The sequence below is a fragment of the Sebastes fasciatus genome, chromosome 1 (assembly GCF_043250625.1).
Source record: "Sebastes fasciatus isolate fSebFas1 chromosome 1, fSebFas1.pri, whole genome shotgun sequence".
NCBI lineage: Eukaryota > Metazoa > Chordata > Actinopteri > Perciformes > Sebastidae > Sebastes > Sebastes fasciatus.
The window spans coordinates 42,447,188-42,591,366 of NC_133795.1; the positions used below are offsets into that span (position 1 = coordinate 42,447,188).

The 144,179-nt window shown below is 39.1% G+C and overlaps 1 protein-coding gene across 1 annotated transcript; it reads left to right on the forward strand.

The window, feature by feature from the left end:
• The first annotated feature begins 15,938 nt into the window (after nucleotides 1-15,938).
• LOC141775846 (sodium- and chloride-dependent taurine transporter-like) lies at nucleotides 15,939-67,064 on the forward strand. The gene is made up of 15 exons (XM_074649592.1): nucleotides 15,939-16,507; nucleotides 28,679-28,908; nucleotides 29,033-29,167; nucleotides 37,680-37,768; nucleotides 39,698-39,843; nucleotides 40,534-40,666; nucleotides 42,144-42,278; nucleotides 43,193-43,296; nucleotides 43,408-43,532; nucleotides 46,937-47,049; nucleotides 48,050-48,187; nucleotides 56,566-56,668; nucleotides 57,549-57,649; nucleotides 58,139-58,309; nucleotides 61,379-67,064. The coding sequence occupies exons 2-15, from the start codon at nucleotides 28,680-28,682 to the stop codon at nucleotides 61,535-61,537; spliced, it is 1,881 nt and encodes a 626-aa protein (XP_074505693.1). The 5' UTR covers nucleotides 15,939-16,507; nucleotide 28,679; the 3' UTR covers nucleotides 61,538-67,064.
• Nucleotides 67,065-144,179: the final 77,115 nt, after the last annotated feature.

Genomic DNA, 144,179 nt, shown 5'->3' on the forward strand with positions numbered 1-144,179 from the left:
TATGGTAGTCTCCTGGGTCTGAATCTGCCTGCGGAGTACGCTATTGGCAGTTTCCTGAAACTTAACGGTGTCGGTGAGGACTCTGTTGTCAGTCGTCAGTTTCATAACCTCAAAGGTCAAGTTAGTCATTCGTTGGTATTTTCTTATTCTAGCGTATCTACTCTTGTCGTACTTCATCTGTCTAGCGCGTAGGGTGTGCACTATACCTCGTAATGGGTATTTCAGCTGGTATTTCAGCCTTCTGTATTTGCTAACAGGCAAGTTGCATAGGGCAATTTGGAGCGTTTTGCGGGTAATATTTTGGGGCCAGCCTTCATCAACGTCAAGAGCCTCAAGAAGCTTGATGATGGCTTCAGATGCAAAGGGTGATTCCTCTGGAGGCGGGGTCGGCACGTCCCTCTCTCGGTTGTCGGTTGGACGAGATGATGACACCGGCTGAGAAGTTGACGGCTGCGCTTCAGCTGGGCTGTAGTCCTCGTCCTCGTTGCCTTCAGGTGAGAAGCCATGCACTGACACCGTGTCCAGCGGCCAGCACTCATAGCTTGAGTTGTCCGAGCTCCCCGACTGGACAGAATATGTGGAATTCTGACCAGGCGGTCTGTTGGGAGGAGTTGAGCATTCCTGGGCCTCTAGGTACTGCCAGGATGGTTCTCCGTCAACTTTGACTGCTGTGGGTGACGTCATGAAGACCACTTTAACGTATACCAGATCTCTTTCCTTTTTCTTCTCCTTCTCCTTCTCATCCTCCTGTAATGATTCAACCTGAGCATAGATACTCCTTTGCACATTAGTCATTTGTTTCATGTAGAGTTACATATTTATCATAAAAACATCCCATGAGGGGCCTTTGGCATGTATGTTATACAGGCGTAAGCATGGGTCGACCCGTAAGCAGTTTATGCAGCGTAAGCTTGAGGTCTTATGCGCAGATCCTCTGTTTGCCATTAGTGCAAGCGTTAGTGTAGCTTCCCAAGTTAACTCCGTGCACATGCATATTGTTAGTAGCTTGCTTTTCAGCACATCATTCGCTCTCTTCAACCATTCCATCAACCATTCCTTGACTTTGGAGGTAACTTAATCTTCGTTTTACTCCAAGTTTTTGTAACATTGTTTTTTACTGTTCCCGTTGTCTGAGCTGATTTATACCAAATCTAGGAATTATCTCTACACAAGAACTTTGTTACAGTGTCGGCATCTTTATCTGGCTGGTATTGCTTCTACCCATCTACTGAACCTGTCTTTCACCACTGACATGCATCTATTGCCTCCTACAGGTTTGAATATATCTACAAAAATACTCTGTCAGGTGTTGGAATGATCCTTTAGGAGTGGGTATGTGTCCTGCTGGAGTGGTAATACCTCATCTCATGTTACTCTTTAAAGCATATTTTGCATCAGCTGATGGCTGCATCGACAATTTGGAGAAATTTAGAGCCCAGCAATTTAGAGCCCAGAAATTTTATTTAATTCTATTTCGATTTTTTCCTCATTACGATTTTCCTCATTACTTCCCCCCTTGTCACATGGGCAAACCCATGTGCATCCTGAATCATAAGGTGCAAGAGAATAAAGGGCTCTAATAGGAGGCCTTCATGATTTCTACACAGGTCTTTCACATTAGTTGACGCCCCCTTGACACCCAACGATCCCTTTCGGTTGGTGAGACAGTGTTTTGTAGGTCACGTAGATCAGTTTCCGTGACCTTGTCTTCAAGGCAGCATTCAAACACGGGATACTTTTTCCTGGTGCCGATGTTATTTAGGATTAGAATAGATGTGGGGAAGGCCAAAGCCGCTACTTGGGCAGTTACATCGGTTTTGTTAATACATTTGGTAATAAATGTATGCTGCACATTTTACGATTACAATTTGTAGCGATTTCATCATGGCCAGTAAAAGGAACTGGATTTGTGTATGGTGTTGAATAGGCGAGCCATCTGTTTTAATGAACTCACAACTTTTCCCACACTGCTCTAAACAAATAGCATACTCCATGGGCGTATGCCGAGTCAGTGTATATATCAACTTCTTTACCTGCCGCAAGGGTGCAGGCTTGAGTTAGAGCTTTTAGTTCTGCTAACTGAGCTAAGCATGGTCGATCACATAGGGCACTTTCTAGCATATGGCAATTGTCGGATGTCATTTGAACTATAGAGTAGTGTCATGTCCATCTCTGTAACAGGATCCATCTACAAACAGAACCATATCAGGTGATTATAATGGGTTAGACTGTAGGTCCTGTCTTAGTTTGTGTCACCTCTGTGTATCCACAAACGTTTTTCAGCATCTGTTACCCTATCTTGAGCTAATATTAGGGAATTAAGAGTGGTTAGGGGTGCACAGTCATCTGCTATGAGTACCGGGGCTATTTGCAGCCCAGTGCTGCCTGTTTAGCAGCTTCATCTGCCAAATTATTTCCTTTAGCTATCAAAGAGTTGGTCTTTTGATGTGCGGGACATTTGATTATTGCTAGAGCAGTTGGGAAATGCAATGCTTCCAAAAGATGAGAAATGGCTTCTCCATGCGTTAACAGAGTGCTGTCTGCTCTGAAGAATCCTCACTGTTTCCAAATGTTAGCATGAACATGACAAACTCCGTAAGCGTAGGCAGAGTCTGTATAAACATTAAGACGTTTACCAGCGGTCAAGGTACAGGCGGCTGCAAGAGCTTTGATTTCAGCTAATTGAGCAGAGCAGGGCTGATCAACCTGGCGGGACTGCAATGTGGTAAAGGTACCATCTTGGTCATTCAATTACTCTACGCCGCACCCTGCGCGGGTTCCGGTCGCGTCACGAAAATATGAGCCATCTACAAACAATGTGAGATCGGCTGGGATCGGCTGATTGTGAAGGTCTTTTCGTGCTCGGATAAATTTCTCTGTTGTTTGTACACAATCGTGTGGTGTACCATCTACTGGCAAAACCATCTTTGTTGCGGGGTTTACTGTGTTACATCGTTGGATGATGAGCTCTGGGATGGAGACCAATATCTCATATCCGGTGCGTCTAGCTTGCGTCAAAACAAATCGAGGACTTGTGAGTAGTGCATGTAATTGATGTGACGTATACAGAACCACTGCGTGTCCCATAGTGAGTGACGAAGCTTTTTGGTACGCAAATGCAGCTGCTGCCAGTCCCTGGTAGCAGGGTGGCAAACCAGTTTCAATGTTATCAAGTTTAGTACTGTAGTACGCTAATGGCTGTTTGCCTGTTGGTGTATTTTGCATTAGTACAGCACATGCGTATCCAGCTCTCTCTGTTACGTATAGATGGAACGGCTTTGTATAATCTGGGTTTCCCAGTGCCGGTGCCGTTTGCATGTCATTTTTCAACGCTTGAAAGGCACCCAGAGCCTCTTCCGTCCATGTGAGAGGGGCAGAGTTATTTATTTGGCCAGCTGCTTTTATTAAAGCTCTTAAAGGTGTAGTTTTTATCGCATAGTCACATATCCAGGGCCTGCTAAACCCAGTCATTCCCAAAAAGGACAACATTTGTCCTACAGTGTTAGGTTGTGGAGCTTGTGTTATAGTTTCCACTTGTGATGGCGAAATGTGCCTTTTTTCCCCACTTAGTTGTCTGCCAAGATATTCTACCGTCTGCTGGCAGAACTGAAGTTTATCCCTACTTACTTTATGTCCCCCTTCTGCCAGTGTAGTTAGCACTGCGATGGAGTCAGTCTCACATTGAGCTTTTGAGGGGCTGCATATTAACAAATCATCAGCGTATTGTAAGATGGTACTTGGGACATCTAGATTTTGAAGGTCCTGCATCAACACACAGTTGAACAATGTGGGGCTTTCACAGAAACCTTGTGGTAATCTTGTGTACGTGTATTGTTGTCCTTCGTACGTGAAGGCAAACAGGTGCCTTGAGTCTGGGTGTACTGGTACGCTGTAAAAAAGCAGAGCAGAGGTCAATTACAGTATACCATCTTGCTTCAGGTGGGATGTTAGAGAGCAGAGTGTGTGGATCGGGAACAATAGGTACTTCAGCATTTATAGTAGCATTAATTGCCCTTAGATCATGTACCAATCGGTAATCTTTGGAATGTGTTTTCTTTATAGGAAAAATTGGGGTATTGCACAGACTATTGGTTCTAACCAATACTCCTGCTTTTACCAACCCCTCAATGGTAGGTCGTATTCCTGCAATGGCATGTGGTAAAAGTGGATACTGCTTTTGGCAGGGCAACTTGGCCCCTGTTTTTATCTTAAATTTAGCTGGTGCTGCTGATTTACAAAACCCACGTCAGTTTTGTGTTGCGACCATAGGTGCGCTGAAACTAGATCCAACAAATGTTCTTATTCTGTTGTTACTGACATCTGTGTTTTAGGTTTGTCTCCCCACAGGACTTTCCTGTTTCTTCTCTTCATCTGCGCTGGAAAGCGTGTAGAAATGTGGTTGGACATTGTTCATCTCCCAGTGTTTCTCCTTCCAGTTTGGACATTTCCATTTTCTCAGCGTATTGGCTTCTTAGTTGCTCCCATAACTTTGTTCGGAATCCATCGAATCCCACTTTGTCCGCCGTATGTCCTGTCACAGCTCTAGTCAGTCCTGCACCGTTGAGTACTTCATCTGTGATGGTTCTTACAGACATGTGCATCAGCAGAGCCTTGAGGTCTCCTAGGGCTAGTCGTATTCCAACCGTACTTTCTTCCACAGCTGTTATCCACTTGTTAGCTCCTCCAGTGAGATCTGGCAGTCTATTGGCCAAGCCAATCATGTCCATAAAAGACCAGAGCACGTACACTTCGCCACCTGTTTTGTCCAGTATTGGGCATATTCTCACCTGTGCCTGTTCCTCTTGTCCTTCTTGAAGCCAGCGTAGTGGAATCGATCTTGCGACTGTGTTAGTGGGTCGCGAGGATATGATTGGTTTCGGGTTCGTAGAGCGTGTTGTTCTTGGCGTTCTCTATCACGAGCCGCACGCTTTCCGTCCTCGTATGTTTTCATCATGTCATTGATCTCTGCTGTTGTGCGGTCCATCTGATTATTGATGTCCTCTATTCTGTTGCTTCTGTCTCTTCCCAATCTCTGATATCGTAGGCGGGCGGCCTCTGCCTCCTCCAGGTAGACATGGCCTGTAATAGCCCTGGGGAAGGGCTCAGTCCGCCCGTCTGGGGACCTGGGGGCGGGACATGAAGATTCTTTGGGTCGTGTGGCAGCTTCTTCGTCACGGAGGGAGCCTGCGTCGTGTTCACGTAGTGCCCTGGGCACATTGGGGGTGCTGTGTGATCGTCGCTCCTGTCTTTTAGTCTTTTCGTAGAGGGACTCGTCTTCATTATCTTCGTAGCTTTTTCCCATCACACGTCGGCGGGAAGTTTCCAGGTACTTTGCTTCTCGTCGTGACTGTTCAAGGAGTTGGCGGCGCTCTGCGCTTTTGTTGTCTCTTGATGATCTGCGGGATCTGGTTTTCTGCTGCCTAAGTGATTTATATTGCTGTCTGTCACTTTTTTGGAACTGGTCCAAGCCTGATGTATCTTCATCAGTAGTGGGTTCTGATTCTGACTCAGTGGTATCTTCTCTAGTCGCCTCCCTTTCTATGCTTCTGCTGGTTCTAGGGGATGGTCTGCCATCGCTTCCATCGTTGTCATCATTCTTTCATAGTTTAAGTTTCATGGTGAATTTTCCGGACATGTTTCCTGCCATATTCATCTCCCCTACTGTGTCACTGTCTTCGCAATCTGGGTTCGGTGTCCTCACGGGGTACAGTCCTTTTACTTGACGTTTTTTTTTTTTTTTTTTGTAAGGAGGAGGATGCTCGGGCAAGGGCGGTGCTGTGGGGGTCACTTTTGTTCTTCCTCTTTGTCTTTTATTTTAGCGTCATTTATCTTTTGTAGCTTTCTTGTTTAAACCAGCTTAGCACCTGCCTCTCTTTCGTCCGTTAGTTCTTTTGTTTTTCTTTTTTCTTATTATCTTGGGTCTCTTTGTTTCTAATTTGTGTTTCCACCTCTTCACAACGTGCCATTTCGAAACTTCCTTCCTTAGGCCAGCGGGAGTTACCTGCTGTCCTCCTATACCACTTAGTCATGCACTGGTGAATACACCGTTTGTGACTCGGATGACGTGATATAATCGGTTCTACCGGATTTTTTCTGAGCTATATGGTTTTCCCTGCTCGGTCCCCATGAAGCCTTGTGTATCCTGTGATGCCAGGGCTTATGAAGGTATTTAAAAGGTTTTATTCAAAAGGGGGAAATGCCCAAAATAAATTCTTGCACTTCCCTTAATATATAGTTTATTAGTATCTGTTACTCTTTCTGGGAATGTGGGCTTTTATTAGCAGAGTTTAGTTAGATTTTATTTCAACTTTCTCTGAGAAAGGTCACCACGGTAACCGATCTTATTATTATATATGTATTTATCTTAGTATCTATTAGGGTTTTTTATTTATTATTATTATTATTATTATATATTTCTATTCTTTTCCGAGGGTCATACGGGTACTGCAGTTACACAACTCCACTTTATTTGTCCTGGTTTATAGTTATTTATCTTATGTGTATGCGTTTATCGTAACCAGGCTCATTTCAGTGGCTCATCGTTTCATTCTTTTTACTGTATCTCCCGGAAATCCCTCTTTTGCAGAGAAAACAAGCGTCCACTCCTACCGGCCGTGTCATCACGCCCAACGGCGTGAGTGACAACAGTGATCCAGAGAGGGTGCGCTTCGATCTCTGATCCAGAGAAATTCCCACAATCAACAGCTTATGTTTCCCCCACAGAATATACTACGCCCGCCGTGTAATTAGTTTTCTATTTCTGCAGTCACCGGGTGGATCAGTCTGCTCAATTTTTATTTCTTTAAATACTTTTTATTTATTATATAGTCAGTTTTATAAACGGTACTCTTATTTTGTTTCTTTAAATACTTGTTTTATTTATTATCTAGTCAGTTTTATAAACAGTACTTTTATTTTATAATGTTATCTTATATTACTTTATTATCTTCCAATTTGTTATTCTCTTTTCCTACTTTTAATGCTATTTTCTCAGTGTTTATTCTACTACACGAGTTATATTCCTCACACTCTATGTTTTACACAAGACAGAGAGGGTGAACAAATGGGAGAGGACATGAAGCAGGGAGTAGGATGAAAAAAAAAAGGTGGGGGCTTGTACAAGAGGCGGAGGATTGCCCAGGGGGACAGAGGGTGGGGGCTTGTAAAGAAGCCCAAGGGGAGAGGAGGGTGCAGCAGGGAGGGCTGGAGTGAGAAAAAGACAAAGGGGGGGGGGCTATGAACAAAGGAAAGTTGATCAAAAAATGGTTTAAAGTATATTTGTACAGATTATTTACAGTGATCACGTTTTTTTTTCTTCTAGTAGTTATCTACCCGTTCAGTCCGTTGCTTGATCTGACAAAATCCTAGAAATGGCCAGAACTCATGCAGAAAAAAAAACGCGGTATCCGCAGAAACTATGCCGGCTTATTCACTTACTTTTATCAACTCTTAGCTCAAACAGGCTAATCAATAAAACCAAACTTTACTAGTTATCTACCCGTTCAGTCCGTTGCTTGATCTGACAAAATCCTAGAAATGGCCAGAACTCATGCAGAAAAAAAAACGCGGTATCCGCAGAAACTATGCCGGCTTATTCACTTACTATTTTTAGGGAATCAACCTGTCCCTTTTAAATAAAAACTTTAGGGAATCAACCTGTCCCTTTTAAATCAAAAATCAAAACTCTAGGGAATCAACCTGTCCCTTTTAAATAAAAACTTTAGGGAATCAACCTGTCCCTTTTAAATCAAAAATCAAAACTCTAGGGAATCAACCTGTCCCTTTTAAATAAAAACTTTAGGGAATCAACCTGTCCCTTTTAAATCAAAAATCAAAACTCTAGGGAATCAACCTGTCCCTTTTAAATCAAAACTCTATTTAAATACCATAAATGATATAACAACAACAATAACAACACAGCTGCAATATACAAGCCCTTCTTATCTTTAAACAACCTGTCAATATCCCTAATCTACTTATCTTTACCCTCACTCAACCTATTCTCTAATAGGCTCATTTACTTTCAACATTCATTCCTCCATACTTTCCTCACCATGGTAAATTATAAAAACACTAAGCGCATGCATTTGCAATGGACTTGTTTTAGCCAGTGAAATCAGTTTATACTTTAGACAATTTATGTGTGACTTGTTTATTTAAATATTAGCAATTTTAACTTAAATATGGTTAACTAGGTTCTTTTGGTAGCAGGCAGCAAAGGTACCTTAAACACCGGCGGATTGCCAGCTCCACACCGAAACACAGAGTCAATTTAGAAGAAAAAAGCTCTTCCTACCTTTTTTGTGGCCACAAAACTGGTGTGTTTCGGTGCGGGCGTGGTTTTCCCAGGTCCTCAGGTCCTCGGCAGCGCCGACACTCCTGGCTTCAGCTCACCAAATGTTGAGTCTGGAAATCTCAAGCCTTGGGCCAGGAACGGCAGAGATCCCAGCTCAATATTCTTCAGGTTAAATTTTAATGGAGTCAGAAAGTCAACACAGGTTACTCAAATGAATCACATAATGCTGTACAAGTATTTTGCAAAAAGCAGAGTTTTCATCGTGTTTAATATCAACAGACACAAACACAACCAAAACCCGAGCAGGTCCGGACACATCTGTCCGGACGCAACTGTCCGCGGTCTTTAGATCATAACCTTATATACTTGGAACAAAGAACTCACCTCCTATTTTCCTGTCATCGTAAATTGTGGTATTCCTCAATTCTACTGGTCTCTGTCTTACTAATCAGCATATGACCTCTGCCATACATATGATCTTGGTACCTCCTCTGCCAGATTCCCTGTTTTGGGCCCCCTGCAGCTGCAAGGTTGCTTGGATCAGCATTACATCACTAGAGCTGTGAGTTACAGTGGCCAGTGTGAGTATTACAGCACTGGGATCAATACAGCAGCACTATGATTGTATGCTGTTTCAGTAGTAAAAACAGTGTTATAGGATTAATACTTTTATCATTGTTTATCACATTTTTATATAGTTTAAAAGGGATTGCTTCCTCAGTATGAGCGCTGCACTTCCGCAACAACGCCGTCTATTATTTTTATTTTATTTTATTTGACCTTTATTTAACCAGGTAAAATCAATTGAGAACCAATTCTCATTTACAATGATGACCTGGCCAAGAGGCAGTAGCAATAGCATAAAGACACAGTCCACACAAGCGACACAAACAGCACAGATACAATACAGTATGACAAACACATGAGAAAATGGCTAAAAACAGCATAGGTAAATTAATAAACACTATGTACAAAAAAAGGCGGATTACTGGATGTTCTTTGTAAAAATGGAAGAGAGAGAGAGAAGTGAGGGCTGGTCAGCAAGTACAGCAGTCAACTATGACTTGTTGCAGCTTTTGTTTTAACATGTTGAGAGGATTAGGACGGCGTTATCAGCGGTAACCACCACTATGAGCACAGTGCAGAGCGGCGGCCATTAGCTAGCCAGTGGGGCACACAAACAGGGACTCACATACACTTACATGCACGCACGGCCGGCCCAGCTATGGAAACAAAGCACGGAAGCTCGGATTACAACACACACAGAGGGAGAGTGATTTCATTCTCTGCTAGGGATGCCATTACTCCACTAGATCTTAAGAAAAAGTTGTTTGCTGCCATCTGGAATACCAGGTACTTTCCCCGTGGGCCACGTGCCTTTTGGGCCGACGCAACTGTCTTTTCTTTTTTTTTTTTTACTAACCGGCCCATATAACAGGAAGATCAGGCTGATGATGATTGAGATCTGTCTGCATGAGTCCCACCCCCACATGCACTATAGGCTATGAACGTGTGCAAATGCGTACTCAGTTGAGAGTTTGTGTCACTGCCAGTGCTCCAAGTGGGAGGACTGTGTCAAATAATCAGTGAAGTGTTCGTCATAACTTATTTGTGAACAAATAATAAAACATTATTTCAAAGTTAGGGTTATATGCAAAATACAAGGACAGTTCCATTGTTGCCTCCGTATCTTTAAATCACACAGTGTGGACAGACCATCATCGTAACACTGACAACAATGTTCCTGCCAGTGTTTCCAAAATGTATGTGAACTTTTGCACATTTTTCATTTTAGCAATTCTTGATTCAAGCACAGGTTTTCAACTGTGTCCACTCTGCTTGCAAACTGGAGAGCATTAAAGTGGACATATCATGCTCATTTTCAGGTTCCTACTTGGATTTGGGGTTTCTACCAGAACATGTTTACATGCTTTATTGTTCAAAAAACACTATTTTTCTCATACTGTCTGACTGAATATACCTGTATTGACCTTCTGTTTGAAACGTTCCATTTTAGCGCCTGTCCCTTTAAGACCCCCCTCCCAAAAAAGCCCGGCCTGCTCTGATTGGCTTGTGAGAAAAATATGTTGCACAGATGCAAAGGTAGTTTTCAAGCCGTGGGTGATATATTCAAATCAAAGAGTATGGAAGCAAAGAGACGAAACTCTGGTGTATTTTGACACCCCATACTAAGTGTAAGGTCAATGGGTTCATCATCACGTACTGAAAATGAACTGTCCCTGCCCACTGCCGTCCAATGACACAGCTCATTGCAGGAAGGTGCAGAATGTCCAGGATTCAACACAATTTCCACAGACAACTTTATTTCACTAATAAAAATTTAGCAATTCACTAGCTTGTTTTGTCTCTTTACTTTTTCTACACATTATAAGGCACTGTTGACTGTTGACTGTTGACTGTTGACTGTTGACATGAAGCAGTAAAACCATCCTTATCTTCATCCCGCTGCTTTCGCCTGTGAGCGACGTCGTGCCAATTTTTCTTGGTTAACTTTAGCAACACATGGACCCTGCCAATTTGCTCTGAATAGATAATGCTCCAGTAGCTATGGGTGCATGTGGGTGTCCTGGCTCAGAGTGCACGAGATGCCTGTGCGCATGAACTGGTAGCGGTAATAAACATCAACAGCAAAAATATCTATTTTAAAATGCTTTTCAAGAAATTATGTCTGCTGTTATTCCCCAGCCCACAAAGTTAATTTAGTTTTGATGATAATAGAGCTTAGTTGAACTGCCAGGAAATCTTTCTTTATTTCTTTTTCCTCTCTTTCTTCCTTTCAAGAGGCTTGTGATGGGTCATGGGTCAGCTCAAGTCATATGGAGTCGACATTTTAAGCCCCCAAGAAACAGTGAAGCTTTTTTTTTGTTGTTTTTGTTAATTCATGGTAATTCACATTACATTTGCATTTATAACTTCATCACTGCATCTTCATCTTTATACATATATATATATATATATATATATATATATATATATTTTCTTTTATTATTATTATTTTTTTTTTAACTTTTTGCTGATGACACTAGCATATTTATTTCCCATAAACATTTTCCCACACTTATTCCTGAGGCAAATTCTTACTTTGATCTAAATGGTTTAAACTGAACAAGCTTTCTTTAATTGGTGTTCTACTTGAATAAAAGTAATCTCTCAAGTAGGGTACCATCTCTGATGATCAACACTGATTAGAGTGGTGGAGATCTCTTTTCGAATGAATTCTATATCTTTTCCACATTGTCATCATTCAAAAAGGCCCTCAAAACACACCTCTTCAGACTTGCCTTCCCAAGCTCCCTGCCCTCATGTTTTTATTTTTCAGTCGATACCATTTTATTCTAATATTTTCTTTAATTTTATTCTTATTTTTTTCTGTCTGTATTAAAGAGTTTACTGCTTGTTTTTGTATTTCATCCTACAGTATGTAACGCGTCTTTGAGAACTTTGAAAAGGACCGGGCTGTCTTGGAAAGTATCATAAGATACTGCCTCGCGGCCTGGTACGGTAACCTGACTGTGCAGTTGAGGTCACAGAGTTCTCGCCTGGTGCAGACTGCCATGAAGATTATTTGGGTCAAAAACCACCCTACCCTCCAGTTGCTTTATGAGCAGTCTGTCATCAAACAGGCACAGAAAATTGTGTCAGACCCAACTCACATCTTACATCAGGAGTACCAACTTTTACTTTCCGGCAGGAGATATAGAGTCCCACGGTGCAGATTGAACCGTTACAAACATTCATTCTTGCCGATGTCTATTAAACTTCTCCACAACTCGTAACATAAAGCTATCATAATGACAGTGCAATATGTTAAATAGGGACAGTGCACTATGTTAAATAGGGACAGTGCAATATGTTGCATCTGTGTAATATTGGGCTATTGTCTGTGCAATATGGGCAAGCCGGTAGACGGTGCAGTGCACTACCTGGGTGCAATGTCTGCCATGGTGTGTGTGATGGTATGTGCCATTATGTACGTGGACTGTGTATGTGTTGAAACATCTGTTTCTGTGAAACTGTTTCCCTGTCTTATGTGGAATCGTTTATTATTCTTGTTGATGTTGTTTTAATTTAGTGTTTGGAACTGCAGTTGGACAGAGTCCAGGAAAAATATCCCCACGGGAACAATAAAAGTATATCTTATCTTATCTTATCTTATCTTATCTAAAACACTATATAAATCTGATGTATTATTATTAAAGCTTCACTCATTACTCACTCACTCATCTTCAAAGACGAATGCTGCCTAGTTGAATGAATATGTCTACTGTTGAATTTCTTAGATTAGACTGTTTAATGTGTCCCAACCTTAGGCAAAGAAAAGTATTTCTGGTTTTATTAAAACATGTATATGGTCTTAAACATCCAGGTTTGCTTCCTCTCTTAACACCACTATTTAGATCATTTTACATATGCCTGAATGTGTCATTCTTACTCAGCTGGCTGCGTTAATCTAATTTCCTCATTTGTGCCTCCCAAAACCACAACCTATATCTGGGAGGTTACTCTCTGTCATCACCTAACGCCAGCACAAATACAACAGTAAGATAGTGTTTGAAAAACAGTGGAGGGGTGACATTCACTACCTATCAAGGGCTCAAGATAAGACGTGGATATAAAGAGTTTTTAGGACGGAGGTTAACACTGACATTGCCCCTAGAGATGTAAATGGAATGACCTAGTCAAGATGATTTTGGCCAATAGATTCTCCATCATGGCCTCAGTGAAAGGCTTTTCAAAACTACCTAAAAGTGAATACAATTATTAAAAGCCAAGAGGCAGAAAGGTGGAGCTATATGATCAGCATAGAGCAAAAATCAAACATCTGGAACATCAATTTGTGTGAGAAATGTAAAGAAATCACTTAATTCTTAGTTTTAAAATGTAAACATACCCAAAATGTCCTTAGACGTGGTAAATGGTAAATGGACTTGCATTTATACAGCGCCTTTCCAGTCTTCCGACCACTCAAAGTGCTTTACACTACATGTCAGCATTCACCCCTTCACACACACATTCGACACACATGCATACACTGGTGGCAGAGGCTGCTAAGGTGCCAACCTGCCCATCAGGATCTAATGTAAATACTCATTCACACAGATGGCTGAGCCTTCGTGGTAATTTTTTACACATGACAGACGTAGGTCAGCTGAGCCAGGGTCTAACTCTGGAACATAATGAACAACAAACAGTTTGAAAAATCATTTTTATGTGCCTTATTTGAATATAGTGTAGGATATAAAACAAGCCTCTGCTCTTGATCTTTTCCTTATCGGACATGTTGCAGTCTTAAAATGTCTGTCAAAGTATTCAAATGGTTCACCTCTTTTCAATGGGATGATGGATGGATGAAAATGCTGGGCCACAGGAAGCAAAAGAAGCAGAGGGGGAACAAATGAATGCTTTCAGCTAAAAGTCTGTTTTAAAATGGACTCTCTTCACCCTGATTGTTCTGCCGAGTGCTCTTTGATGCAACAGCTATAAAAGCTGACTTGTTATAAAATGGGACACCTTTTGTTAAAGGTGCTAAATACAGTATTGGGAGCATTTCTATTGCCTCTCAACAGCTCTCAACATGGCGACGGCGAGCCATCGGCTCGCAGCTAACGGTGCTAACAGTGAAAGTGCTGACAGAGAGACAGCTAACAGTGTTTACCTGAGGGGGGACTGGAGGGTGGGTGTTACGCTTCCAGACATTATCATCTTTAACAGCTGCATGAGAACAGTGCAGAGCAGCGGCTGTGAGCTAGCCATTGGGGCACGTGAATAAATGTTACTAATAATATAAAATATGAGGAGCTCTCGGACACTTTCATTTTGTCAGAGTAGCTCTCAGAGGAGAAAAGTTTGGAGACCCCTTGTCTAGACGGTCAGCAAAATCAACAAAATGTTAGGATGCTAAAGGGACTTGCACCTTTCTAGTCTTTTCAGTATTCACACACACATTCGCATACACTGATGGCAGAAGCTGCCATGCAAGGTAGCAACCTGCAGGTAAATACTCATTCACATGTTCACAAGAATCTCGCTCAAGGACACCTCGGCATGCAGACTGGAGGAGCCGGGGATCGAAGCACCAATCTTCCGATTGGTAGCCGACCTGCTCTGCCTCTGAACCACAGCCACCCTGTGATTCATCCACTAAGGATCCTTATTATTCTCAACTTATTTGCAATAAATCTATTAAGCAAATATTACCACAAAACTACAAATTCCGCAGGGAAAAGTATAGTAATGTATGGGGAGACAATGCACTGAAACTTCACAGTACGTGTCTCAAAAATAAAGTTTGACCGTTTGATCGAGTTTGCGAGTGATTGACAGCTGCCTGTTGAATGAACAGCCAATAGGAACTCTCTGAAACGACCAGTGACCAGTCTCCTGTCGCGGGCTACATTATTTAAAGCCTGAAAACAGAGCCATGAAGGTGCAGAAGTCTAGTTTTGTGGTAGTAATGTTAATGTTACTGAATAGCTGTGTTTAGGTGGTAGTAATGTCCCTGAATAGCTGTGTTTAGGTGGTAGTAATGTTACAGAGTAGCTGTGTTTAGGTGGTAGTAATGCTAGTGAATAGCTGTGTTTAGGTGGTAGTAATGTTACTGAATAGCTGTGTTTAGGTGGTAGTAATGTTAATGAATAGCTGTGTTTATAGGTGGTAGTAATGTTAATAGGCTGTTTTTAGGTGGTAGTAATGTTACTGAATAGCTGTGTTTAGGTGGTAGTAATGTTAATGAATAGCTGTGTTTATAGGTGGTAGTAATGTTAATGAATAGCTGTGTTTAGGTGGTAGTAATGTCCCTGAATAGCTGTGTTTAGGTGGTAGTAATGTCCCTGAATAGCTGTGTTTAGGTGGTAGTAATGAATAGCTGTGTTTAGGTGGTAGTAATGTTAATGAATAGCTGTGTTTAGGTGGTAGTAATGAATAGCTGTGTTTAGGTGGTAGTAATGTTAATGAATAGCTGTGTTTATAGGTGGTAGTAATGTTAATAGGCTGTTTTTAGGTGGTAGTAATGTTACTGAATAGCTGTGTTTAGGTGGTAGTAATGTTAATGAATAGCTGTGTTTATAGGTGGTAGTAATGTTAATGAATAGCTGTGTTTAGGTGGTAGTAATGTCCCTGAATAGCTGTGTTTAGGTGGTAGTAATGTCCCTGAATAGCTGTGTTTAGGTGGTAGTAATGAATAGCTGTGTTTAGGTGGTAGTAATGTTAATGAATAGCTGTGTTTAGGTGGTAGTAATGAATAGCTGTGTTTAGGTGGTAGTAATGTTAATGAATAGCTGTGTTTAGGTGGTAGTAATGAATAGCTGTTTAGGTGGTAGTAATGTTAATGAATAGCTGTGTTTAGGTGGTAGTAATGAATAGCTGTTTAGGTGGTAGTAATGTTAATGAATAGCTGTGTTTAGGTGGTAGTAATGTTAATGAATAGCTGTGTTTATAGGTGGTAGTAATGCTGCTGCTGTTCCTCTGTGTGGTGGATCAGCTGCACAGACTCCTCACACTGTGTTCCTTTATTTCCACCCCCGCGTGCACTCCAGCGCTTGCTCACGGGCGCGTGCGTACTGGGGGTGGGCGGATGAGGGTATCCAGGAGCAGCTAAGAAGCTGAGTGTGGACCCATGAGAGCCGCTTCAGATACCAACCAATGTGAAACGTGTGCGTGTGTGCGTGTGTGTGTGTGGGGGGGCTGCATTCACGTGGTGCTGGTAAACCTCCACTTCCTACTTTGGAAATATGTCTGTATGACTTGGCGGAGTGTTGAGGCTCTCCCAGTGGGTTAGTGATGGTGGAATACGAGGAGAAGAAGGGCAACAGGACATGTTAGAGGTCACCAGCGGACCTGGAGAATGGCCCGGCTTGGCACAGCTCGCATCAGCTCCAGTTCCACTCTCACTCGTGTAATGGCGCACTTGCCAGAGCTGAGAGGCGGGCTCTAACGCGTCACCAGCTCTCCTGTTGCTCGGAGAGCAGAGGAGGCAGTGCCGGTGTTTTTCCACTGCCGCGGATGTCTCATGTCCCCCCGTTTTCAGAGACAAAGGTCAGAAAGAGAGGCTTAGAAACAAGCGAAAATATCGGCTACCAACGCGCACAACCCTCAGTCGCTCTCACGGACACAGCAGGACACGGAGCAGGGAGCGCGCACAGAGGACATTAAAAGGACAAAATAACAGCTATTATTCCATCAACAGAGCAGGTAACGGACACAACCTAGAGACAGACATGCTCGATACACACCTCTACAGCAGGGGAGAGGGGGGGGGGGGGTTTGACTGGGCTGCTCTCAGTCATTTATTACCATTATTATAATAACTGTGATTTGAATGCCTTTATTTCTATCTGTATTGTGGCTCAATGAGATGATGTTTATATCAAGCGGAGCAGTTAAGACGAGTTGTCCACGTGCATTTAATCAATTAGTAGCTTATGATGCTTTATTATGTTTATGGATGCTTTTACTGGTGCTAGTGTGTGTGAGCGTGGTGGAGATGCTGCTGGACACGCACTGTCCTCTCTCCGTGCGTTGGTTCCTGTGCTGGTGGATTTTCAATTTGTGAACAGCTTTAAATGCAACCTGGTGTTTTATTTTCCACGTCTTCTTCACGTGTTCCGTGCAGACTATTTCCCCGTGCGTGCACCAAATGCTTTGAAGGGATATTATTGATTTATTGATTTATATATTATTATATATCCGTCTTGTGGAGGATATGGAGCAGTCCATGTTATAGACTTTCAGGTCTTCAGTGGTCCTTTTCTTGTATAAGCTCTATACAGTACACAGTGTGTTTCTGTTTCACATCTGTCCACATGTCCAGATGTTCAGACGGAAGGAAGACTCGTGTACTTTATTCTGACTTTATTTCATTAAATTCCGTTATTGAACTAAACCAGAAAGGGGAAGTGAAGAGATCAGAGATCAGAGCGGTGAGGAGATGCTCGTCAGTCGCACGTTGCACAGCGTGCGCTGCTTCCTCTAACCACGAGTCCCCCCTCCCCCCCTCCTCTCTCTCTCTCTCTCTCTCTCTCTATCCCTCTCTCTCTATATCTCTCCCTCTCGCTCTCTCTCTGTCTCTCTCTCTCTCTTTCTCTATCCTTCTTTCTCTCTCTCTCTCTCTCTCTCTCTCGCTCTCTCACTCTCTTTCCTGCACCACCCCAGCACCATATACATATATATATATATATATATATATATATATATATATATATACTGTATATATATATATATGTATATATATTGTTTGGCCTTTTTGGTGAACAGCCTCAGTGATTAACCACTAGTGACAATGATGAAGATATTTTGGAATATATAATAATATGGAATATGAATATTAGAGTTTTGTTTTAATATGAAGAAGAAATGCATTATTTTGGATAATTTGGCAAATAGAAGTTGTTGACAGTGTATGGGAAGTATAGCCATAGTTTCCACCATCTAGTACACCACAAATGTCAGAGTTGACCCAGAGTTGTTAACGCTCAGAGTCCAACAAACCTATCATGGATTATTTAGGTTAGCAAAGAGCCCCGTATAAAACATCCTATAAACATAATTATCATCCTATATGTAAAGTCATTTCATCAATCTAAATAGGGTGAAAAGTGAAGCTTTAGATTCCACTCAATGTTATCAAATGCCAACCCTGTAGTTTTGAAGATGACTCTGTTTAGTGACACAGTACATACCAAGGTCAGACTGATATGGAATTTTGAAGGGAGATACTTTTCTTTTATATTTACAGCTGTCAGTTGCTGGTATTTTGTGCCCAAAATGTCAAAGATTCAGCATTTTTCGCCAAGAATTGTAGTGGAAAAGCCCCTGAAGCAGCATTTAGTTCTTCATGGGTCAATAAAACCCTGCCCTGAAACCTAGAGGAAAGACGTTGTTGTTAGTTGGCAGCTCTTCAAAATATGGTGACCAACCACACCTAGTCATCATTTGAGGGAAATGTAGAAGGTGGCTGAGAAAATGCTGAAACAAAATGTAACGTTACATTTTTGGGACTGTTTTGTTGTAGCCGTAGTTGGGCTGGATCACACTGACTGGCTGATAAACTGCTATAAAGGTCCTACCTGGGTAGATGTGTGTGTGAGCTCCTGGCAAGCTCGACAAGCTGATGTTCACTCTGATGTTCACTCTTGTGAATGGGCCACTGTGAGCTTGGGATGGCATTAGAACTACTGCATCCCATCCAGAGACACACCTCAGGGTTGACTAGAATGCTGTCTTTGTGTCCTGTGCTGGGTTCTGTAGGTGGAACACTTTTTCTTGCTCCTGATTATGAGAAAAAAAAGCATCACTTGAACACACAAAATGCATCACTGCCTGCATGTCACAGGGTATTTTCATGTATCCAGTTGCATGTTTATATATTTATTCAATGTGAAAATGTACTGGAATGTTGTAGTTTTTGAGGAATGGTAGTCTTCCCGTCAGTTGATCAAAGCAGCACTGATCTGATCTGCTGTATTAACTGCAGGCTTGTTTGCTGTTAAATCATTTATTTATTAATTCAGTACGCTGAAGCTAATGCAATGTGTGTTTCCGTGTGTTTGTGTGAGTGTGTGTGTGTGTGTGTGTTAGGGTTGGGTGGTATTATGGTATACCAGGGTATTTAGAAATCCCGACGGTATGATTTTCAATCCCCTCATAAATACAGACTGATTCTAGGTATTCTCATTTTAGTAACAAGATGTTCCCCCTGGGGCCATCATATACCGTATACATCAGTGAAGGTATGCAAAAACAGTTCTAACTCACACAGGCTCTGCCTTCTACTGGACTCTATGGGTAATACTTTCTTCCAATCACACGCACGTGTTTGCCCACTGAGATTTGCAGAAACATAGCCTGCTAATCAGGACGTGTCTACTGAATACATGCATCACCACAGTATATAAGGCAGTAGGGATGTCATGAGACCCGATACTTCGGTACCAACTCGGTACTTAAATTCTAAAAATGTGACGGTACTCGTTTTCTTCGGTACCAAAGGTACCGAACGATTCCTGTAATGGTCATTTGGTACCGGAGTGGAGGTCCTGGAGATGCGATTCTTCCGGATCTAATGTGGGCAGTATACGCTTACAAGTGTTCTCATCTGCTGTGAAATGAAGGAAGAAGAAGAACGCCGTAACAGCCATGGTAACAGCAGTTAGCGGCTAGTTAGCCAAGCTACGTGCAATGAACAAGAGCGAAAACGCTAAGCAACCGACCGGCCAGTTGTTATTATTTTCCGACACACCTCCAAATCCGGGTAGTTTGTGAGCTGCGGCAGGGAATAAATCCAGCTCTGTTGAGTGCAAAAGAGGAACCGTTTCCAGTCTCCCTTCTTCTACAAGTGAGCCACACGCAATGTTACAATAGATTTGCAAAAAACAGTATTCGGTGCAGTAACGGTGCCGTCGTACTTTTCTTTCCAAAGGAGGAAATACTTCCAATTTAGCAAAGCACCTCAAAGACAGACATCCAGACAATATGGTTTGTTTTAGATACTTGAGGGCTACATGCCTCTGTTCTGTTTTGCAATGTTAATAGATGTTTCTTTTTATTTATTACTTAAAGGCTACATGCTTCTGTTTTTTGTAATGTTCAAATGTTTTAATAAAAGGAGTGCGGGTTGAATTACATGGGATTTATTGTTTTTTTACCGTGGTACCGAATTGGTATCGAGAATCGTGTAAATTTACTGGTATTGGTATCGACTACTAGATTTCTGGTACCGTGACATCCCTATAAGGCAGTGTCCAGCACTGCCTGGCATCCTTTTCTCTTCAGCGACCGATTGCTTCATCTCCAGGGGTTGAAGCCGCCTCTACAAGAACCTTGCCAGTGCCCATCGTGCCCTGGCCTCATCGCCGGGATGGATCTTCACAATGTTTGCTTCCTATGCCTCGGAGGAGGGCTTCAGCAACCTCCAGACCGCCTGGCCTGAAGGTCGATTCCCAAGATTCGATGAGAGCAGAAATGGGATCATTTTTAACGCTGCAGAGTCAGACTCCGCTGTGTTGACAGCGACTCTGAGCTTGAAGCTGCCGAGATGCCCGCTATGGCCATCTTTGCCACGACATTTACGGCCCAGCTCATCCACCTCAGACAGCTTTCATCTCGAGGCGTCCTGGCGCCATCCATTGAAGATGAGAGCCCCAGTAGCAGGTATGGTGGATGTTCTCAGGGTTCAGGCCCGCACGGAGGCGTCTTGCCCCGGCGTGCCCCCCATAGACGAAGGCCTCTTGGCCCACCTGCTTCCACAATCAGCTGGCTGGTCAGAGAGAAGAAAGTCACGAGGGGCTTGGATTCATGACTCTTCCGCAGAAGGACCAAGATGATCTCCTTGGAGCCCTCATTGTTGCAGAGGGGCTCTTTGGGTCAGTTTCGTCTGTTTCATCAGCGCTTCAAATGCTTAGAGGAGGAGAAATCGCAGGTCAGTCGCCACTTGCGCTATCTGTTTATACCATGTTTATTTTATAGCTTATTTTGTAAATTGTACATTTTTTATTCTTATTTTATTCTAACGTTTATCTATTCTTTGTTATTATACTGTTTGCCTCGCACCAATAAGCCAAAGAAAATTCCTCGTGTATACCCCTTACACCTGGCAATAAACACCATTCTGATTCTGATTCTGATTCTGACTTGCCTCTCGTCACTTGCCTCTTGCCTCTCGCCCAGTCATTTAAGAAGACTGAGGCGAAGTGAAACAACGCAACGGTGAGAAGGCGAGAAAAACGGCGGGACAGGGCACCTGATATCACAGCTTTCTAACGGTTGCATCACAGATGGTGGCTCGCCCTCTCATGCAGTTTTACGAAGAGTGGCGACGCACCCGTATGTTAACGGAGTGGATGGACAGGACACTGAGACTGGGATAGTCTCTCCAGTAGGGATGCTAATTTTGATCATATCTTCTTAACCGATAACCGATCCTTGTTAACCGATTATTAACCGTTAACCGACAATCGGTGCACCAGCTGCAGTGTATGAGCACAACAGACAACTGAGAACCCAGTTCAACCGTACGGGAGCGTATGCTGCGTTCACTGTCTCCAGTTCACTGTCTCCAGTTCACCCGCACGGGAGCGTTAATTTAGCAGGCAGCCTCTATAAAAGTCTCCACTGCACATTTAGTTTAGTTTAGTTTGTCTGTCCTGACAAACAGTGTGTGCGTTTGTGCTACTTTAGTAGCTGCTAGAGTTGCCGGTGGCTTCGTGCGGGCCATAGGCCCAGTCACCATTGTGTTACTTCATTTGGCTTTTAATAGTGACTTAACAGACATATATTTAAACCACTTTAAGTTAGCATGGATGAAATTCTAAAGTTTGAAGATCTACACTTCCATGACAACTGAGCAAACTCAATCTGCCAGAACAAACAAGTTGGTGGAGAATGCTTTATGTCAACAAACAAAAAATGTCAATTATTCTACACAATGTAAAGCTTTATATTAGTTTATGCTGAAGAAGTGTGATATTTGTCTGGTATTTAGGGGCTAACTTTTCCAGGCCAATTCCTATCTTTGGTCAGTAAGTAAAGAAAGTCGGTGGCTCTGTTCTTCTGGGGGCAGGGATTGTGTTGAGAAAGCACAAGAGAGATGATCAATCTGTGAAATATCTATAAACAATTGCAGACCTTAACCCTAATCTTCAAAACGTCAATCCACAAACCAATGGGTGACGTCTCGGTGACTTTGTCCACTACTTGTATCCAGTCTATGATTATGACTGAGATATACTTGACTGATAATTCTCCATTCCCTTCAATGGATCACTCAATCTACAAGCGCCCTCCAGCAGCAGAGAGGGTAAACAGAAAAAAAGAATATTGTTGTTGATGCTGGTATGATCACCATTATAGTTGACAAACTATCACATTTGGTATGGAAATAATTGTGATTTTGAAAAGATCTCTATTGATGATATTTCATTTAGCATGAACTGTAGTTTAAGTGCCATCTGCTGGTAAAGCAGTTCCTCTTTATTTCTATCTTAATCTAAGGACTCAGACTTACTGGCAGCAGAATATTTTGTTATCTGACTCGGTGACACAGTGTTCATGTGAAATTTTGAGAGTTAGCAGTTTGTACTCCCCACATATCTGATATGACATGAATGCAGGGTTAAAATGATAAAAGCTGGCGCAGTCTTCCAGCCAGCATGTAATTCATGATAAACCCCAGCTTAATACTAAACTGACTCACTCAGGATAAGAGCAGAGATCTCTGTCAGGGCAAACCTCCTCTGAACAACCACTATGACCCTAGTAAGGCTTCTTTGGAAATGTGGAGTGATACTACTACACATACTGATCTGTTGGTTTCACATCATTTCATGAATGCCAAGTCACATTCTGATATGATAGGCTAGATACAAATCTTCTTTAAACTTAAGTCCCGGAATGTGTGATAATGAGATGGATGTTGGCGGTGTGTGTGTAAACAGGACTGAAACCTAAAGACCTGCATGACATTCTGTACTAGAATGCAAAATAACAAAAAGAATACCAAGAATCAACAGTGAATATTGACTCTAGACTGAAAGGTATGCACCTCTCTGTTTTTCTTTAACTTTTATTCTTCCTGTTATCTCCGTTTGTTCCTCTATCTCTCTCATGTGCACTCATTCTTGTAGTGGTACTGTTTGTTATACTTGACTTTCTATCCGTCATCTTGTGCTGTCTCTAATCTTGCTGGCTTTCTTTGTATCTGTATCTGTCATATTTATTTTTGTCTTTATCTGCATGTAACTTGTCACTCTCTTTTTAGTAACCTCTGTCTGTTCCTATATACCCCTCCCTTTTTCTTTTTTAACTCCCCTTTTCTCAGTTAACTTTTAACAGCTTTCTTAGACCCTCTTTTAGTTTGTCCCACTGCCCCTCACCCATTTTCCCTGCCCTTCCCTGCCTCTTCCTCTCCTCATATCCCTTTCTCTCACACTATTGTATGCACAATAAAGTCTGTCTCTTTCTATTTCTCTAAAATGAAAGTGATAAAAGAAGGGACAAGGGTGTATGTGGAAGGAGGCAGAGGAGAGAAGAAATGGGTATAGGAGGAAAAGGAAGATGCAAAGAGAGGGAGGAGGACGTAGAATAAATGAAAAAGAAGATGTGGGTCAAAAGGAAAACAAAAGAGGAAAGAGGGAGGACAGAAAGGATGGGGACAGTAGAGGGAAGAGGTGGAGGAGGAGAGGGGGTTTGATGAAGAGGAGAGGTAAAAAAGTGGAGGAAAAACAAGAAGATATGGAGGAGAGGGAGTAAGTTGAAAGAGGAGGAGTAGAGAGGAGGATAAAACGAGGGGGAGGGGAAAAGATGGTGAAATATGATGAAGTCAACTTCAGGAGATCTAGAAGAGATGAAAGAAGAGAAAGAAGATGAGGAGAAAATAGTGATGGAAAGAGAGAGGGAGTTAAAGGAGTAAAATATCACTTGTGATTTTTAGTCGGTTGATCATCCTTAAAGCTAGAATGGAACGAGTCCAGTCACTGTTCAGAAAGGCCTAAATAGCTCATTTGCAATAATGAATCAATCAATGATCCATTTACATGTGATCAAAACAAAAAGGGAAAGGATGATATCGGACAAAGAGAAGAAGGAAGATGAGGAGAAGGAGTGAAAGAAATGTGGAGCAGAGGAGGAGGAGGGAGGAGAGGAGAGACTTAATAGGTGGTCAGCCCAGTGGAAATGTACATGGTCTTAAAATAGGAGAGTATGTTATGTAAGTGGTTAGAGAGAGTGTGTGTGTGTGTGTGTGTGTGTGTGTGTGTGTGTGTGTGTGTGTGTGTGTGTGTGTGTGTGTGTGTGTATAATGCTGGCTGGGTTCTGAAGTCACTATATGAGTCTTGGGCCAGAAATCACACACACAGATGCCATACAATGAGTCTCTATGTTATACACCCAGCTTTTGGCATGAGCTTTACATCATCCCTCAGTTCCGTTGTGATTCCCACGGCCAGTCTCGCTCTCTGGAGCTTGTACTGTAGGCAACGGTGCAACACCAACGTTTCCTGCTGATGACTTTCACCGCCTTCATACCTTCAAACAACTCGCTTTCAATGTGAATCTGCAAATTCCCCATCTGACAACCAACCTTTCAAACAGTATGGTGGTGACATCTTCTACTTTGGGTCTTCTGATGGAGCTTTTCTGGGTGGCACTCTTTTCTTCGGCAGATTAGCCATGGCAGCTACTTCTGCTCATGCTCACCGCTCATTTCCATCCATTCTCTGTTGCCTGTGTCAGCAAAGTAATCTAGGTAGCCCGTGCGTCCTTCTCCCCAGGCATGTCTTCCTGCTCTTCCACACCGAGGGTCTGCCACAGTACTGCAAGTAGCGCACCTTGGTCAGTGCCCCTCGGTGTGTGAACGCAACGCGCCGAGGCACACCTCTGCGTCTGTATGGGACGCACCGGGCTTTCAACTAACGCCAATGTTAACCCATCCGTGTCATTATTAGACGGTCAGCGCAAATGAGGTAGTTTAAATAGCAACAAAGTCCGAGTAGGACTGGTGGAAGGGGAGGTTGGATGGATGTTTGTGTACCGTGTGAAAGCAACTTTGATTTATTTTACCATAGTTTTGCTTTGTAACTTCCAGACTTTACTAACAACAGATTCATAACAAGGATAGTCATTTTATGTAAAAAACACATTTAGTTCAACCCAACTTTCGTTCCTGAAGCCTAACCAAGTAGTTTTGTTTCCTAAACCTAACCACGTGGTGTTGTTGCATAAGGAAACCTAAAAACTAAGTAAACCTACATTGGAAGTGTATTTTGCATGGAAGGAGCCGAAACTGACACTAGAGGGGTACCGCTAGAGGGGTAGCGTAGGGCCACTGATCAAGCCTGATCAAGCCAAAATCACATACTATGCATTACATACTCAATAGGCGTACTATCGTTCAACCTACTTTTATGTGAATAAACTGTAGTATGTATCTTTTCGGACGCACTGAGTAGTCATCGTCACTTCCTGAGAGCCTCCTTGCCGGTTGCAGAGTATAACCATGGTAACCCGTCCCAGCCTCATGAGACGAAAACAACGATTTGTGAGAATCAAAGTCTGAACTAATTTAAAATATATAAAATTGAAATCTTATACTTACAGTTAAATTGAAGCGTTATTAATGTTACAGAGCTGTCCGTCAATGTCTGTTATGAACGTTGTCGTTACTGCCACGTTGCATTGTGGGATATTTATGCTGCTGTCGTGTGCAGCGTTGCACACTGTAATATTTCACCAGAAATAGTATGCAATTTGCATATTGGTTTCATACTAAGGTTTCGTACAAACTAAAATATCTCACATACTGTTTTACCATACTAAATAGCACGTTAGTTTAGAATTTTGCATGCAACCTTTATCTTGAGAGGAAGTTAGTGATTGTTACTGTGTTGCTTGGTTGCTAATGTTGTAAAGGACAACCAGAGGGTAAATGTGTTACACATTTTAAACGCTTATGTGAACTCAACAAGGTTGAAGGAGGATGCAGAAACATAAAGTAGCAAAACAAACATCTATTTATATTTACACACAGATTACTTCTTTAAACATTTATATTAATGTGCATCAGTATTGATTGTGGATCTCATTAACTTTCATCCTCCTCCTCTGTATCTCCCCTTTCTTCTTCCTGTAGTTCCGCAACATATATAGATTGTTATTTGTTATAGATGGCTGAATGAGCTCAATGTGAAAATAAGGCTCAAGTCTTGGAGATGAACCTTTTTTCAAATACAAATTGTTTATTGTTCTGGAATCTTTAAGATAAGTGAAATAGAGATGGGAGGAAAACCAGGAAAGATGTTTTTTTTTGGTGATCTATGTTACCAAGCCTGTGGAAGTCTCGTTTGAGACTCATTTCACTCCTACTTTCAGTGGTAGCTGTCATACAGATGAGTTAAAAGCTTCCACGGAGTGTCACAATGCTCAATTGTGAATCCTCTACTTCTTAATCTTTAGGTGTTACCACTGGAGGTCATCATTTGCAAGGATTGAGGTTGTTATGACTCTCATTTACTTGCTGATGACACCCAACTCTATTGTGGTGTATATCTGTTTTTAATATTAACAGCAGGACTGACAAGATTATTATTTTTATTTTTTTCGCTTAGCCAAAATGAACCAAACGAGACAATTATACTAAAATACATCTATAAATTAGGGCTGGAATTCATTCAAGTGTTTCTATAAACAAGGGCTGTACTGAATGTATTTTTTTAATATTCAAAGCCTCCAGTGATGTTTTCAAATGAAGCTGTGAATGTCTGTCGTCATATTTTATGACATCATCACCCTTAAATAAAAGAAAAAAAGGTGTTATTGTGGTTATATAAATGTAACTTAAAATGAATAGACATGAAATTCAAATGTTGATTTATAATTTGAATGTCAACGTTATGAATGCATCTTCGAAGCTTTTTAAATATTCTGTACAGCCGTACTATAATCTATAAACTATATTCACATCAATATGCCAGTCCGCTTCTATAGCGGAAGGAATATTACTATCACTAATGGCCATTACTATCTACTGCTGTTAACAGCTTATCACAGACATAGTCTACTGTCTCTTCAAGCAGGAAATACTGACACACACACACACACACACACACACACACACACACACACACACACACACACACACACATGCTCTCAGTGTCCTTAGTGTTATTAATTAACTGTCCAGGAAGTTGGTCATGAAATGAGGAATGAATGATGGTGTGTGTGTTTGTGAAATCATTAACTACTTTTAGGAGTCTTTAGCTGCACTATGAGATAGATGGCAGATATACTGGACATATACACATACACATAGAAATAGAAAGGACAGTTGAACTCTGGAAGAAAAAGCAGATTTTGTTGGGCAGATCTGTACGAGAATCCACAGAAACTCTGGAAAGAAGAAATGGGTTGAGCTGTTGAAACCAGAAACGTTTGTTTTTTTCTCCTTTTTCTATATTCATCGCCTCTTTCCTTTATCTTTGTGCAGATCTATAGAAATAATATAATATCTCATCCTAATGATGTATTTCATATCTTTGTCTTGCCGTCGTTTCTCATCAGGTTTTTTTTTTAATTGCAAGGTAAAAGTGGCTTCTGTGTGTAGAATATATTCATGGTAAAAACATTATTTTGTAAAGAAATCATGGAAAATGAAATATATGTATCAATAGGTAGCAACAGAAAAAGCATCATCGTCTTGTCCTTAACCGTGTGTAGAGAAGTTGCAGAAAGTCCGATAGTGAGGGAATGAAAGAGAGAGAAAAAGAGAAAGGGTACAGCAGTCTGGCAGATGGAAAGAGATAAAGACATGACATTTTCCACAATGACAGACGTCTGCTGACTACTAAGTATGTCTGTCTCTCCCTCGGACTCTCTCGTGCCCTTTGGCAGGTGGAAATTTACAGCTGTGGTTGTGTTACTGCTTCAGCATTCTGACCAATCACAGAGTCCTATTTAATAGTTTTAATGAGGAAGGGAGGGAGGAGGAAGAGGAAGGGTAGAGTAGAGTTTACTTTTCTATTTCACCTCTCTATTAGAATGTCTTGCACATGTACACATAGAAGACTGAAGTTACCCACTAACCTTTAAAACAGGTTTCTGGCAGTTCATAAGCAATATAAAGGTATTTATAATCATGTTAAACATCATCATTGCTTCAAATGGAGTGAAGAACAAGTCATGAAAGTCAGCATTACACTCCTTACTCCTTGGGCCAGACTTGACATTTACTGTAGGTGTACTCTACTGCCACATCAACTGAATGCTCAAGAGATATTGTTTGTGCAGCGGACTTCTATTTGGGACAAATATTGCTCCTGTAGCTATAAGATTAAAAGTTTGATTCCCATTAAAACTAACATTGTTTTTTTAATCTACCAGAGTGCAGTTGACTCCATCCTGAAGATGTCTCTGACCTCTGAACTGTCAGCGAAGTATGAGCAGAAAGTAAAACACACAAAAGCTCTAAAAGTGTAGATAGTATAGGCATATACTTAATCACCTAATTTTTAAAGTGAACGTCCTCGTCTTTATTTTTCCAAACAGCCCTTACAGCTCGGAATACCATCTAATTTTTCCTCTCTACTTTCAGCACGTGTTTTAAAGCTGTTGATTTCAATTGGTTAACCCAGACTAAGAAACTAAAACTACCACTAGTCACCAGTCAAATGCTGGGAAATCTGGAGTTGTGGCTCCTGTGTTGGTCTAGCAGCCACTTAGGCAGGTAGCCAGTCACCGTCAAGTGGTTCTGTTCAAATGTGGAACTATTGAGCTTTTGATGTATTGACAGCAGTATTTAAAGGCTGCTGTTAGTGGGTTTGTTTCAGACCAATTCTCACTCCCAATTCTTTCTTTCTTTCTGTGCTGTTTCTACAGAATGGCACAAAAAGAGAAACTTCAGTGCCTGAAGGATTTCCATAAGGACACTCTGAAGCCATCTCCTGGTAAAAGCCCTGGCACCCGGCCTGAAGACGAGGCAGAGGGCAAACATCCTCAGCGGGAGAAGTGGTCCAGCAAGTTGGACTTTGTTCTGTCCGTGGCTGGCGGCTTTGTTGGTTTAGGGAACGTCTGGCGTTTCCCGTACCTCTGCTATAAGAATGGTGGAGGTAAGGTGTTTCAAATATCTCAACTATTTGTTTCCATATAGGGAAGACATGCTCATCAAACATGCTCTGCTTTTCCACATTGCTCTTCTTTGAATTCAGGCTGATCATGTTTTCACTCCACCAGGTGCATTTCTCATCCCCTACTTCATCTTCCTGTTTGGCGGAGGTCTGCCGGTCTTCTTCCTGGAGGTTGCCCTGGGTCAGTTCACCTCTGAGGGTGGCATCACCTGCTGGGAGAAGCTCTGCCCCATCTTTACTGGTATGTCACCACTCAATTGAATTGATTATTGGGTAGCATAACATAAAGTTGGTCATAATATGACTAGTTTTAAAGAGTAGCAGACAGAATGGGGGTGGAGGTAAGGGTGGCGGGTGGATGCCGTTTTCACCCTCATCAACAGTGTCCGAGGTGTGTCCTTTCTCATGGGGACTCTTAGACGCTGCTCCTGGAAACCCCTCACTGAACACCATGGAGGAGACCAAACTCAAACCCTAAATGTTGTGTATGGTCCACGGAGTTCTTTTAAAGTTTTAATAACTTGGATGAGGTTGTGCATAGTTATCAAAAAACATTAAACAATCTTGCAAATTTATTGATAAATTGAACACAGAGATTGAAATAACTTTGAGTGGATATGAAGTAGTTTGTCGTATGTGACAATGTGAAAGGGTTGGCTTGTAGTGATAAACCTACAGAGAATTATGACTGTAAATCTGCCGCTCCCCTCGGCTATACACAGCTTCATACTGAGTTTAGCTGTCCGGCCCACAACATTACTGTTCTGGTTCACTCTCAACACTCTCATAGCTTTTACAGTCGGCAGCTGTTCTCAGCAAAGACAACTCTAAAATCCCACTGTAAACTAACTGCTGTTGGTAGAGACCAAAACCAGAGCTGAAAAAGGGAGAATATTGGCGTAACATTTGACAGAAACACAACTCCAAATGAATGATAATAACAATACAACTGTTTGTTATTTCAACTTAAAAGGAGTCAATGTTCTGTACCCAACTTGTTGGTGCAGCCCCCTGGGGGCCAAAACATCTGGTATTGAAGGTTTATCATTTGTTCAAAGTATGTTTTTGTCCAAAAACTACAATTCTTTGTATGATCACATCAAGTGTTTTATTCTTTGTGAAGACTTAAAAAAGATATTTCTTGTGGAAGGTTTTGTCTACTTCAGAGGGTGTATGTAATAGCACTCTAGTTCTAGTCTGGCCACATGATACACATTATATTACATCCATATTATACTGGATACAGTAGATGTCAAACTATTGTTTATAGTACGCGCTCCTCTGCAAACACAACCAACGTATTGCAATAGTTGATGGAACTGTGGTCTGTTGTAGTCAGTTCCACCCACAGCTCTGACTATAGCTCCACCCACTGCCCCCCCACCCCCCTCGTGGCATCTCACTGACGACTGATGAGCACACAGCACGGTGTCGCCAGCCTTCTCCCGTCCAACTGGGCTTCCATTTTTCCAGACCTCTGTTGTTTTTCACAGAGGAATGGCTGTGCAACATAAGGCTGAGTCATACCAGACTCTCCTCCAATCAGACCGCTGAGACTCTACCTTGCAACCGTTACCAGGCAACCGGCCTGCACTGGTACACCAACACACTGCGGCCTCTATTCTGCTTCAATCTTCTCAAGCTCTCACCTCCTCTCCCGTGAAAACCTTCTCTCTTCTCAGAAAGCACATTTAGAGTTCTTCGATGTATTCCGTGATTTGACTTCTGGGAGGAGTGAGACGTGTTGTTTTCTGTTTTGCCTGTTCAGCCATTCCTTCTTCAGTCTAACCTCTACTATCTCCTCCTTTCTTCCATCATATTTCCTTCCTTTCATCACTTCTTCTCACCTCCCCCTCTCCTCCTGTTCACTAGCAGCTGATTAAGGTTAATGGATTAATCACTATCTGCTCTAACTATTTTTTTTCTTTTTCCTTTTTCATATTCATACTGGCGATTGGTCTTGAGCAAACAGACCTAAACGTCCAATTTGACCTCATGTGTAAATTTACTTCAGTAATCGTATTGCTGTAACCGTTTTTCGTTTCATTATCTTCATTTCATTATTTACTTATGCTGCTGTTCTCGCTTTCGCATTCACTTTCTTCCTTTCAGACACATTATCCCTCCACTGTCTCGCACACAGACACACACACAGACACACATACATACACACACACACACACACACACACACACACACACACACACACCGGAGACGGTGTACAGAGTGTCCCAAATCATACGTTGCTACAGCAACAGTGAGACAACACATCAGAGAGATGAGGAGAGAGAAAGAAAAGAAGCAGAGCAGCGAGATCCAAGGAGCTGTGAGATGGACTGATAAGAAGACGAGAGATAAATAAAGGCAAAGAGAGAGGGTGAATGGACAAAAGGAGAGACTGAGAGGAAAAGAGTGAGACAGAGAAGAGGAGTCAGTGACTGAAAAGGGAGAGAGAGAATGGAGGAAATGAGGAGAGAATGGAAAATAAAAAGAATGAAAGCAGGAAAAGAGAGGGAGAATAAGAACAGTTCGATAGATGATGGAGAGCCTCTATAAACATGGTTTGGAAATATTAATGTCTTGTCTTGACATGCTAATAGAGAATTATGGATTTGAAGTGAAATGAGAAAGAGAGAATGGAGACATGTGGTTCCAGACATCTCTGATTTTTCATGGATTGAAAGGGGTCTCGTGTTGTGCTCATAAGAAACAACCGGGCCAATCAGAGCTGCTGCTGTCCATCCCAGTCAGCCCTGTCTCATATACAATGATGTTCCCATACAAATAAACTGCATTCTCAATTAGGTTTCCAGGGAAATGTATTTTCTACAGGATTACAGCCGCAGTTTTAAACAGTTTTAAACAGTTTTAAACACATGGTTAACGTTGTAAATTGAAACAAAATAAAACACAATAAAACTACTTGGTTAGGTTTATTAAAAAAACAGGGTTTGGCTTAAAAATACAAAATACGCTGATGAGATCAGAGCAGCTGTCCTAACCCTAAGTCCATCTACAGAAAAAAAAAACTCTTCAAGTTAGACGCCCTTAGCTTCTGTGCAGACTGAAAATGATATACACAGGATGGAGGCTGTACACCGGTCACTACTGATTGATTCCGTCCCAAACTGAAAGTGGCTAACACAGCATGAACACAATGACTGAACACTCAATGGAAAACCAAATTCAATCTAATTACCAGGCAACATGTGATTAGCCTAAACCTGGGAACAGGCAGATTATTTCAATTAAACAACAAATGATTGACACCGACAACGATTACACTCATAACAACTGTTTCCACCAACATACATGTATGTGTTGGTCTTTGCATCCAGGAAGGAGCACATCAGTGGAGGCTGGTCCATCGAGGCAGAGGAGGTTGATTAAAGGCAGAGGAGGAGATTCAAATATTAATAAAATTAATTAGCTGACATACACCAGTACCTAATCTCATCATTTATAGTCATTTATAAAATATTTTTCTCTCATCTTTGGAAAAAATCCATCATTTAATAAATTCTAATTGAAATGCTTCAACAGTGACACCTGCAGGGCAGGTAAGAAAGTGATGGTTGGGGCAAGGGAGGACGAGCGGGTGCTGTCCTGCCTTGAGGCAGGACCTCTTCTATCAATTCAATACATTTAATTTTTTTCACATGCTAATCTGTGATTGGCCAAAATATGTAAAATGATGCTCGAAGGGAGGCCATCCTCCCTGGGGTCATTACCAATCAACAACCAGAAGAATACGATATTTACATGGCGTTGGGAGCTCATGGGAGCCCTGTTAGGCTCCCATGAGCAGATGCTACGTGCCATCGCTGAACAACAGGTTTTCCATGATAATATGTTGCGAGAAATACTTACCCAGTTGCAGAAAGCTGGGCAGACTCCACCCGGAATCCAAGCACCAAATTCAGTAATCCTCAAAGCACCTCCAGCTCCGCCCCACAGTTCCATAGCAGCCAGTGAACCCAAGATGCCAACACCTGCCCACTACGACGGGCATCCAGGGAAATGCAAAGGGTTTATTACCCAATGTAGCCTGGTGTTCGAGTTACAACCCTCCATGTTTTACACAGAACGAGCCCGGGTGGCATATATTATATCGCTTCTCTCAGATAAAGCTCTTTCTTGGGCTACTGCAATGTGTGAGAAACAGACTCCGACCTGTTCTGATGCCGCCCTCTTCGTGGCCGAAATGAGGAGAGTTTTTGACTGCGATATAAGCGGCCAGGAAGCGGCCAAACGTCTGATTGGGTTACGTCAGGGCTCCTCCAGTTTAGCGGAGTTCTCTATTCAGTTCCACACCTTAGCTGTTGAATCAGGGTGGAACCGGGAAGCTCTGACGGCCACCTTTATCCATGCCTTATCAGAGAAGGTTAAAGACGAGCTAGCCTCCCGCGATGTCCCCGACTCGCTCGAGGAACTGATTTCCTTGGCGATTCGGGTAGATAATCGAATTTGTGAACGCATCAGAGAGAGAAAGCATGTTCATGCCAGCCCTATGTCGGAGATGGATTTTGGCATCTCTCACTCATCATCTCTCACGCCCAAACCACTCCGGGGGCCTTCGATCAGTGACGAACCCATGCAAACTGGGCACACACGGCTCTGTCGGGCAGAAAGAGAGAAGCGGATGAACAGTGGGTCCTGTCTGTACTGTGGGAAGGCTGGCCACTTCATTCGTACGTGCCCAGTAATGCAGAAGAAAGAGGTACTGGGAAACGAGTAGACTCATCAGAACAGGGGGAGGTTCTGCCGAGTCTGAATAATCCCCTCCCGATAGTCAATAACCGCACCTTTCTGTCCGCTGAATTGTCATTTGGTAATGACAAATACAATCTTCCCGCTTTTGTAGATTCAGTTGCGGCTGCTAGTTTCATTGACTCAACCCTGGCCCAAAATCTTAAACTGCCAGTATCTCTCCTCCCTCGTCCAATTGCCATCACGGCAGTGGATGGGCGGCCTTTGGGATAGGGTGGGTTAAAGAGATCACTGGTCACCTTAGGATTTGCATTGACCACCACATGGAAAATATGCAATTTTTCATGATTGAGACACCCCGGTTACCCCTCATTCTGGGACACCCGTGGCTCGAGGAACACAATCCTCAGATTAATTAGAGGTCGGGAAAGGTTTTGAGTTGGGGACTTGAATGTGCATCTTGCTGTCTCCTCTCCAATTCAGTCCCACCCAGCCCTTTGGCCCTCATGTTTCCTGCAGCATTGAGCTCCTCTGCTCTTGAGCTTCCTGGTTCCGCGATGGATACCCCTCTTGTCTCTCCTTCTCCTGACTCTCCCTCTCCTGAAGACTGCTCCTCCCCTGACCCCTGTGATCTCTTGACTCTTGAGGCTCTTAAGCCCCTCACTCCTTCTTGTGCAAACTCGCCAGGGCCTACGGGCTCTCTTACTCCCATTGGGGTTCCTGTAGAGTATGCTGAATTTAGCGAGGTGTTCAGTAAAAAGAATGCCTCTATCCTACCTCCCCATAGGCCTTACGACTGTGTCATTGATCTCCTCCCAGGCTCTACACCTCCTAGGGGCCGGTTGTTTTCCTTGTCGGGACCTGAAACAGCCGCCATGAAGGACTTCATAGATGAGGCTCTAGCTGCGGGTTTCATTTGCCCTTCTACGACCCCGGCAGGGGCAGGGTTTTTCTTTGTGGGGAAGAAAGATGGGGAGCTTAGACCCTGCATTGACTATAGAGGACTTAATAACATCACTGTGAAGAACCGCTACCCCCTCATGTGCACGGCGTTTGAGCGCTTGCAAGGTGCTTCCATCTTCAACAATTTGGACCTTAAGAACGCCTACAACTTGGTGCGCATACGTGAGGGGGATGAGTGGAAGACGGCGTTCAACACCCATCAAGGGCATGACGAGTACCTCGCTCCGGCAGTCTTCCAGGCATTCGTTAACGATGTTCTTAGGGACATGCTGGAACAATTTCTTTACATTTACTTGGATGACATCCTTATTTTTTCCTACGTTTTTTCCTAAGTCCTACGAGGAGCATGTGTAAAACTTGTGCTGAAGATGTTGTTGGAGCACCAACTTTACGTCAAGGCAGAAAAATGTGTGTTCCACACCTCCACAGTCAGCATTTTGGGGTATATTGTATCACAGGGCAGCGTGAGGATGGACCCCAGTAAGGTCAAGACAGTACTGGAGTGGCCTCAGCCTGACTGTGAAACAAGTTCAGCGTTTTTCTGAGCTTTTTTTCTTGTCAGTGACAGGGTTTATCAAAAAGATCAGTTCTGGTTTTAGGGTTTCCTTCAAAACCAGTATAGTACTGATTACTTGGTTGATTTAATATCTGCATGATCAAGACAATATTTCAGGGATTTATTGGCAGATATGGAAAAAAAATTCTAAGAAGGCCAATAGCACCAAGTTGTATCACCATGACACTAAACAATATTACAGACAGTTCTTTCTTCAGGCTCAATCCTGCAGAGATACTCTATCCTTCCACATTCCACTGGGAAGCATCACGTGGGAAGTGACACTGGATATTCTTTCAGTGGTTATGTACGTTTAAAGGATCAGTTGTAAATGTAAAAAAACACTGAGCGAGGTCAGCCGAGGTCAGCAAATGTGCACAAGAAATGACATCATGGAGGAGGTCGCATGTTTGGTTGATCGGCATTGTTCCTTGTGATCCGAGCACGTGATTGTCTTCATGTGGAGGTGTGTGTGTGTGCGTGTGTGTGTCTGTGTGTGTAGGTGTGTGTATGTGTGTGTCTGTGTGTGCGTAGGTGTGTGTGTGTGTGTGTGTGTGTGTAGGTGTGTGTGCGTCTGTGTGTGTAGGTGTGTGTCTGTTTGTTTAGTAATGGAGATGCTTGGCAGCTGCTAATTAGCGGAGTGATTAAAAGAACATGATGTGATGTTGGAATAGTTCACACGTTCACACACTTTCTCACACACATGCACACACACACACACACACACACACACACACACACACTCTCTCACACACACACACACACACACACACACACACACACACGCACACACACACACAGATGGCCAATGACGTTGAAGGACATTAATTGTCAGCAGTGTGTTCTAACTGATTAGTACACAACCACACACACAGAAGTTGTACTAATATACTTGTGAGGACCCTCATTGACCACAATCATTACTTAACCTTTAACCTAAAACCTAATACATGTTCCAATCTGGACCCAAATCCCAACTCCTACACCTGTTCCCATTTTCTTATCTTTATATCCTTGTGTAGTAAAAACACACACACACACACACACAGCCCTGATCCTGTGTTTACCACCAGTTCTGTCTCAAGGCCAGTATCAACGCAGTAAAAGCTGATTGCTGTAGACCTCGAGGAGACTAAATGTACTCTGTGTAATTATGCTAATGTGAAATATATCAACATGGATGCTTCTGACATTTGAGTTTTTATAATTCAATTTCTTAAACCTCTTAAAGCACTGCATCAGATTGACATCATTTTATAGCATTTCCATGCCATTTAGCCTGAGGACCATGTTTTATATAACACAGTTGTGTGGGTCTGAAGAAACGTGGCTCTGGCAGAATCAACGAGGACGACCAACAAACAAAAGCACAAATCTAAGTGTCATCCTGTTCATCTCTCGAGAAAAATGTACAAACAATTGTTTGTGAAAGTGAAGTGAAGATACACAATTAGTATGTATCTTTTATCCACCGAACATCATCTGTGTCCGGTATCATTTCATGAAATGTGACACTTGTTTCATCATGAACTCACTACTGTTAAATCCTGTTTTCTGGACAATCCAAGTTCAGCACTAAAAACCTTCCTGTTGCACTAAATGTGACACTAGAGGGACGAACGTGTTGAAATGGAGGGGGTTTGAAGAAGTTGACCGTGAAATGTCAGTATCCTCTATTTGGCCCTCAGTTTAAGCCCCAGATGTTGTTGCTTTTGATGCCTCGGCGTCAGCAGCAGCCGTGGCTGGAAGCATTCTGTTTCTGGGTTGTCCGTCCATACGTCCATCTGTTCGTCCGTCCGTACGTCCGTCCGTACGTCCATCTGTTCGTCCGTCCGTACGTCCGTCCGTACGTCCATCTGTTCGTCCGTCCCAACCATTCTTGTGAACTTGTTATCTCAGGAACACCTTGAGGGAATAAATGTCCACTTGTACTCCAGGATGAAGTGATCTGATTTCAAGGTCACTGTGATGTTACATCCGTTCCGTTCTCTTGAGAGCAATATGGCAGAAACGCCTGGAGGGAATTTCATTCCATCAAAACATCCACTTTACGCACCGATCCAACTTTTTCATTCCTGATACCGATACCTGGGCTTTGGGTATCGGCCGATACAGAGTACTGATCCGATACCTGGGCTTTGGGTATCGGCCGATACAGAGTACTGATCCGATACCTGGGCCTTGGGTATTTGACGATTCAGAGTACTGATCCGATACCGGTGTTTAATTAATAAGCTGTATGCCTCACTGTGTGGAAGTGACTGGGATTACACTTTTGGCCATAACTCAAGAATTAAAATGCTAATTATGACAATTTCACACAAATTTCTGACATGATGAAATTGTGAAGTGATGACATGAAGAGGGTTCAGTTTAGGTCATTATTTATTTGTATTATCTATATCTGTTGCTATCTCTTCTGCTGACGTGTTACCAGAAAAGTTGATGACATTGTGACCTTCAGCTGAAGTCTTCTTGTATCATCACTTTGACCCTTGACCTCCCTCCTCCCTCCTCTCTCCAGGTATTGGTTATGCCTCCATTATAATCGTGTCCCTGCTGAATATCTACTACATCGTCATCCTGGCTTGGGGGCTCTACTACCTGTTCCAGGTAGGTTGGGGGGAAAAATAAAAAAGTCATCTCTCTTTCATTTCCTTTTCTATCACTTCCATCCAGAAATGACTTCCATTGTAGAAATACTGCAGGATGTTTATTGATTCTCAACCCTCTACGTACTGGCTAGCAGGAATGTCAGTGGTGCAGCAAAATGAATATTTAATAAAAAGTAAATCATAATAATAATAATAAATTCATTTAAACGCTTTTCTGGAACTCAAAGACGCTTAAATCATAATTTCCTACCCATCCATGAACACAATGTAAGCCAACCACATTATTCCTGCTTTTTAGAAGGAATATATTATAAATATATATATAATAATAATAATATAATAATAAATTGGACTTATATAGCGCCTTTCAGAAACCCAAGGACGCTTTACAAAGGGGCCACACAAAATCATACTAATAAATAACACAGAGGAGAAACTATAGCTAAGTAATTAAAAGAGTGATGTGAGGTCATAGGCCTTGATGCACAGGTGGTGTTTGAGGTGTTTTTTGAAAGTGTCCAAGGGTGAAGCATTTCTTATTTCAGGAGGGAGAGAGTTCCAGAGGGCGGGGGCCGCGACGCTGAAGGCTCTGTCGCCGAATGTTCTCAGCCGGGTGTGGGGGATGGAGAGCAGACAAGTGTCAGAGGATCGTAGTTTCCGGGATGGAGTGTAGGGGTGGAGAAGGTCGGTTAGGTACTGAGGGACAAGGGCATGGAGGAATCTGTATGTGAAAAGGAGGAGTTTATAGGTGATGCGGGACTTGATTGGAAGTCAATATATATATATATATTGCTATTTTGCAAACTCTCTTTTGTTTGACAAAATATAAATCAAGTCCAAAAACATCCCTTTTGCTTTTGTAATGACTCAGTCTTTCCAAGAGTGTATCAGGTCAATTTGGCCGATCCAGTGTCCCTAATGCCCGCACGCAGCAGTATGAAGATCTCTGTGTATGTGTGTGTGTGTGTATATACATAATATATAGGGATGTGTTTGTGTATCAGGTCAAAGCATACAAGATTCAAATCAATAACTTATCGTATCTCACTCAACAAAGTGCATGTGTGTGTATTGATGGAAATAATAATCTGTGTTGTTCTTCAGTCTGCCTAGAGGGCCAAATGGCTGTTCTAATATATTATGTTGCACTTGTGAGAGAAAAAGAGAGTAAAGAAGCAAATGTAACATCAAATAAATGTAATAACTGAGTAAAGTCAAACTAGAACATATAAAGTAGAAAAAAAGAGAAGAATCACAGAAACTGGGAAAAGATTGATCGTGTTTTGTAGCATTATCTGAGTTTTCACTGTGGCAGCAAGCGTTTAACGTGTTACAAATGAAACCAAACCAACTGCTGTGCTGTATTTGAACTGAAGTACAGTAAAATGTTAGCAAAGAACAGTGTTCATATTAATGCCCCATGTTCAGAGTACTCTGTTATCTATCCTACAGCCTCCTTGAAGTCTTTGAGAACTGCTTTAAGGCTGATCCAATAACCTAAATCCCTGTGATGTTGCCCCGTAACCCCGAGCAGGGGCCTTTTGAGTCTTGACAGACTACAATGAAGGTGGTTCATATTTATGGTACTAAAGGACAGAAGGTGTTGAATCCCCGAGGAAAACTCAGCTGCCAAACTTGGTACAAACATAATAGAATGCATTATTTGTTGGTACACAGTTGGAAGTGTCTTGGTTTATTATTTTCTATATCAGGACACCTTAGAGTATGTTATCACACTGAGGCCATGACCACCTATCATTGACAAAAACAGAAGCTCCATTCACCCAGTATGTCTTTAGTCAATGATTTCAAAGAGGTTAAACTGTCGAGTGGAACTATGAAAACACACGCCAGCCAATCGGACGCAAAGTCTCAAAGCTAAGTTGACTTCAAATGGAACTTGTTTTTTTTTACGTGTGCGTTTCAGTGTTTTCAGCCGGAGCTGCCCTGGGCCAAGTGCAATCAGCCCTGGAACACTCCCCGCTGCATCGAGGACACCTACCGCAAGAACAAATCCCTTTGGCTGGCTGCCAACGCCTCCAACTTCACCTCCCCCGTCACCGAGTTCTGGGAGTGAGTTCCATAAGACCACACATACAGGCTCACTTGCATAACCACACAACATTTCATCATATGTGATGTGTCATGTTCTGTTTAGTTGAGGTCTAGTCTAGCATACCCAGACCTATCTCCACAGCGCTGTGTCAGCTCTAAAGGTCTGGCTGCACCAGTGGGCAACCTCCGGGTCTGAGAAGTGAAGCCAGTGCTGAAGTGCCTAAAACTGTCATTCTTTCTAACAGCCAGCAGGGGGCGACTCCTCTGGTTGCTAAAGATGTCTATGAGAAAATGGGCCTACTTCTCACTTGATTTATTACCTCAGTAAATTGTAAACATTTGTTTATGGTCTCAATCACTATTTTTAAGTCTTCTTCAATACAGCGTGATGTTCATTTAGTAAATGATGGTCCCATTTAGTGTGAGGTATGGTTCAGGACGTGGCTGACCTTGTGATTGATGCTACCACGGCGTCGTCCAGTCTTATAACTTTAACCCTTTCACCGTGTGTTTTCACTTCATGAAAGTTTAGTGGAACATTTTGGCCTAAAAATGGGTCTTGTTCAGTTATTTGGTCATTACACATAGAAACACTTCCAATAAGTTGAAATTGATGAAATGGTCTCTAGCTTTTGGTCACCGTGTCATGAAGTGCTATGATTGCACAGATGGACACGCACGCTCATAGAACTTTCCTCTATGTTGCAGACATAATGTGCTGGGTATCTCCAATGGTATAGAGGATATCGGTCCTGTTAAATGGGACCTGGCTCTGTGTTTACTGCTCGTCTGGGTCATCTGCTTTTTCTGCATCTGGAAGGGAGTCAAGTCCACTGGCAAGGTAAATCAATGTTCCTGTTACCCTCTACTGTCCTGTATTTATTGTTTTTTTATTACTGCTTGTGTTTTACACTGTCAATCAAGAAAACCAAGATTTTGTTCCTCTTCAACTTGCTGAACTAGAAATAGTTTAAAAAACTGAAATGCCAACTTTTAGCATTGCTCTATCATACGTGACTGCCGGAAACCATGACAGGGTGATGCTCATATGACTTGTTCACTGTGGTCTTACCAAGAGGACAATAGGGGCTATGTTCAAACTGAGAGCAGGGAAAGTCAAGTCTTTCTAAAGGCCTGGGTGGGCTGAGGAAGTGGCAAATGCCTGCGCTTCCAGTTTTGTGGGTCTAAATCTCTCTTTCCCTGTTTGATAAAACAGAAATTGAACAATCTTTTTTGAGCCCAGACATCAGAATAATTGAAAGACACAAAAATAGCATTACAAATAGTCTGATCTGAGCTGATGTGTTTATTTAGGCAAGGCTTGACTTGTGTGGCAGTAGTTCTCAGGAGGAATAATTCAATACTGTCAGGCCAACATCTGGTTCCACTTTGCTCTTGTAGATCCTCCCAAAGATACTGTGCTTCCAAGCAGCATTTCCTCCGCCATATACTGTATATCAGCTGATCTTTAAGACTTCCATACAGAAACCAACGGTTGAATGTTCTCCAATGTATGCAAGTTGAACAGGAAACAGCGGGACATTTTACAGTTTAAAAACACAGTGCTCTCATCTGGAACAACTATGGAATGGACACACTGTTTTTAAAACATATCGCTACAGCAATATCTTTCACTTATTGATATGTGCAATTGGCATTGTGTAATTATCTAAATGTGAAAGAAATGGTCTGACATTTTGAGAATTCATATTCTGTATTACAGTATACATATGTCTCCTTTTGATAGCTTAACAAGAGAAAAACAAAGTAGGGCTGGGATGATGGCTGTTGTTTGTCCAGTACTGCAGATGGATGTAGCCTTGGATGAATGCATTCAGGAAACATTTCACACCTTGTTCAGTTGCTGCCACAGCAACAACAAGCACTCGCCCGAGACCAGAGGCAGCTCAGTCAAGCCAAGACTGCTCTTTTTATAACCTCAACACCATTTATTGATTGGTCTGGCCTGATTTATGCTCTCTGGTTGCTCCAAGTTGTAACTCTGGTAATAAAGTCACTCCTGCAAGGCCAACTGTGGTCACCACTTTCCAAACAGCAGAAAATGATACACTGCTATTGATTTAAGGGACAGCCTGTGGTCTGTTCTTGTCATAATCCAAGAATGTTTCAATAAGTTCATACATTCTGCCAAGGCAGACTCAGAGTTTCAGGTAATAGCCTTCCTCTGTAGAATAATACAGACTGGATGATTTAGAGTGTCTCCATAAGGTGTGACCTTGTAGAATAATACAGACTGGATGATTTAGAGTGTCTCCATAATGTGTGACCTTGCTTTTCTGTTTTTGAATCTCCCTCAGGTGGTCTACATCACAGCCACATTCCCATTTGTCATGCTCATTGTGCTGTTGATTCGTGGTGTGACACTGCCGGGTGCTTATGCAGGCATCAAGTTCTACCTGTACCCTGACCTTGCTCGCCTGAAGGACCCAGAGGTAGGTGCCCCTGTGCTGCCTGAGTGAGAAAAGCCCATCAGTGGGCTCCTGTTATAGTCACTGTGTCTAGTCAAACATCTCTGCGGGTTGCTCCCTGCTGAACAAGTCAAACGTCTGTCTGGCTGCACATAAAGTGGACAACATTGAATTGGAAACCGTGGCATCTATTAATGTTAATCTAACAATCCATTGGTAGAATACAACAATGTATGCCACTTTGAGAGGCAGTGGGCGTACATTCAGTAACGTCGGGTATAGTTTAGTCACAACAGAATTACTACAGACCCTGACTTCCCTAGTCCATCAGTAGCTGTGATTCCAGTTACAGATTTCATTTTGATGTATCGTTTGTATGTAACATTGAACTCACATGACTGATCAGCTGTATCTGCTGTCTGCTTCTTCTTGGATATTCCCATAATCTGCAAATGCTCGTCTCTGTCTCCGGACAACATGAAACATGACCAATACTAGCTGACATAAAAGAACAATTCAAACTAGCCCAATGGAAACAAATTCTCGAAGACCTCTCTTCATTTCTCTTTGGTAGATGTTTAGATAACTAAGCCGATTGATAACCTGTACTTCTTCTACTGTGTTTACTGGCGGATTACAGCCATACAGCAGCCCACTGCTCCTAAATGCTTAGGATGGCTTAAATGCAGAGGTCACATTTCATTTATGTACCTGTATGAATGACAATTCTAATTAAGTTTCAGTTTTGAACTTTATTTGCTCCAAAGCATTAGATGGATACAAACCTTGACATTCGCTTGACGATTGAATGGAAACACACCTAGTGTTAGCCATGACTTAATTCCCCCTTTAGCTTCTCCACGCTACTCCTGCCCTGTGCTTCCCCTGATCAGCAGGCCTCAGCCTTTCTGTCCCCACTCTCTCTCCCTACTTGACAGGTGTGGATTGACGCCGGCACCCAGATCTTCTTCTCCTATGCCATCTGTTTGGGCGCCATGACTTCCTTGGGGAGCTACAACAAGTACAAATACAACTGCTACAGGTGAGGGTTATCCGTTTTCAGTAAGGGGGTTAGCGGTAGGGGAGAGAGGGGAGTGAAGGGATCCTTGTGTGTTCATTAACAAATCCTCCTCATGACATATGTGTGACATAGGGACTGTTTGCTGCTGGGAGCCCTCAACAGTGGTACCAGTTTTGTGTCTGGCTTCGCAATATTTTCCGTCCTGGGCTTCATGGCACAAGAGCAAGGGGTGGACATTGCTGATGTGGCAGAGTCAGGTACGAGGGTTCTGTAAAGGCGGCAGTGATGGTGGGCGCTGCTTCCTGGTTAACAAATAAAACAACAGTAATTACAAAGAAAAACAGCAATGAATCCCTAAAGACGATTAGCCAATATGTTTCTTTTTCAGTTGAATGGCAACTTGGTATAAAATGTATTCCTTGATTAGATACAAATGACGGCATCGGAATATGGAAGTTTCCGCAATCAAACACTACTTGACAAAAGCAGAATGTGATAAAATATGAACATATTTGATCGGTTTATTAGTGCATCATTCGAGCAAAGCGAGTTGAATGGACTAAGGCTAAGACACAGATGTTGGGAAAATGATTTTGATTTTGAAGAGCAACAGTTAGAGACATTAAAGGAATACTTCACCTACAAAATGACCAACAAAATGACTATTTGTATATGAACTACTCACATTATGTTGCCTTGAATTCTTGGAGAAAACTTAGTTTTTCTCGCATGCTTCCACGGTGAATGGAGAATCTGAAAACAGAGTAATCTGTAACCCCCTCCCCCTCCCCCCGGGTTACAGATGATGGATGGATGGAGTTGTGAGAGAGTTGACGTAAATGGATGTTTTGAAATAGTTTTGCTGTTGTTAAATGCGGTCTCCATTTACTTCAATTCATCAAGATTTTTCTCTGTTTTTTGATTGTTGGTTCACTATGGAGACATGCGAGAAAAAACAGTTGTTCTTCAAGAATTCCCGGTAACGGGGTGAGTAATGATATACAAAAGTTCATTTTGGGAAAATATTCATTTTAAAAAAGACGTTTAAAAAATCAGCTAGAATGTATCCTTAGAACTAGCTGTGTGATGATTTACAGTGCCAGAGTGCCAGCTTAAATATGCTATCAGAGTTTAGGTCCTGAGAGGTTCCTCTTCTACCTACATGTGACAAACTGACGTCACCATTGTTGTGGTTCCTATCTATTTGACATATGGGACTAGTCCTTTTTTCTACAAAAAGGTTTCTTTTCTAGATCTGGCAACTTCATCTTTTTGTAATTTATGTAAGGGCCCACAGCCATGAAAACTCCACGGTAAACATGAACTACTGAACATTTCAGCAAAGTAAGAAAACGTCTTTTCATGATAAAATGAGACTGAGGTGTTTTCCAAAAGCTTTCATGCAACCGTAAGTCCCAACATAATTTCCATGGACTTAAACTGTATCTATTACAGTATACAGTGTTACCTTATGATATCTTACAATTACTCTATGAAGCTGCAAATGCAACTTTAGTTTTTGTGAGGAGACAAAGTTAGCCCAGTTTAAGGTGGAAGTCATGCCTGTTTTTACATAAGAATCACACAAGGGCTTCATTAAGACTTGTTTTTCACATCCCAAAGCAGATTAAAGATTCATGTTGGCTCGTTCTTTGAAAATATACTCCAGATTACACTCAAAGAAAGGTGTTAAGACACCAACATAGAAGTGAAACTAGAAGTGAAACTAGAACTAATGGGACTTGTTTGGAAAGTTTGAATCGCCTCTTTTCTAGATTTGACATGCTTCTGTTAGACATCTTAGACATCTTGTTTGACATCAAAAGAGACACAAACTTGAAACGTGTCATTTTTGCTGAACTGCAGCAAAATGATAGAACTGCCACAGAACAATGATGTTGTTAGCATCAAATGCTTTTTGAAATCCAGGCTTCATCTGTTGCCCCAAGATCATCCAGGTTGATAAAAGTAAATTTAGATTAGCGCATTCTGCTAACTCAAACACTGTCCATGCTGCCAGCCCAGTCAATACCAATATTGAACAATTCTGTAGTCTCCAATTTACATCCAGTGCCAAATGAATTTGAGTAGAATTCTCCAATATCAGTGTTGTGTTTAGCGAGTGGGTTGATGCTCCACAGGTTACCAAAGAATAGAGGTAGCTAAAGAAGAGGTAATTTTCCAGCCTGAGAAAGTGTGTCCATGTCCATGTGCTGTGGGCACAAGAATAGAGTTATTGAAAGTCTAGGAACATCACAAGTAAGTCTGCTTTAACCACGACTGCTTGATTGTGAATTAGCTGACGGATAAATGAATGTTTTCAGCATGAGAAACTATGCTAACTGAATACACAGAGAAAACATGTGTACAATGCTGTTTTTCACATTGCAATAGAAGCACACATGCTACGGCTTCTCTTGATCCAAGACTGTACTAAAAATAAAAATAAATACACTATGAGAACTTTAGTTTTAATATGTAGTGTTTTATGTTTTGTACAGTCAATTAATGATTTATCACATTGTTTAATGTGGATCCCATTTCATGAGTTAATCTACTTTATTAACGTTCTGCTAGCATTTCCCCTCAGGGAATGGAAATTGGTACTATTTTTGGAGTCAACGCGGTGTTTGGTTGGATGCCTTGTCATAATTTGCAACAAAAACTGAACATATTTGGACATCTTGCTATCAGCTGCAATGCTGTTTTGCTGTTACGGCTGTTTCCTTGTTTCTTAACTTCTGTTTTACAGTTCCCAATGTAGCATCAATGTCAAATTAGACCTCAGGGGGGAAAAACACTTTTGCTTTTTATTTGACATCCCAGTTTGCACCTGCTTCTGTTTTGCTACGGCCATTTTGCATTCCTCATATCATGCTTAATTCAGTCAGGGATGCAAAATGGCTAGAGTGACGTAGGTGTAGGCATACTTAACTAAACAATTTAAGAAACCAAGATTACACTCCATTAATTTTTTCTAGCAGTTGATTGTCTTTAGCTGCCAGGAAAATGGGAATCAAGCATAAGTAGGTTAAATATTTCATATAATTGCTGCAATGTTTACAATAATCTATGGTCTTTTATTAACTTAACTCCACACAACACATATACTAGTTACGATCCATTACGTACTCTACATGCATCCATTTATAGGAAGCTTCACGATTTCTCTCATGACTTACTTCCACAGAGATGCAGTTACGCGATACATTTTCTTTATTATTGTGCTGTATTCCTTTGTTTTAATATTCTAAGTTTTCCTTGTATTATGTCATTATAAATGTATGAAATTGTGTCATGTGTTAAGTGCATACAACTAGTGATGTGTCATAAGTAATGTTTACAAAGAAGGAAGTAACAGGTAAGTAAAGATGTGTGTTAGACACACTTAATACCTATTTATTGACAACACCTAGCTACATACAAATACATAACACACACACACACACACACACACACACACACACACGTGTGCAGTATTGTAACCCATGTTTGATCTTGCATTTATATCTGGTTTTGCATTTCCAGTGTTTTGGGATTGTTCTTCCCACAGGGAGGCAGCTCAGATGAACTTATCGTGATACTAATGTTGCCCCCCCACCCCCACCCCTCACCCCCACCCCCCTCTGTGTGCTCTTACCCCACACCCCTTCCTCTGTAGGTCCAGGCCTGGCGTTCATTGCCTACCCTAAGGCTGTAACCATGATGCCTTTTCCTACAGCCTGGGCAATTCTTTTCTTCATTATGCTGCTGCTGCTTGGCCTCGACAGTCAGGTTAGCAGAAACATGAACTTTCACACATTTACAGCTGTTAGAGCTGCAGGAGCCTCGACACTAAGGAAGTGGTGATAACACACACAAACTGAGGCGCCCATGAGCAAAACACTAGCCTACAGAAGCCTGTGCACAAACTTTAAGGGTGTTTAAAAAAAACTTTCTGCTGCATATTACTTTTTGGTGTTTCAGTGCATCTTAATTTTTAGGCAAACAAAATACCATCCATCCATCCATCTGCAACCGCTTATCCCGTTAGGGGTCGCGGGGGGGCTGGAGCCGATCCCAGCCGACATTGGGCGAAGGCAGGGTACACCCTGGACAGGTCGCCAGTCCATCGCAGGGCTGACACATAGAGACAGACAACCATTCACGCTCACACTCACACCTACGGGCAATTTAGAGTCCACAATTAACCTAACCTGCATGTCTTTGGACTGTGGGAGGAAACCGGAGTACCCGGAGAAAACCCACGCTAACACGGGGAGAACATGCAAACTCCACACAGAAGGGTCCCAAGCCGGATTCGAACCTGCAACCCTCTAGCTGTGAGGCGCCAGTGCTAACCACTGCACCACCGTGCAGCCGCAAACAAAATACAAATGTTCTTATTTTTTATATACCAAACATATCAGGGAACGAGGCCCACTAACATGTTATATTGGCTAACAAGAAAACAAGAATTTCTACCATCGTAAACAAACAAGAAAAAATAAATAACTACTTCTGGGGCTTTCTACTTTGTGTCACAAATGATCATGTAAGCTCACTAAACCTTCCCAGAATAATTTTTTGAAGCTGCTTTACCCAAATTCAGTTTCTCCGAACAACAGCAAGAGAAGTAAATCCTGTAATATGACATAATTAATGCTTTTATATACCAAAGGAAACTAAAAGGATGAGAACCAAAGATATAAAGCTAATAGTTTGTAAGTTTAAAATGGCAGGCCATGTTGTCAGAGGACAACATACACCACTGTGTCTCTGTGTCCCCCTGCAGTTTGTGGAGGTGGAAGGGCAGATCACATCACTGGTGGATCTGTATCCGTCCTTCCTAAGGAAGGGTTACCGCAGAGAGATCTTCATCGCTATCATCTGCTGCATCAGCTACCTGCTTGGACTCACCATGGTTACCAAGGTATAAACCCTAATGCTTTCATATATACTGTGTATATATATAGTGTAGCCCAAAGCTCAATACAGCAGGAACAACAGGGTTCATACAGCTATCAGTGTTGGTCCCTGGGGGGAGATGACAGAGGGCTATTTATACTGTCAAGTCATGAGAACTTCCCTTCCCTCCTCTGGTATTAGTAGACCTAACTTTGCTTTTCCAAATCTTTCTCTTTCTGCTCCCTCTCTTTTCTCCTATGTCTCTTGTCTGTTTTCCCCTGTTTATCATCATGTCTTACTCCTGTCCTTCATGTCCTCTAATTCACAATTCCTCCTTCTCTATAAATCTTCTGCCTTTTTCTCTCTTCTATTCCAAACTTCTTTGTTTTTCAACCTTCCTCTTTGGTTCACCCTTGTTCATTCTCTCTTTTTCAACCTTTTCTCTAACTCAAAAATGCAACATTTCCTCCCCCTTGAACTATACAGACACATCATTGTGATGTATCATCCTCCCAACACTGTACCAATGCAGCCTTCTCACTGAGGACATTTGGACTTGCCAAATACAAGTGTAACTGTCCTAATGTCCCAGGGTTCTGGTATGTGCATGCTGGCTCACTGCGGCTTAGCAGGACACCTTTACAAAATGGAACCAAATCCCCTATCATTTGTTTTGCCTGCATTTTTCATGGCAAGTCATAGAATAGCACAGTTGGGTGTGAGAAAGGTCTATTAAGGCTTCTAAAAGTCTGACATGTTGACCTTTATTGAAAGCACTATTAGGTCAATCAGTGGAGTGTTTTTGACACCAGAATCCAGTGCCAAAATGCTTAATGCATCATTTGTTTTGGTCAAAATTAGACAAGTGCAGTCATATTGGATTTTGCCTGTCCATCTTTTTTGAGAGACATCTCCAAGACAGAGACCACTGACATTTTGTCACCTATGGCCTCTGTGATTGTACACTTAAGAAAGAAATTTGTGTAGAGAAATGTTACCTCGAATTACAGCCAAATTCCATTACATCAAACAAAGTGACTCGTACTAGAACACAGTGTGGTGATGCATCATCCCTTCAAGTTTCATCAAAAGACACGTGTCTTGTCCTGCATGCATGTAACCCTGTGCAATCTAACGAGCAGCTAAACACCTTCCACCATCAATTATAGAATAGAATAGAATTATAATTGTCTAAAGAAATAAAAGGAAATATAACTACACATGAGATGTATAAACATGCATGGAACGTCGAAGATTGCAGTAGATTGAAAAAGGTAAGACCAGACAAAAAAAACATGAGGTTGTCCTGCTCTCAATTGACTTCCTGACTGAGTCACATGGTACAAAGGTGACATGATTAAATACATACACTGATGCTGCACAGGGGGGAGACAAACCAACCCAAAGCAGCAGGGGGAGACAAACCAAACCAAAGGAAAACAATATCCTGATGGAGACAGAACACTCCCTGCCTGGTATCTATAGATAACACCCATTCACATAACTTGCTCTTGTAGTCTTCTTCGGAGAGAAGGAGGACTAAGTTCGTCACAGGCCCGAGAAAGAGCTTGGTACCATCTTGTCTGGAGATTTTGATCTCAACACTGCGGACCTTTCCATCTTTGCCTGGGAATACCTTAGTGACCAATGGCATTGGCCATTCATTCCTCTTGGCTTGGGAGTCTTTAATGAGATCAATACTTCCAGCATCAATGTTTGGCTTGCTTGAATGCCACTTGCTCCGGATCTGCAATGTTGAAAGGTACTGCTTCCTCCATTTGCTCCAGAAAGCATCCGCAAGGAATTGAACCTGACGCCAGTGCTGCTTGTAAAGATCTTTGATGTCAAATTCATAAGGAGGAGCAGGGAATGTACCTATCTTCTGCATGAGAAGGGTAGCAGGGGTAAGCATCATTGGATCCGCAGGATCAATAGATATTGGAGCCAAGGGTCTTGCTTTCATGATGGCCGCTACCTCTGCCAGAAGAGTTGTGAGAGCCTCATGAGCGAGCCTTGAGGATCCTTCCAGCTGGAACATGGAATCCATGATTCTCCGGGCTATGCCTATAATCCTCTCTCATGCGCCGCCCATGTGAGAGGAGTGGAGTGGGTTAAATATCCACGTACAGTCCTGTTCAGATAGGTACCTCTCCATAAAGACACTATCTATGTTTGAAGGAACCTTGAGCTCCTTGCAGGGCCCAATGAAATTGGTGCCTCTATTTGAGCGGATATGCTTCACTGGACCACGAATGGTCTGAAATGAAATGAACTGTCTAAGGGCATTCACAAAGCTTGATGTATCCAAGGACTCAATAACCTCAAAGTGCCCTGCTCTGATACTTAGAGAGGTAAAGATCACTGCATAATATTTGTTGTTGGAGTGGCCACTTCTTGTGTACCTTGCAAGAACAGTACAGGGCCCAAACGCGTCCAGACCAACATTAGTGAAGGGAAACTCAATGCTTAGCCTATCTGCAGGTAAGTTGGCCATCTTCTGGGCTTGAAATATGTCACGTAGCTTGCGGCAGGTGACACATTTATAGATGATGCTGCTCACATGCCTTCTCACTCCAACTATCCACAGGCCAGCAGTGCGAATAGCACCCTCTGTAAGGAGGTGCCCTTGATGTCGGCTTTGTTCAACACAAGTAACCTTGCGATGTGATGGCTAACGGGAATTGTTAGAGGGTTCCTTTCATCACGCTCCAATTTTGCCTCTGTGATGCGGCCTTCAATTCTCATTAGGCCGTTTTCATCGATGAATGGATCCAGTTTCTTGAGAGTGCTGTCTTTAGGGACTCCTGGTTCCTTAGGCATTTAAGCTCTGTGGCATAGGTTTCCTGCTGCACTGTGCGAATAATGAGATCTTTAGGTTTAGGTTGTATAAGCTGTTAACTGTAGATAGGACACCCCAACGAGTGAACGGCTTATCTTCGTCTACGACCTGGAATGTGAACGTGTCCGGCTGCAGGTCCCAATTTAGTCCAAGGCGACGCTGCATTGGCAACATGTCTGTGCCGAGCTCCAGATCCTTCAGGTTGTTTGCGTAGTCTTGTGAGGGGAAGGCTTTCATTACCTCACTGCTGTTTGACGCAATCTTATACAACCTGAGGTTCGAGCAGGCGAGCATATCCTGTGTTCTTTTCAGCAAGCTGATGGCAGCTTCTTCGGAGGGCAGTGACTTCAGGCTGTCATCCACATAGAAATCCCGATCTATGAACTGCTTGACATCCAACCCGAAGTCAGCCTCACCATCTTGCGCTGAACATTCAAGGCCATAGACGACAACAGCTGGAGAGGGGCTGTTGCCAAAGACATGCACTTTCATGGGATACTCAATGATGATCTTGTTGAGGTTGTTATCCCTAAACAAAAGGAATCTCAAGATTTCACCTCTCTGACCAGGAAAGAGTGAAACATTTGCTGTATGTCCACTGTCACCCTGATGGACTCTTTTCTGAAGCTAATCAGGACGTTGTAGGGTGTTGTTAAGATCCAGACATGTTAAAAGGACATTATTCAGCGAAACCCCTTTGTATTGCACGCTTGAGTTGGATACCACACAGATATGACTTGGTTTTCTCAGATGGTACACACCAAAGGACGGAAGATACCAATGTTCCTCTTCTTCCCTCAGAGGAGGAGCAATCTCTGCATGGTCATTTTCAAGTATTTTTCCCATGAATGAAAGAACTTGTCTCTCATATCTGGTTGCAACTCCAAGTTGCATCTGAGTGCAGAGAGACATTTTAGCGCCTGTGCTTGATTTTCGGGAAGGCGCGCCTCTGTGTCCTGAAGGGGAGGGGGGCTACCCAATTATTGGCATCATCCTTTTGGAGCCCTTGTCCCATTATCTTTAGAAAGGCCTCATCTTCGATCGACGGAGCCATCTTGTTGTCCTTTGGAAAACTGTACACCCAATGTGGTTTTCCTCTTTGTCGCAGGCGGTATTATCTCTGAGGTAGCTCTTGATGAGGTCAGTTGACAGAGAGTCGCTGTATCTTTCTTTGATGAGGAGGTGATTAGGACAAGGTTGAAACAGAGATGGACGACCATTCTCTAGTGTGCTTGGGAAGAGAGGTTTCACAATGGATGCATTGTGAACATTTCCCAAACAGACGTCTCCCACAATGACCCATCCTAGATCGAGCCTTTAACCATACGGGGCGTCAGGAGGAGCATTGATCTGTTCCCGCACCTTGTGCACTCTTATGATGTCCCCGCCATGGACTAGCAGAATTAGAGCTTGGTGGTCAATTTCAGGAATCTGAAGAGCTACAGATTTCAGGTGAGCATGGTGGAGCGCTGCATCTGGAGTGGGGATATCTGATCGATTGTTGGGGATCTGATCACATTCGATCAGCGTATGAAGAGGTAGGCACACCTGGCCATCCAGGGATTCGATTTGGTAATCATTTGCCCTTCTGTCAATTGTCCTTCAGCCTTGGCAGAAAGGACGTCCTTCAACAGATCACCCAGCTCTCTCAACTTCTGAAAATCCTTATTAGATATCTTGGGGAACCAGTCGAGTCTCTTGAAGAGTGAGCTCTCTATGGCCTCTGGTGATACATAACAGTGCTCCAGTCTTTCCCACACCATTGTTTGCCCTCTTTCAGGTTGGTTTACAATAACTGCCCAGATGCGCCTCACATGTCCAGCAGACTCATTTCCTAGCCATTTGACAAAGAGGTCTGTCTCCTCGCCTGTTGATATGTCTAGGCCTTTGAATGCGTTAAGGAACGAAGCACGCCAGGCTCTGAAGCTTTCCGGGCGATCGTCAAACTGTATGAGTCCTGTGCTGACAAGTTCGCAGCGAGCAAAGAACCTCATAAATGTTTGTCATGCTTTACCTCTCATGTGGATTGCCTGCTAATGGAGTGCTGTTGTGTGGAGCTTGTGGATGGTTGCGGTCATTGAGTCCTCCTGTCCTGATCCAACCATCATCCTGTCTCTCCTCAGCAGTATAGGTCTGATCTGTTCTACTACTCCACCTTTACTGACTGTTTTGTAGGGACATTATCCAGAAGGAAGGTGTTATTGTCATTCTCTTGGCTATGGTTAGGAGCTGGAACAATGCTATCTGCTGTGGCATAGGTTCCATATCCAAACTCGTACCAGGAATGGGTTTCATTTCTGGCATTGACTGAAGGCTATTGTGAGACGTGGGATGCTGAAGTACATATTCAGAAGTACGCTCTTCGGGGTCTTTGGGTTTGAGTAGGAGGTCTACTCTGTAGCTATGTTTTTCCCCATCTGTGTCTGCGCTTGCCTCAAGCACCTCTGCCTCAGCAGTGGCAGCTATTTCTTCTTTCTCCATGTTCAATACATCTAGTGATGCATCTATATGTGCCCTTTCTATTTTCATTTGCATTTCTTTTTTAGCACATGCAACGGCTGCTGCATTCAATTCAATAAAATTTATTTTTATATAGAGTAAAATCATAACAGAAGTTATCTCAAGACGCTTTTTATATAGATCAGGTCTAGACCGTACTCTATAGTTTAGAAACCCAACAAGAGATCTCCCATGAGCATTGCATTGTTATGTTAATGCGCTGTGGCCAGGAAAAACTCCCCGTTTAGCGGCTAGAAACCTCGAGCAGAACCGGGCTCTGGGTGGGCGGCCATCTGCCTCGACCGGTCGTAGATGAACTGCTTGAGCTTTTACCAGAGCATGCGCTGACGGACCTGGTTTCAAATGCGGTTGCCTGTTTGTCTTCCACTTTATTGTGCAGGATGAGATTACCTGTGTTAGTGCTGCCTTTATCATAGTGTTCTCTCTCTGTGACGTAGCAGCAGTAACTCAAACCAGCTCAACCTTGTAGTCCAGCCCGCTACAAAGCTCTTGTTTCACTGTCTTGTCCTGCATGCACGAAACCCTGTGCAATCTGACGAGCAGCTAAACAACTTCCACCATCAAGCACTGGAGACTGGATTCGTCGTATGTCAGTTTAATGACGGAGAAAGGGTGAAACTGAGAAATGAAATAATTACTAAAGTTACTTTAATAATGAGATGAGTAACAAACACCATACAATTATAATTGTCTAAAGAAATAAAAGGAATTAAAGCTGCAAACAGCGTTGAACGGGCCCTCGCCCCTTTGCACACATCAGGAGTACCCGCTGCCGTGCATTTCCATGAAAGTCGGACACTGCATGCAACAGTTAGAGGGTGTTTTCTGCGTGGAGCGCGTGGCACTGTAAATATCCTGTTGAGAACCAGTGGGGCATCCTTAAAAGGCAATTCTATGAGGGGAGGTGGCAATATACAACCATCTCTTGTTGCCAGTAGGTGGCACTATCACCATAACTCAATAATGGAACGTATATGTCTTCAGGCCGGGACTCTTATCCAGCTTGTGAAGTTTGGGGCAGATGTGTCATGTCGTATGCCTCGAATGGTTGAGGCTAGGATAGGTCGTCTGGCAGCGAGTCTCACGAGAGTTTTTGTAGATCTCAGATCAAATTTCAAAATTTACAGGCTCCTTTCTAGTCGCTCGTTGGGAAGTGGAAAATCAGGGCTAAAGCCGAGTAGAGTGAACTTGCTATAACCAAACTGCCAATCACTGGGCATTTTCATAATGTAGTAATCACATTTAGTACCAACGTGAAGGGACTGGAAGATCTTGCACATCTGAACACTTTGTTCAAGATGTTTCCTCCGTAAATATAACTACACATGGTTATAGCACTGTGTTGCTGTAGCTAACGTAAAAGCTTATTAGCAGTAATTTAACACAATGTAATAAATAATCACGTTGAACATCAAACTACGTAATAATAATCAATAGAGAGGCAGGAAAAGGATATCGGTAAACATGTCACATACCGAGAACGCTGCCAAAGACATGGAACGTTGAAGATTGCAGTGGACTGAAAAAGGCAAGTCAAGACAAAAGAAACATGAGGCTGTCCTGTTCTCAATTGACTTCCTGACTGAGTCATTTGGTACAAAGGTCACATGATTAAATACATACACTGATGCTGCAAAAAACCTCAGCAGGGGGAGACAAACCAAACCAAAAGAAAACAATAGCCTGATGGAGACAGAGCAACACGTTTTACCAGATTCCTTGCACCTTCATTGCACAAACATGTCTCTCAAATAAAGGTTGTTTTGATGTTAAAACCTTTGACCAATAGGCATGAATACCAGATAACTAGCTGACTGGAAGTGCTGTCTTACACAATGCAGTTAGCATGATGAGTCCCTTTGTAAAATACATAATTCCCCCGGAGCTACAGGCTTTTGTTCTAGTGAAAAACATACTTTAAAACAGGAAACCCTTAGATGAAATATATGTAGGTTTCATCAGTTATGGTGCAAAAAAGCAATTAAGACTTTTAAAATAAATATTGATTTTGCTATTTATAGTGTTAAAGTGTTTCTGCTCATCCAATTTCTCCAATTCCTCCACTTAACACCCCCCCCCCCTCTCCTTCTGTCTCCAAGATGATCATACTTTCACCATCTATCGTCACTCTTTTCTTCATCCATCCTCATCCTCTCCCTCCTCTCAAACCTGGTCTCACACAACGTTCAACCTTCTCACTGTCATTCTATTTTCCGCCCCACCTCCCTCCCTCGCTCGCTCTCTCCCTCAGTCGTTCCCATGACAACATCTTTTTATGGCTGTGGTGGCCTGGTTCAAGTTTAGGATTCCCATGATTGTTAAAACACTTTTCACACTGGACACACACGTGACTACACACTCAGACAAAGTAGCAGTCTCTCATATGTGGACATGTCAGCTGTTCACATTTGGTTAGTCTCAACATATCTCTGTCTCCTCACTATGTTTGTTAATGATCATTATATGATCTCTTAAGAATTACATGTTTCATTTACAAGCTCTTGCACTTAAAGGGACTGTTTGTAACTTCTTACACGTATAAATCATTGCGGGTCGGTGTCCCATGCGCGCTCGCGTGTGGCTACGCTGTTCAGACTCAGACTCCAACACAAACTACAGTGTTGGCCGCGGTCGGGAGGCTGAAGCAGGAAAAGCCAGCACTAGGATCAGCATTGATTCCTGGAGAGACCTTTGTCTGGTCAGCTAACATTACTGCCAAGCAGCTGAACTATAGAGTGATATTGTGCTTTTAGCTGACGTGTGTTGCCTCACTGTGTTGAGTGATGCTCGTTCGTGTCTATTTAGAGCGAGCACAAGCGCGAGCAACAGGACGCTGACTTTCTTTGACTTAACGGCAACAGGTGTCGCTGTTACAACCAATTTCTGATTCATACAAACAGTCCCTTTAAGTGAGTGTTGCAGAAGCTGAGTGTATTGAGGAAGACTAAACTAAAAGGGTATGCACTAAAAGACACAAGAATAAAGACCCGTCACAGGTTTTTCTATTTAAAGTGACATTTTCCTGTCTGTCTATTTCATTGCAGGGTGGCATGTATGTTTTCCAGCTGTTTGATTACTATGCAGCTAGCGGTGTGTGCCTTCTGTGGGTGGCATTCTTTGAATGTATAGCTGTTGCCTGGGTTTATGGTAAGTACCATTCTTCCAAATATAACAGAATATTGTGAGCCAAAAGGATGTATACTTAACAACTTACTAACCAACTTTAGTGCACAGGAAATGAATGCTTCTAATGTATGGCCTTGTAATGTCTCCGTGCACTGAATGAGCTGTCCGGATGTCTTTGCACTCTCTTTGGATAGATAGCTCTATCACAGCAAAGTCCATTTAGAAACAGCAAATCTATCTTATCAGATAACGTGTCAATTGCTGGGGATGCAACTGCAAATACTAGAGGCTTTTTTGCACACCTGAAATCAGATACATTTTTACATTATAGTAGTTTTCATAGAACACAGGATGCACAATGAGTGCACGGGCAGACTGCGCAGGCAGGTAGACAGGCAGGTAGACATGTCCCATCATTCCATTCAGTAATGAAATGATTGGACGGGTTTATTACTGTCCTGCGACAGCCACAGACACCAGATAGTTTTTTTGTATTTGTTGTTGGAGCATTTGATTTATTGATGCTGTTGGGATGTAATGAAAATTGATATACAAATGTAACAAAAATGTAAAATGGTTACCAATCCTACCTTACAGTAGGTTGTAGCTGAAGATCATCCATGCACAAGACTTAATGCTACTCTCTGTACCTTTGGTTGATGGGATTCTCTGCATTGAACTTTAATTTTGCATTTTTTAAATTGTATTTTCCTCTTCATTATGTCCTTTACTAGCCCAGTGTGAAGCATTTTGAATTACTTCTCTGTGTTTGAAATGTGATACACAAATTACCTTGTCTTGCCTTTTAATTGTTTTGAAACAAGTAGCCCTGGTGCACTCTGGGACTGAGCAAGAGTCTACTTGCAAAAAATCATCTGAATGTTTTTTACCGTCTTTACAGGCGTTGATAATTTCTACGATGCACTTGAGGACATGCTTGGCTACAGACCAAATGCTTGGATGAAATGGAGCTGGACTATTATCACTCCTGTACTGTGCATGGTAAGACGCTGCTTTTATTGTAATAAACAGTAAACCATAATCATCAGTCTGCAGATGATGACCTAAGACAAGAGTTTGACTTCTTCTTTCTATTTTTAGTACAAACATTCTTCCACTTCCTGAAACGTGTACTAGTGTCACCATGATGTGCACATGTTTCTTAAAGAGAAATGTCGCCATTTTGATTTGGTCAGTTTACATGAAATTCAATATACAGTATTTGCCTTGAACCTTCCATAGATGATTTACCAAAAAATGTACTTAATTATTTCATTTCAAATCCTCCAAACATAATTGAGTAAAGTATATACCACATTGACAACCCGTGAGTCATTGGCACCATGTTACCTGTTGTAAAGTGAATTTGGTGCATTGAATTTAGGTTTTTGAAGGAATCCAAATGACCAGATACAAAAATGTTTAAAATTTGAAGCTATCCCTTTATAGGGTTACATTTGTATTCTAAAAGTTGTTCCTCTTCCTCTCCAGAGCTGCTTCATCTTCTCCTTGGTCAAATACAAGCCACTGACGTACAACAAGGTCTACGAGTATCCTGACTGGGCTGTCGGAATAGGTTGGACTCTGGCCTTGACCTCCATGATCTGCATCCCCATGGTAGTTGTCATCAAGATCATCCGATCTGATGGGCCGCTCATTGAGGTGGGTGGAGTACAGGGATGTACCCAAATCTGAATCTGTTATCCGGGAAAGCACAAGTCATGTGATGGAAATAGATATTTCTTCTTCCCAAAGTTGCTTGTTATTATTCGGGAAAAACGGCATGATTGATGTCGACTGCCACGAGACAAAAAAAATGCCTGTTCTTTTTGCAGCATAGCACTTTGCTAGTCATTTCATTTGCTCCACGTTATTGAAAAGAGATGGCTATATTATGTAGTTGCTCACACCAGTCTGCAGCAAGGTGTGATGACATCATTCTGCATAATAATTAGCCATTTGCTTTTGTTTGTTGCAGGGAGAGTGTGTATGTTCGGAGCAATGGCCGTTTGTTTTTTGGGATAAGTGGCTGTCAGATATGGGCTTTCGGTCCAATTGGACATTTTTCTGACTATTGGGGTTTGGGAATAACGGCACAGCACCGATTGTGGACCGTTCTATCATTCAGGGAAACTCTGGCATCGAGAAGGAGGAGGCAAGACTATAGCCTGGTGTGGCAGCTGGATATCTTTCAAACCCCCACAAACTACACATCAAAATTAAGCTGACAATTGTGGCTTTTAGGTGTATTTCCTCCATTTAAAAACCCAGTCGAAATACTGAAATAAAAATGAGGTTTTAATTTGTATTTCAGTTAAGGCTGCCACCTCTTAGTCGACTAAGACCAAAACGATCGATTAGTCGACTAATCTACTGAGATTTCTTTAGTCAATTTGCCATTTTTTCAACCTTTTTTCACGCTGAATGACTATTTACAAGAAACTATTGAGCACATCTCTGGTAATCACAAGATTTAAAGTGGCGCTTTTGTGTGATTCTTTGTCGAGAAACTCAGTTTTACAGAGCTGTCGATTAAATCAATTAATCGATATTCGACAAAATTGTATGAGAGTTGACTAAGAATTTCTTTGGTGAAGGACAGCCCTGATTTCAGTTAATATTCATCCATTTAAGATGTAACATGCTGTATGAGCCATAGGTTTCATGGAAAATTCAGTTTGTGATTGTTTCGATGTCCCCCAGTTAAAGGGGAGTGCTGGTTGCCACAATCCATTACCAGAACAATACAATGCTCATGGAGGATCTCTTGTTGGGTGCGGTCTATACCTGCTCTATATGAAAAGCGTCTAGAGATAACTCCTTGCGTGAGACGCTTGTCTCAGGTGCGTCTCTTCTAGAGAATAGAGGTCTCGCCTATTTTTGACGCATGCCGCGCACGTCTCACAGCATCAACAGACAGTGAAAGTGATCTATTGACTGTATATTAACATCATACCAGCAAGATTACTACAGTTTCGATGTTTATCTGTAGAATATGTCACAGAGATGAAAAAAAGTAAAGACTTATTTTGAAATCAACACTTCCTGCTTTCATTTCAAAATAAAAGCCCTCAAGCGTTTTTTCTATGGACAGAATTCCTTCATTTGTTAACACAAGGCTGTTATTCTGAAATATGAGCAGTCAGTGCTGTGGAACATGCAGTGACTTAGAGAGCTCCATGAATTGATAAAGTATGGGGTTTATATCAACATTTCCTGCTTTCATTTTGAAATTAAAGCCCTCAAGCGTTTTTTTCTGTGGACAGAATTCCTTCATTTGTTAACACAAGGCTTTTATTCTGAAATATGTGCCGGACAGTGTTCTAGAACATGCAGTGACTTGGAGAGCTCCATGAATGAATATAGTACAGAGTTTTAATAGTGGATTATTACTATTATTTACAAATTACCACACGTTTCTTTACCTTTCTCGGTCTAAAATAAATATAAATTATATTTATAATGAAATGAAATGGTCATTAGAAGGCAAACTCTAGGTAGAAAGAAAGGGCTGACAGCAGCAGCTGCAGCAGCAGAAACGCATCTGAAGTGCAGCTGGTGTGAACGCCCGACGCGCGAATCACGCAGCCAACACGCCACGCAGCCGCCCGCCACGCAGCCGCCACGCAGCCGCCACGCAGCCGCCACGCGCTCCTAAGGTTCCTGGTGTGTCCGGACTGTTAGTTTTGTTCAAAATAAAAATAAAGAGAGAGAAAGAAGAAAAGTACAGTATGCAGATATGTAAATATCTTTCATAATGAATTATATGGCAGTATTTAATCAATTTGCTGCTTTGAAGGTACAACAATTGCATTGTCAATGAATATTAGGTTAAAAAATAGAACATTTGCCGGAATGAACGTGACTTCCAGTTCAAACCACACCCACTTCTGGTCTTCTATCCACATCCAGAGACAGATCCAGAGACAGATGATTTCGTTGGTTGAACAGGCTATAGATACGGATCATCTCATTGGTTGATTAGGCTACAGATACGGATCATCTCATTGGTTGAACAGGTTATAGATACGGATCATCTCATTGGTTGAACAGGCTACAGATACGGATCATCTCATTGGTTGAACAGGCTACAGATACGGATCCTATCAGTGGTTGAACAGGCTACAGATACGGATCATCTCATTGGTTGAACAGGCTACAGATACGGATCCTATCATTGGTTGAACAGGCTACAGATACGGATCATCTCATTGGTTGAACAGGCTACAGTTAGGATCATCTCATTGGTTGAACAGGCTACAGAGACGGATAATGACGTCTCTACGCGTATTTGAGTCGCCATTTGGTAGCTATGTAGCCGTCATATCGTGGTTTTTAAGGCTGGTTAAGATGAGAGATGCTCATTCCTGCGAAGGACAAATCAAAAGGATTATTTGAATTACCTTTTCAGATGCACATTTTGTAGGTTTTGCTTATATGCTTTTATTTTTTTGTCAAAATGTGAAGCTTAGATCTTGTTCTTATCCTCTTTTATCTTTTTTTTGCATTTTTTTCTATCCCTTCTCCTCTCTTTTGTTCTCTCCCCTCTCCATCATTGCTCACTCCATTCCTCTCTTTCACTTCCCTTCTATCCATCATTCCTTTTGTGGTTTGCTACCTCTTTCCTTTGCTTCTTCCCTCTCCTCCCTCCTTCTCTCTGTTATTTAAACCTCTCCTTTAACCTGCCCTTCACTCATACTTACCAATCCATCCCCCCTTCCTTTCCTGCAGAGGATTAAGGCGGTGGCAGCCCCAGTTCGCGGAGGGGCCAGCTCCCGTCCCGCAGACCACCGTGGCCTCAAGGAGCTCTCCTACCCTCTGGACCCCAATGGGAACAAGGGCCAGTTGATGAAGGCCCCCACCCACACCATCGTAGAAACCATGATGTAAAGGAATGAGGCGGAGGCTCTCCATGAGTTCGCTCTCCTCTTCTCTCCTGTCCTGTCCTCTAAAATGCTTCTAAAGCTAGCTAGTTTTCTGTCTATCTGTCTGTCTGGTGGACCTAGAAGGGTTTTAAGGAAAAAAAAATGTTCCCGTTTCAAATCTTGTAGGAATACTTTGGAAGTAGTTCACTTTTGGTGGGTTTTCTTAAAAGGGTAGCAATCACATTTCAAATCTATTTCTGAATTACTCACAATTACTGGTACTGGTCCTTATATCCTATTTGTAATATCCATGTGACTACAGTACATGTCCCACTAGTGTCTTGTTTAAAGGCAGAGTGGACAATTAGCGACAGCATCTGCTTATATATATATATATATATATATAGGTTATATGCTGGTACATTGATGTTCCATTGGTTCCATGAAAACCAGCCTTTAATTCATTAAAAAACCTGTTTAGTTTTTTACTCATGTCACACAGATAGACTGGTATAAAGTTGCATGCCCCACTCAGTAATCAGGAATTCTGACAAAAGAAAACATTTGGATGATATTTCAGCTTACTTAGCAACCTAAATTGTAAAATGTAGCTGTCACAGGGAAATTGTCTCAATTCCACAAATAACATGTTTCACCCTGTAGATTAATTTTTTTTAGCTTGGAGCTACTAATACACATAAATGCCTGGTGCAGCTAAAAAGAAACAAATAAATAAAGGTATAATTGTCACAGCCATGATTGCCGATGACCCTTATCAAACCAGGATCCTGGTTTTTAAATGCACCTTAGCACAAATATCCCCATGGTCCATAGCCATAACTATGGGTCAAAGAGAAAAGTAGCATTGCTGCTTCGGGGAAACCTGCTCCTGCACAAAGAGAGAGGTATCTGAAAGGATTTGAAGTGTGGAGGTTGAACCCTTGAGAGTGTGTTGTCTGTGACGTACTGTACAGTAGTAGCTAATCAGTCTATCTATATCTATCTCTCTATCTATCTTTCTCTGTCCTAGACCAGTTTACAGTACTTTAGTGACTGCACTAGGCAATCTTGGCTTACAATTTTGGATTGGATTTATTTTATTTTCTACAGAGGAAGTTCCATTATTATTAGTTTTTCCTCTGTCAATGTTTAGATTTTTTTATTAAGACTGGCTATAATGTTATTGTTATTCACTGTTGATGATAATTGCTGTAGTTTTACATAGAAGAAGGAACACTTCTTTCATTGGGTGAAAATACTAAGCTATTATACAAATCATCCATTTACAGTGGCAGCCATGGTAGTAATAATCCTCATCATTCATTTCCCCAGCGTTGGTCCTGCCAATAATTCTGTCTTTAGCATCAAACAAACAAACCAAAAAATGCAGCTTATTTTTCCCAAATATTTTCTCTTCTGGGGATGTGGGTTAAACATTCAGCGAGTAGTTCAATGTACAGTAAAAAAAAAAAAAAAAAAGGGAGTTCTACGATGGCTCCATGTGTATGTCGGTAGGTGTTGCTGGTTTATAGCTTTTCCTCTTCTGTAAATACCAGGGGACAGTATTTCATTTGGATAAATTCAGTCCGACAGGGCTCTGTAGCCAATGGTAAAACAACATGTCACCAACTCAATGACTCAAAGCAACTATTGGTCTGGTGACGCTCCCAACAAATCGACTAGCGCCAGATTGTCGACTCGTCTGAGTGTCAAACTCCTTTCCAGACACTGTGAAATATGGCAGCTGGCTGCAGACAAATCAGAGCCAGTGAAATAAAAGAGTCTTTTCCCCACAGTCACCATGTTACTCCACTTCACTTCAAATGAGAGCTGAAAAGCTCAACTGTTCTAACAGGCAGTTAAAAGGTAGTTGACAGTTGTACCCATTGCAACTTAAATTCCCTGCAAGTTGGTGGTAATTGGGTGTCTGCATAGCAACAGTAAATACAACACCATTTGCAACATTCCAATAATTCAAAAACTTGAAATGTTGTGTAAAATCAGACTTTGTTAAGACCTTAAATTGCTGCCTGGAATTCTAAGCAAGCCTAACCAAAAACAGATATGAAGAGAATAGTAAACTTAACTTCTGATCCAATATACTGTACTCTAGTTAATGGAAGCTGGGAAATTGGGCACTATATAAGATATATTAAAGACTGGGAAGTTGTGTGTGACACCCCCATCCTGTACTTGACATATGTTAATGCTTTAGAGCCTGAACTTCAGAACATTGATCACTGATCCATTAACAACTGAAAGTGGACTATCTGAGAAGTAGGACATTAACCACTGTTCCATTCACTTTGTCTGTGGAACAAGAGGTTTCCCATGTGTTTGTGTCACCAGCGACCATCCACTCAGGACCTTCACTAGAGCTGCATTAAACCAGCATCCCAAAAATTACACATTTAATGGTAGCAATCCAAACTGTTGTTTTTGTCCAGCTTAAGAAGCCATTGGATCAGGTCTTTTTTGGATCAGGTCTTTGTTGGATCAGGTCTTTGTTGGATCAGGTCTTTGCCACACAGAATGGAAAATCACAAACCTTAACTGCTTATGTTATCCACAATCGAAGGCGAGAGTCAAATTAAGTTGTTATTGCACGTTATTTGTGTATTTGGACTTCATATCAAATGAAGAGGCCAACATAAAAAAAAAAACTGCCATCTTTTTATTCAGGGTCCTCGTTGGCCTCCATAGTAAAAAAAAAAAAAAAATCAGAATATTGTTTAAACCCTTAAGATTTTTGATTTAAGTGCTTCTCCCAAAAGAAGACATATTAAAAGAGATCAAAATGTTAATAAGATATTCATTGGTATCAAATATGCAGTTCTACAGTACACATGCATCGCAGGAATCTGACCAACAACATCACATCAGAAGTGATCGTGTGAGCAGGGCCTCATTTGGTTTCTCATCTGAGCTTTGATTTTTGATTTTTGATTTTTGATTTTTTTTTGTCAATTTATTTTGTTTCTTCAAATAGAATGAAGTCGTTCATATCATTAAAAGGGATTTGTGAAACCAAATCCACAGCAGACATCTATTTTCATACAGTAACACAACTTTTCCTATAGAAGTCGTCTTTGTACAGCTAAGCTCACATTGCAGACCTCCCATTTTAATACAGATACAAAGCTTCATTTTATTCTTAATCTTTTGTACAGATCTGGTTCTCAATTCCCCTGAAGGATCTTTGCACTAAGGTCAAAAACATGGAAATAATGCTAAAAAGAAAGATCTGTCAGCACCTTCCCATAAGAACAACACCATCAGAAACGTGAAATAACATGTTGAATTTTAAAAAGACAAATTGCACAGAGCACCTATGGACAGTTAACTATTCTGTCTTACTATTTGGTCTGCATGGTGCATCTATGAAATGTCCACATTTCTGGGTTGTTACACAGATTGATCATTTCTGAGATGCACGAAATGGAAAGAAATGTTTAATATTGTGGGGACTTGGAGAAGTAGCTGTCAGTAGCAATGTTGAACATTAAATATCTGTTGCAAAGAGACACAGAAACAGATTAAGGCCTGTAAATATGGCTGAACTTCCATACTCTCACAACTGAATAAAATCTGTCCCTAGTGCTAAGATCTTTCTTTTGGTGGGGAAACATGAAGCAGAAATAATAACTAATGCAGTCATGTTTTGGTTTATTCTGCCTCTCTGTGTATATTTACAGTTTGTACCAGTCCCTCTACCTTCTTACACTCCCCTTCAGTTAGCCTATGTAGACCTTCCGTTAACCTAACCTAACCCATTTTTCTCAGAGAATATGAATTTGCAAGAGAATCGAAGCATTAGCGATGCACAAGTTTTTACCGCCGAATGTTGAAATGTGAAAGTCACCTGTAGGTGAATGTAAAAGTTTCTGAAGATCTATTTTTTAGGGTGAAAAAAAATGTTTCTTTTTAGTTTTATTGATCTTGTTTTATGAAGCCGTTTCTTGTTTTATTTTATTTTTGACTGTGTGTCTCTCACATTTGCCTTTTGTATTCCAAATCTAGTGTATTTGATCCTCTGTCATTGGAGTAACATGTACAACTATCAATCAAAAAAAAAGATTTGTTACGTGCAATACTTTGTAGAATACTTTTTTTTTCTCGCTGTTTTTCCAAGAGGGGGTATTAACCTTTGATGTAAGAAGATATCCTGTGAATATTCAGGGTCCAGTTCTATTAACCCCCCCCCCACAAAATGTTTTGCAGTGTGGAACCAAACGAAACGAAACCACTATTCCATCAAAGATCTTGTGGTTTGAAATGCACTGAGAATGATACTAAAACTGAATTTCTTAGTGAAATGTGTTTTATTTTTGTGACCGACTGCTAAGTAGTGAGTTTGTGAGGGGTATGAAACACAGTAACACTGCCACTAAGCCCACCATCATTCTACCTGCCTATGTTTATCTCAGTACTGCTGTGCTGCTAAAAATCAGGCAGCTTTCCAAAAGCACGCCACCACCAAAGGTCACCGTCTCTAATCTACAACACAACAGTGATATTTTCTAAATCAAACCAGTACCCTATAGGACTTGTAGGTCTAATCTGCTTGTGATGGAACAAATACCTTGAAGTCATTCCTGCTGCTTTTGGGAAGCTTGCCCCTCAACAACAAACGCAGTAAATCCAATAAAAAACAGATTACACCATATCAAATGTGGGCTTTTCTTTTAAAACCTGTATGCAATTTCTACATTCTGCTTATTCCGACATTTCTATCTAAATCCAACTCGTCTTCACCAAACCCTGCAACCTTAGTGCTTTATTAAAGAACCAAACTACAGAGAACCTGATTTGAAATCCCATGTTGCCTACATCATGTTCATTACTGGTATAAAAACACCACCATATCTGCAGGATTCTCAATCGGATTGTCTTTTTCTGTGATATAGATGCAGCATTAGACCACGTACATGATGTTGGGGCTGTGTAGAGGTGACACAGAATCTGTTTTATCATTGAACATGATCATCAATGATCATCTCTGTGACTCTGTGGGCTTTATTTCATTGGTGCAAAGAACCTCTTCGTTCTTTGGTTTGGTTCTTTGAAGTTTGAAAAAGATGTGGTCCTTCCTCAGAGAACAGAACCTAATTACATTTCTAGCTTTGATTCCAGATTTGACTCGTGAAGACGAGATGCTAACAATGACAGGAAAGGCTGTAAAATCATCTTTCCTCCTTTTCACTCACTTAACGACGATCTCAGGGCTAAGTCCTCTGGGAAATTGAGTCCCACTCATCCTCCCCATGTCCTCTGTCACCAGACTCATTGTGATCATGGTCTCCAATGACAACGCCTCTGTCTCTCCTGAATTAGACTGTATGCCAGCCCTTCCTTTTTCAGAATGTACATGAGAAAATGTTTTTTAATTCTTGGAGAAGAAAAAAACATTTTTAACAGAATTTGAAAGATTTTATTTTTTATTTCTATGGCCAACCTGTAAGCTAAGTAAAAAAAAAAAAAAATGTTTCAACAGGTTTTACAAATGTGTAAAACTTTTTTTATTTCTTAATAAAAAATGTGTCTTCAGAAAATGAGCTCTTGAGTTTTATGTGTCCTGTATGATGTTCATTTTCAAGTGGTGTAAACATATGAAGTACATAGACACTTTGCACACACACACACACAAAGATCATTCGATTCAAGTTCAATTTCCCAACTCGTGGGACTCATGTTCCTAAATCCCCTCGACAGCATAATAAACTCTAATCCTACAAAGCTTGTAATACAAGATTGAAGGTATTCAAGCCAACACGGGGGGTGGGGTGGGGGGCATTCCAACACATTCCCTGCTGCACACTTTTCCTTAAATATGAGAAAGTAGACAACTGGGTTATTTCTATAACAGGACTACTGTAACCTGTATCTAGTTGAGATATATGTCATCTGGCACCTGATTCTATTTGTGTTTATTTGGTTTATCATAATGCAAAGCATAGAAGGTAGAACTGCTAGCTGATTCAGGGACAACACTAACTAACTGTGTTGTTCCCAGTGAGCACTGAGTAGGTGAGAAGCAGCTCTAAAACCAGACTAAAGTTCATGTTTTAGATGTTGCATAGAACTATTGTTTCACTTTGTTTTCAGAAAGACAAACTACATGTTGACACACATTATTTGAATGCTGTTGAGACAGCAGTTACATATACATGGTTTACACTAATAACCAAGTGGAGCTCTCAAAGTCTGAAAATATATATTTTGTTTATTTTGTGTGCACACACGTTAATAGTAGAATAAGAATAGCATGAGGACTGCAGATTTCATCTGGAAATCACTTAACCTGCAAATCCCCCAAATCACTTCTGTACCAGGTTCTGCTTCCCCTGTCTACTATCTAAGTAAGTATGTAGTATGTCCATCTACTATCTTATTTACCCACATGTATATACATGTGGGTAAATAAGATAGTAGATTTCATTGCAATACACCACCACATACAACACTACAACAAGGTCTACACAGCCAGAAGGTTGTGCTGACTTTTAGACGGACATGTAAGTGATGGCTGGATGTGAGTTGGGGGCTTTCACTGATACGTTAGCAACAGAAAAGCCTTTTATAAAAACACAAACAAAACAATGTGCTACACATGTCTCTGGGCCCTGTGCTAGGAAACAGGATTTGGGGTTAGCGAGATAACTTCAGGTTTAACCCTTCAGGGTTTTCAGTCCTACGAGGAGGTTCACTTCTTACCAGGTTAGATTGAAACTTGTGCTAAACACCTAACCTGACCTAACCTGCTTCGTGACCGAGCCATGTGACCGAGGGGACGCTACTGCACCTGCTCCATGGGCCCAATAGAAGACCTGGGTACTTTTCCTTTTGAGTGTTTTGGAATAGGTAGGTAGCTGGCTTAGGAAACACTAAAGTGACTGTCTCTGTGGGGTGTCTGTCAGAACATGGGAGGCAGGTATCTCTTTCTCTCATTCACTGCAGGAATACTAATGTAAAGGGTACAAGAAGACACATCATTGGTAGGTGTGGTCTATAGGAAGCAGAATAACCTAATAAGACTTTAAACTGTGAATCTCCACAATAACAAAGCCACTAACAAATACTAGTAATAATTATAAAACAATAATAATGATAATAATACTACAGATAGTAACAACAAGGTGAAAAGGATATAAATGATGTACAGCAAAGGTAACATAGCACAATAGCACCAATGGTAAAAGTGAAGGAATGATAGGCACTTCAATAGCTTACTGTCTTAAGGAGGAATAATTACCAAGGTCATAGTGCCCTCTTGTGGCAGCGCACGTAATACAAAATGCACTCCAACCTACATCAATTAGCGATACATTTGAACCGCCAGACAATACTCTAACCTATCTCAATACAATGAACAACACATACATTGACCAGCTTAGAAAAAGAGAAACTATTTACTGGGAGATGACCCAAATATGGAGCCTTATACTTCACCACCAAAGGCACACATACCACCGCGACGCACCTTTTCATCCGCACCCCAGCCCCATGTGGAAGGTAAAAGCCATCCAGCTAAATTGCAGCAAACAGCATTAAAGGGACTGTTTGTAACTTCTTCCACGTATAAATCGTTGTGGGTCGGTGTCTCATTGTCGCTCGCTTGTGTCTACGCTGTTTAGACTCAGACTCCAACACAAACTACAGTGAAGCACCAAACCCCCTTAGTTGTATCTAGTGAAGCCCGTCTGTTAAACAGTGTTGGCCGCGGTCGGAGGACGCGGGGGAGACCGTAGCTTTGGTCTCCAGGACCGGAGTCTCTGCTGTACTCTGCTCCTCTGCCTGCCTTCACTCACACAACACGCTCGTTCTATCTCGCTCCACTCTCACGTGCATGCTGCTCACTCCACACTGCAGAAGAGTTAGTTTAGCTCTGAGAATATCTAGTGAATGTACAGTGGACGTTTGTGCAGAAATAACTGCTGCAGCTCCTCCAGACCAACAGAGGTTTCCCGTGTCTTGTGAAGTGACGGGGCTCCGCAGAGAGAAACGTTATCGTCTCCGACCAAAACTCCGGCGTCTCCCCTGTTCCCTCCGGCCGCGGTCGGGAGGCCGAGGCAGGAAAAGCCAACACTAGGATCAGCATTGATTCATGGAGAGACCTTCGTCTGGTCAGCTAACATTACTGCCAAGCAGCTGAATTATAGAGTGATATTGTGCTTTTAGCTGACGTGTGTCGCCTCACTGTGTTGAGCGATCCTCCTTCATGTCTATGTAGAGCGAGCACAAGCGCGAGCAACAGGACGCTGACTTTCGTTGACTTAACGGCCACAGGTGTCGCTGTTAACAAGACATTTCTAATTCTCACATAGAGTCCCTTTAAACGATCAAACTACACCAGTAACGAACAACAGAGCAACTGTAGCGAGGAAAACAATGCCTACTGCCATTTCTGCTCAATTGTGTCAGCAACACAGGTCTAAGTTTAATATAGTGCATCAAGATATATTACAGGATTGGACAATATGAACGGTAGGTTACTCACTTTATCTTCAACGACTCTCAACTAAGTTTTAGGCTACTTGGTTCAGGAGAAAGTCCACACAGCTGTCTGTCTTTGGAGATGAAAGAATGTACCAGTAACTACGAGGGCGGCTTCTTGTGCACTACTTAATGCTATTGGTCTGTGCTAATGATGGAGTGTTCCTCAGCCAATAAGGTAGTAGATGTAAAAATAGGCTAAATGAAGGGCATTATTGCCTGGAATCTGCACCCTGAGCACACTTTTATACTCAGTGCTTCATACGCCACTAAGCAACTTTCATAGGAATGAACGGGGCCCCGCCTCCAACGCTGTATCCAGTTCTCTTAATACATCCATGGTATAAAAATGCCGCCTTCTGACCAATCAAAGCTCGGTAATCACATTGTAAAATAATATTACACAAAAACAAAGAAGATAAATTCATAATCCAGGCTAAAAGCATCACACTTTAAACTGCAAAATGCAGAAAGGACAGCTGGATATGAGAGTAAGCTTGACAGAAATAAATTGTCATTAAATTTGGATAAAACAAAATTTATGTTATTTGGAAACCAAAAAATAGACATACAAGTACAAATGATAATAGATGATGTGAATATTGAAAGAGTATATGTAAATACATTTCTGGGTGTAATACTGGACCACAAAATCTGCTGGAAACCTCAGATAAATTATGTAAGAACAAAGCTGGCAAAGAGCATAGCAGTTTTAGTTAAAACAAGACACATACTGGAGCATAAATCACTGCACATTCTGTATTCTTCACTTGTATCACCATATCTGAATTACTGTGTGGAAGTTTGGGGTAACACTTACAAAAGCAACTTACAACCATTATGCATACTACAACAGAGAGCAATCAGGATAGTAAATAATGTGGGATATAAGGAACACACGAACACACTGTTTTTAAAGTCACATGCATTGAAATTCATGGATTTGGTCAAATTTCAAACCGCAATAATTATGTTTAAAGCGAGACATAATTCACTTCTGGGCAATATTCAAAAAATATTTTGTGACAGGGAGGGGGGTTATAATTTAAGAGGAAAATTGAATTTTAAAAAGCATTGTGTTCGTACAACAAAGAAGAGTATGTGTATTTCAGTCTGTGGGGTGGATTTGTGGAATGGGTTGGGTGATGGGTCGAAGGGGAGCACAAATATAAATCAATTTAAAAAGCTATGCAAGAAAGATATTTTTGGGAGGTATATGGTTGAGGAAGAGTTGTGTTAAAGGTTGGTTATATACTTCTAACTCCGGATGGATTTGTGGGTTGTAAATAAACTTGGGATGCTGTTCATATATTCAACTTGGGATGTAAATAAATCTGGGATAGTTGTATATTATATTATATTATCATTCTATGATATATGAGTTATAAGAGGAGAAGTGAGAAAGGGGTAGGGAAATATAAGTTTTTCTTCTACCTACTCCTTTTCGGACAATATAACTCTTGTTTTGTTTGTTATTATTTTGTATCTGTTTTTATTTATTTATGTTCGAAATAAAGTCTTTCATTCATTCATTCATAAGCCTGCTTATCACTTGAATTATATATATATATACTGTATATCATTTTTTATTTGCTCCCAGGTGTGTTTCACACCAGCGGAGTCGTGGATGCAGCCGAAAGAAGGTTAAATTGTCATACATGCCACATTTATCTCCAAGGGACTCATAAAATCATTCCTGTTCTTCAAATATGTTCTAGAAGCATCATATAGTCAGATCTATCATGCTCTAGATGGGGCAGTGATATTTTAAATCTTATAATTGACGCATTCACACAGTCAGCGATGTTTTCTTTTGCCAGCTGTCCTTCCTGCGTTTGGCAGCTTCATCTGTGTTACTGTTAGACTGGATAATGTGTAATATCTTCATATTTGTCTAATATTACAGTTTGTTCTCTCTGTGTAAAATGTGCCGCTCTGCTGACAGACTTGTCCATGTCTGTAATTGGTCACATGCTGCAAACACCGCCCCCTTTATTGGAACGCACTCAGAGCCAGATTTACACCCCTGGATTGATTTACCGAGTTGATAACCAGAGTCGTAGGACCGCTTAGAGGGATCTCCTTTGTTAGGGTGAGTTAAGCCAGACAAAGAGAAGATACCCTGGGTATGCTGAACTCCCTCCAGAGCTGGAACTTTGCTTCGTGCCTGTGGACCTGAGGCCTGTAAGCGAGTTCAGCATACTCAGGGTATCAAACTCAGCCCGTTCTCATTCCCAGGGCGTCAAATACTGATGCTTTGTCATGGCCATCGGCGTTAAGCCTGGAGCACACTGCCCGCTTCATGCTCGCGTGACGGCAGCGTCGCGTGTTGTTTTTTATTTCGGCGTCCATGTTAACAGGTTAGAGTAGACACACTGCCCGCATGAGACACACGTCAGACGCGCGTCAGACGCACGTCAGACGCGCGTCTATTTTATAGAATAGAAGGCTCGCCTATTTTACATGCGAGCCGCTCGCCTCTCGGCTGCGTGTCCCAGCAGCAACAGACAGTGAAGGTGATCTGTTGACAGTATATGAACATCATACCAGCAAGATTACTACAGTTTCCATGTCTAGACATCTGTAGAATATGTCACAGACAGTGAAAGTGATCTAGTGACTGTATATTAACTTCATACCAGCAAGACTTTACTACAGTTTCGAGGTTTATCTGTAGAATATGTTACGGAGATGAAAAAAAAAGTAAAGTTAAGTAAACTTGTTTTTAAATCAACACTTCCAGCTTTCATTTCAAAATAAAAGCCCTCAGGCGTTTTTTCTATAGACAGAATCCCTTCATTTGTTAACACGAGGCTTTTATTCTGAAATATGAGCAGGCAGTGCTGTGGAAAACGCAATCACTTTGGGGGCTCCAAAAATTGATAAAGTTTGGGGTTTAAATCAACACTTCCTGCTTTCATTTAGAAATAAAAGCCCTAAAGCGGGTTTTCTTTGCACAGAATTCCTTCATTTGTTAACACGAGGCTTTTATTCTGAAATATGTGCCGGACAGTGATGTGGAACAAGCAGAGAGATGAAAAGCATCATAAATGAATACAGTACGGAGTTTTAATTGTGGATTACTACTATTATTTACAAATTACCACACGTTCTGAACCTTTCTCTGTCTAAAATAAATATAAATTATATTTATCATGAAGTTAAATGGCCATTAAAAGGCAAACTCTATGTAGAAAGAAAGGGCTGACAGCAGCATCAGAAACACAGCTGACAGGTAGCTGACACGCTCCCGAGAGGCAGCTAACTCGCATCTAGTGTGAACACCCTAGGTGGGCATCACGCGGCCACGACGTGACGCTGCCGTCAGGCGAGCCTGAAGCGGGCAGTGTGCCCCAGGCTTTAGATACCGATGCACAAGGCACCCTTTAGCGTCGGTATGAGACGCACCGAGCTTTCCATTAAAGCATCAGTAGGCAGAACGTTTTTGGACTCATTGGGCAAAAAGTCCTCCAAAATGGGAAAACTATTATTTTATCGATCTGTCTTTGTGCATGGGGGGGCATTGTCAAGTAAAAAGCAAGAAAGAGCTTGCCACAAAGTTGGAAGAACAGTAGGCTACTGTCCAGATCTATCTATCTCTAATCCCATAATAACCTTTCAGCATATTGTAATTCAAGTTTTCTGAGAAAAAACTAGACTTCTGCTCCTCCTCATGGCTCTGTTTTCAGACTTTAGAACATCTAGTCCATGACGGAGACTTTGACCAATCACAGGTCATTTCAGAGAGAGAGCGTTCCTATTGGCTGTGCTCCGGCTGGTGGGTGGTGCTTGATATTTCCTCATCAGATCTCAACATGGCTGCCGGGTCACAAACGTTCTCAGTGTACAGCTAAACCGTGCACTACAAGCTCTTTCTGAAAACATCTGAGGAGAGAAATAGGCATTAACGTAACAGAATATTGATTTATTTGATCTGCCTAGTTTGACCGTTTGGTCGGAGTTCGCCAGTGATTGACAGCCGGCTCATAGACGGTAGCTGGGCGGCAGACTCCAGATCAGCCCTGATTGGTTGTTTTCCTCCGGTCTGTGAAATGTTGTAGATGCCGTTAGAAGCACCGGAGGACACCGGAGGACACAGAGGAACATGATTTTTTTCAGATTACCTGTCTCATGCACTACTGTCAGGATATAGTGACCTTCTAACTTTTTTTAATCATATTTGCTCCATTTCTACCCACTGCTGCTTTAACTGCAAAGTAAATCCATCCACATCGATATTAACACTCAGGGAAAGTGCGCCGGGAGTGTGGTGACATAGCTTTACGAGCGAAAAGACACACATAGGGCGGGAGGGAGGGGAGGAGAGGAGGAGGCTGGGTCCAACAAACACAAGGCTTTAGTCCAGAGGCCTGTACTACGAAGAGAGTTCAGCATACCCAGGGTATCTTCTCCTTATCTGGCTTCACTCACCTAACAACCGAGATCTCGCTAAGCAGTCCTACGACGCTGGTTATCAGTAAATCAACCCAGGGTTTCTCAGTCTGGCTGTGAGCGCGTTCACATGAACGGGGCGGTGTTTGCAGCATCTGACCAATCACAGACATGGACAAGTCCACAGACTTGCAGACCACCAGGCAGAGACACATTTAACAAAGTTAAACACATAATCCAGGCTAAAAGTAACACAGTTGAAGCTGCCAGATGCAGTAAGGACAGCTGCAAAAAAAACAACTCACGGTGTGTGAATGCGTAAATTAACAGACTTATTAATTTAACAGAACACTCAAAAGTCGGATATAGTCGTCTAAATATAAATAGCTTTTAGGAAATGTTTTGTATGAATTAGTTACTCTTCTTTTAACCCCATGATTCAAAAGTGTCATCTATGACTATTTGAACCTTCTTTCAGCTGCGGCCCCGTCTCCGGCAGTGTGAAACAGACTCAAGAGCAAGTAAAAAGAATAAATATAAAAATATAATTCAAAGAGGTAAACACCCACAGCATACGGCCAGCTGTCCTTCCTGCATCTGTCAGTTTAAACTGTGTTGTTTTTAGTCTGGATTATGATTTAAACTTTGTGAAATTATCATACAATCACTGCACTGAGCTCTGATTGGTCAGTAGGCGGTGCTTTTATACAAGTTGATCTCTTATCTGGAACATAACCTGCTCTGGAGCAGGTCAGCTGTTCAGCAGTTACCATGGCGATCTACCCCGGTAAGAAGTGAACCACCTTCGTAGGACGGAAAACCCTGAAGGGTTAACCCTGAAGTTACCTCGATAACGCCAAATCCTGCTTCGTATTACAGGCCTCTGTAGACCGCTGTTAGTGTTCCGTGCGTTACATCACAATCAGCTATTCGTTCATGTCCCCGGTTCACAATGTTCAGTGTCATTTTCACTGTACAAACAGTAGTTTGTGTTGATATTTCCTAAACCGAACTATAGTGTTTTATTGCCTGATCCATGTGCTTTTGTTTACTTCACAACATTAAGCACGTGTTTACTGCGACTAAAGAGTGACGCCGTGGGCTTGTTAAGCATGTGTTTGTGCAACCGCAAAGAATGGCGCAGAGGGGTCTAACAAAGCAGCAGTATGTGACACGTTGGGATGAGAACATGTTGAACAACCGCGATCACGCTAAGCGGTTCCACAATGGTGGTTATAAACTTTATAAACTAAATCAACCTAGGGTTTCTCAAGCTGGCTATGAGCGTGTTCACTTAAAAGGGGTGTTTTTTGCCCCATATAAGCATGGTTACCAAGACTGAACACATCCTCTGACCCTATGTCTGACCGAACCATGTGGTTGACAAGGGAGACGCTGCATTGATGAGCTGCCGATCAAATGTTTGTGGTTTGTCTAATGCAGCGCGTCACAGTGAGATGTAGTTGTTCCAATCACTTGATCCAGTATTGCCCGTTTATTCATTATTATGGGTTTTATCACGTGTGTACATATATTTCCTATATTGTTTTTTATTGATTTTGTGGTGTTGCATGTTTGCCAGTTTTATTATTGCATGGGTCTTTATATTTCATATCTGGTTTTACTGAGTTGTTTGTAATTAGACTATGGATCAAGTTGATAAACTGATGAGAAACAGCTGTGACAAATTGCTTCACACACCCGTGACAGCTCCGGATTGGCAGACAGAGATGCTGTGCTTCTTTTAAGTTGATTGTGGACAGGTGTGCAGGAGTTGGACAAAGGAAGAGAATCGTCCAGACACGAGGAAGCGAGGACGCCGAGCTTGACACGCGAGTTTGGAGTGTGGGACGGAGGCTGCTTCACCGGTACGTTTTGCTACAAGAACACGGGCTGACAGTGAGAGGGCGGCCAGGACGAGGTACCAGAAGAACCGCTGCGGGACGAGCAAGACGGAAGTGTAAAGACTTGGTTCAACGCCTACTATGTGATGAGTAAAGGAAAGTGAACCAAGCAATCTACCCTGATGTGTGCGTGTGATCTGCTATTTTGTGTGCGCTGGCCACTGAGGTTCCTTTTTCTCTCCGCAGCGTCAACAACGGATGAGGGTCCAGCAGAGCTGCAGGGCCGGAGCAGAGGAGCAGAAGAGCAGAGAAGCCGCCGGCCTAAGGAACCCCCTTCCCCTCTTGATAAACTGAGACTTAAACACTCCCCTTTTTTAACTGTTTATTGCCCGCTGTGCCATTGGACTCTAGCACCCCCATTTTAAGGACATTTATGTATTTATTTAGCAGTTTAAATAAATCTTTTAAACTGTTTATGGTGCTTTGGGTCCTTCTTAACAGTGGAAACACTTTTCATTGCTGGTATCCAAATAAGAACCTCACACAGCACTCTGCTGAGCTGCCCACCTTGACAGTACCCATGGATGGAATCATCCGGCCTCCGTTGTTCTTCAAGGTCAACAGGTGGTAACTTTCATAAAATGATGCTGGTACAGCATCAGTCACCAAACTGTTTCAGCACACATCACATGAAAGCTGCTTTATCACCTGTGATTTCAAGCCTCTCCTATTTTCTTGGGAAGAGAAAAGAATATTAGGCAACAAAAAAAACAACACCCCCAAACTGGAACATCAAACAAACTTCATAGAACTGAACATCAAACAGCAAGAACTTTAAAGAGCAAGCAATACTCAAAGTCTAATACAGCTTAAGGCCGATGAGAGACAAGAATCAAAATGTCTGTACAGTTATATAAATATGCATTTATAAAATTAATAGATTTGCCGATATTGCAAATGAAAATTCAGCAGCATATACCTAAAGGATGTGGATGTGGGAACAGTCAACACTATTGCACCTATTACAAAAAATACTTATGTAGAATATATTAGTATGTTTACCTTTGAAGTGCGTGAGGATGAGGAAGCGGAATTCTGATTGTTTCTCTTAAAGGGACTATTTGTAACTTTCAGAAATGTCTTGTTAACAGCGACACCTGTGGCCGTGAAGTCAATGAAAGTCAGCGTCGGGCTCACGCTTGCTCGCTCTAAATATACCTGAAGGAGCATCGCTCAAAACAGTGAGGAGACACACGTCAGCTAAAAGCACAATATCACTCTATATTTCAGCTGCTTGGCAGTAATGTTAGCTGACCAGACGAAGGTCTCTCAATGAATCAATGCTGATCCTAGTGTTGGCTTTTCCTGCTTCAGCCTCTGGTGTTTCCCTCCGGAGAGGGAAACACCAGAGCTGCTCTGCAGGAAGTAACTTGCTGTCTCCTCCCGCAGCCGGAGAGAGCAGGAAGACACCGGCACCCGGTCGGTAACCAGACGACAACATTTCTCGCTGCAGAGCCCTGTCACTTCACAAGACACGGGAAACCTCTGTTGGTCTGGAGGAACTGCAGCAGTTATTTCTGCACAAACGTCAACTGTACATTCACTAGATATTCTCAGAGCTAAACTAACTCTTCTGCAGTGTGGAGTGAGCGCGCGTTCACGTCTAGAGGTGGAGCGAGTACGCGAGAACGCATGCGCTGTCTGAGTGAAGGCACACAGGCAGAGGAGGAGAGGCAGCGGCCACACGCGAGCGTGCATATGCGAAAAGGTCACCTATTATGCAAAATGCACTTTTCCATGTCTTTTAAACATCAATATCTGTCCCCAGTGTGCCTACAGGCCACCATAGTGTCATAAAAGACCATCCTCTCTCTTTTTCTCCTGCTCCATCTCTCAGAAAATGGGTCTGAAAAAACACTGATCAGCGCTTCCTTAAGCTGGTGACGTTGGTAACATTTTTCAGGCCATATAATGGTTTCCTGGTGGAACGGTTAGAACAACGAGAACAACTTCCAGCTAGGTGACCCCGCCCACAGAGTGTCTCTCTCGTCGTCTGCCACGTAACTATAAGCAAAGTCTGCTCCTACTGTTCTGGCCTGAGGAAAGGAACTTTCAGTTTATTTCTGCAGCCACTAGGGGGTGCTGTTTATTTTTACTACAGACTTTATCTCTTGACCTTTGACCCTTGACTTTGGCTGCCATCTTTGTTTTTCCTTGCATTCCTGAGTAGAAAGCACATTGTGAAACTGTCCAGTCAGCATCTACATCCACCTTCTTTTGGAATCACTTTTATTAGCATTGTCTGTAAGTTCTGCTTTTATAAGATGCCCATATTTACATCAATGTTTATATTTTGTGTGGATGGCTAAATTAAACCATGTTTTTTATGTGTAATGCACTACTCATTGTTCACCATGCAACCTGTTCTGTTAATGGCTTTCCGCTAACTATATTGATAGCCATATATAGCATATATGCTTATGAGGCATGTGATAGGCATGATGGGAATGTATATTGATGAGGCTTATCTCACTCATTGTTTCCTTTATTTTCTTTTTCATTTCAGTTTTACTCCATTCTCATGCTGTCAATAATAACGGTGGTACACAATAAATCCATCATTTATTGACTACAGTGTGTTGAAGAGTTATCTGTCTGTCTAGTTAAGGAAGGGGACTCTATGATGAGGGCAGATCACCTACTTCTGTTAGTCTGCAAGAACCAGCAGAAAAGTCTTCATGTACTCCCATCATCTAAATAGAACATGTTCTTTCACAAAGGCTTTATGTAATTACACTGTTTAAACAGCTGATATGAAACGTTAATTTGATGTCATGCATGTAGAAGAGTACAGGCAGTAAATAGTGACTGTAAGCAACACAACACATTTCTGTTTCACAGTCAAACTTTATTTGAGTAGACAGATGACAATATTAATTATTCACAGCATTTTTAATTATCCCACTAGAAAGTCCAATAGAAAGTCTTTCAGCTCCGGTGAGCTCCGGTGAGTATAACGTTAACCGGCCTGTAGTCATGGTAACACAGAGACAGTAAATAATATACCATTACTCTGATTACTTCCATACGTTTATTAGGTGTCTTTTACCAGAAATAATGAACTGACTACTGTTTCACATCTTCTATTTTCCACCCTGATGTTCGCTGTGTTTACACACCGTCTCATAGCGGTAGCATGTAGCTAACCCATTAGCATGTAGCTTGTTAATTTATCGCCAATTTATGATCAGATTCCTCCGGTAACGTGCGCTGGGTGAAGTTTCTGGTTTATAAACTTTAAAGTAGTTTATAAACTCTTCCTAGCTGCTTCTCTCTCCCTGCAGTCGAGCTACAGTCAGACCTACAGGTAGCTCTCTCTCTCCGTGAGCGCAGAGCTGGGTTGCGTTCGAATAGTCCTTTTTGCTTAGGAAGGTTCCTAACTGAGTGAAATGACCCTCTCAGTACCTCATTAGCAGCCGTGATAAGAGCCGATCGAATTCACCAAAAGTTAAGGAAAGGAGCTTCAATGCTTCCTTTATTATCTCCTTTAGCAGAGGATACACTGGAGCATCCTTTACCAAAGGAAACGAGAGAATAACATCCCACAATTCCTTGCGGCCGTAGCATTTAAAGTGACGCACCATCCGGCCGTTCATGATAACAAACTATATGCTTATCTTGCATATTATTTTCATACGCTCATACACTAATTGGGATTCATGTTTAATATGAGTGGACAGTGACAACCATTTTGTTTCACTTTATTTTTAATGAATTATTTATTTCAAACATGTAACAAATACCTCAGTAAAACACAAAACAAGAATAATTAATAAAATGAACAGTAAACAACCAATTAACAAATAATCAACATAAATACATATTACGAATATTTCGAAAAGAAGTTGGAAGAAGTGCAGCCTAAACTTACTGGTCCTACCCCTTCTCCATAACTCCAACAGTTAACTCAATATTTATCATTTATTCCTGTTTATTTCAATTCCAACCGTGGTAATGAAGTGATATTTTCCACGTTAGGTCAGATGATCTTTATTATCTGTTGATAGAGTGTTCCAGCAGCAGGAGGAGGAGCTGTGGTTTCTCTCTTTCACACACCGCAGGTGAAGGAGTCTGTCACTGAAAGACCTATTTAATAACACACGGGGAGAAGCAGCGCCTTTTGTAGTCAATCTCCAGAACATTGTAGTTTCACCACAGCAAACTGACGTCACTAACATCCGCCCCCGTCGCATCATAATGATGGAGTCTAGTGAAAGAGCAGTCGGATTCTCTTAACACCGCTGTTGTCTTTTCCTAAGTCCTTCTGAATTCTCCTTCTCATCTTTCCTTGACCTCATGACGTTTTCCATCGAGTTCAAGGAAAAATGGTTAGGAAAAGACGTTAGGACGTAATTATTTGACTATTCGAACGCAGCCCTGCTTCGGGGGAGGAGGAGAGAGTGACGCTGTGTTGAGGACGTTTGATTGACAGGAAACGCTGACCAATCAGAGCAGAGTGGGAGGAGACATGCTGTGAATCAGGGTCTGTCAAACAGAGCCTCTGAGCAGACATGTTCAGGCTGACAGTATGAGAAGAATAAAGGGTTTTTTGAACATTGCAGCATGTAAACATATTCTAGTGCAACATTAAAATACATCTATGAACCTGGAAATGAGCATAATATGAGACCTTTAAATAACTATAATCAGAGACATTGTGTGCCATCATCGGCTCAGCCATGAGTGGAATATCTTCCTCCTCGCCTTCCTCCATCTCACTTTCTCCGTCATGATCAGCGGATTGAGAGCTAGCCTAGTGTTAGCCGGGCCATCCGACCCGACTCGACACACCTGGTGTCCTCATCACCCGGTATCCTCATCACCCGTGTCTTCATCACCCGATGTCCTCATCACCCCCTGTCCTCATCAACCGGTATCCTCATCACCCGGTGTCCTCATCACTCATGATAGCTCTGTAATGTAGCTACATGCTACCATGTTAGCTCTGTAATGTAGCTACAAGTTAACATGTTAGCTCTGTCATGTAGCTACATGCTAACATGTTAGCTCTGTATCTCCCATGTAAATAGAATTATCTGCTCACAGCAAATGTTTTCTCCTCCTCTGGGATGATTCTGTCGGTCATTTCTCACAGATGGATCTATAAAGACAAACGTAAAACAGAGTGTATGTTTACAGTTTACAGAGTTTATGCAGAACATAAATAGCATTATTTACCGGAGCAAAACCGTCAAGAAAACCTGGAATCTTGGCCGCAGATTTTGTTCATTTCTCGCTGATTTCGGATCAGATTCCTCCGGGAACGTGCGCTGTGTGAAGTTTCTGGTTTATAAACTTTTAATTAGTTTATTGTTCACAGCTTAACTGCAGTGTGAAACTCTTCCTGCTGCCTGCTCTCTCTCTAGCTCAGGGCGAGCTGCAGGGCGAGGAAGAAAGTGACGCTGTGTTGAGGGCGTTTGATTGACAGCAGAGACCAGGAAATGCTGACCAATCAGAGCAGACTGGGAGGAGACAGGCTCTGAATCAGAGTTTTTCAGAGAGAGGGTGAAAGAGGCATTTGTCATAGCCTGGCTCCTAGGCCATGACAAATACGGGAAAGGATGCAGTGATTGATTGTAAATTAAAGATATTTATTATAAATAAATTAAGGAAGTACAGAAATAACTACAAATGTGGAGTTTGTCAGTCAGTAACATCAGTAATGTAGATGTGGATGTGTGAGCATGATGAAGTGTGATGTGTTTTGATTGAAAACTAAAGAAAAGCCAAACAAAGTCAGCCCGGCAGGTTCTGACAGGGTTGAGTCCAGGTGAAGGAGAGAGAGACCAGAGCAACGTTTGATTGGGGCTTTTATGCTCAGGGCGCGCCAGCATCAGGTGCTCTGCATCAGGCATCTTCTCCCGCTCCTTCTCTCATAAATGGCAAATCCACACTGGCATCTCAGTAGTGAGGCAGGGGCCGTCAACAAATACTGCTACTCAAGAGGACTAAAAAACAAACCAAAAGCAAACAAAAACAAAAAAACAAATAACAGAAATAATATACGACCTCCGTACGGAATACTCTTCCCGTAGCTTTCAACCCCATCATCAGCAACTCCGGTACCTGAGAAGCAAATTAAGAAGGTGGCACAGAAAGAACAGGTGGATAAAACAATATGACAGGACAATATATTATTCTAGACAGTCACACTAGTGACTAATCAATGCAGAGGGGCGCGTGATAGCGCATCAGCAATAATGTTGTCTGTTCCTTTAATATGTCTAATATCAAGGTTGTAAGCCTGAAGAAATAAGGACCATCTTGTCAGCCTCTGGTTTGGGCCTCTAAGAAAATGCAAAAACGTCAGAGGATTGTGGTCTGTGTAAACCAAAGTTGGCCCTCCTGCTCCTACATACACGTCAGAATGTTGTAATGCCCAAATGAGAGACAAAGCCTCCTTCTCAATAACAGAGTAATTTTGATAGCAACTGTTAAACTTCTTTGAGAAGAAACTAACTGGCCTCACCACCCCCTGGTTGTCTCCCTGGAGCAAGACGGAACCTGCTCCCACCTGGCTGGCATCTACTTGGAGCATGAACGCTCGATCAAAACAAGGAGCAGCTAGAACGGGAGAAGAGCATAACAGAGTTTTCATGTTATCAAAAGCTGTCTGACATTCTGACGACCAATCAAATTTTGCCTTGGTTTTGAGCAGTTCAGTGAGGGGAAACAATGGTGGAGATGTTTTTACAAAAGCTCCTGTAGTAAACCACTAAACCCAAAAACCTTTGGAGTTTTTTCTTTGTCATGGGTTTTGGATATCCAGCTATTGCCATAACCTTGGCCCGGACTGGCGCTACACTACCGTTTCCCACCACACAACCGAGGTATGTCACTGTAGCTCTTGCAAAGTCAGATTTGGCCAAATTAATGGTGAGCTTTGCTTCGGCCAAACGGTCATACAACGCACGGATGCGCTGAAGATGCAAGTGCCAGGTATCACTGTAAATTACCAAATCTTCAAGATATACAGCACAGCCTTTTAACCCAGACACGACACGGTTCATCAAACGCTGAAATGTTGCGGGGGCATTCTTTAACCCAAATGGCATCACCTTGTAGGAATACAGGCCAGACGGTGTGATAAATGCAGATATTTCTTGCGCCTGCTTGGACAAAGGTACTTGCCAAAAACCTTTAAGCAAATCAAATTTGCTAACATACTTGGCCCACCTGATCTATGCAATCATCCATACGTGGCAAAGGAAATGAGTCAGATTTTGTCACAAAATTCACTTTCCTCATATCAGTACAGAATCTAGGTGTTCCATCCTGCTTGGGCACCAAAATACACTGAGAAAAACATCTAGAAGCCCAACTAGATGAAGATGGTACAGCAATATTGTTTTGAAGCATGCACTCAACCTCAGCATCCAAATAACCACGTTTAGCTGGTGCCATGCGGTAAAAGTGTTGCTTAATCGGCTTTGCATCTCCAACATCAATATCATGCTCCGCCCAGTCAGTTTGTGAAGGAATGTCACCAAACAAACACGGATACTTGCATACCAACTCTGACAATTGCTCACGCTTCGACTCCAACAGATGAGCCAGCAACTTGTCCAAATTACCAAGTGATTCTGCATTGTTCAACCTTCCATACAGCAAACTATCGTCAGGTTCTGACACTCCAGCTCCCTCATGCACCAAACCCTCCGAAGTCACAGTAAGAGCTGGATGCACACCATCCTTCACCTCTTGACCTAGGTCTGTGTCAATTACACGCCTATAGTATGGTTTCAGGAGATTGACATGGCAAAGACGTTTGGTTTTCTTCTGCTCTAGCGTTGCTATGACATAATTCAAATCAGACATTTTCTCTGTGAAGGTGTATGGACCTGTGTACTTAGCCTGAAATGGCGAACCAATAATAGGCATAAGTGCCAAAACCTGGTCTCCTAGACTGAACTCATGTCGCTCTGTAAGACGGTCATACAGCTTCTTCATCTTACCTTGAGACACGCACAACTTTTCCTGTGCCATACTACCCACAACAAACAAATGATGTCTGAATCCATTGACATAATCAACTAGGCTCCTTGGCGGCTCAGTGTCAACACAGCCATCTTTCAACACTGCCAAGGGACTACGCACAGAATGTCCAAAGACTAACTCATTAGGGATGAAGCCTGTACTTTTCTGTACAGCCTCCCTCGCAGCCAACATCAGCCATGGAAGCCCCTCCTCCCAGTCTCTATCTAGCTCAGTACAGTGTGCACGTAGAAGAGACTTCAGAGTCTGGTGGAATCTTTCCAAGGCCCCCTGGCTTTGCGCATGATAAGCTGATGATTGGTTCTGTTTAATGCGCAACAACTTCAACACTTGTCCAAATAAATGAGATGAAAAATTTGACCCTCGGTCACTCTGGATCACCTCAGGTATACCAAACATAGAAATGAACTGTGACAAGGCCTTAACCACAGCCTTAGTCGTAATCGACCTCAACGGATAGGCAGCTTGATACCTGGTGGTCTGACACATTACCGTGAGCAGATATTTACAACCAGACTTGGAACACGGCAACGGACCCACACTCAAAGCTGGGATAGACTGCAGTGGTGCAGGCTTGACCCTCTGATTAGGTTTTCCGGTTAACTGGCACACATGGCAGATTTTAATGTATGCAGCCACATCCCTTTTGAGACGTGGCCAAAAGAAATGTTTAAGGATGTTCAAATATGTTTTCCGGGCACTGTGCCACTTTCAAAACAAGGAAACGAAACTTAGTTGGCACCACCATCTGGAAAACATCATTTTTCACACCATCCTCATCAACAGGAACCCATTTTCTAAACAACAACTCATTACATAAGAAGTATCCATTAGCAGCACTATTTATCTCAGAGCCAGGCAAAACACGCTCAAATATTTCTTTCAAAGAAAAATCGCTACGTTGCTCCTTTAACACCTCACTGTGTGACAGCGACAACGGAAGCTGAGACAGAGATGGGACCTCCAAAAGTACATCACCACTGTTGTTATCAGATGACACGTCAGGGTCTATTTTGCTCATGGCATGTGTAATCACACAGGATGAAAAGACCTCTGGTAACACCCTGGAGCTCTCGTCACACATAATCAGTTGGACAAGATGTAACCACAGTTGCAGGATGAGTGTCGGTCCAAACTCGGCTACCAGCCAAGCCGTTGCCCAAAATAAAATGTACACCTTCAATAGGCAACGCTGGACGCACACCAACAGCTACCTCGCCTTTAACCAGCTCACAGTTGAGAACCATCCTGTGCAAAGGAACAGGGAGAATTTTCAACCCCATCCCACGACTGAGAACACCCTCACCTCCATATTTCATTTTTCTGCCTCTGATTGCTGACGGATTCGCTCTACTTCAATTTGCTTTTTAACTTCCAATTCATGTTTCATTTTGTCATGTCCTTCTGTTGCTCAAAAGTTAGTCCTTGAGTCTGAAAGGACATGGCAGTAGGAATTGGAGAAGACTTCTCTTCATCTCCGGGTATAATTCCTATTTCAATTAATTTTGATTTTATAGACGCTTTAATATTTTCTTTAATGTGCTTGTCTCCTACAACAACCACTGAATAATGCTCGGCAATCAAGAGCAACTGCTCTTTTGTGCAGGTATCCAGGGACTCCTGAGACGGAGCAGCAACGAACGCCTCAATCTCAGACATTTACAAAGTCAAAAGGCAAAACTGACAAAATGAGCAAATTCACCGTTGCGAACACAACCGCACTAGGCAGACACCACAATGTCTACTCTTGCGCTCAAAGAGGAATACTCCTCAACACGGTTTAGAGTTTCCCCGCTATCTAAAGACAAACCCAGCTAACTAGGCTCATCCCTATTCTTCATGCAGCTACTTGCGGAGGGTATTTATGCACTCCAGACCGCTGGCCCAGCAGAGCGACTAGCAAGCTAGCAACCCCCAGAAACCACGGACATGCTCCCGTGAAGCATGGAAGCTTCAACCACTTTTGCCACAGCACTACAAATAAATCAGCAGAAACAAACCCAAAGGGAACGTCGCTAGTGCCTACAAGGGAAAACTCTGCACCACTTTGCAACAATTACGCACAGAGCAACTCGCAAGTGTCATCTGGGCCAGCTGATTGCAGCGTAAACAAGGACAGGAAAACAAACTCCTCTCTCCACAAAATCCGGGTAAGAAACGACTACAAAATCAAAGTCCTACAAAAGTCATTTAACTTACCCTGTAAAGCATCCCAAATGCGTTGTCCTTTCCCTCAAACCAACATTCGCGCACGCACAAGCCGACACGATTACCGGCGGTACTAGGTAAACAAAGGAACAGGCCGCGCTGCGGGCGCTCCAAACAAACTTTACGCATACGCGCACCAAATTCTCTGAAACACACAAACAGGCCATGATCAAACTTCTGCTGCATACAGTTTTTACCGTTTAACTAACCCAAATTGTCCAAACAAATCACAAAGAGCGCGACTAATTACCAAAATGCCCAAAAGCACAAAAATACACATTACCAGATCTTATCTACACATCGCGGCACCAACGGGAAAAAGCTGGATGAGCCCAAAATTTGTCATAGCCCGGCTCCTAGGCCATGACAAATACGGGAAAGGATGCAGTGAATGATTGTAAATTAAAGATATTTATTATAAATAAATTAAGGAAGTACAGAAATAACTACAAATGTGGAGTGTGTCAGTCAGTAACATCAGTAATGTAGGTGTGGATGTGTGAGCATGATGAAGTGTGATGTGTTGTGAGTGAAAACTAAAGAATAGCCAAACAAAGGCAGCCCGGCAGGTTCTGGCAGGGATGAGTCCAGGTGAAGGCGAGAGACACGAGAGCAACGCTTGATTGGGGCTTTTATGCTCAGGGCGCGCCAGCATCAGGTGCTCTGCATCAGGCATCTTCTCCCGTGATACCTTCAAGGACACAGGGAAATAATAAATGGCAAATCCACACTGGCATCTCAGTAGTGAGGCAGGGCCGTCACACTTTATGCAGGCAGACAGTATGAAAAGAATAAAGGTTTTTTTTAACATTACAGCATGTACACATGTTCTAGTACAACATTAAAATACATCTATGAACCTGGAAATGAGCATAATATGAGACCTTTAAATAGGTTAATATAAAAGGTTAAATAGGCTTTGCAAATGAAGTGCCAAGCAAACTCCCTTTGAGCTGGAGTGTAAGCATGATGCTGTTTCAGAAGTTCAACTGGAAGATTTGAAATGTTAGAAAAAACAGACCCAAAATATGAAATTTGATTTCAGTTAATGATAATTGATAATGATTCAAGTAAGGGATAATGTACAGCGAGCCGGTCGTTGTTGTGAAAGAACCCGACAGGGCGTACCGCACCCCGACGCGAAGCCGAGTGGTCTCTCATCGCCCTGTCGGGGTTTCTTTCACAACAATGACCCGCTAGCTGTACATTATCCCTCTTATTACATGGCTACTTACTTAAGAAATCAATAATTTAACACAAAAACAGTCTGCCAGGGTCCGACATCAGAACTGCGCCCATAGCAACGGTCTGCTATACATAGCAACGATCTGTTATACATAGCAACGGTCTGTTATACATAGTAACACTCTGTTATACATAGCAAAGGACTGCTATACATAGCAATGGTCTGCTATACATAGCAACGGTCTACTATACATAGCAACGGTCTGTTATACATAGAAAGGTCTGCTACAAAGACATAACAGACCGTAGAATGTCGTGATTGACCAATTAGAATTGAGTATTCAACAAAGCCGTGTAATAATTAATAATATTTTTGTAGGGGTGAAACATGATAGTTTTGACATTTTTATAGTGCAATTCAGATCACAAATAAAATGTTATTGGTAGCCTGATTCAATATCCACTATCTTTGCCTGTGTGAAGTGAAACCCACTGTTTATTCTTACCTTGACCCTAAATGAAGAATATTTTAAATGACAGCCACAGAGATCTTTGGTATCATTAGGCTCAAAATCCTCTCATCTGGCAGCCATGGTCCAAGCTTTCCTTAGTCAAGGAACCTTTAACAAAAACAAGGCCATCTCAAAATGACTTAACATTACTCAAATTACAAAATGATAATTTGTATTAAACTAGCAGCATAAATAAGGCTTTTTAGATCTAGCTAATTTAGGCTAACATTAGCTAGCATGTATAATCATCTCATGAGTACACATTCCAGCTGGTCATTTTCTATGAAGTAAATTATACAAAGAATGAGGTCATTGCAAATATCACATTTACCCTTAGCCACGTAACCTTAGTGCTTAAATAATAACGTTACTCAGTATGTTGACGTTAAAGTTAGCCATCAACACCATCAACATGACGCTGTCAGGTCATTTTCAGGATAGTCTAAAGCCAGATTTCACAGTCACTAACTTACATAACAGTCACTTGTGAGAAGTTATCCCACGTTGCCTGTTTGGAATGTTTCGTCTGTTTGTACAGCCAAATGCAGCACATGCCTGTGGCATTTTTCAAAGCAGTCTACTCTCTGCGCTGGCACTCTTGACCTCCCCAATATGGCGGCCATGCAGGTGTACGTGAAATCCTAAATGCGGTATCTGCGTTTCTATATCTATGGTTTAAACTGTGTTGCTTTTAGCCTTATGACTTTAACTTCTTTGTAGTTGTGTAATATTATCTTATGATCTGCACAGGGAGCTCTGATTGGTCAGTAGGCGGTGCTTTTATACGAGTTGATCTGTTATCTTGAACCTAACCTGCTCCGTAGCGGGTTAGGTGTGCAGTATAAGTTACCAATGCGATCCGGTAAGAAGTGAACCACTGTCGCAGGACTGAAAACCCTGAAGGGTTAACCCTGAAGTTACCTCGCTAACCCCTAATCCTGCTTCGTAGTCCAGGCCTGTGTTGTGTGTCTGTTAAGCTGCAGGTGAGCTGCTATGATTGGTTGGGTTGAATGATTGCCCAGGTGGTTCCTGGTTGGTCATTGGTTCCTCCTCTCCTTTTTCTAAAAGTCACAACTTTAGTCTACTGTAAGTCAACTTATGTTTTTATGTGTGTGTTGTGTTTTGGAGTGAATCATCTGATGCAAAAACCTTTGCAGCTCTGGGAACTGTTGTTTTTTCACCCCTTAATTAAAGTATTTTCCCAAAGTAGGGGTTAGTGTTGGCTTCATGGTGGCACTACAACCCACAACAAGTGAGCTAAAACAATCCAACCTTACCTAACCAAATAAAGAAAAAAGTAAACAGACACACATCACATTCAGCTTCTGGAATATTTTGACCCAAACATCCGTTTCACAGCTGGTGATTAATAGAGGCTGGGTACTAAACACAGCTAAACTGAATCTAAACACGCTAAACTGACTCCCATCAAAGTAATAGGAGTCCTGTTTATGCCTCACAGTAAGAAGTCAGTGAAGCCAGAAGCCTCTTTCAGACATTCTACAAATCCAGTTAAGTTTCCTTATTTTGTCTTCATTTATAATTTTGCCCAGAAAAGAGGCACACAAATACCACCACGTTAATTATGATTATTACTCCCATCTGATCCAACAAAAGCCCCTTCATTCAACAGGGATACAGAGGAAATTGTTGGCTTGAACCTGCTGTTGAATCATGTTCATTTAGCTGTTGTATTGCCGCAGTCTGAGCTTTAAATAACTGGCACTCCAGAAAAAGAAACACAACACTGACATTTCCATTCCCTGCCTGCCAGCTCCAAGAATAGACTTTGCTCCTGTGAATTTCTTTTCCTATTTCATCTTTATGACAGATTTTTTGGCTTTCACACAGAGCAGCAAGCAAAAACAAATGTGTGTTTTTAAGATGAGTGTTTCATGATACTTTAGCCTTTTGTTCTACAGTCAAAAATAGAACAGGAAATGGAAGGACAAGGCAAGCGAGGGATGATGTTTATTAGTCTGATTAGATACAGCAGCGCATTTACTTTCTTCACAGACTCAGATCATTTGGAGCCAGTAGCCAGATTATTTTTCTATTTTTCAGTTCAGTGATTCAGAGTGTCCTGTTGTACTGCAGCACAGCCTGGCTCAGTAGTATATCTGTAAAACTTCAAACTAAACTTTATAGCCAAATCAAAATCTGGGCGAAGATCATTGGCCAACCTGTGACAGCCTCCTTTCAAGCAGCTCACAACAAGAGCATGCTCAGACTTGCCAACAGCATCTCTTCTGATCCCTTACTAGTTTTAAATGAGGAACATCAACTTCTGCCCTCCAAGAGGCCATTCAGAGTCCCGACATTTAACCTGCATCAGGATAAAGAACGCTTTTGTCCATCAGTCCATCTTGTTGCTAAATAATAATGCATGTGCTGCTAAAGATATGTAAATCCAGAGGACAGGTGGTCATTTTGTAATGGGTTATGTATGAATACTTGTGATGTGTTTTGTTTTTTGTCTGATGGGTCTTACTTGTCTGTCTGTCTATGATAACAATATGTCTATTGGATGTGTACTTTTTCTCAAACTGAGCTGCCTAGGAATGCAAAATGAATTTCAGTGCAAACTGACAATAAAGTTGTATCGTATCGTATCGTATGTGAAAATCAAGTGTGGCCAGTTTTGATTGCAGGATGTTGTGGTTACTGGGGCAGCACGGTGCAGTGGTTAGCACTGTCGACACAAGATTTTGCCTTTTTTGCACCTGACACCAGTGAGCTTCACCTGGGCATAATGCACTGGGAGACAGTTCACCACCTACAAGCCTCACATTGTCGAGTATGAGCCAATAAACCGTCTTTATTTTATCTTAGTTCGCAAAACCTGTCCAGAGGTGGAAAAAGTATTCAATTATCCTTTACTTAAACCGGCAATAACAATTATTTTTGACTACTGTTGCTTATTTACGCATCCAGCAACATTATCATTCATTTGGAATCATATTTGTATCCACCGGATGAATGGAAGTCCAGTATTCACTCTCTTTTAGCTTATGAAGGAATTAGGCCTATCTGGCGACTTGTTATGAGTTTTTTTGACAGGTTTACGACATACTAAACTATTACTTTTTTATGACATACTATAGTATGACTTCTTATTGCATACTATACTCTGACATTGTCTCTACCAGTTTGGATTTAATCTAACAAACAAACTATGAAATACACACACATGGATTGTACAGCCCCTGGTTAGTGGCACAGTAAACACTTGAAGATTAGAACATAGCAGTGTTATATTTGACCGTCTCTGAGTTTCAGCAGTTTGTTTGAATTTTGCGTATTCTTGCGCTGCTGTTATACAGTAGTTGGCTTTTAAATTAGTTTTTTAATAACTGATAACTGTGAATTTAGATTGTATGGAGTGAGTAGTAGAGGTGAAATGCTGCCCTCTATTTCCTTGGAGCACATGGCCATATCTTACACATTGCATCTTTAAAGTGTGGATACACATTACGATTGTTCTGTAGGTTAAAAATAGGATTTGGCAGAGACGCCTTCTAATCTCTCATTTCTCTAACTCATTTGGATGTCCATTTATGTTTTGGTACAGAAATACACAATAACCTGTGTTGGCCTTTTGCTGAGTAATTCAACTCTTATCATACTTTGTCGCTCAGTGTGTCGTCTCTATGTGCTCCTTTCTGGCTGCCAATACCTCAACAAAAAATCTGCCTTTGATGGTGGAAGTCAATTGTTAATGTCGTTTGTCCAGTTTTTGTGGGTTTCAGCTGGTCTTCAGGTCTTTCCCCAGCTTCAGTTACTTTCCATCACTGCTGGTGGAAGTGGAAAAAGGCATGATGAAGACGTGATACAATCCAGAGACAGAACTCCTTTTTTAAGGGTGGCTTGTTTGCATGCATGTTAGTAAATCTGTTAGATGGGAGTGTGCATACTTACGTGTGTGTGTGTGTGCGTGTGCGTGTGCGTGTGCGTGTGCGTGTGTGTGTGTGTAAATGTACATACAGTATAGTGTGCCGTTGGGTCTTTAACTACTTTTCCATATGTTACTGCTGTGCTTGTGTGTGTGTGTGTGTGTGTGTTGGACCTGTTATGTAACAGTCCGCTCCTGGGGATAATTAATTCAGCAGAAGCAGAATGTACAGAATGTTTTTTAGCGAACAGTGGAAGAAAAAAAAGATCACGTGTAGACACACACTTCACACATGGACAAAAAATTACCAAGAGGCTCAAATACTTGCATTCAAACATTCTTTTCCACAAACAGACACACACAGACACAAATATACACACTTCAAATAAGATACACACAGAACATTACATGTAAATGTGTATATACCCCCACCCCTTACCCAACATTCCTCCTCCACACAGAGACTCATGACTTGTTTCCTCCAAAACATTCAGGAACTATAAAATTCTGCACAAAGTTCCTCGAGCATGTTTGTGTTTGCAAGGTAGAAGCTTGTGATGTTAAGATTTAAGACTCCCCGACAGTTTGTGCCTTCCTAAGAAGTATAACCTTCACTTCAGCCACTTTTTGTGGTTCTATGGCAAGGAAGAAACATTTAAACCAGTTTAGTTCTTAATTCTAGAACAAGTTCCTGATTCTGGATGGAAAATGTGTGCATGTCAGTCACACACATGACCATGCAGTGTTAGCACTGGATTATTTGGGTTATATTAAAGTTCACAAAGACACATGAAAATAACTTCAGACCAGTCACCCAACATAAAATTAGACATTTTATTGTTCTTACTTATGATCTTTTCTCACGTTCTTCTAGAAAAGAGAAGTATAGCAGCACACTCCACTCTTTGTTCCATAGAAAATGAAAAAAAGAGACCACAACAACAAAGTTATACATTTTATTTTCCTTCTGATAATTTATGTTTTTTTATTTTCTCCCATGTTTCGGAAGAATAATATTGTCATACAAAAATACAATATGAATAATGAATAATACAGGCCTGCATGAATCCAATAACTTATATGCAAAAAGTTCTCGTGGGATTTATCATAAATGTGAAGCAAAGATTGGACACATTCATGACCAACAGATCATAAGAGACACTGAAATGTGCTCGTTTGGAAATGATGCAACACGCTTTTAGTTAGTGGAGTCACAGCTATTGTTAGCTACTGAACTGTAGTTCTCTCGGCAGAATGCTATTGGTTGGCTGACTATGGCTGCATTCGCACCAAATCAGGCGTTTCAGCGATTAGCGAAGGGTTGTGCGTTGGTGTGTCACTTAAATGGCCCATTTGTGTGATGCCAAGGCCTACCAAGACGGTGGCTTTTAAACTGGTGCACGAGGCCAAATTGAGTGACTACATGTGAAATATGATGCTACACTCCATTGTGTTTTGGTCATTCATGCTGCTGTTCTTCCTGTGGGCATATTCCAGTCGGATCGCTGGTCACGTGATTGGCCATCGCAGCGTGACGTTGGGTTGTGTTTCTCCAAAAGTTGATTATGTTTCAACTTTTCGGCATCCCCTGTGGTACCCAACACTGCGCGTTACCCACATTGAAATGAATGGGAGGACTGGCGTTTCCCCGATTTGGTCTGAATGCAGCCTTAATGCTATAGTTAGAATAAAGCTAAATGTATCTTGGTTGTAAGTGTAAGGGATTTACAAATGGAACAGGTTTGGTTATTAGCTAATTTAATAAATAATATTCATAGAATTATTATTATTAATAAAAATTATTAATCAACATTAATAATGAACGGGGCACCACCCTGGAATCAGGGACCAATAACCAAAACGTTAATCCAGTCTCAAAAGGGAAATATTCCCTCCAAAGGCCAGTATTTTGACACTACTTTACTCTTAGGAGGTGAATAGCGAAGGGTGAATCCGAGCACTAACTCTCGTAACCAGCTGTTATTACAATATGAATGCACAATAAACACAGACAACTGCTATTTAAAATAAGACCATTTATTTAAATACAGTGATCTTAATCAACAATAAACACTCTAACAACATTAACCTAAATCAATATTTATCACAGCAGTAATTACTAATTAACAACACTTCATAAACAAATGGATGTTCTACAATGCAGCTCTAAGCCCTAAACTAGAATTAAACAAAACACAAAGTGAGAGAGAGAGAGAGAGTGAGAGGTGAGCGAAGGTGTGGGTTGGTATGTTGTGAGAGGGGTGTGTGTGTGCGAGAGAGAGAGGTGTGTGAGAGAGAGGAGGAGCAAGAGGGGAAGCTCAAGGTGGCGTCGCCACGCAAGTGGTTACGTCACGTGAGGGAGGAGTTAGGGAAACTCCGAGGCGGCGTCACCACGCAAGTGGTTACGTCACGAGGGAGGAGTTACGGAAATCAACGACCGCGCACGAACGGGAGTGTTAAGTCCCACGTGGTCGATGAAAGAGAAAGAAAGAAAGTGTGTAGGAGTGGGGGTTGCTCTGGTGACGAAGGCGCCACGGAAATCAACGACCGCGCACGAACGGGAGTGTTAAGTCCCACGTGGTCGATGAAAGAGAAAGAAAGAAAGTGTGTAGGAGTGGGGGTTGCTCTGGTGACGAAGGCGCCACGGAAATCAACGACCGCGCACGAACGGGAGTTTTAAGTCCCGCGTGGTCGATGAAAGAGAGGGAAACCGAGACGCTCTGGTGCAGCACAAAGAGATTTTCAAGGAAAACCCACGGCGGGGCGCACACAGTAGTCAACAATAACACAGTATAACACAGTAAAATACAGTAAAATACACAGCAAAAATACACAGCAAGCCAAGCAAAGCAAAGCAAAGCAAAGCAAGCAACAACAAGCAACAACAAGCAACAAACAAAGTACACAAGCAAAACAAGCGGACTCGGCGGTCCGTACGTTTACTATAAAGCACAATAATTATGAACTATTGTGATACACTTTCACTAATCTCTGCCCAGATACAAGCCTCTTACTTGAATCGCTTCTTCGGAGCGATAGTGGTGTAGATCGTCGTTAGTTGGTCCGGCGGCGTCGTGCTGGCTCGGACAATAACGGGCCGTTTTGATGCTCGTCAGCGGGGGAAGAACGGCAGGGCTGACTCTCCGTGTGGCAGCGGATGGAAGCAGCTGATGTGAAGACGGTGGGGCGGTCGTCTCTTCCTTGGTGAAGGACGCGGATCCGGGTCTTCCTTCTATAGGTATGGTGGTCTGGACGTCTGATGAACGCGACAATGTCTTTACTTGTCCGGCGAGGTCAGTTACTGTGGCTCGATCTTAAAGGGAACGCTGCAGCGTTGGGTACCTCCTGGAGCAAACGTTGTTCGCGTTGGAAAGGGACGAGCTCCTCAGGTAGCGTGCTTTTATCTCTTGAGATAGTGGGCGTTTCCCGGAAAAGACCCCACATTTCCTGTTAGCCTCATCCAATGGGGCTGCTCCCGTTTGGATTCAACTGAGATCTCGCGTGAAGACGCGAGATTTCACGAGCTGGCGGTTTAGTCTTTGTTCTGTTATCAGGCTTTAAATCACCCATGTAGGCCGGTAGCTTAGGCTTACTCCTAAGCTCTGCTCTAGGCCGCTCTTTGTCTCGTGAGGTCCCTACATAAGTTAAGTTAATGGTTAGTTGACGAGACACTATAACTATAGAGGAAACTTCTTGAATCGATGTATGATTATCCCGGCCATTTTTTTAAATTTCCAAAACTTGCAGTAATCATTAAAAGAGCATAATTGGAAATTCAGAGCATTTCTACTGCCTCTACACGGCTCTCAACACGGAGCTGCCTCCACACGGCTCTCAACATGGAGCTGCGTCCACGCAGCTCTCAACATGGTGCTGCCTCCACACGGCTATCAACACGGAGCTGCTTCCACACAGCTCTCAACACGGAGCTGCCTCCACACGGCTATCAACACGGAGCTGCTTCTCTCAACACGGAGCTGCCTCCACACGGCTCTCAACACGGAGCTGCTTCTCTCAACACGGAGCTGCCTCCACACGGCTCTCAACACGGAGCTGCCTCCACGCGGCTCTCAACACGGAGCTGCCTCCACACGGCTCTCAACATGGAGCTGCCTCCACGCGGCTCTCAACACGGAGCTGCCTCAACACGGCTCTCAACACGGAGCTGCCTCCACACAGCTCTCAACACGGAGCTGCTTCTACACGGCTCTCAACATGGAGCTGCCTCCACGCGGCTCTCAACACGGAGCTGCCTCCACACGGCTCTCAACATGATGACGGCTGAGCAGGCAGCTCGCAGCTAATGGTGCTATCAGTGTTAACAGTGCAAAAAATAACAACAGTGCTGACATACCTAACAGTGTTTACCTGAAGCGGAACCGGAGGGTGGGCGCTACGCTTCCGTGACGACACCGCCGGTCGGGACGGCGTTATCGGCTGTAACCGCCACATGAACGCAGTGCACTGTGAATATCGTATAGAGAACCTTTGAAAACAATAATGGGATAATGGGAAATAATGTAAACATTGTCTATATCTAGACAATAAGCTCATATTTAACTAATAATAATCAAATGTTACCTCTAGTTTTCTGGGTGACAGGCTAACTGTGGGTTTAATGCTGCATTCACATAGAATCAGGCTGAAGGTGGACGGCAGATGGACAACACCGTCTGGACAACACAGGAAGAACAAACAGTCCGACGGAACGGCAGGATGGCAAAACTAAACACGCATGACGATATGTCGCTACGGTGATGGAATAAAATAAACCAAACTAAATCAAATGATTTTTGTCTACTTTTTTATGTAACTATTCTGGTAACGCATGAAGCTATAAAATACAGCTTTCTCTTAATATTATATTGCAAACAACGTTTTCCGACGTGAGGGAGCTATGTAACATCCAGTTATAAATTATATCACGGAGGACGGCAAAAAGTTTAAATGTTTTAACTTTGGATGGCAATGCCAACTACTGCTACTGTTGCCGGTATTCTCTGCCAGCCTCGCCTAATTTTACCGTCCTCTTCTCGTCCACTAACAGGAGACCATCTAGCGTCTGCCTGATTCCATGTGAATATAGAAGACGTCTGCCATTGGCCGCACATTTCAGCTGGCATTCTCCTCTTTGTCCGCTATCTATTTTGCAAGTGCACTTTCGCTGCACCATGTGCTTAGCACCACCCGAGACGATCTAATTTTAAGACCAAACGTAAATCAGGCATAAAAACCCACATGGGGGTAAGACGGTGGAAGAAAGAGACGGAAAAGCAGCATTTAAAACAGGGGGGTGGGGTTGGGGGGGGTCTTCTGTTCAGATATGACAGAAGTGTTGCCATGTGCTTTTTTTTGCATGCGTGTATCTATCTCGGAGCCAGAGTGTTTTTTAGCCCGTACCAGAATGATAATGTATGAAGCCAGACTTTTCTGAAGTGCTGACAGAGCACTCTGGAGATAGGTGTGACTATGCCAGACTAGTTGAACAGATGCTATGGTCGTCTGGAAAACATGCTAAATCATAAAATCAGATTTTGATACTGTATGTATGTGTATAAATGTCAACTCGTCAAATGTAATGACATTCTTCAAGGGGTTCAGGGACAATGACAACAGGCTATGTACGCAGTGTAGCGTCATGTCATCAAATCTTCACTCTGACAGTGCCACATTTCTCCCTCAAAATTCAATGTGACTCAATCATGTTATATTAATATAACATGATTGTTGATTGTCACAGTAATTGAATGTTTTTTTTCTTTCATTTTTACATTTTCAACCTCTTAACTATAAATGTGTCATTTAATACATTATACAACTGTGATGAATGTTTATATTTTCCTCTAAACTTATCACATCCGTGGGACTTTTGTTACGATTCCGGATTGGGCTTTAAACTGACCTTTGACCCAGAAATGCATATGGAGTATGGATGATCACACATCTCATCAGGGTTTCGGAATGGCCCAAAGCCCGGAAAAACATCACCGCTGTACAATGAAATGTACACCACTTAGCTCTCTCTGACACACACACACACACACACACACACACACACACACACACACACACACACACACACACACTCTGAAAAGCTCATACGTACTTAAAATGACAAAAACAAAACCTTGGGTACATGTAAAAACACACCAGTACAGTCATATACACACATGCTCCCCCATTCTCATGCGCCTACACACACGCACACACACACACACTGGTGTTCTCAAAAGGGGCAGCTGGATTCTAACTGTATTATGTAACAATGTGAGGGAAGAGTGGGAGACATACAAACAGTGAAAGAGAGAGAGAAAGAGAACAGAGGTTGGGATTGTTTTAATCCTCAGAGGACAAAGGCTGGTCTCTGTCTCCTCTGTCTCTCACACACACACATTTTTTATACACTCACACATTTCGTCACATACACATGCACTCACACAGTCACATAGTTCTCTCTATTGTGCTATACATACACACAGGAACACATGAACTCTCTCTCTCTCTCTCTCTCTCTCTCTCTCTCTCTCTCTCTTTTTGTCTCTGTCTCTCACACACACAGACACATTCTGCATTCTAAGTTCATTACTTCCATTCATTATGATATGTTTACGTTCATAATGATCATTTTGGGGAAGTGGCTTTGGAGGGAGGCCTGAAGGGACAGGCTGTCAGTGTTGCCGATTTGGCAACTTTCTCGCTAGATTTAGCGACTTTTGTGGCGAGTGCTGTGAGCTACTTTCATTGGAAGAGAGTTGAGATTTGGGTATTGTAGTATTAAGAACCGTCTGCTACGCCAAACTGATGGACCAAACGTGATTTATCAGAAACAAAGTTAAAATAAGAAATAATAATAGGAAAAATAAGAAATAGAGGACAAAAGCTACAGTTCTGTACAAAACGCTGAAGTCGAGTGGGTAATAGCGTGTATATGCTCCCTTTCAGACACACCCACAAAGATAGAAATGTACCAACACACTCATGTACATACACATCAGAAACAGCGATTCAATTCAATTCAATTCAATTTATTTTTATATCACGTCAAATCATGACAGAAGTGGAGCTTGACAGCTGAAGGCTCTGGCTCCCATTCTACTTTTGGAGACTCTAGGAACCTCAAGTAACCCTGCTTGGAGTGCAGTGCTCTAGTGGGGTGATAGGGTACTATGAGCTCTTTAAGATATGATGGGGCCTGACCGTTTAGCGCTTTAGAGGACGATTTTAAATTCTATTCTAGATTTTAAAGGGAGCCAGTGCAGAGAAGCTAATACAGGAGTAATATGATCGCTTTTTCTTGTTCTAGTCAGAACACGTGCTGTATAATTGGGTACCATAACATAATAGAAAGAAAAATATAAAGACTTGTAACCTATTTAAAGTTTAAATAAAGTGTGTAGCTGAAAGTATGCGGAAGCAGTAGCATTTAAAAGTGGAGTATGTTTAAGAGGATTTGAAGATTTTCTCCATTGACTTACATTGTAAAAAAAATGTGGAAGAAGCTTAATATTTTAAAAAGTATGAATAGTTGAAACAAGAAAAGTCATAACGTGTGTCAGAAAGATTTTAGAACGTGTTACATTACAATTCCGGAATGTTAAGTTCAGATATTAGAATGCGTTATGTTAACATTCCGGAATGTTAAGTTCAGATATTAGAACGTGTTACGTTACAATTCCGGAATGTTCAGTTTGCATTTTAGAACGTGTTACATTACAATACCGGAATGTTCAGTTTGGAATTTAGAACGTGTTACGTCACAATTACGGAATGTTTAGTTCGGATTTTAGAACATGTTACGTTACAATTCCGGAATGTCAAGAAGGGATTTACAATTACGGAATGTTTAGTTCGGATTTCAGAAAGTGTTACAAATTACAATTCCGGAATGTTAAGTTCGGATTTCAGAATGTGTTACGGAATTACAATTCCAGAATGTTCAATTCAGATTTTAGAATGTGGTACTAAATTACAATTCCAGAATGTTAAGTTCAGATTTTTTAACATGTTACGTTAAAATTCTGGAAGGTTAATTTCAGGTTTTAGAATGTGTTACGTTACAATTCCGGAATGTTCGGTTTGGATTTTAGAACGTGTTACGGAATTACAATTCCGGAATGTTCAGTTTGGATTTTAGAATGTGTTATGTTAACATTCCGGAATCTTTAGTTCAGAATTCAGAATGTGTTACGGAATTACAATTCCGGAATGTTCAGTTTGGATTTTAGAATGCGTTAAGTTAACATTCCAGAATGTTTAGTTCGGAATTCAGAATGTGTTAAGGAATTACAATTCCGGAATGTTCAGTTCGGATTTTAGAATGTGTTATGTTACAATTCTGGAATGTTTAGTTCGGATTTCAGAACGTGTTACGGAAGTAACATTCCAGAATGTTAAATTCAGACTTAAGAAATTGTTACGTTAAATTTCTGGAATATTCAGTTCAGGTCTTAGAATGGTTTACGTTACAATTCCGGAATGTTCAGTTTGGATTTTAGAATGTGTTATGTTAACATTCCGGAATGTTTAGTTCGGAATTCAGAATGTGTTACGGAATTACAATTCCGGAATGTTAAGTACAGATTTTAGAAGGTGTTATGTTAACATTCCGGAATGTTAAATTCTGATTTTACAATGTTTTGTTAACATTCCGGAATGTTAAGTTCAGATATTAGAATGTGTTATGTTACAATTCCGGAATGTTCAGTTTGGATTTTAGAATTCGTTATGTTAACATTCCGGAATGTTTAGTTCGGAACTCAGAATGTGTTACAGAATTACAATTCCGGAATGCGTTATGTTAACATTCCGGAATGTTCAGTTTGGATTTTAGAATGTGTTATGTTATTAGTTCGGAATTCAGAATGTATTACGGAAGTACAATTCCGGAATGTTAAGTTCTGATTTTAGAATGTGTTATGTTAACATTCCGGAATGTTCAGTTTGGATTTTAGAATGTGTTATGTTAACATGTCCGGAATGTTTAGTTCGGAATTCAGAATGTGTTCCGGAATTACAATTCCGGAATGTTCAGTTTGGATTTTAGAATGCGTTAAGTTAACATTCCAGAATGTTTAGTTCGGAATTCAGAATGTGTTAAGGAATTACAATTCCGGAATGTTCAGTTCGGATTTTAGAATGTGTTATGTTACAATTCCGGAATGTTCAGTGTGGATTTTAGAATGTCTTATGTTAACATTCCAGAATGTTTAGTTCGGAATTCAGAATGTGTTACGGAATTACAATTCCGGAATGTTCAGTTTGGATTTTAGAATGTGTTATGTTAACATTTCAGAATGTTAAGTTCTGATTTTAGAATGTGTTGTTAACATTCCGGAATAATAAGTTCAGATATTAGAATGTGTTATGTTACAATTCCGGAATGTTCAGTTTGGATTTTAGAATGCGTTATGTTAACATTCCGGAATGTTTAGTTCGGAATACAGAATGTGTTACGGAATTACAATTCCGGAATGTTCAGTTTGGATTTTAGAATGCGTTATGTTAACATTCCGGAATGTTTATTTCGGAATTCAAAATGTTTTACGGAATTACAATTCCGGAATGCGTTATGTTAACATTCCGGAATGTTCAGTGTGGATTTTAGAATGTCTTATGTTAACATTCCAGAATGTTTAGTTCGGAATTCAGAATGTGTTACGGAATTACAATTCTGGAATGTTAAGTTCTGATTTTAGAATGTGTTATGTTAACATTCCGGAATGTTAAGTTCTGATTTTAGAATGTTTTGTTAACATTCCGGAATGTTAAGTTCAGATATTAGAATGTGTTATGTTACAATTCCGGAATGTTCAGTTTGGATATTAGAATGCGTTATGTTAACATTCCGGAATGTTATGTTCTGATTTTACATTGTTTTGTTAACATTCCGGAATGTTAAGTTCAGATATTAGAATGTGTTATGTTACAATTCCGGAATGTTAAGTTTGGATTTTAGAATGTGTTATGTTAACATTCCGGAATGTTTAGTTCGGAATTCAGAATGTGTTACGGAATTACAATTCCGGAATGTTCAGTTTGGATTTTAGAATGTGTTATGTTAACATTCCGGAATGTTTAGTTCGGAATTCAGAATGTGTTACGGAATTACAATTCCGGAATGTTCAGTTTGGATTTTAGAATGTGTTATGTTAACATTCCAGAATGTTAAGTTCTGATTTTAGAATGTGTTGTTAACATTCCGGAATGATAAGTTCAGATATTAGAATGTGTTATGTTACAATTCCGGAATGTTCAGTTTGGATTTTAGAATGCGTTATGTTAACATTCCGGAATGTTTAGTTCGGAATTCAAAATGTTTTACGGAATTACAATTCCGTAATGCGTTATGTTAACATTCCGGAATGTTCAGTTTGGATTTTAGAATGTGTTATGTTATTAGTTCGGAATTCAGAATGTATTACGGAAGTACAATTCCGGAATGTTAAGTTCTGATTTTAGAATGTTTTATGTTATCATGTCCGGAATGTTTAGTTCGGAATTCAGAATGTGTTCCGGAATTACAATTCCGGAATGTTCAGTTTGGATTTTAGAATGCGTTAAGTTAACATTCCAGAATGTTTAGTTCGGAATTCAGAATGTGTTAAGGAATTACAATTCCGGAATGTTCAGTTCGGATTTTAGAATGTGTTATGTTAACATTCCGGAATGTTAAGTTTGGATTTTAGAATGTGTTATGTTACAATTCCGGAATGTTCAGTGTGGATTTCAGTGGATCTCTCTCTCTCTCTCTCTCTTTTTGTCTCTGTCTCTCACACACACAGACACATTCTGCATTCTAAGTTCATTACTTCCATTCATTATGATATGTTTACGTTCATAATGATCATTTTGGGGAAGTGGCTTTGGAGGGAGGCCTGAAGGGACAGGCTGTCAGTGTTGCCGATTTGGCAACTTTCTCGCTAGATTTAGCGACTTTTGTGGCGAGTGCTGTGAGCTACTTTCATTGGAAGAGAGTTGAGATTTGGGTATTGTAGTATTAAGAACCGTCTGCTACGCCAAACTGATGGACCAAACGTGATTTATCAGAAACAAAGTTAAAATAAGAAATAATAATAGGAAAAATAAGAAATAGAGGACAAAAGCTACAGTTCTGTACAAAACGCTGAAGTCGAGTGGGTAATAGCGTGTATATGCTCCCTTTCAGACACACCCACAAAGATAGAAATGTACCAACACACTCATGTACATACACATCAGAAACAGCGATTCAATTCAATTCAATTCAATTTATTTTTATATCACGTCAAATCATGACAGAAGTGGAGCTTGACAGCTGAAGGCTCTGGCTCCCATTCTACTTTTGGAGACTCTAGGAACCTCAAGTAACCCTGCTTGGAGTGCAGTGCTCTAGTGGGGTGATAGGGTACTATGAGCTCTTTAAGATATGATGGGGCCTGACCGTTTAGCGCTTTAGAGGACGATTTTAAATTCTATTCTAGATTTTAAAGGGAGCCAGTGCAGAGAAGCTAATACAGGAGTAATATGATCGCTTTTTCTTGTTCTAGTCAGAACATGTGCTGTATAATTGGGTACCATAACATAATAGAAAGAAAAATATAAAGACTTGTAACCTATTTAAAGTTTAAATAAAGTGTGTAGCTGAAAGTATGCGGAAGCAGTAGCATTTAAAAGTGGAGTATGTTTAAGAGGATTTGAAGATTTTCTTCATTGACTTACATTGTAAAAAAAATGTGGAAGAAGCTTAATATTTTAAAAAGTATGAATAGTTGAAACAAGAAAAGTCATAACGTGTGTCAGAAAGATTTTAGAACGTGTTACATTACAATTCCGGAATGTTAAGTTCAGATATTAGAATGCGTTATGTTAACATTCCGGAATGTTAAGTTCAGATATTAGAACGTGTTACGTTACAATTCCGGAATGTTCAGTTTGCATTTTAGAACGTGTTACATTACAATACCGGAATGTTCAGTTTGGAATTTAGAACGTGTTACGTCACAATTACGGAATGTTTAGTTCGGATTTTAGAACATGTTACGTTACAATTCCGGAATGTCAAGAAGGGATTTACAATTACGGAATGTTTAGTTCGGATTTCAGAAAGTGTTACAAATTACAATTACGGAATGTTAAGTTCGGATTTCAGAATGTGTTACGGAATTACAATTCCAGAATGTTCAATTCAGATTTTAGAATGTGGTACTAAATTACAATTCCAGAATGTTAAGTTCAGATTTTTTAACATGTTACGTTAAAATTCTGGAAGGTTAATTTCAGGTTTTAGAATGTGTTACGTTACAATTCCGGAATGTTCGGTTTGGATTTTAGAACGTGTTACGGAATTACAATTCCGGAATGTTAAGTTCAGACTTTAAAATTTGTTACATTACAATTCCGGAATGTTCAGTTTGGAATTTAGAATGTGTTACATTACAATTCCGGAATGTTCAGATGGGATTTACAATTCCGGAATGTTAAGTTCAGATTATAGAATGTGTTACCTTACAATTCTGGAATGTTTAGTTCGGATTTCAGAACGTGTTACGGAAGTAACATTCCAGAATGTTAAATTCAGACTTAAGAATTTGTTACGTTAAATTTCTGGAATATTCAGTTCAGGTTTTAGAATGGTTTACGTTACAAATCCGGAATGTTCAGTTTGGATTTTAGAATGTGTTATGTTAACATTCCAGAATGTTAAGTTCTGATTTTAGAATGTGTTGTTAACATTCCGGAATAATAAGTTCAGATATTAGAATGTGTTATGTTACAATTCCGGAATGTTCAGTTTGGATTTTAGAATGCGTTATGTTAACATTCCGGAATGTTTAGTTCGGAATACAGAATGTGTTACGGAATTACAATTCCGGAATGTTCAGTTTGGATTTTAGAATGCGTTATGTTAACATTCCGGAATGTTTATTTCGGAATTCAAAATGTTTTACGGAATTACAATTCCGGAATGCGTTATGTTAACATTCCGGAATGTTCAGTGTGGATTTTAGAATGTCTTATGTTAACATTCCAGAATGTTTAGTTCGGAATTCAGAATGTGTTACGGAATTACAATTCTGGAATGTTAAGTTCTGATTTTAGAATGTGTTATGTTAACATTCCGGAATGTTAAGTTCTGATTTTAGAATGTTTTGTTAACATTCCGGAATGTTAAGTTCAGATATTAGAATGTGTTATTTTACAATTCCGGAATGTTCAGTTTGGATATTAGAATGCGTTATGTTAACATTCCGGAATGTTATGTTCTGATTTTACATTGTTTTGTTAACATTCCGGAATGTTAAGTTCAGATATTAGAATGTGTTATGTTACAATTCCGGAATGTTAAGTTTGGATTTTAGAATGTGTTATGTTAACATTCCGGAATGTTTAGTTCGGAATTCAGAATGTGTTACGGAATTACAATTCCGGAATGTTCAGTTTGGATATTAGAATGCGTTATGTTAACATTCCGGAATGTTATGTTCTGATTTTACATTGTTTTGTTAACATTCCGGAATGTTAAGTTCAGATATTAGAATGTGTTATGTTACAATTCCGGAATGTTAAGTTTGGATTTTAGAATGTGTTATGTTAACATTCCGGAATGTTTAGTTCGGAATTCAGAATGTGTTACGGAATTACAATTCCGGAATGTTCAGTTTGGATTTTAGAATGTGTTATGTTAACATTCCGGAATGTTTAGTTCGGAATTCAGAATGTGTTACGGAATTACAATTCCGGAATGTTCAGTTTGGATTTTAGAATGTGTTATGTTAACATTCCAGAATGTTAAGTTCTGATTTTAGAATGCGTTATGTTAACATTCCGGAATGTTTAGTTCGGAATTCAAAATGTTTTACGGAATTACAATTCCGGAATGCGTTATGTTAACATTCCGGAATGTTCAGTTTGGATTTTAGAATGTGTTATGTTATTAGTTCGGAATTCAGAATGTATTACGGAAGTACAATTCCGGAATGTTAAGTTCTGATTTTAGAATATTTTATGTTATCATGTCCGGAATGTTTAGTTCGGAATTCAGAATGTGTTCCGGAATTACAATTCCGGAATGTTCAGTTTGGATTTTAGAATGCGTTAAGTTAACATTCCAGAATGTTTAGTTCGGAATTCAGAATGTGTTAAGGAATTACAATTCCGGAATGTTCAGTTCGGATTTTAGAATGTGTTATGTTAACATTCCGGAATGTTAAGTTTGGATTTTAGAATGTGTTATGTTACAATTCCGGAATGTTCAGTGTGGATTTCAGTGGATCTCTCTCTCTCTCTCTCTCTTTTTGTCTCTGTCTCTCACACACACAGACACATTCTGCATTCTAAGTTCATTACTTCCATTCATTATGATATGTTTACGTTCATAATGATCATTTTGGGGAAGTGGCTTTGGAGGGAGGCCTGAAGGGACAGGCTGTCAGTGTTGCCGATTTGGCAACTTTCTCGCTAGATTTAGCGACTTTTGTGGCGAGTGCTGTGAGCTACTTTCATTGGAAGAGAGTTGAGATTTGGGTATTGTAGTATTAAGAACCGTCTGCTACGCCAAACTGATGGACCAAACGTGATTTATCAGAAACAAAGTTAAAATAAGAAATAATAATAGGAAAAATAAGAAATAGAGGACAAAAGCTACAGTTCTGTACAAAACGCTGAAGTCGAGTGGGTAATAGCGTGTATATGCTCCCTTTCAGACACACCCACAAAGATAGAAATGTACCAACACACTCATGTACATACACATCAGAAACAGCGATTCAATTCAATTCAATTCAATTTATTTTTATATCACGTCAAATCATGACAGAAGTGGAGCTTGACAGCTGAAGGCTCTGGCTCCCATTCTACTTTTGGAGACTCTAGGAACCTCAAGTAACCCTGCTTGGAGTGCAGTGCTCTAGTGGGGTGATAGGGTACTATGAGCTCTTTAAGATATGATGGGGCCTGACCGTTTAGCGCTTTAGAGGACGATTTTAAATTCTATTCTAGATTTTAAAGGGAGCCAGTGCAGAGAAGCTAATACAGGAGTAATATGATCGCTTTTTCTTGTTCTAGTCAGAACACGTGCTGTATAATTGGGTACCATAACATAATAGAAAGAAAAATATAAAGACTTGTAACCTATTTAAAGTTTAAATAAAGTGTGTAGCTGAAAGTATGCGGAAGCAGTAGCATTTAAAAGTGGAGTATGTTTAAGAGGATTTGAAGATTTTCTCCATTGACTTACATTGTAAAAAAAATGTGGAAGAAGCTTAATATTTTAAAAAGTATGAATAGTTGAAACAAGAAAAGTCATAACGTGTGTCAGAAAGATTTTAGAACGTGTTACATTACAATTCCGGAATGTTAAGTTCAGATATTAGAATGCGTTATGTTAACATTCCGGAATGTTAAGTTCAGATATTAGAACGTGTTACGTTACAATTCCGGAATGTTCAGTTTGCATTTTAGAACGTGTTACATTACAATACCGGAATGTTCAGTTTGGAATTTAGAACGTGTTACGTCACAATTACGGAATGTTTAGTTCGGATTTTAGAACATGTTACGTTACAATTCCGGAATGTCAAGAAGGGATTTACAATTACGGAATGTTTAGTTCGGATTTCAGAAAGTGTTACAAATTACAATTCCGGAATGTTAAGTTCGGATTTCAGAATGTGTTACGGAATTACAATTCCAGAATGTTCAATTCAGATTTTAGAATGTGGTACTAAATTACAATTCCGGAATGTTAAGTTCAGATTTTAGAATGTCTTATGTTACAATTCCGGAATGTTCAGTTTGGATTTTAGAATGCGTTATGTTAACATTCCGGAATGTTTAGTTCGGAATTCAGAATGTGTTACGGAATTACAATTCCGGAATATTAAGTTCAGTTTTTAGAATGTGTTATGTTACAATTCCGGAATGTTCAGTTTGGATTTTAGAATGTGTTATGTTAACATTCCGGAATGTTTAGTTCGGAATTCAGAATGTGTTACGGAATTACAATTCCAGAATATTAAGTTCAGTTTTTAGAATGTGTTATGTTACAATTCCGGAATGTTCAGTTTGGATTTTAGAATGTGTTATGTTAACATTCCGGAATGTTTAGTTCGGAATTCAGAATGTGTTACGGAATTACAATTCCGGAATGTTCAGTTTGGATTTTAGAATGTTTTGTTAACATTCCGGAATGATAAGTTCAGATATTAGAATGTGTTATGTTACAATTCCGGAATGTTCAGTTTGGATTTTAGAATGCGTTATGTTAACATTCCGGAATGTTAAGTTCAGATATTAGAATGTGTTATGTTACAATTCCGGAATGTTCAGTTTGGATTTCAGAATGCGTTATGTTAACATTCCGGAATATTTAGTTCGGAATACAGAATGTGTTACGGAATTACAATTCCGGAATGTTCAGTTTGGATTTTAGAATGTGTTATGTTAACATTCCGGAATGTTTATTTCGGAATTCAAAATGTGTTACGGAATTACAATTCCGGAATGCGTTATGTTAACATTCCGGAATGTTCAGTTTGGATTTTAGAATGTGTTATGTTATTAGTTCGGAATTCAGAATGTATTACGGAAGTACAATTCCGGAATGTTAAATTCTGATTTTAGAATGTTTTATGTTATCATGTCCGGAATGTTTAGTTCGGAATTCAGAATGTGTTCCGGAATTACAATTCCGGAATGTTCAGTTTGGATTTTAGAATGCGTTAAGTTAACATTCCAGAATGTTTAGTTCGGAATTCAGAATGTGTTAAGGAATTACAATTCCGGAATGTTCAGTTCGGATTTTAGAATGTGTTATGTTAACATTCCGGAATGTTAAGTTTGGATTTTAGAATGTGTTATGTTACAATTCCGGAATGTTCAGTGTGGATTTTAGAATGTCTTATGTTAACATTCCAGAATGTTTAGTTCGGAATTCAGAATGTGTTACGGAATTACAATTCTGGAATGTTAAGTTCTGATTTTAGAATGTGTTATGTTAACATTCCGGAATGTTTAGGTCTGATTTTAGAATGTCTTATGTTAACATTCCGGAATGTTTAGTTCGGAATTCAGAATGTGTTACGGAATTACAATTCCAGAATATTAAGTTCAGTTTTTAGAATGTGTTATGTTACAATTCCGGAATGTTCAGTTTGGATTTTAGAATGTGTTATGTTAACATTCTGGAATGTTTAGTTCGGAATTCAGAATGTGTTATGGAATTACAATTCCAGAATGTTCAGTTTTGGATTTTAGAATGTGTTATGTTAACATTCCGGAATGTTAAGTTTTGATATTAGAATGTGTTATGTTACAATTCCGGAATGTTCAGTTTGGATTTGAGAATGTGTTATGTTAACATTCCGGAATGTTAAGTTCTGATTTTAGAATGTTTTGTTAACATTCCGGAATGTTAAGTTCAGATATTAGAATGTGTTATGTTACAATTCCGGAATGTTCAGTTTGGATATTAGAATGCGTTATGTTAACATTCCGGAATGTTTAGTTCAGAATTCAGAATGTGTTATGTTACAATTCCGGAATGTTCAGTTTGGATTTTAGAATGTGTTATGTTAACATTCCGGAATGTTTAGTTCGGAATTCAGAATGTGTTACGGAATTACAATTCCAGAATATTAAGTTCAGTTTTTAGAATGTGTTATGTTACAATTCCGGAATGTTCAGTTTGGATTTTAGAATGTGTTATGTTAACATTCCGGAATGTTTAGTTCGGAATTCAGAATGTGTTACGGAATTACAATTCCGGAATGTTCAGTTTGGATTTTAGAATGTGTTATGTTAACATTCTGGAATGTTTAGTTCGGAATTCAGAATGTGTTATGGAATTACAATTCCAGAATGTTCAGTTTGGATTTTAGAATGTGTTATGTTAACATTCCGGAATGTTAAGTTCTGATTTTAGAATGTTTTGTTAACATTCCGGAATGATAAGTTCAGATATTAGAATGTCTTATGTTACAATTCCGGAATGTTCAGTTTGGATTTTAGAATGCGTTATGTTAACATTCCGGAATGTTAAGTTCAGATATTAGAATGTGTTATGTTACAATTCCGGAATGTTCAGTTTGGATTTCAGAATGCGTTATGTTAACATTCCGGAATGTTTAGTTCGGAATACAGAATGTGTTACGGAATTACAATTCCGGAATGTTCAGTTTGGATTTTAGAATGCCTTATGTTAACATTCCGGAATGTTTAGTTCGGAATTCAGAATGTGTTGTTAACATTCCGGAATGATAAGTTCAGATTTTAGAATGTTTTGTTAACATTCCGGAATGTTAAGTTCAGATATTAGAATGTGTTATGTTACAATTCCGGAATGTTCAGTTTGGATTTTAGAATGCGTTATGTTAACATTCCGGAATGTTTAGTTTGGAATTCAGAATGGTTTACGGAATTACAATTCCGGAATGTTCAGTTTGGATTTTAGAATGCGTTATGTTAACATTCCGGAATGTTTATTTCGGAATTCAGAATGTGTTACGGAATTACAATTCCGGAATGCGTTATGTTAACATTCCGGAATGTTCAGTTTGGATTTTAGAATGTGTTATGTTATTAGTTCGGAATTCAGAATGTATTACGGAAGTACAATTCCGGAATGTTAAGTTCTGATTTTAGAATGTGTTATGTTATCATGTCCGGAATGTTTAGTTCGGAATTCAGAATGTGTTCCGGAATTACAATTCCGGAATGTTCAGTTTGGATTTTAGAATGCGTTAAGTTAACATTCCAGAATGTTTAGTTCGGAATTCAGAATGTGTTACGGAATTACAATTCCGGAATGTTCAGTTCGGATTTTAGAATGTGTTATGTTACAATTCCGGAATGTTCAGTTTGGATTTTAGAATGTCTTATGTTAACATTCCAGAATGTTTAGTTCGGAATTCAGAATGTGTTACGGAATTACAATTCTGGAATGTTAAGTACAGATTTTAGAATGTGTTATGTTAACATTCCGGAATGTTAAATTCTGATTTTACAATGTTTTGTTAACATTCCGGAATGTTAGGTTCAGATATTAGAATGTGTTATGTTACAATTCCGGAATGTTCAGTTTGGATTTTAGAATGCGTTATGTTAACATTCCGGAAGGTTTAGTTCGGAATTCAGAATGTGTTACGGAATTACAATTCCGGAATATTAAGTTCAGTTTTTAGAATGTGTTATGTTACAATTCCGGAATGTTCAGTTTGGATTTTAGAATGTGTTATGTTAACATTCCGGAATGTTTAGTTCGGAATTCAGAATGTGTTACGGAATTACAATTCCAGAATATTAAGTTCAGTTTTTAGAATGTGTTATGTTACAATTCCGGAATGTTCAGTTTGGATTTTAGAATGTGTTATGTTAACATTCCGGAATGTTTAGTTCGGAATTCAGAATGTGTTACGGAATTACAATTCCGGAATGTTCAGTTTGGATTTTAGAATGTGTTATGTTAACATTCCGGAATGTTTAGTTCGGAATTCAGAATGTGTTACGGAATTACAATTCCGGAATGTTCAGTTTGGATTTTAGAATGCGTTAAGTTAACATTCCAGAATGTTTAGTTCGGAATTCAGAATGTGTTAAGGAATTACAATTCCGGAATGTTCAGTTCGGATTTTAGAATGTGTTATGTTACAATTCCGGAATGTTCAGTGTGGATTTTAGAATGTCTTATGTTAACATTCCAGAATGTTTAGTTCGGAATTCAGAATGTGTTACGGAATTACAATTCTGGAATGTTAAGTTCTGATTTTAGAATGTGTTATGTTAACATTCCGGAATGTTAAGTTCTGATTTTAGAATGTTTTGTTAACATTCCGGAATGTTAAGTTCAGATATTAGAATGTGTTATGTTACAATTCCGGAATGTTCAGTTTGGATATTAGAATGCGTTATGTTAACATTCCGGAATGTTAAGTTCTGATTTTACATTGTTTTGTTAACATTCCGGAATGTTAAGTTCAGATATTAGAATGTGTTATGTTACAATTCTGGAATGTTAAGTTTGGATTTTAGAATGTGTTATGTTAACATTCCGGAATGTTTAGTTCGGAATTCAGAATGTGTTACGGAATTACAATTCCGGAATGTTCAGTTTGGATTTTAGAATGTGTTATGTTAACATTCCGGAATGTTTAGTTCGGAATTCAGAATGTGTTACGGAATTACAATTCCGGAATGTTCAGTTTGGATTTTAGAATGCGTTATGTTAACATTCCGGAATGTTTATTTCGGAATTCAGAATGTGTTACGGAATTACAATTCCGGAATGCGTTATGTTAACATTCCGGAATGTTCAGTTTGGATTTTAGAATGTGTTATGTTATTAGTTCGGAATTCAGAATGTATTACGGAAGTACAATTCCGGAATGTTAAGTTCTGATTTTAGAATGTGTTATGTTATCATGTCCGGAATGTTTAGTTCGGAATTCAGAATGTGTTCCGGAATTACAATTCCGGAATGTTCAGTTTGGATTTTAGAATGCGTTAAGTTAACATTCCAGAATGTTTAGTTCGGAATTCAGAATGTGTTACGGAATTACAATTCCGGAATGTTCAGTTCGGATTTTAGAATGTGTTATGTTACAATTCCGGAATGTTCAGTTTGGATTTTAGAATGTCTTATGTTAACATTCCAGAATGTTTAGTTCGGAATTCAGAATGTGTTACGGAATTACAATTCTGGAATGTTAAGTACAGATTTTAGAATGTGTTATGTTAACATTCCGGAATGTTAAATTCTGATTTTACAATGTTTTGTTAACATTCCGGAATGTTAGGTTCAGATATTAGAATGTGTTATGTTACAATTCCGGAATGTTCAGTTTGGATTTTAGAATGCGTTATGTTAACATTCCGGAAGGTTTAGTTCGGAATTCAGAATGTGTTACGGAATTACAATTCCGGAATATTAAGTTCAGTTTTTAGAATGTGTTATGTTACAATTCCGGAATGTTCAGTTTGGATTTTAGAATGTGTTATGTTAACATTCCGGAATGTTTAGTTCGGAATTCAGAATGTGTTACGGAATTACAATTCCAGAATATTAAGTTCAGTTTTTAGAATGTGTTATGTTACAATTCCGGAATGTTCAGTTTGGATTTTAGAATGTGTTATGTTAACATTCCGGAATGTTTAGTTCGGAATTCAGAATGTGTTACGGAATTACAATTCCGGAATGTTCAGTTTGGATTTTAGAATGTGTTATGTTAACATTCCGGAATGTTTAGTTCGGAATTCAGAATGTGTTACGGAATTACAATTCCGGAATGTTCAGTTTGGATTTTAGAATGCGTTAAGTTAACATTCCAGAATGTTTAGTTCGGAATTCAGAATGTGTTAAGGAATTACAATTCCGGAATGTTCAGTTCGGATTTTAGAATGTGTTATGTTACAATTCCGGAATGTTCAGTGTGGATTTTAGAATGTCTTATGTTAACATTCCAGAATGTTTAGTTCGGAATTCAGAATGTGTTACGGAATTACAATTCTGGAATGTTAAGTTCTGATTTTAGAATGTGTTATGTTAACATTCCGGAATGTTAAGTTCTGATTTTAGAATGTTTTGTTAACATTCCGGAATGTTAAGTTCAGATATTAGAATGTGTTATGTTACAATTCCGGAATGTTCAGTTTGGATATTAGAATGCGTTATGTTAACATTCCGGAATGTTAAGTTCTGATTTTACATTGTTTTGTTAACATTCCGGAATGTTAAGTTCAGATATTAGAATGTGTTATGTTACAATTCCGGAATGTTAAGTTTGGATTTTAGAATGTGTTATGTTAACATTCCGGAATGTTTAGTTCGGAATTCAGAATGTGTTACGGAATTACAATTCCGGAATGTTCAGTTTGGATTTTAGAATGTGTTATGTTAACATTCCGGAATGTTTAGTTCGGAATTCAGAATGTGTTACGGAATTACAATTCCGGAATGTTCAGTTTGGATTTTAGAATGTGTTATGTTAACATTCCAGAATGTTAAGTTCTGATTTTAGAATGTGTTGTTAACATTCCGGAATAATAAGTTCAGATATTAGAATGTGTTATGTTACAATTCCGGAATGTTCAGTTTGGATTTTAGAATGCGTTATGTTAACATTCCGGAATGTTTAGTTCGGAATACAGAATGTGTTACGGAATTACAATTCCGGAATGCGTTATGTTAACATTCCGGAATGTTCAGTGTGGATTTTAGAATGTCTTATGTTAACATTCCAGAATGTTTAGTTCGGAATTCAGAATGTGTTACGGAATTACAATTCTGGAATGTTAAGTTCTGATTTTAGAATGTGTTATGTTAACATTCCGGAATGTTAAGTTCTGATTTTAGAATGTTTTGTTAACATTCCGGAATGTTAAGTTCAGATATTAGAATGTGTTATGTTACAATTCCGGAATGTTCAGTTTGGATATTAGAATGCGTTATGTTAACATTCCGGAATGTTAAGTTCTGATTTTACATTGTTTTGTTAACATTCCGGAATGTTAAGTTCAGATATTAGAATGTGTTATGTTACAATTCCGGAATGTTAAGTTTGGATTTTAGAATGTGTTAAGTTAACATTCCGGAATGTTTAGTTCGGAATTCAGAATGTGTTACGGAATTACAATTCCGGAATGTTCAGTTTGGATTTTAGAATGTTTTGTTAACATTCCGGAATGATAAGTTCAGATATTAGAATGTGTTATGTTACAATTCCGGAATGTTAAGTTCAGATATTAGAATGTGTTATGTTACAATTCAGGAATGTTCAGTTTGGATTTCAGAATGCGTTATGTTAACATTCCGGAATGTTTAGTTCGGAATACAGAATGTGTTACGGAATTACAATTCCGGAATGTTCAGTTTGGATTTTAGAATGCGTTATGTTAACATTCCGGAATGTTTATTTCGGAATTCAAAATGTGTTACGGAATTACAATTCCGGAATGCGTTATGTTAACATTCCGGAATGTTCAGTTTGGATTTTAGAATGTGTTATGTTATTAGTTCGGAATTCAGAATGTATTACGGAAGTACAATTCCGGAATGTTAAGTTCTGATTTTAGAATGTTTTATGTTATCATGTCCGGAATGTTTAGTTCGGAATTCAGAATGTGTTCCGGAATTACAATTCCGGAATGTTCAGTTTGGATTTTAGAATGCGTTAAGTTAACATTCCAGAATGTTTAGTTCGGAATTCAGAATGTGTTAAGGAATTACAATTCCGGAATGTTCAGTTCGGATTTTAGAATGTGTTATGTTAACATTCCGGAATGTTAAGTTTGGATTTTAGAATGTGTTATGTTAACATTCCGGAATGTTAAGTTTGGATTTTAGAATGTGTTATGTTACAATTCCGGAATGTTCAGTGTGGATTTTAGAATGTCTTATGTTAACATTCCAGAATGTTTAGTTCGGAATTCAGAATGTGTTACGGAATTACAATTCTGGAATGTTAAGTTCTGATTTTAAAATGTGTTATGTTAACATTCCGGAATGTTTAGTTCTGATTTTAGAATGTGTTATGTTACAATTCCGGAATGTTAAGTTCAGATTTTAGAATGTCTTATGTTACAATTCCGGAATGTTCAGTTTGGATTTTAGAATGCGTTATGTTAACATTCCGGAATGTTTAGTTCGGAATTCAGAATGTGTTACGGAATTACAATTCCAGAATATTAAGTTCAGTTTTTAGAATGTGTTATGTTACAATTCCGGAATGTTCAGTTTGGATTTTAGAATGTGTTATGTTAACATTCTGGAATGTTTAGTTCGGAATTCAGAATGTGTTATGGAATTACAATTCCAGAATGTTCAGTTTTGGATTTTAGAATGTGTTATGTTAACATTCCGGAATGTTAAGTTTTGATATTAGAATGTGTTATGTTACAATTCCGGAATGTTCAGTTTGGATTTGAGAATGTGTTATGTTAACATTCCGGAATGTTAAGTTCTGATTTTAGAATGTTTTGTTAACATTCCGGAATGTTAAGTTCAGATATTAGAATGTGTTATGTTACAATTCCGGAATGTTCAGTTTGGATATTAGAATGCGTTATGTTAACATTCCGGAATGTTTAGTTCAGAATTCAGAATGTGTTATGTTACAATTCCGGAATGTTCAGTTTGGATTTTAGAATGTGTTATGTTAACATTCCGGAATGTTTAGTTCGGAATTCAGAATGTGTTACGGAATTACAATTCCAGAATATTAAGTTCAGTTTTTAGAATGTGTTATGTTACAATTCCGGAATGTTCAGTTTAGATTTTAGAATGTGTTATGTTAACATTCCGGAATGTTTAGTTCGGAATTCAGAATGTGTTACGGAATTACAATTCCGGAATGTTCAGTTTGGATTTTAGAATGTGTTATGTTAACATTCTGGAATGTTTAGTTCGGAATTCAGAATGTGTTATGGAATTACAATTCCAGAATGTTCAGTTTGGATTTTAGAATGTGTTATGTTAACATTCCGGAATGTTAAGTTCTGATATTAGAATGTGCTATGTTACAATTCCGGAATGTTCAGTTTGGATTTGAGAATGTGTTATGTTAACATTCCGGAATGTTAAGTTCTGATTTTAGAATGTTTTGTTAACATTCCGGAATGATAAGTTCAGATATTAGAATGTGTTATGTTACAATTCCGGAATGTTCAGTTTGGATTTTAGAATGCGTTATGTTAACATTCCGGAATGTTAAGTTCAGATATTAGAATGTGTTATGTTACAATTCCGGAATGTTCAGTTTGGATTTTAGAATGCGTTATGTTAACATTCCGGAATGTTTATTTCGGAATTCAAAATGTATTACGGAATTACAATTCCGGAATGCGTTATGTTAACATTCCGGAATGTTCAGTTTGGATTTTAGAATGTGTTATGTTATTAGTTCGGAATTCAGAATGTATTACGGAAGTACAATTCCGGAATGTTAAGTTCTGATTTTAGAATGTTTTATGTTATCATGTCCGGAATGTTTAGTTCGGAATTCAGAATGTGTTCCGGAATTACAATTCCGGAATGTTCAGTTTGGATTTTAGAATGCGTTAAGTTAACATTCCAGAATGTTTAGTTCGGAATTCAGAATGTGTTAAGGAATTACAATTCCGGAATGTTCAGTTCGGATTTTAGAAAGTGTTATGTTACAATTCCGGAATGTTCAGTGTGGATTTTAGAATGTCTTATGTTAACATTCCAGAATGTTTAGTTCGGAATTCAGAATGTGTTACGGAATTACAATTCTGGAATGTTAAGTTCTGATTTTAGAATGTGTTATGTTAACATTCCGGAATGTTTAGTTCTGATTTTAGAATGTGTTATGTTACAATTCCGGAATGTTAAGTTCAGATTTTAGAATGTCTTATGTTACAATTCCGGAATGTTCAGTTTGGATTTTAGAATGTGTTATGTTAACATTCCGGAATGTTTAGTTCGGAATTCAGAATGTGTTACGGAATTACAATTCCAGAATATTAAGTTCAGTTTTTAGAATGTGTTATGTTACAATTCCGGAATGTTCAGTTTGGATTTTAGAATGTGTTATGTTAACATTCCGGAATGTTAAGTTCTGATATTAGAATGTGTTATGTTACAATTCCGGAATGTTCAGTTTGGATTTGAGAATGTGTTATGTTAACATTCCGGAATGTTAAGTTCTGATTTTAGAATGTTTTGTTAACATTCCGGAATGATAAGTTCAGATATTAGAATGTGTTATGTTACAATTCCGGAATGTTCAGTTTGGATTTTAGAATGCGTTATGTTAACATTCCGGAATGTTAAGTTCAGATATTAGAATGTGTTATGTTACAATTCCGGAATGTTCAGTTTGGATTTCAGAATGCGTTATGTTAACATTCCGGAATGTTTAGTTCGGAATACAGAATGTGTTACGGAATTACAATTCCGGAATGTTCAGTTTGGATTTTAGAATGCGTTATGTTAACATTCCGGAATGTTTATTTCGGAATTCAAAATGTGTTACGGAATTACAATTCCGGAATGCGTTATGTTAAGATTCCGGAATGTTCAGTTTGGATTTTAGAATGTGTTATGTTATTAGTTCGGAATTCAGAATGTATTACGGAAGTACAATTCCGGAATGTTAAGTTCTGATTTTAGAATGTTTTATGTTATCATGTCCGGAATGTTTAGTTCGGAATTCAGAATGTGTTACGGAATTACAATTCTGGAATGTTAAGTTCTGATTTTAGAATGTGTTATGTTAACATTCCGGAATGTTTAGTTCTGATTTTAGAATGTGTTATGTTACAATTCCGGAATGTTAAGTTCAGATTTTAGAATGTCTTATGTTACAATTCCGGAATGTTCAGTTTGGATTTTAGAATGCGTTATGTTAACATTCCGGAATGTTTAGTTCGGAATTCAGAATGTGTTACGGAATTACAATTCCAGAATATTAAGTTCAGTTTTTAGAATGTGTTATGTTACAATTCCGGAATGTTCAGTTTGGATTTTAGAATGTGTTATGTTAACATTCTGGAATGTTTAGTTCGGAATTCAGAATGTGTTATGGAATTACAATTCCAGAATGTTCAGTTTTGGATTTTAGAATGTGTTATGTTAACATTCCGGAATGTTAAGTTCTGATATTAGAATGTGTTATGTTACAATTCCGGAATGTTCAGTTTGGATTTGAGAATGTGTTATGTTAACATTCCGGAATGTTAAGTTCTGATTTTAGAATGTTTTGTTAACATTCCGGAATGTTAAGTTCAGATATTAGAATGTGTTATGTTACAATTCCGGAATGTTCAGTTTGGATATTAGAATGCGTTATGTTAACATTCCGGAATGTTTAGTTCAGAATTCAGAATGTGTTATGTTACAATTCCGGAATGTTCAGTTTGGATTTTAGAATGTGTTATGTTAACATTCCGGAATGTTTAGTTCGGAATTCAGAATGTGTTACGGAATTACAATTCCAGAATATTAAGTTCAGTTTTTAGAATGTGTTATGTTGCAATTCCGGAATGTTCAGTTTGGATTTTAGAATGTGTTATGTTAACATTCCGGAATGTTTAGTTTGGAATTCAGAATATGTTACGGAATTACAATTCCGGAATGTTCAGTTTGGATTTTAGAATGTGTTATGTTAACATTCTGGAATGTTTAGTTCGGAATTCAGAATGTGTTATGGAATTACAATTCCAGAATGTTCAGTTTGGATTTTAGAATGTGTTATGTTAACATTCCGGAATGTTAAGTTCTGATATTAGAATGTGTTATGTTACAATTCTGGAATGTTCAGTTTGGATTTGAGAATGTGTTATGTTAACATTCCGGAATGTTAAGTTCTGATTTTAGAATGTTTTGTTAACATTCCGGAATGATAAGTTCAGATATTAGAATGTGTTATGTTACAATTCCGGAATGTTCAGTTTGGATTTTAGAATGCGTTATGTTAACATTCCGGAATGTTAAGTTCAGATATTAGAATGTGTTATGTTACAATTCCGGAATGTTCAGTTTGGATTTTAGAATGCGTTATGTTAACATTCCGGAATGTTTAGTTCGGAATACAGAATGTGTTACGGAATTACAATTCCGGAATGTTCAGTTTGGATTTTAGAATGCGTTATGTTAACATTCCGGAATGTTTATTTCGGAATTCAAAATGTGTTACGGAATTACAATTCCGGAATGCGTTATGTTAACATTCCGGAATGTTCAGTTTGGATTTTAGAATGTGTTATGTTATTAGTTCGGAATTCAGAATGTATTACGGAAGTACAATTCCGGAATGTTAAGTTCTGATTTTAGAATGTTTTATGTTATCATGTCCGGAATGTTTAGTTCGGAATTCAGAATGTGTTCCGGAATTACAATTCCGGAATGTTCAGTTTGGATTTTAGAATGCGTTAAGTTAACATTCCAGAATGTTTAGTTCGGAATTCAGAATGTGTTAAGGAATTACAATTCCGGAATGTTCAGTTCGGATTTTAGAATGTGTTATGTTACAATTCCGGAATGTTCAGTGTGGATTTTAGAATGTCTTATGTTAACATTCCAGAATGTTTAGTTCGGAATTCAGAATGTGTTACGGAATTACAATTCTGGAATGTTAAGTTCTGATTTTAGAATGTGTTATGTTAACATTCCGGAATGTTTAGTTCTGATTTTAGAATGTGTTATGTTACAATTCCGGAATGTTAAGTTCAGATTTTAGAATGTCTTATGTTACAATTCCGGAATGTTCAGTTTGGATTTTAGAATGCGTTATGTTAACATTCCGGAATGTTTAGTTCGGAATTCAGAATGTGTTACGGAATTACAATTCCGGAATATTAAGTTCAGTTTTTAGAATGTGTTATGTTACAATTCCGGAATGTTCAGTTTGGATTTTAGAATGTGTTATGTTAACATTCCGGAATGTTTAGTTCGGAATTCAGAATGTGTTACGGAATTACAATTCCAGAATATTAAGTTCAGTTTTTAGAATGTGTTATGTTACAATTCCGGAATGTTCAGTTTGGATTTTAGAATGTGTTATGTTAACATTCCGGAATGTTTAGTTCGGAATTCAGAATGTGTTACGGAATTACAATTCCGGAATGTTCAGTTTGGATTTTAGAATGTTTTGTTAACATTCCGGAATGATAAGTTCAGATATTAGAATGTGTTATGTTACAATTCCGGAATGTTCAGTTTGGATTTTAGAATGCGTTATGTTAACATTCCGGAATGTTAAGTTCAGATATTAGAATGTGTTATGTTACAATTCCGGAATGTTCAGTTTGGATTTCAGAATGCGTTATGTTAACATTCCGGAATATTTAGTTCGGAATACAGAATGTGTTACGGAATTACAATTCCGGAATGTTCAGTTTGGATTTTAGAATGTGTTATGTTAACATTCCGGAATGTTTATTTCGGAATTCAAAATGTGTTACGGAATTACAATTCCGGAATGCGTTATGTTAACATTCCGGAATGTTCAGTTTGGATTTTAGAATGTGTTATGTTATTAGTTCGGAATTCAGAATGTATTACGGAAGTACAATTCCGGAATGTTAAGTTCTGATTTTAGAATGTTTTATGTTATCATGTCCGGAATGTTTAGTTCGGAATTCAGAATGTGTTCCGGAATTACAATTCCGGAATGTTCAGTTTGGATTTTAGAATGCGTTATGTTAACATTCCGGAATGTTTAGTTCGGAATACAGAATGTGTTACGGAATTACAATTCCGGAATGTTCAGTTTGGATTTTAGAATGCGTTATGTTAACATTCCGGAATGTTTATTTCGGAATTCAAAATGTGTTACGGAATTACAATTCCGGAATGCGTTATGTTAACATTCCGGAATGTTCAGTTTGGATTTTAGAATGTGTTATGTTATTAGTTCGGAATTCAGAATGTATTACGGAAGTACAATTCCGGAATGTTAAGTTCTGATTTTAGAATGTTTTATGTTATCATGTCCGGAATGTTTAGTTCGGAATTCAGAATGTGTTCCGGAATTACAATTCCGGAATGTTCAGTTTGGATTTTAGAATGCGTTAAGTTAACATTCCAGAATGTTTAGTTCGGAATTCAGAATGTGTTAAGGAATTACAATTCCGGAATGTTCAGTTCGGATTTTAGAATGTGTTATGTTACAATTCCGGAATGTTCAGTGTGGATTTTAGAATGTCTTATGTTAACATTCCAGAATGTTTAGTTCGGAATTCAGAATGTGTTACGGAATTACAATTCTGGAATGTTAAGTTCTGATTTTAGAATGTGTTATGTTAACATTCCGGAATGTTTAGTTCTGATTTTAGAATGTGTTATGTTACAATTCCGGAATGTTAAGTTCAGATTTTAGAATGTCTTATGTTACAATTCCGGAATGTTCAGTTTGGATTTTAGAATGCGTTATGTTAACATTCCGGAATGTTTAGTTCGGAATTCAGAATGTGTTACGGAATTACAATTCCGGAATATTAAGTTCAGTTTTTAGAATGTGTTATGTTACAATTCCGGAATGTTCAGTTTGGATTTTAGAATGTGTTATGTTAACATTCCGGAATGTTTAGTTCGGAATTCAGAATGTGTTACGGAATTACAATTCCAGAATATTAAGTTCAGTTTTTAGAATGTGTTATGTTACAATTCCGGAATGTTCAGTTTGGATTTTAGAATGTGTTATGTTAACATTCCGGAATGTTTAGTTCGGAATTCAGAATGTGTTACGGAATTACAATTCCGGAATGTTCAGTTTGGATTTTAGAATGTTTTGTTAACATTCCGGAATGATAAGTTCAGATATTAGAATGTGTTATGTTACAATTCCGGAATGTTCAGTTTGGATTTTAGAATGCGTTATGTTAACATTCCGGAATGTTAAGTTCAGATATTAGAATGTGTTATGTTACAATTCCGGAATGTTCAGTTTGGATTTCAGAATGCGTTATGTTAACATTCCGGAATATTTAGTTCGGAATACAGAATGTGTTACGGAATTACAATTCCGGAATGTTCAGTTTGGATTTTAGAATGTGTTATGTTAACATTCCGGAATGTTTATTTCGGAATTCAAAATGTGTTACGGAATTACAATTCCGGAATGCGTTATGTTAACATTCCGGAATGTTCAGTTTGGATTTTAGAATGTGTTATGTTATTAGTTCGGAATTCAGAATGTATTACGGAAGTACAATTCCGGAATGTTAAGTTCTGATTTTAGAATGTTTTATGTTATCATGTCCGGAATGTTTAGTTCGGAATTCAGAATGTGTTCCGGAATTACAATTCCGGAATGTTCAGTTTGGATTTTAGAATGCGTTAAGTTAACATTCCAGAATGTTTAGTTCGGAATTCAGAATGTGTTAAGGAATTACAATTCCGGAATGTTCAGTTCGGATTTTAGAATGTGTTATGTTAACATTCCGGAATGTTAAGTTTGGATTTTAGAATGTGTTATGTTACAATTCCGGAATGTTCAGTGTGGATTTTAGAATGTCTTATGTTAACATTCCAGAATGTTTAGTTCGGAATTCAGAATGTGTTACGGAATTACAATTCTGGAATGTTAAGTTCTGATTTTAGAATGTGTTATGTTAACATTCCGGAATGTTTAGGTCTGATTTTAGAATGTCTTATGTTAACATTCCGGAATGTTTAGTTCGGAATTCAGAATGTGTTACGGAATTACAATTCCAGAATATTAAGTTCAGTTTTTAGAATGTGTTATGTTACAATTCCGGAATGTTCAGTTTGGATTTTAGAATGTGTTATGTTAACATTCTGGAATGTTTAGTTCGGAATTCAGAATGTGTTATGGAATTACAATTCCAGAATGTTCAGTTTTGGATTTTAGAATGTGTTATGTTAACATTCCGGAATGTTAAGTTTTGATATTAGAATGTGTTATGTTACAATTCCGGAATGTTCAGTTTGGATTTGAGAATGTGTTATGTTAACATTCCGGAATGTTAAGTTCTGATTTTAGAATGTTTTGTTAACATTCCGGAATGTTAAGTTCAGATATTAGAATGTGTTATGTTACAATTCCGGAATGTTCAGTTTGGATATTAGAATGCGTTATGTTAACATTCCGGAATGTTTAGTTCAGAATTCAGAATGTGTTATGTTACAATTCCGGAATGTTCAGTTTGGATTTTAGAATGTGTTATGTTAACATTCCGGAATGTTTAGTTCGGAATTCAGAATGTGTTACGGAATTACAATTCCAGAATATTAAGTTCAGTTTTTAGAATGTGTTATGTTACAATTCCGGAATGTTCAGTTTGGATTTTAGAATGTGTTATGTTAACATTCCGGAATGTTTAGTTCGGAATTCAGAATGTGTTACGGAATTACAATTCCGGAATGTTCAGTTTGGATTTTAGAATGTGTTATGTTAACATTCTGGAATGTTTAGTTCGGAATTCAGAATGTGTTATGGAATTACAATTCCAGAATGTTCAGTTTGGATTTTAGAATGTGTTATGTTAACATTCCGGAATGTTAAGTTCTGATTTTAGAATGTTTTGTTAACATTCCGGAATGATAAGTTCAGATATTAGAATGTCTTATGTTACAATTCCGGAATGTTCAGTTTGGATTTTAGAATGCGTTATGTTAACATTCCGGAATGTTAAGTTCAGATATTAGAATGTGTTATGTTACAATTCCGGAATGTTCAGTTTGGATTTCAGAATGCGTTATGTTAACATTCCGGAATGTTTAGTTCGGAATACAGAATGTGTTACGGAATTACAATTCCGGAATGTTCAGTTTGGATTTTAGAATGCGTTATGTTAACATTCCGGAATGTTTATTTCGGAATTCAAAATGTGTTACGGAATTACAATTCCGGAATGCGTTATGTTAACATTCCGGAATGTTCAGTTTGGATTTTAGAATGTGTTATGTTATTAGTTCGGAATTCAGAATGTATTACGGAAGTACAATTCCGGAATGTTAAGTTCTGATTTTAGAATGTTTTATGTTATCATGTCCGGAATGTTTAGTTCGGAATTCAGAATGTGTTCCGGAATTACAATTCCGGAATGTTCAGTTTGGATTTTAGAATGCGTTAAGTTAACATTCCAGAATGTTTAGTTCGGAATTCAGAATGTGTTAAGGAATTACAATTCCGGAATGTTCAGTTCGGATTTTAGAATGTGTTATGTTAACATTCCGGAATGTTAAGTTTGGATTTTAGAATGTGTTATGTTACAATTCCGGAATGTTCAGTGTGGATTTTAGAATGTCTTATGTTAACATTCCAGAATGTTTAGTCCGGAATTCAGAATGTGTTACGGAATTACAATTCTGGAATGTTAAGTTCTGATTTTAGAATGTGTTATGTTAACATTCTGGAATGTTTAGTTCGGAATTCAGAATGTGTTCCGGAATTACAATTCCGGAATGTTCAGTTTGGATTTTAGAATGCGTTAAGTTAACATTCCAGAATGTTTAGTTCGGAATTCAGAATGTGTTAAGGAATTACAATTCCGGAATGTTCAGTTCGGATTTTAGAATGTGTTATGTTACAATTCCGGAATGTTCAGTGTGGATTTTAGAATGTCTTATGTTAACATTCCAGAATGTTTAGTTCGGAATTCAGAATGTGTTACGGAATTACAATTCTGGAATGTTAAGTTCTGATTTTAGAATGTGTTATGTTAACATTCCGGAATGTTTAGTTCTGATTTTAGAATGTGTTATGTTACAATTCCGGAATGTTAAGTTCAGATTTTAGAATGTCTTATGTTACAATTCCGGAATGTTCAGTTTGGATTTTAGAATGCGTTATGTTAACATTCCGGAATGTTTAGTTCGGAATTCAGAATGTGTTACGGAATTACAATTCCGGAATATTAAGTTCAGTTTTTAGAATGTGTTATGTTACAATTCCGGAATGTTCAGTTTGGATTTTAGAATGTGTTATGTTAACATTCCGGAATGTTTAGTTCGGAATTCAGAATGTGTTACGGAATTACAATTCCAGAATATTAAGTTCAGTTTTTAGAATGTGTTATGTTACAATTCCGGAATGTTCAGTTTGGATTTTAGAATGTGTTATGTTAACATTCCGGAATGTTTAGTTCGGAATTCAGAATGTGTTACGGAATTACAATTCTGGAATGTTAAGTTCTGATTTTAGAATGTGTTATGTTAACATTCCGGAATGTTTAGTTCTGATTTTAGAATGTGTTATGTTACAATTCCGGAATGTTAAGTTCAGATTTTAGAATGTCTTATGTTACAATTCCGGAATGTTCAGTTTGGATTTTAGAATGCGTTATGTTAACATTCCGGAATGTTTAGTTCGGAATTCAGAATGTGTTACGGAATTACAATTCCAGAATATTAAGTTCAGTTTTTAGAATGTGTTATGTTACAATTCCGGAATGTTCAGTTTGGATTTTAGAATGTGTTATGTTAACATTCTGGAATGTTTAGTTCGGAATTCAGAATGTGTTATGGAATTACAATTCCAGAATGTTCAGTTTTGGATTTTAGAATGTGTTATGTTAACATTCCGGAATGGTAAGTTCTGATATTAGAATGTGTTATGTTACAATTCCGGAATGTTCAGTTTGGATTTGAGAATGTGTTATGTTAACATTCCGGAATGTTAAGTTCTGATTTTAGAATGTTTTGTTAACATTCCGGAATGTTAAGTTCAGATATTAGAATGTGTTATGTTACAATTCCGGAATGTTCAGTTTGGATATTAGAATGCGTTATGTTAACATTCCGGAATGTTTAGTTCAGAATTCAGAATGTGTTATGTTACAATTCCGGAATGTTCAGTTTGGATTTTAGAATGTGTTATGTTAACATTCCGGAATGTTTAGTTCGGAATTCAGAATGTGTTACGGAATTACAATTCCAGAATATTAAGTTCAGTTTTTAGAATGTGTTATGTTACAATTCCGGAATGTTCAGTTTGGATTTTAGAATGTGTTATGTTAACATTCCGGAATGTTTAGTTCGGAATTCAGAATGTGTTACGGAATTACAATTCCGGAATGTTCAGTTTGGATTTTAGAATGTGTTATGTTAACATTCTGGAATGTTTAGTTCGGAATTCAGAATGTGTTATGGAATTACAATTCCAGAATGTTCAGTTTGGATTTTAGAATGTGTTATGTTAACATTCCGGAATGTTAAGTTCTGATATTAGAATGTGTTATGTTACAATTCTGGAATGTTCAGTTTGGATTTGAGAATGTGTTATGTTAACATTCCGGAATGTTAAGTTCTGATTTTAGAATGTTTTGTTAACATTCCGGAATGATAAGTTCAGATATTAGAATGTGTTATGTTACAATTCCGGAATGTTCAGTTTGGATTTTAGAATGCGTTATGTTAACATTCCGGAATGTTAAGTTCAGATATTAGAATGTGTTATGTTACAATTCCGGAATGTTCAGTTTGGATTCTAGAATGCGTTATGTTAACATTCCGGAATGTTTAGTTCGGAATACAGAATGTGTTACGGAATTACAATTCCGGAATGTTCAGTTTGGATTTTAGAATGCGTTATGTTAACATTCCGGAATGTTTATTTCGGAATTCAAAATGTGTTACGGAATTACAATTCCGGAATGCGTTATGTTAACATTCCGGAATGTTCAGTTTGGATTTTAGAATGTGTTATGTTATTAGTTCGGAATTCAGAATGTATTACGGAAGTACAATTCCGGAATGTTAAGTTCTGATTTTAGAATGTTTTATGTTATCATGTCCGGAATGTTTAGTTCGGAATTCAGAATGTGTTCCGGAATTACAATTCCGGAATGTTCAGTTTGGATTTTAGAATGCGTTAAGTTAACATTCCAGAATGTTTAGTTCGGAATTCAGAATGTGTTAAGGAATTACAATTCCGGAATGTTCAGTTCGGATTTTAGAATGTGTTATGTTACAATTCCGGAATGTTCAGTGTGGATTTTAGAATGTCTTATGTTAACTTTCCAGAATGTTTAGTTCGGAATTCAGAATGTGTTACGGAATTACAATTCTGGAATGTTAAGTTCTGATTTTAGAATGTGTTATGTTAACATTCCGGAATGTTTAGTTCTGATTTTAGAATGTGTTATGTTACAATTCCGGAATGTTAAGTTCAGATTTTAGAATGTCTTATGTTACAATTCCGGAATGTTCAGTTTGGATTTTAGAATGCGTTATGTTAACATTCCGGAATGTTTAGTTCGGAATTCAGAATGTGTTACGGAATTACAATTCCGGAATATTAAGTTCAGTTTTTAGAATGTGTTATGTTACAATTCCGGAATGTTCAGTTTGGATTTTAGAATGTGTTATGTTAACATTCCGGAATGTTTAGTTCGGAATTCAGAATGTGTTACGGAATTACAATTCCAGAATATTAAGTTCAGTTTTTAGAATGTGTTATGTTACAATTCCGGAATGTTCAGTTTGGATTTTAGAATGTGTTATGTTAACATTCCGGAATGTTTAGTTCGGAATTCAGAATGTGTTACGGAATTACAATTCCGGAATGTTCAGTTTGGATTTTAGAATGTTTTGTTAACATTCCGGAATGATAAGTTCAGATATTAGAATGTGTTATGTTACAATTCCGGAATGTTCAGTTTGGATTTTAGAATGCGTTATGTTAACATTCCGGAATGTTAAGTTCAGATATTAGAATGTGTTATGTTACAATTCCGGAATGTTCAGTTTGGATTTCAGAATGCGTTATGTTAACATTCCGGAATGTTTAGTTCGGAATACAGAATGTGTTACGGAATTACAATTCCGGAATGTTCAGTTTGGATTTTAGAATGCGTTATGTTAACATTCCGGAATGTTTATTTCGGAATTCAAAATGTGTTACGGAATTACAATTCCGGAATGCGTTATGTTAACATTCTGGAATGTTCAGTTTGGATTTTAGAATGTGTTATGTTATTAGTTCGGAATTCAGAATGTATTACGGAAGTACAATTCCGGAATGTTAAGTTCTGATTTTAGAATGTTTTATGTTATCATGTCCGGAATGTTTAGTTCGGAATTCAGAATGTGTTCCGGAATTACAATTCCGGAATGTTCAGTTTGGATTTTAGAATGCGTTAAGTTAACATTCCAGAATGTTTAGTTCGGAATTCAGAATGTGTTAAGGAATTACAATTCCGGAATGTTCAGTTCGGATTTTAGAATGTGTTATGTTAACATTCCGGAATGTTAAGTTTGGATTTTAGAATGTGTTATGTTACAATTCCGGAATGTTCAGTGTGGATTTTAGAATGTCTTATGTTAACATTCCAGAATGTTTAGTTCGGAATTCAGAATGTGTTACGGAATTACAATTCTGGAATGTTAAGTTCTGATTTTAGAATGTGTTATGTTAACATTCCGGAATGTTTAGTTCTGATTTTAGAATGTGTTATGTTACAATTCCGGAATGTTAAATTCAGATTTTAGAATGTCTTATGTTACAATTCCGGAATGTTCAGTTTGGATTTTAGAATGCGTTATGTTAACATTCCGGAATGTTTAGTTCGGAATTCAGAATGTGTTACGGAATTACAATTCCAGAATATTAAGTTCAGTTTTTAGAATGTGTTATGTTACAATTCCGGAATGTTCAGTTTGGATTTTAGAATGTGTTATGTTAACATTCTGGAATGTTTAGTTCGGAATTCAGAATGTGTTATGGAATTACAATTCCAGAATGTTCAGTTTGGATTTTAGAATGTGTTATGTTAACATTCCGGAATGTTAAGTTCTGATATTAGAATGTGTTATGTTACAATTCCGGAATGTTCAGTTTGGATTTGAGAATGTGTTATGTTAACATTCCGGAATGTTAAGTTCTGATTTTAGAATGTTTTGTTAACATTCCGGAATGATAAGTTCAGATATTAGAATGTCTTATGTTACAATTCCGGAATGTTCAGTTTGGATTTTAGAATGCGTTATGTTAACATTCCGGAATGTTAAGTTCAGATATTAGAATGTGTTATGTTACAATTCCGGAATGTTCAGTTTGGATTTTAGAATGCGTTATGTTAACATTCCGGAATGTTTAGTTCGGAATACAGAATGTGTTACGGAATTACAATTCCGGAATGTTCAGTTTGGATTTTAGAATGCGTTATGTTAACATTCCGGAATGTTTATTTCGGAATTCAAAATGTGTTACGGAATTACAATTCCGGAATGCGTTATGTTAACATTCCGGAATGTTCCGTTTGGATTTTAGAATGTGTTATGTTATTAGTTCGGAATTCAGAATGTATTACGGAAGTACAATTCCGGAATGTTAAGTTCTGATTTTAGAATGTTTTATGTTATTATGTCCGGAATGTTTAGTTCGGAATTCAGAATGTGTTCCGGAATTACAATTCCGGAATGTTCAGTTTGGATTTTAGAATGCGTTAAGTTAACATTCCAGAATGTTTAGTTCGGAATTCAGAATGTGTTAAGGAATTACAATTCCGGAATGTTCAGTTCGGATTTTAGAATGTGTTATGTTACAATTCCGGAATGTTCAGTGTGGATTTTAGAATGTCTTATGTTAACATTCCAGAATGTTTAGTTCGGAATTCAGAATGTGTTACGGAATTACAATTCTGGAATGTTAAGTTCTGATTTTAGAATGTGTTATGTTAACATTCCGGAATGTTTAGTTCTGATTTTAGAATGTGTTATGTTACAATTCCGGAATGTTAAGTTCAGATTTTAGAATGTCTTATGTTACAATTCCGGAATGTTCAGTTTGGATTTTAGAATGCGTTATGTTAACATTCCGGAATGTTTAGTTCGGAATTCAGAATGTGTTACGGAATTACAATTCCGGAATATTAAGTTCAGTTTTTAGAATGTGTTATGTTACAATTCCGGAATGTTCAGTTTGGATTTTAGAATGTGTTATGTTAACATTCCGGAATGTTTAGTTCGGAATTCAGAATGTGTTACGGAATTACAATTCCAGAATATTAAGTTCAGTTTTTAGAATGTGTTATGTTACAATTCCGGAATGTTCAGTTTGGATTTTAGAATGTGTTATGTTAACATTCCGGAATGTTTAGTTCGGAATTCAGAATGTGTTACGGAATTACAATTCCAGAATATTAAGTTCAGTTTTTAGAATGTGTTATGTTACAATTCCGGAATGTTCAGTTTGGATTTTAGAATGTGTTATGTTAACATTCCGGAATGTTTAGTTCGGAATTCAGAATGTGTTACGGAATTACAATTCCGGAATGTTCAGTTTGGATTTTAGAATGTGTTATGTTAACATTCTGGAATGTTTAGTTTGGAATTCAGAATGTGTTATGGAATTACAATTCCAGAATGTTCAGTTTGGATTTTAGAATGTGTTATGTTAACATTCCGGAATGTTAAGTTCTGATATTAGAATGTGTTATGTTACAATTCCGGAATGTTCAGTTTGGATTTGAGAATGTGTTATGTTAACATTCCGGAATGTTAAGTTCTGATTTTAGAATGTTTTGTTAACATTCCGGAATGATAAGTTCAGATATTAGAATGTGTTATGTTACAATTCCGGAATGTTCAGTTTGGATTTTAGAATGCGTTATGTTAACATTCCGGAATGTTAAGTTCAGATATTAGAATGTGTTATGTTACAATTCCGGAATGTTCAGTTTGGATTTCAGAATGCGTTATGTTAACATTCCGGAATGTTTAGTTCGGAATTCAGAATGTGTTAAGGAATTACAATTCCGGAATGTTCAGTTCGGATTTTAGAATGTGTTATGTTAACATTCCGGAATGTTAAGTTTGGATTTTAGAATGTGTTATGTTACAATTCCGGAATGTTCAGTGTGGATTTTAGAATGTCTTATGTTAACATTCCAGAATGTTTAGTTCGGAATTCAGAATGTGTTACGGAATTACAATTCTGGAATGTTAAGTTCTGATTTTAGAATGTGTTATGTTAACATTCCGGAATGTTTAGTTCGGAATTCAGAATGTGTTACGGAATTACAATTCCAGAATATTAAGTTCAGTTTTTAGAATGTGTTATGTTACAATTCCGGAATGTTCAGTTTGGATTTTAGAATGTGTTATGTTAACATTCTGGAATGTTTAGTTCGGAATTCAGAATGTGTTATGGAATTACAATTCCAGAATGTTCAGTTTTGGATTTCAGAATGTGTTATGTTAACATTCCGGAATGTTAAGTTCTGATATTAGAATGTGTTATGTTACAATTCCGGAATGTTCAGTTTGGATTTGAGAATGTGTTATGTTAACATTCCGGAATGTTAAGTTCTGATTTTAGAATGTTTTGTTAACATTCCGGAATGTTAAGTTCAGATATTAGAATGTGTTATGTTACAATTCCGGAATGTTCAGTTTGGATATTAGAATGCGTTATGTTAACATTCCGGAATGTTTAGTTCAGAATTCAGAATGTGTTATGTTACAATTCCGGAATGTTCAGTTTGGATTTTAGAATGTGTTATGTTAACATTCCGGAATGTTTAGTTCGGAATTCAGAATGTGTTACGGAATTACAATTCCAGAATATTAAGTTCAGTTTTTAGAATGTGTTATGTTACAATTCCGGAATGTTCAGTTTGGATTTTAGAATGTGTTATGTTAACATTCCGGAATGTTTAGTTCGGAATTCAGAATGTGTTACGGAATTACAATTCCGGAATGTTCAGTTTGGATTTTAGAATGTGTTATGTTAACATTCCGGAATGTTAAGTTCTGATATTAGAATGTGTTATGTTACAATTCTGGAATGTTCAGTTTGGATTTGAGAATGTGTTATGTTAACATTCCGGAATGTTAAGTTCTGATTTTAGAATGTTTTGTTAACATTCCGGAATGATAAGTTCAGATATTAGAATGTGTTATGTTACAATTCCGGAATGTTCAGTTTGGATTTTAGAATGCGTTATGTTAACATTCCGGAATGTTAAGTTCAGATATTAGAATGTGTTATGTTACAATTCCGGAATGTTCAGTTTGGATTTTAGAATGCGTTATGTTAACATTCCGGAATGTTTAGTTCGGAATACAGAATGTGTTACGGAATTACAATTCCGGAATGTTCAGTTTGGATTTTAGAATGCGTTATGTTAACATTCCGGAATGTTTATTTCGGAATTCAAAATGTGTTACGGAATTACAATTCCGGAATGCGTTATGTTAACATTCCGGAATGTTCAGTTTGGATTTTAGAATGTGTTATGTTATTAGTTCGGAATTCAGAATGTATTACGGAAGTACAATTCCGGAATGTTAAGTTCTGATTTTAGAATGTTTTATGTTATCATGTCCGGAATGTTTAGTTCGGAATTCAGAATGTGTTCCGGAATTACAATTCCGGAATGTTCAGTTTGGATTTTAGAATGCGTTAAGTTAACATTCCAGAATGTTTAGTTCGGAATTCAGAATGTGTTAAGGAATTACAATTCCGGAATGTTCAGTTCGGATTTTAGAATGTGTTATGTTAACATTCCGGAATGTTAAGTTTGGATTTTAGAATGTGTTATGTTACAATTCCGGAATGTTAAGTTCAGATTTTAGAATGTCTTATGTTACAATTCCGGAATGTTCAGTTTGGATTTTAGAATGCGTTATGTTAACATTCCGGAATGTTTAGTTCGGAATTCAGAATGTGTTACGGAATTACAATTCCGGAATATTAAGTTCAGTTTTTAGAATGTGTTATGTTACAATTCCGGAATGTTCAGTTTGGATTTTAGAATGTGTTATGTTAACATTCCGGAATGTTTAGTTCGGAATTCAGAATGTGTTACGGAATTACAATTCCAGAATATTAAGTTCAGTTTTTAGAATGTGTTATGTTACAATTCCGGAATGTTCAGTTTGGATTTTAGAATGTGTTATGTTAACATTCCGGAATGTTTAGTTCGGAATTCAGAATGTGTTACGGAATTACAATTCCAGAATATTAAGTTCAGTTTTTAGAATGTGTTATGTTACAATTCCGGAATGTTCAGTTTGGATTTTAGAATGTGTTATGTTAACATTCCGGAACGTTTAGTTCGGAATTCAGAATGTGTTACGGAATTACAATTCCGGAATGTTCAGTTTGGATTTTAGAATGTGTTATGTTAACATTCTGGAATGTTTAGTTTGGAATTCAGAATGTGTTATGGAATTACAATTCCAGAATGTTCAGTTTGGATTTTAGAATGTGTTATGTTAACATTCCGGAATGTTAAGTTCTGATATTAGAATGTGTTATGTTACAATTCCGGAATGTTCAGTTTGGATTTGAGAATGTGTTATGTTAACATTCCGGAATGTTAAGTTCTGATTTTAGAATGTTTTGTTAACATTCCGGAATGATAAGTTCAGATATTAGAATGTGTTATGTTACAATTCCGGAATGTTCAGTTTGGATTTTAGAATGCGTTATGTTAACATTCCGGAATGTTAAGTTCAGATATTAGAATGTGTTATGTTACAATTCCGGAATGTTCAGTTTGGATTTCAGAATGCGTTATGTTAACATTCCGGAATGTTTAGTTCGGAATTCAGAATGTGTTAAGGAATTACAATTCCGGAATGTTCAGTTCGGATTTTAGAATGTGTTATGTTAACATTCCGGAATGTTAAGTTTGGATTTTAGAATGTGTTATGTTACAATTCCGGAATGTTCAGTGTGGATTTTAGAATGTCTTATGTTAACATTCCAGAATGTTTAGTTCGGAATTCAGAATGTGTTACGGAATTACAATTCTGGAATGTTAAGTTCTGATTTTAGAATGTGTTATGTTAACATTCCGGAATGTTTAGTTCGGAATTCAGAATGTGTTACGGAATTACAATTCCAGAATATTAAGTTCAGTTTTTAGAATGTGTTATGTTACAATTCCGGAATGTTCAGTTTGGATTTTAGAATGTGTTATGTTAACATTCTGGAATGTTTAGTTCGGAATTCAGAATGTGTTATGGAATTACAATTCCAGAATGTTCAGTTTTGGATTTCAGAATGTGTTATGTTAACATTCCGGAATGTTAAGTTCTGATATTAGAATGTGTTATGTTACAATTCCGGAATGTTCAGTTTGGATTTGAGAATGTGTTATGTTAACATTCCGGAATGTTAAGTTCTGATTTTAGAATGTTTTGTTAACATTCCGGAATGTTAAGTTCAGATATTAGAATGTGTTATGTTACAATTCCGGAATGTTCAGTTTGGATATTAGAATGCGTTATGTTAACATTCCGGAATGTTTAGTTCAGAATTCAGAATGTGTTATGTTACAATTCCGGAATGTTCAGTTTGGATTTTAGAATGTGTTATGTTAACATTCCGGAATGTTTAGTTCGGAATTCAGAATGTGTTACGGAATTACAATTCCAGAATATTAAGTTCAGTTTTTAGAATGTGTTATGTTACAATTCCGGAATGTTCAGTTTGGATTTTAGAATGTGTTATGTTAACATTCCGGAATGTTTAGTTCGGAATTCAGAATGTGTTACGGAATTACAATTCCGGAATGTTCAGTTTGGATTTTAGAATGTGTTATGTTAACATTCCGGAATGTTAAGTTCTGATATTAGAATGTGTTATGTTACAATTCTGGAATGTTCAGTTTGGATTTGAGAATGTGTTATGTTAACATTCCGGAATGTTAAGTTCTGATTTTAGAATGTTTTGTTAACATTCCGGAATGATAAGTTCAGATATTAGAATGTGTTATGTTACAATTCCGGAATGTTCAGTTTGGATTTTAGAATGCGTTATGTTAACATTCCGGAATGTTAAGTTCAGATATTAGAATGTGTTATGTTACAATTCCGGAATGTTCAGTTTGGATTTTAGAATGCGTTATGTTAACATTCCGGAATGTTTAGTTCGGAATACAGAATGTGTTACGGAATTACAATTCCGGAATGTTCAGTTTGGATTTTAGAATGCGTTATGTTAACATTCCGGAATGTTTATTTCGGAATTCAAAATGTGTTACGGAATTACAATTCCGGAATGCGTTATGTTAACATTCCGGAATGTTCAGTTTGGATTTTAGAATGTGTTATGTTATTAGTTCGGAATTCAGAATGTATTACGGAAGTACAATTCCGGAATGTTAAGTTCTGATTTTAGAATGTTTTATGTTATCATGTCCGGAATGTTTAGTTCGGAATTCAGAATGTGTTCCGGAATTACAATTCCGGAATGTACAGTTTGGATTTTAGAATGCGTTAAGTTAACATTCCAGAATGTTTAGTTCGGAATTCAGAATGTGTTAAGGAATTACAATTCCGGAATGTTCAGTTCGGATTTTAGAATGTGTTATGTTACAATTCCGGAATGTTCAGTGTGGATTTTAGAATGTCTTATGTTAACATTCCAGAATGTTTAGTTCGGAATTCAGAATGTGTTACGGAATTACAATTCTGGAATGTTAAGTTCTGATTTTAGAATGTGTTATGTTAACATTCCGGAATGTTTAGTTCTGATTTTAGAATGTGTTATGTTACAATTCCGGAATGTTAAGTTCAGATTTTAGAATGTCTTATGTTACAATTCCGGAATGTTCAGTTTGGATTTTAGAATGCGTTATGTTAACATTCCGGAATGTTTAGTTCGGAATTCAGAATGTGTTACGGAATTACAATTCCAGAATATTAAGTTCAGTTTTTAGAATGTGTTATGTTACAATTCCGGAATGTTCAGTTTGGATTTTAGAATGCGTTAAGTTAACATTCCAGAATGTTTAGTTCGGAATTCAGAATGTGTTAAGGAATTACAATTCCGGAATGTTCAGTTCGGATTTTAGAATGTGTTATGTTAACATTCCGGAATGTTAAGTTTGGATTTTAGAATGTGTTATGTTACAATTCCGGAATGTTCAGTGTGGATTTTAGAATGTCTTATGTTAACATTCCAGAATGTTTAGTTCGGAATTCAGAATGTGTTACGGAATTACAATTCTGGAATGTTAAGTTCTGATTTTAGAATGTGTTATGTTAACATTCCGGAATGTTTAGTTCTGATTTTAGAATGTGTTATGTTACAATTCCGGAATGTTAAGTTCAGATTTTAGAATGTCTTATGTTACAATTCCGGAATGTTCAGTTTGGATTTTAGAATGCGTTATGTTAACATTCCGGAATGTTTAGTTCGGAATTCAGAATGTGTTACGGAATTACAATTCCAGAATATTAAGTTCAGTTTTTAGAATGTGTTATGTTAACATTCCGGAATGTTTAGTTCGGAATTCAGAATGTGTTACGGAATTACAATTCTGGAATGTTAAGTTCTGATTTTAGAATGTGTTATGTTAACATTCCGGAATGTTTAGTTCTGATTTTAGAATGTGTTATGTTACAATTCCGGAATGTTAAGTTCAGATATTAGAATGTGTTATGTTACAATTCCGGAATGTTCAGTTTGGATTTTAGAATGCGTTATGTTAACATTCCGGAATGTTAAGTTCAGATATTAGAATGTGTTATGTTACAATTCCGGAATGTTCAGTTTGGATTTTAGAATGCGTTATGTTAACATTCCGGAATGTTTAGTTCGGAATACAGAATGTGTTACGGAATTACAATTCCGGAATGTTCAGTTTGGATTTTAGAATGCGTTATGTTAACATTCCGGAATGTTTATTTCGGAATTCAAAATGTGTTACGGAATTACAATTCCGGAATGCGTTATGTTAACATTCCGGAATGTTCAGTTTGGATTTTAGAATGTGTTATGTTATTAGTTCGGAATTCAGAATGTATTACGGAAGTACAATTCCGGAATGTTAAGTTCTGATTTTAGAATGTTTTATGTTATCATGTCCGGAATGTTTAGTTCGGAATTCAGAATGTGTTCCGGAATTACAATTCCGGAATGTTCAGTTTGGATTTTAGAATGCGTTAAGTTAACATTCCAGAATGTTTAGTTCGGAATTCAGAATGTGTTAAGGAATTACAATTCCGGAATGTTCAGTTCGGATTTTAGAATGTGTTATGTTAACATTCCGGAATGTTAAGTTTGGATTTTAGAATGTGTTATGTTACAATTCCGGAATGTTCAGTGTGGATTTTAGAATGTCTTATGTTAACATTCCAGAATGTTTAGTTCGGAATTCAGAATGTGTTACGGAATTACAATTCTGGAATGTTAAGTTCTGATTTTAGAATGTGTTATGTTAACATTCCGGAATGTTTAGTTCTGATTTTAGAATGTGTTATGTTACAATTCCGGAATGTTAAGTTCAGATTTTAGAATGTCTTATGTTACAATTCCGGAATGTTCAGTTTGGATTTTAGAATGCGTTATGTTAACATTCCGGAATGTTTAGTTCGGAATTCAGAATGTGTTACGGAATTACAATTCCAGAATATTAAGTTCAGTTTTTAGAATGTGTTATGTTACAATTCCGGAATGTTCAGTTTGGATTTTAGAATGTGTTATGTTAACATTCTGGAATGTTTAGTTCGGAATTCAGAATGTGTTATGGAATTACAATTCCAGAATGTTCAGTTTTGGATTTTAGAATGTGTTATGTTAACATTCCGGAATGATAAGTTCAGATATTAGAATGTGTTATGTTACAATTCCGGAATGTTCAGTTTGGATTTTAGAATGCGTTATGTTAACATTCCGGAATGTTAAGTTCAGATATTAGAATGTGTTATGTTACAATTCCGGAATGTTCAGTTTGGATTTTAGAATGCGTTATGTTAACATTCCGGAATGTTTAGTTCGGAATACAGAATGTGTTACGGAATTACAATTCCGGAATGTTCAGTTTGGATTTTAGAATGCGTTATGTTAACATTCCGGAATGTTTATTTCGGAATTCAAAATGTGTTACGGAATTACAATTCCGGAATGCGTTATGTTAACATTCCGGAATGTTCAGTTTGGATTTTAGAATGTGTTATGTTATTAGTTCGGAATTCAGAATGTATTACGGAAGTACAATTCCGGAATGTTAAGTTCTGATTTTAGAATGTTTTATGTTATCATGTCCGGAATGTTTAGTTCGGAATTCAGAATGTGTTCCGGAATTACAATTCCGGAATGTACAGTTTGGATTTTAGAATGCGTTAAGTTAACATTCCAGAATGTTTAGTTCGGAATTCAGAATGTGTTAAGGAATTACAATTCCGGAATGTTCAGTTCGGATTTTAGAATGTGTTATGTTACAATTCCGGAATGTTCAGTGTGGATTTTAGAATGTCTTATGTTAACATTCCAGAATGTTTAGTTCGGAATTCAGAATGTGTTACGGAATTACAATTCTGGAATGTTAAGTTCTGATTTTAGAATGTGTTATGTTAACATTCCGGAATGTTTAGTTCTGATTTTAGAATGTGTTATGTTACAATTCCGGAATGTTAAGTTCAGATTTTAGAATGTCTTATGTTACAATTCCGGAATGTTCAGTTTGGATTTTAGAATGCGTTATGTTAACATTCCGGAATGTTTAGTTCGGAATTCAGAATGTGTTACGGAATTACAATTCCAGAATATTAAGTTCAGTTTTTAGAATGTGTTATGTTACAATTCCGGAATGTTCAGTTTGGATTTTAGAATGCGTTAAGTTAACATTCCAGAATGTTTAGTTCGGAATTCAGAATGTGTTAAGGAATTACAATTCCGGAATGTTCAGTTCGGATTTTAGAATGTGTTATGTTAACATTCCGGAATGTTAAGTTTGGATTTTAGAATGTGTTATGTTACAATTCCGGAATGTTCAGTGTGGATTTTAGAATGTCTTATGTTAACATTCCAGAATGTTTAGTTCGGAATTCAGAATGTGTTACGGAATTACAATTCTGGAATGTTAAGTTCTGATTTTAGAATGTGTTATGTTAACATTCCGGAATGTTTAGTTCTGATTTTAGAATGTGTTATGTTACAATTCCGGAATGTTAAGTTCAGATTTTAGAATGTCTTATGTTACAATTCCGGAATGTTCAGTTTGGATTTTAGAATGCGTTATGTTAACATTCCGGAATGTTTAGTTCGGAATTCAGAATGTGTTACGGAATTACAATTCCAGAATATTAAGTTCAGTTTTTAGAATGTGTTATGTTAACATTCCGGAATGTTTAGTTCGGAATTCAGAATGTGTTACGGAATTACAATTCTGGAATGTTAAGTTCTGATTTTAGAATGTGTTATGTTAACATTCCGGAATGTTTAGTTCTGATTTTAGAATGTGTTATGTTACAATTCCGGAATGTTAAGTTCAGATATTAGAATGTGTTATGTTACAATTCCGGAATGTTCAGTTTGGATTTTAGAATGCGTTATGTTAACATTCCGGAATGTTAAGTTCAGATATTAGAATGTGTTATGTTACAATTCCGGAATGTTCAGTTTGGATTTTAGAATGCGTTATGTTAACATTCCGGAATGTTTAGTTCGGAATACAGAATGTGTTACGGAATTACAATTCCGGAATGTTCAGTTTGGATTTTAGAATGCGTTATGTTAACATTCCGGAATGTTTATTTCGGAATTCAAAATGTGTTACGGAATTACAATTCCGGAATGCGTTATGTTAACATTCCGGAATGTTCAGTTTGGATTTTAGAATGTGTTATGTTATTAGTTCGGAATTCAGAATGTATTACGGAAGTACAATTCCGGAATGTTAAGTTCTGATTTTAGAATGTTTTATGTTATCATGTCCGGAATGTTTAGTTCGGAATTCAGAATGTGTTCCGGAATTACAATTCCGGAATGTTCAGTTTGGATTTTAGAATGCGTTAAGTTAACATTCCAGAATGTTTAGTTCGGAATTCAGAATGTGTTAAGGAATTACAATTCCGGAATGTTCAGTTCGGATTTTAGAATGTGTTATGTTAACATTCCGGAATGTTAAGTTTGGATTTTAGAATGTGTTATGTTACAATTCCGGAATGTTCAGTGTGGATTTTAGAATGTCTTATGTTAACATTCCAGAATGTTTAGTTCGGAATTCAGAATGTGTTACGGAATTACAATTCTGGAATGTTAAGTTCTGATTTTAGAATGTGTTATGTTAACATTCCGGAATGTTTAGTTCTGATTTTAGAATGTGTTATGTTACAATTCCGGAATGTTAAGTTCAGATTTTAGAATGTCTTATGTTACAATTCCGGAATGTTCAGTTTGGATTTTAGAATGCGTTATGTTAACATTCCGGAATGTTTAGTTCGGAATTCAGAATGTGTTACGGAATTACAATTCCAGAATATTAAGTTCAGTTTTTAGAATGTGTTATGTTACAATTCCGGAATGTTCAGTTTGGATTTTAGAATGTGTTATGTTAACATTCTGGAATGTTTAGTTCGGAATTCAGAATGTGTTATGGAATTACAATTCCAGAATGTTCAGTTTTGGATTTTAGAATGTGTTATGTTAACATTCCGGAATGTTAAGTTTTGATATTAGAATGTGTTATGTTACAATTCCGGAATGTTCAGTTTGGATTTGAGAATGTGTTATGTTAACATTCCGGAATGTTAAGTTCTGATTTTAGAATGTTTTGTTAACATTCCGGAATGTTAAGTTCAGATATTAGAATGTGTTATGTTACAATTCCGGAATGTTCAGTTTGGATATTAGAATGCGTTATGTTAACATTCCGGAATGTTTAGTTCAGAATTCAGAATGTGTTATGTTACAATTCCGGAATGTTCAGTTTGGATTTTAGAATGTGTTATGTTAACATTCCGGAATGTTTAGTTCGGAATTCAGAATGTGTTACGGAATTACAATTCCGGAATGTTCAGTTTGGATTTTAGAATGTGTTATGTTAACATTCTGGAATGTTTAGTTCGGAATTCAGAATGTGTTACGGAATTACAATTCCGGAATGTTCAGTTTGGATTTTAGAATGCGTTAAGTTAACATTCCAGAATGTTTAGTTCGGAATTCAGAATGTGTTAAGGAATTACAATTCCGGAATGTTCAGTTCGGATTTTAGAATGTGTTATGTTAACATTCCGGAATGTTAAGTTTGGATTTTAGAATGTGTTATGTTATTAGTTCGGAATTCAGAATGTATTACGGAAGTACAATTCCGGAATGTTAAGTTCTGATTTTAGAATGTTTTATGTTATCATGTCCGGAATGTTTAGTTCGGAATTCAGAATGTGTTCCGGAATTACAATTCCGGAATGTTCAGTTTGGATTTTAGAATGCGTTAAGTTAACATTCCAGAATGTTTAGTTCGGAATTCAGAATGTGTTAAGGAATTACAATTCCGGAATGTTCAGTTCGGATTTTAGAATGTGTTATGTTAACATTCCGGAATGTTAAGTTTGGATTTTAGAATGTGTTATGTTACAATTCCGGAATGTTCAGTGTGGATTTTAGAATGTCTTATGTTAACATTCCAGAATGTTTAGTTCGGAATTCAGAATGTGTTACGGAATTACAATTCTGGAATGTTAAGTTCTGATTTTAGAATGTGTTATGTTAACATTCCGGAATGTTTAGTTCTGATTTTAGAATGTGTTATGTTACAATTCCGGAATGTTAAGTTCAGATTTTAGAATGTCTTATGTTACAATTCCGGAATGTTCAGTTTGGATTTTAGAATGCGTTATGTTAACATTCCGGAATGTTTAGTTCGGAATTCAGAATGTGTTACGGAATTACAATTCCAGAATATTAAGTTCAGTTTTTAGAATGTGTTATGTTACAATTCCGGAATGTTCAGTTTGGATTTTAGAATGTGTTATGTTAACATTCTGGAATGTTTAGTTCGGAATTCAGAATGTGTTATGGAATTACAATTCCAGAATGTTCAGTTTTGGATTTTAGAATGTGTTATGTTAACATTCCGGAATGTTAAGTTTTGATATTAGAATGTGTTATGTTACAATTCCGGAATGTTCAGTTTGGATTTGAGAATGTGTTATGTTAACATTCCGGAATGTTAAGTTCTGATTTTAGAATGTTTTGTTAACATTCCGGAATGTTAAGTTCAGATATTAGAATGTGTTATGTTACAATTCCGGAATGTTCAGTTTGGATATTAGAATGCGTTATGTTAACATTCCGGAATGTTTAGTTCAGAATTCAGAATGTGTTATGTTACAATTCCGGAATGTTCAGTTTGGATTTTAGAATGTGTTATGTTAACATTCCGGAATGTTTAGTTCGGAATTCAGAATGTGTTACGGAATTACAATTCCGGAATGTTCAGTTTGGATTTTAGAATGTGTTATGTTAACATTCTGGAATGTTTAGTTCGGAATTCAGAATGTGTTATGGAATTACAATTCCAGAATGTTCAGTTTGGATTTTAGAATGTGTTATGTTAACATTCCGGAATGTTAAGTTCTGATATTAGAATGTGTTATGTTACAATTCCGGAATGTTCAGTTTGGATTTGAGAATGTGTTATGTTAACATTCCGGAATGTTAAGTTCTGATTTTAGAATGTTTTGTTAACATTCCGGAATGATAAGTTCAGATATTAGAATGTGTTATGTTACAATTCCGGAATGTTCAGTTTGGATTTTAGAATGCGTTATGTTAACATTCCGGAATGTTAAGTTCAGATATTAGAATGTGTTATGTTACAATTCCGGAATGTTCAGTTTGGATTTCAGAATGCGTTATGTTAACATTCCGGAATGTTTAGTTCGGAATACAGAATGTGTTACGGAATTACAATTCCGGAATGTTCAGTTTGGATTTTAGAATGCGTTATGTTAACATTCCGGAATGTTTATTTCGGAATTCAAAATGTGTTACGGAATTACAATTCCGGAATGCGTTATGTTAACATTCCGGAATGTTCAGTTTGGATTTTAGAATGTGTTATGTTATTAGTTCGGAATTCAGAATGTATTACGGAAGTACAATTCCGGAATGTTAAGTTCTGATTTTAGAATGTTTTATGTTATCATGTCCGGAATGTTTAGTTCGGAATTCAGAATGTGTTCCGGAATTACAATTCCGGAATGTTCAGTTTGGATTTTAGAATGCGTTAAGTTAACATTCCAGAATGTTTAGTTCGGAATTCAGAATGTGTTAAGGAATTACAATTCCGGAATGTTCAGTTCGGATTTTAGAATGTGTTATGTTAACATTCCGGAATGTTAAGTTTGGATTTTAGAATGTGTTATGTTACAATTCCGGAATGTTCAGTGTGGATTTTAGAATGTCTTATGTTAACATTCCAGAATGTTTAGTTCGGAATTCAGAATGTGTTACGGAATTACAATTCTGGAATGTTAAGTTCTGATTTTAGAATGTGTTATGTTAACATTCCGGAATGTTTAGTTCTGATTTTAGAATGTGTTATGTTACAATTCCGGAATGTTAAGTTCAGATTTTAGAATGTCTTATGTTACAATTCCGGAATGTTCAGTTTGGATTTTAGAATGCGTTATGTTAACATTCCGGAATGTTTAGTTCGGAATTCAGAATGTGTTACGGAATTACAATTCCAGAATATTAAGTTCAGTTTTTAGAATGTGTTATGTTACAATTCCGGAATGTTCAGTTTGGATTTTAGAATGTGTTATGTTAACATTCTGGAATGTTTAGTTCGGAATTCAGAATGTGTTATGGAATTACAATTCCAGAATGTTCAGTTTTGGATTTTAGAATGTGTTATGTTAACATTCCGGAATGTTAAGTTCTGATATTAGAATGTGTTATGTTACAATTCCGGAATGTTCAGTTTGGATTTGAGAATGTGTTA

Excerpts from the sequence above, each read along its gene's own strand:
- LOC141775846 (XM_074649592.1), top strand. The coding sequence starts at position 28,680 with ATGGCACAAAAAGAGAAACTTCAGTGCCTGAAGGATTTCCATAAGGAC. Across the intron at positions 39,844-40,533 it reads CCCGTCACCGAGTTCTGGGA|ACATAATGTGCTGGGTATCT; the intron begins GTGAGTTCCATA and ends TCTATGTTGCAG. Across the intron at positions 42,279-43,192 it reads CTCGCCTGAAGGACCCAGAG|GTGTGGATTGACGCCGGCAC; the intron begins GTAGGTGCCCCT and ends CCTACTTGACAG.